Source organism: Daldinia decipiens (assembly GCF_022478715.1).
Source record: "Daldinia decipiens strain CBS 113046 unplaced genomic scaffold F4813scaffold_24, whole genome shotgun sequence".
NCBI lineage: Eukaryota > Fungi > Ascomycota > Sordariomycetes > Xylariales > Hypoxylaceae > Daldinia > Daldinia decipiens.
The window spans coordinates 246,626-356,560 of record NW_026054567.1 but is presented as its reverse complement, the minus strand read 5'-3'; the positions used below and the strand labels follow the sequence as shown (position 1 = coordinate 356,560).

At 47.2% G+C, this 109,935-nt stretch overlaps 35 protein-coding genes across 35 annotated transcripts in view; 17 read left to right on the top strand and 18 right to left on the bottom strand.

Moving 5' to 3' along the window:
* Nucleotides 1-3,765: 3,765 nt before the first annotated feature.
* F4813DRAFT_140095 (uncharacterized protein) lies at nt 3,766-5,754 on the bottom strand. Its single transcript, XM_049238827.1, has 2 exons — nt 4,276-5,754; nt 3,766-4,216 (listed from the first exon to the last, which is right to left on the bottom strand). Exons 1-2 carry the CDS (start codon nt 5,127-5,129, stop codon nt 3,979-3,981), a joined length of 1,092 nt encoding a protein of 363 aa, XP_049098224.1. The 5' UTR covers nt 5,130-5,754; the 3' UTR covers nt 3,766-3,978.
* A 5,356-nt stretch (nt 5,755-11,110) lies between these two features.
* Nucleotides 11,111-13,594, bottom strand: F4813DRAFT_397680 (nucleotide-diphospho-sugar transferase; the record flags this gene model as incomplete). The annotated part of the gene is made up of 3 exons (XM_049247963.1): nt 11,111-11,870; nt 11,937-13,292; nt 13,414-13,594. The coding sequence occupies 3 exons, from the start codon at nt 13,592-13,594 to the stop codon at nt 11,755-11,757; spliced, it is 1,653 nt and encodes a 550-aa protein (XP_049098223.1). The 3' UTR covers nt 11,111-11,754.
* Nucleotides 13,595-14,134: 540 nt separating this feature from the next.
* Nucleotides 14,135-16,491, top strand: F4813DRAFT_364802 (uncharacterized protein). Its single transcript, XM_049243854.1, has 3 exons — nt 14,135-15,327; nt 15,383-15,579; nt 15,639-16,491. Exons 1-3 carry the CDS (start codon nt 14,728-14,730, stop codon nt 16,060-16,062), a joined length of 1,221 nt encoding a protein of 406 aa, XP_049098222.1. The 5' UTR covers nt 14,135-14,727; the 3' UTR covers nt 16,063-16,491.
* Nucleotides 16,492-16,744: 253 nt separating this feature from the next.
* On the top strand, nt 16,745-20,276 carry F4813DRAFT_139895 (Spt20 family-domain-containing protein). The gene is made up of 2 exons (XM_049238826.1): nt 16,745-17,207; nt 17,278-20,276. The coding sequence occupies exons 1-2, from the start codon at nt 16,850-16,852 to the stop codon at nt 19,929-19,931; spliced, it is 3,012 nt and encodes a 1,003-aa protein (XP_049098221.1). The 5' UTR covers nt 16,745-16,849; the 3' UTR covers nt 19,932-20,276.
* Nucleotides 20,277-20,425: 149 nt separating this feature from the next.
* F4813DRAFT_364798 (autophagy-related protein 27) lies at nt 20,426-22,549 on the top strand. The gene is made up of 2 exons (XM_049243853.1): nt 20,426-21,842; nt 21,917-22,549. Exons 1-2 carry the CDS (start codon nt 20,968-20,970, stop codon nt 22,110-22,112), a joined length of 1,071 nt encoding a protein of 356 aa, XP_049098220.1. The 5' UTR covers nt 20,426-20,967; the 3' UTR covers nt 22,113-22,549.
* Nucleotides 22,550-23,514: 965 nt separating this feature from the next.
* F4813DRAFT_139836 (uncharacterized protein) lies at nt 23,515-24,991 on the top strand. Its single transcript, XM_049238825.1, has 3 exons — nt 23,515-23,827; nt 23,907-24,449; nt 24,571-24,991. Exons 1-3 carry the CDS (start codon nt 23,708-23,710, stop codon nt 24,721-24,723), a joined length of 816 nt encoding a protein of 271 aa, XP_049098219.1. The 5' UTR covers nt 23,515-23,707; the 3' UTR covers nt 24,724-24,991.
* On the bottom strand, nt 24,873-26,598 carry F4813DRAFT_139831 (uncharacterized protein). Its single transcript, XM_049238824.1, has one exon. It carries the CDS (start codon nt 26,436-26,438, stop codon nt 25,260-25,262), a length of 1,179 nt encoding a protein of 392 aa, XP_049098218.1. The 5' UTR covers nt 26,439-26,598; the 3' UTR covers nt 24,873-25,259.
* Nucleotides 26,599-26,776: 178 nt separating this feature from the next.
* Nucleotides 26,777-27,798, top strand: F4813DRAFT_139808 (uncharacterized protein). The gene is made up of 2 exons (XM_049238823.1): nt 26,777-27,086; nt 27,142-27,798. The coding sequence occupies exons 1-2, from the start codon at nt 26,963-26,965 to the stop codon at nt 27,624-27,626; spliced, it is 609 nt and encodes a 202-aa protein (XP_049098217.1). The 5' UTR covers nt 26,777-26,962; the 3' UTR covers nt 27,627-27,798.
* Nucleotides 27,705-29,186, bottom strand: F4813DRAFT_139771 (S-adenosyl-L-methionine-dependent methyltransferase). Its single transcript, XM_049238821.1, has one exon. It carries the CDS (start codon nt 28,995-28,997, stop codon nt 27,783-27,785), a length of 1,215 nt encoding a protein of 404 aa, XP_049098216.1. The 5' UTR covers nt 28,998-29,186; the 3' UTR covers nt 27,705-27,782.
* Nucleotides 29,187-29,836, top strand: F4813DRAFT_139772 (uncharacterized protein). Its single transcript, XM_049238822.1, has 2 exons — nt 29,187-29,383; nt 29,457-29,836. The coding sequence occupies exons 1-2, from the start codon at nt 29,375-29,377 to the stop codon at nt 29,739-29,741; spliced, it is 294 nt and encodes a 97-aa protein (XP_049098215.1). The 5' UTR covers nt 29,187-29,374; the 3' UTR covers nt 29,742-29,836.
* Nucleotides 29,341-34,377, top strand: F4813DRAFT_364789 (RdRP-domain-containing protein). Its single transcript, XM_049243852.1, has 5 exons — nt 29,341-29,383; nt 29,457-32,774; nt 32,859-33,041; nt 33,144-33,461; nt 33,526-34,377. Exons 2-5 carry the CDS (start codon nt 29,932-29,934, stop codon nt 34,037-34,039), a joined length of 3,858 nt encoding a protein of 1,285 aa, XP_049098214.1. The 5' UTR covers nt 29,341-29,383; nt 29,457-29,931; the 3' UTR covers nt 34,040-34,377.
* Nucleotides 34,378-34,783: 406 nt separating this feature from the next.
* F4813DRAFT_381611 (uncharacterized protein) lies at nt 34,784-36,889 on the bottom strand (the record flags this gene model as incomplete). Its single annotated transcript, XM_049245701.1, has 1 exon — nt 34,784-36,889. One exon carries the CDS (start codon nt 36,887-36,889, stop codon nt 34,784-34,786), a length of 2,106 nt encoding a protein of 701 aa, XP_049098213.1.
* Nucleotides 36,890-40,650: 3,761 nt separating this feature from the next.
* On the bottom strand, nt 40,651-42,835 carry F4813DRAFT_364786 (alpha/beta-hydrolase). The gene has a single exon (XM_049243851.1). It carries the CDS (start codon nt 42,436-42,438, stop codon nt 40,822-40,824), a length of 1,617 nt encoding a protein of 538 aa, XP_049098212.1. The 5' UTR covers nt 42,439-42,835; the 3' UTR covers nt 40,651-40,821.
* A 941-nt stretch (nt 42,836-43,776) lies between these two features.
* On the top strand, nt 43,777-45,550 carry F4813DRAFT_390929 (MFS general substrate transporter; the record flags this gene model as incomplete). The annotated part of the gene is made up of 3 exons (XM_049247083.1): nt 43,777-44,042; nt 44,105-44,271; nt 44,328-45,550. The coding sequence occupies 3 exons, from the start codon at nt 43,777-43,779 to the stop codon at nt 45,548-45,550; spliced, it is 1,656 nt and encodes a 551-aa protein (XP_049098211.1).
* A 340-nt stretch (nt 45,551-45,890) lies between these two features.
* On the top strand, nt 45,891-47,298 carry F4813DRAFT_390928 (uncharacterized protein; the record flags this gene model as incomplete). Its single annotated transcript, XM_049247082.1, has 2 exons — nt 45,891-45,943; nt 46,014-47,298. 2 exons carry the CDS (start codon nt 45,891-45,893, stop codon nt 47,296-47,298), a joined length of 1,338 nt encoding a protein of 445 aa, XP_049098210.1.
* A 552-nt stretch (nt 47,299-47,850) lies between these two features.
* On the bottom strand, nt 47,851-49,111 carry F4813DRAFT_390927 (uncharacterized protein; the record flags this gene model as incomplete). Its single annotated transcript, XM_049247081.1, has 2 exons — nt 47,851-48,299; nt 48,355-49,111. The coding sequence occupies 2 exons, from the start codon at nt 49,109-49,111 to the stop codon at nt 47,851-47,853; spliced, it is 1,206 nt and encodes a 401-aa protein (XP_049098209.1).
* Nucleotides 49,112-50,128: 1,017 nt separating this feature from the next.
* F4813DRAFT_364776 (uncharacterized protein) lies at nt 50,129-51,196 on the bottom strand. Its single transcript, XM_049243850.1, has one exon. It carries the CDS (start codon nt 51,016-51,018, stop codon nt 50,404-50,406), a length of 615 nt encoding a protein of 204 aa, XP_049098208.1. The 5' UTR covers nt 51,019-51,196; the 3' UTR covers nt 50,129-50,403.
* A 316-nt stretch (nt 51,197-51,512) lies between these two features.
* Nucleotides 51,513-56,176, bottom strand: F4813DRAFT_364768 (cytochrome P450). The gene is made up of 8 exons (XM_049243849.1): nt 55,260-56,176; nt 55,042-55,196; nt 54,942-54,981; nt 54,247-54,887; nt 53,908-54,162; nt 52,739-53,857; nt 52,485-52,675; nt 51,513-52,426 (listed from the first exon to the last, which is right to left on the bottom strand). Exons 1-8 carry the CDS (start codon nt 55,447-55,449, stop codon nt 51,748-51,750), a joined length of 3,270 nt encoding a protein of 1,089 aa, XP_049098207.1. The 5' UTR covers nt 55,450-56,176; the 3' UTR covers nt 51,513-51,747.
* Nucleotides 56,177-57,200: 1,024 nt separating this feature from the next.
* F4813DRAFT_364767 (uncharacterized protein) lies at nt 57,201-59,033 on the bottom strand. The gene has a single exon (XM_049243848.1). The coding sequence runs from the start codon at nt 58,348-58,350 to the stop codon at nt 57,595-57,597; it is 756 nt and encodes a 251-aa protein (XP_049098206.1). The 5' UTR covers nt 58,351-59,033; the 3' UTR covers nt 57,201-57,594.
* Nucleotides 59,034-59,427: 394 nt separating this feature from the next.
* Nucleotides 59,428-63,170, top strand: F4813DRAFT_364766 (DNA replication factor C, large subunit). The gene is made up of 5 exons (XM_049243847.1): nt 59,428-59,655; nt 59,711-59,768; nt 59,829-59,870; nt 59,925-62,564; nt 62,615-63,170. Exons 1-5 carry the CDS (start codon nt 59,553-59,555, stop codon nt 62,934-62,936), a joined length of 3,165 nt encoding a protein of 1,054 aa, XP_049098205.1. The 5' UTR covers nt 59,428-59,552; the 3' UTR covers nt 62,937-63,170.
* Nucleotides 63,171-63,797: 627 nt separating this feature from the next.
* On the top strand, nt 63,798-66,347 carry F4813DRAFT_390922 (uncharacterized protein; the record flags this gene model as incomplete). Its single annotated transcript, XM_049247080.1, has 5 exons — nt 63,798-63,858; nt 63,924-64,374; nt 64,467-64,767; nt 64,842-65,159; nt 65,256-66,347. 5 exons carry the CDS (start codon nt 63,798-63,800, stop codon nt 66,345-66,347), a joined length of 2,223 nt encoding a protein of 740 aa, XP_049098204.1.
* An 859-nt stretch (nt 66,348-67,206) lies between these two features.
* On the bottom strand, nt 67,207-69,197 carry F4813DRAFT_364762 (uncharacterized protein). The gene has a single exon (XM_049243846.1). The coding sequence runs from the start codon at nt 68,953-68,955 to the stop codon at nt 67,525-67,527; it is 1,431 nt and encodes a 476-aa protein (XP_049098203.1). The 5' UTR covers nt 68,956-69,197; the 3' UTR covers nt 67,207-67,524.
* Nucleotides 69,198-69,248: 51 nt separating this feature from the next.
* F4813DRAFT_364761 (GrpE-domain-containing protein) lies at nt 69,249-70,956 on the bottom strand. The gene is made up of 2 exons (XM_049243845.1): nt 70,422-70,956; nt 69,249-70,361 (listed from the first exon to the last, which is right to left on the bottom strand). Exons 1-2 carry the CDS (start codon nt 70,704-70,706, stop codon nt 69,921-69,923), a joined length of 726 nt encoding a protein of 241 aa, XP_049098202.1. The 5' UTR covers nt 70,707-70,956; the 3' UTR covers nt 69,249-69,920.
* An 897-nt stretch (nt 70,957-71,853) lies between these two features.
* F4813DRAFT_139191 (insert subdomain of RNA polymerase alpha subunit) lies at nt 71,854-73,474 on the top strand. Its single transcript, XM_049238818.1, has 3 exons — nt 71,854-72,138; nt 72,201-72,766; nt 72,822-73,474. Exons 1-3 carry the CDS (start codon nt 72,067-72,069, stop codon nt 73,198-73,200), a joined length of 1,017 nt encoding a protein of 338 aa, XP_049098201.1. The 5' UTR covers nt 71,854-72,066; the 3' UTR covers nt 73,201-73,474.
* F4813DRAFT_139202 (putative dicarboxylate carrier protein) lies at nt 73,469-74,870 on the bottom strand. Its single transcript, XM_049238819.1, has 3 exons — nt 74,572-74,870; nt 73,753-74,458; nt 73,469-73,691 (listed from the first exon to the last, which is right to left on the bottom strand). Exons 1-3 carry the CDS (start codon nt 74,789-74,791, stop codon nt 73,619-73,621), a joined length of 999 nt encoding a protein of 332 aa, XP_049098200.1. The 5' UTR covers nt 74,792-74,870; the 3' UTR covers nt 73,469-73,618.
* A 781-nt stretch (nt 74,871-75,651) lies between these two features.
* F4813DRAFT_364753 (phenylalanyl-tRNA synthetase) lies at nt 75,652-77,987 on the top strand. The gene is made up of 2 exons (XM_049243844.1): nt 75,652-75,874; nt 75,940-77,987. Exons 1-2 carry the CDS (start codon nt 75,745-75,747, stop codon nt 77,292-77,294), a joined length of 1,485 nt encoding a protein of 494 aa, XP_049098199.1. The 5' UTR covers nt 75,652-75,744; the 3' UTR covers nt 77,295-77,987.
* On the bottom strand, nt 77,670-80,147 carry F4813DRAFT_139209 (cytochrome P450). Its single transcript, XM_049238820.1, has 10 exons — nt 79,934-80,147; nt 79,830-79,880; nt 79,643-79,765; nt 79,396-79,588; nt 79,255-79,338; nt 79,100-79,196; nt 78,917-79,034; nt 78,576-78,858; nt 78,279-78,516; nt 77,670-78,222 (listed from the first exon to the last, which is right to left on the bottom strand). Exons 1-10 carry the CDS (start codon nt 80,051-80,053, stop codon nt 78,045-78,047), a joined length of 1,485 nt encoding a protein of 494 aa, XP_049098198.1. The 5' UTR covers nt 80,054-80,147; the 3' UTR covers nt 77,670-78,044.
* A 7,281-nt stretch (nt 80,148-87,428) lies between these two features.
* F4813DRAFT_138851 (major facilitator superfamily domain-containing protein) lies at nt 87,429-89,720 on the bottom strand. The gene has a single exon (XM_049238815.1). It carries the CDS (start codon nt 89,235-89,237, stop codon nt 87,528-87,530), a length of 1,710 nt encoding a protein of 569 aa, XP_049098197.1. The 5' UTR covers nt 89,238-89,720; the 3' UTR covers nt 87,429-87,527.
* Nucleotides 89,382-91,374, top strand: F4813DRAFT_138816 (FAD-binding domain-containing protein). Its single transcript, XM_049238814.1, has 3 exons — nt 89,382-89,978; nt 90,031-90,529; nt 90,586-91,374. The coding sequence occupies exons 1-3, from the start codon at nt 89,525-89,527 to the stop codon at nt 91,067-91,069; spliced, it is 1,437 nt and encodes a 478-aa protein (XP_049098196.1). The 5' UTR covers nt 89,382-89,524; the 3' UTR covers nt 91,070-91,374.
* A 705-nt stretch (nt 91,375-92,079) lies between these two features.
* On the bottom strand, nt 92,080-93,866 carry F4813DRAFT_390912 (uncharacterized protein; the record flags this gene model as incomplete). The annotated part of the gene is made up of 3 exons (XM_049247079.1): nt 92,080-93,337; nt 93,431-93,538; nt 93,595-93,866. 3 exons carry the CDS (start codon nt 93,864-93,866, stop codon nt 92,080-92,082), a joined length of 1,638 nt encoding a protein of 545 aa, XP_049098195.1.
* Nucleotides 93,867-95,982: 2,116 nt separating this feature from the next.
* F4813DRAFT_139130 (Calcipressin-domain-containing protein) lies at nt 95,983-97,674 on the top strand. Its single transcript, XM_049238817.1, has one exon. It carries the CDS (start codon nt 96,301-96,303, stop codon nt 97,093-97,095), a length of 795 nt encoding a protein of 264 aa, XP_049098194.1. The 5' UTR covers nt 95,983-96,300; the 3' UTR covers nt 97,096-97,674.
* Nucleotides 97,482-99,841, bottom strand: F4813DRAFT_364723 (uncharacterized protein). Its single transcript, XM_049243843.1, has 4 exons — nt 99,713-99,841; nt 99,131-99,546; nt 98,322-99,077; nt 97,482-98,025 (listed from the first exon to the last, which is right to left on the bottom strand). Exons 2-4 carry the CDS (start codon nt 99,524-99,526, stop codon nt 97,756-97,758), a joined length of 1,422 nt encoding a protein of 473 aa, XP_049098193.1. The 5' UTR covers nt 99,527-99,546; nt 99,713-99,841; the 3' UTR covers nt 97,482-97,755.
* Nucleotides 99,842-100,075: 234 nt separating this feature from the next.
* F4813DRAFT_138718 (uncharacterized protein) lies at nt 100,076-101,254 on the top strand. The gene has a single exon (XM_049238813.1). It carries the CDS (start codon nt 100,133-100,135, stop codon nt 101,135-101,137), a length of 1,005 nt encoding a protein of 334 aa, XP_049098192.1. The 5' UTR covers nt 100,076-100,132; the 3' UTR covers nt 101,138-101,254.
* Nucleotides 101,255-102,647: 1,393 nt separating this feature from the next.
* Nucleotides 102,648-106,948, top strand: F4813DRAFT_364720 (WD repeat-containing protein). Its single transcript, XM_049243842.1, has 2 exons — nt 102,648-102,974; nt 103,030-106,948. The coding sequence occupies exon 2, from the start codon at nt 103,351-103,353 to the stop codon at nt 106,384-106,386; it is 3,036 nt and encodes a 1,011-aa protein (XP_049098191.1). The 5' UTR covers nt 102,648-102,974; nt 103,030-103,350; the 3' UTR covers nt 106,387-106,948.
* Nucleotides 106,949-106,952: 4 nt separating this feature from the next.
* F4813DRAFT_364718 (Rgp1-domain-containing protein) overlaps nt 106,953-109,935 on the bottom strand; it is a 3,355-nt gene continuing 372 nt past the window's right edge. Inside the window, exon 1 of the mRNA XM_049243841.1 lies at nt 106,953-109,935. This exon is cut by the window's right edge and continues 372 nt beyond it. Coding sequence (XP_049098190.1) covers nt 107,437-109,926 — 2,490 coding nt within the window. The 5' untranslated portion in view covers nt 109,927-109,935 and the 3' untranslated portion in view covers nt 106,953-107,436.

Genomic DNA, 109,935 nt, shown 5'->3' with positions numbered 1-109,935 from the left:
CGTAAAGTATAGACAACCATAAATCATTGCAGTTTCATACTACTGGTATTAAGACTTTGCCCAAGATTACAAGTTTATTGTTTATTAAAATATTGGCAGGCAACTCCCTTCATTCACATCGTTACTCGGTATAGACTTGATCAAAATAGGGACTTATGTACCCCTTGAAACTGTTGCTCTTCCTATATAACTAGCTTAGGGGCGGCGTTATGCATTTAATCCAAGTCGTAATGTCAGATTATCATAGGAAATTCCTTAACGGTTTAGTAAATCTTATCAACAATTCCGGGAGGCATTAGGGATGAATAAGTCTAGCATGTCTTTCATTCTAGTTGACTATATCTAATGCAGTCTGTGACCTTGAATTATCTACTTACCTGCGCACTTGTAGGCACGCAAGTTATCAGTCCAAGTTCTGCCTAGTTACAACCCATCTATGTATTGACTATAAAGTCCTAGATATATTTCTGCCAAATATACATGGTTCCCCAGTCAGCGTGATATTGCTCTTTGGATTGATAGACTAGAATTCGGAATTAATTTATTATGTGACACATATTCTTGAGACCCTCCAACGTCCATAGTGCTAGAATCCGAGACCTCCTGGGGGACGCGTTTTAGTACGACGTGCCACAATAATATACACGATGTGGATTATGTCATTGTTTTTGATGATGCGCATGTCCTCACCGTTAAAGCTAAGTTGTTTTTTAATTCATATCCCGAGTCTCGGCCCGTCGAGGCGTGACCTCTGATGGTAATGGAATGGAATAGGTAGCGTATAGCCTGCGTATTCTTAACAAAGGTATGTGGTGACTTCATGATTCTAGATGAGTATAATTCCTACGCGTCCTATGTTTTGTATTACTATGGTACGCGATGTAGCCTTGTATTAGGTGAGATTTAATGCTGCCACTCTTGTGGCCATGACACAGCTGGGTAGACGCAAGTCATTATCAATGTTATTGCTAAATTTATGGTACTTGTCGTGATACCCCAGCGGCAAGCTAATCAAAGTCGTTTCTTGCACCTCCTTTTCTACTAGGAATATCATTTCTAAGATTCCCATGTGCAACACCTATCATGTGGAGACGTTAACCTGCATCTATATGTAACTTCAAGCGCTACGGTGTTATAACTATCAATTTATCATTTGTTCGGATGATAAAACTGTGCTAATAGGATAATCATATCTCATCCTACCACTCCACCCGGGCCCAGTTAACAACTTACGTAGTTTTTCGTAGCAAATCCCGGCGATGTACCAACGCCAATATCCAGCATAATGTGCGCAACGACATTTATCTCCTTAGCGCCATAACCCGTGGGGTACCTTATGTCTAAGGCATATCCTCGATGTTTCAGAGAAAGCAATATGGGTCCGGGGATATTCGGTAGTGGATGGTGGCACATACTTACTCCCGTCTTTATCCTCGCTATCCATCTATATGTACATTGGTAATAGCACTTGGGCTGGGCTGATTTGTGTAGCGTAGTTGTCAGGTCCCGATTTTGGTTGTAGTGACGGTCATAATACATGAATTGCATGTGTCAACTATAAAGATTAGTTGGATAATTGAACACTAAGAGTTACGTAGCTTGTGAGTCAGTTGTACTACAGTAGTTAGCCACCATACAGTCCTTTGGTAATAGCTAAATAAGAGAGGAACCAAGACCAAGATTGCCTAGGAATACGAGAAACGGAATGCTTCCAATCCGAATAATAGTACTGACAAATGGGCCGAGTGATAGATATGAATAGAAGTGACCGCAATTCCAAACAATCTGATGGTAACGTATCCTCGGTTCCGAACTAATCTGCGTATGGAAAAGTTTGCTAACGGAGAGGGGTGTTGTTGGGCAGCGGAGCATTGACGTTGTACACTACATGTAGTCATCGTACTTCCATCTTAGTACCTTCATAGCCAAGGCCGTACGTACTCGGTGTTTGGATCTTCGATTAACCTGTTGCTCGGAGGCTAGACGTTTTACGAAGAGACGTACAGTGGCTGTATTGTCCAGATATGAAAGACTAAGCAAGAATAACAAGCCTATAATTTTAGCAAAGTCCGCAATTAGCTAGAAGCTGCGTCTACACGTAATCCATAGCGGTGATGAAACTGATCTTTATTTTTATCTGTTGGGGTCTTTGAACAGAAGCCGTTGGTGGCCGTTTCGTGTTTTTTCGACGTACCTATGGTATCTAGGAATCTGATAATCTTAGAATATTAGAGCCTTATGGAGTTACTAATGCTGTGGTCGAACCAGAGGTCCGGGTCAAGCTCCAACTCACCCACTGCCTCGTTCCAACTTATCTGAGAATCACCTCTCGAGGATAAAGCACAGCCAAGTATGGGCATATGGTTGGCTGCATCGTAGATGCCCAAACATTTACCTTCATTATTACCCATCTAGCTGGGTAAGCTACTGCAGAGCAACGTGGTCCTGATTAGTACCTCAATATCACTTCCATCCAAGGGTGGGCCCATGTACGCTCCAAAAACCAAAATGGCCAGCTATGTACGCACAGTACTTGGTCCCCTTTCTTTTGTCCCGTGGTCCTCCTAGCGCATCGTTCTGCTGCGAGGCTGTAATCTCAAAAGGGTAAATAAGTCCCTGCTTTCACTCGGAGTGATCCTCATAAGATCGGCCCGTGGCTGACATGTTCCGCTCACCCTCCTCGCGGAGAAGCTCATCTCCGGTGTTTTACCTGGGAAGACACCAGTGCTAGCCATATTTCCATCTATACATAACTGTTGAAGAGCAGGCAGTTCTTCATCAGCTTTTTATTGATTCAATACAGCCTGAGTCGTTTATGTCAGTATGCCCGACTGACGTGACGTGCATGGACACTTTTTGACGCCTCATCTGGAGAATGTAACAAGTCGGCGATCGCTGAAGTGGACTGATGCAGACGCATGTTGGTCGGTGTCTGGCAGCAGGGTCTGGTCTGGTACTACCCTCGACTTTAAATATATCCCATACCATGCAGTTGGTAGTGGCAAAGTGTTCCCTCATGCCCCCCCGTGGCCAATCGTATAGTTGGTCAATCACTACGTGACTAGTTTCTCATGCGCATCATAGGCATGTAGTTACTTCGCATAATCGATTCAGATTGAGCCTGTGTTTACCCTCCCTAGATGTCTGGTATGGAAGTCCTATCAAGTATGCTAGCATGTTATTTACATAGCAATGAGAATAGAAGATTATATGTATTAGGAGGTAGATATTAGTGATATTAGGGAATTCGAAATTGGATGATATTACACCCGAGGCATTGTTCATCTTGAAAAGTACCTAATCATATCGATTTAATTGAACAGTTATTGGCAATTCGGAGCTTATTCCGAGCATCGCCGTTATATGTCTCGGCCATATTCAGACACGCGCATCTACGCTCTTCAAGGTGAAACATACCTATTTACTGGTGTACTTGTCATATTAATCTTTTGCAGGGGTAAGAAGTTCAATTTTGTACAAGCATGTCTGCTAGAAATATTTTCTTCGAGAAACTCGATTTCTAGTACCTATGACCTGCAAGTCGGAAGATGAGAGAGCAGAGAGACAATAACCCAAGCTCCAAATGAAATGGATATACTATGCTAGCTTTTTTCCCGGAAATTTGTCCTAGGGAGTGACAAAAACCAATAGTGTACAAAGTTATAACGAGTAAAGAAAATACTGCAAATCCGTGGTGTCGTATTCTAATGAATACAAACAAACAAAAAGACAATGTCAAGCCCCAAGGACGGTTTCCTAAAAGCTCTGTCTTCTCTTAACGCCCCAGATGATGCAGAACAATATGAGAAATATTAAACACCACACGTTGACGCCGTACTCCTTTTCCGGGCTAAACAATCAGCCTTGCGTTTGACCTGAAAGCCTGCTCACCAATTTGCTGCCGTGTTGCCAAAGAATTCCATATTGTATATGTATATTAGTAACTAAATGCATATTCGTGGGTATCACTTTCCAAGTTTAATAATCCTCATTTTTTAATACGCCGGTCTTTTTCTTTAGCTGGCTTCGTTGCTTGGTCTTGCTTATCTCCTCATCTAGCAGAGCCTGAGCCTCAGGGAAGTATTCGGTGCGGCGGGTTGGGCTTTTTCTGCGGGTGTGAAGTCTGAGGTGTTGCCTATAGTTGTCCCTGCGATTGAACGGCTTGTCACAGAACGGACAGTATATTGTAATAGCCTGGATGTCATCGGCATGTTTACTAGTTGGCTTGTTAGCTATATATTCCTGGTTTGCGAATGGGTAGAACTAGTTTCTTACGTGTTCTTGTGTCTCTTCAGATGTTCTTGTCTCTTGAAGGGTCCTTTCGGGCAGTTCGGATAGTTACACTTAAAAGTGGCGGCTGCGATTCTTTCTATTCTGACGCCATGTCGGTCTTGCGCTTTTTGTAGTGCTGAAGTCTTTTGCTGCACCTTGTCCACGCTAACTCTCCTTTTCCCATGGCTGGCAAGGTACGACGGCGTCAAGGCGTTTCGTTCTCGTGCGGAAAGAGGCTGGGAAGGCGAAGGAGACGCCGAGGGATGTTCTCTTGCAAAAAAAGATACGGGACTGTGCCCGGTCCATGCCCACATTGACGAGGCATCGCATGCGGAATTGTCCAAGTGGTAGGCGTTCGTGGATACGGGAAATTGCGGTGGTGTCGCATATTCTCCAAAAGAGTAGTGCCCCATAGACTGAGAACTGTGGTGTTCAAGGCCATGCTCTTGAACCGATAGCGAGGGGTACGAGGCAGAGAGACTCGAGGCGTAGTCAAAATCTATAGACTGCGACTGCATACTGGACTTTCGACTAGGACTTGGCGAGGCATTGCTATACTCCATATATCGATGGATGTCTGCTTTGGCGCCTGGTGGGAAATAACCGCCAAAAGCAGATGACGGCGGAGTTAAATCATATCCAGTAGGAGTTGGATAAGCAACAGCATCATGGTCCATCGAGAGAGAGCGAATTCCAGGAGTTGATCGACCTGAAGTTGGCGTGAACGGTTCGGGCAGAGAACTCGAAGTTGATGCTGAAGAGAAACTACCGGTCGACGAACCGCAAGAGATTGTCTGGCCTTCAAGGTGGAACTCGTCACCGAAGCCCACCTTCATGCCCATGTGGTGCATATCCATCGTTATAGCTATCTGAAAAATACTCGTGAGTAAGGGTCGTGATCCAAAAGTGATTACGTTTAAGCAGAGAGAAACGATATCGACACTTAAACTCGTTGACGGACGTAATGGATAAAAAGCTATGAAAAGCTCTAGGGACTGGTCGAGGAATGAGGGGATAGATAACTAGTTATAGGAGTGACAAAGGTTGGTGTTACAATTAGAGAGATGTATCCCTTTAGATGAACACTAGGTTGTAAAGCAAATACTAAGTTAGGATAGCTCGGCCAATATACTTAGACATCTCCCCGCCAGGGTATGGCAAGAAACTATGGAAGACAGGAATGGAAACGCGTAGTGGCAGAGAGGCGTCTGTCTAAAACGCCAGTACATGGGGAAAGGATAGACAACATAGTACGTCGTTGTCTTCAAGCCACTGCCTTAACCTGAAGATGGACCCATCTTAATAATTGCTTGTAATTGCTCGCATTTATTGTAACGCCCCTCTCGGTTGGGTTGACAAGTCGACCCTTTTACATTAGGGCCCAAGTCCTTGGGTCAAGCTTGTAACATCGAATCCTGGGAAAATGGCAACCAACACGCATGACCTGTTAGCCAATTTGTTTGGATCTTAGTCCTCGGTTAGCTCCCCTTATGAAGTAATTTTAGAAAAAAAAATAAATGCAGCACAATGAGCGGCAAACATAAAAACCAGCAGCGTAGCAATCACCCAAAGCGGTCAAGTGACGCTATCCAGATTGCGCATTGAAGTCATAAAAGTCCCAGAACTTATCAATTTCGCATGGGCATGGCTCGAAGTGGCACATAGACTACGATTGGATGGCAGATAGGCCGAATAGATACCATAGTAGTTCCTTTGAGGCTCTTCCTTTTTCCCCTAGCCCGCCCACCACCAGCACTTGACTGTAGAGTTGTCTTTACAACATGGAATGGAAATTCAGGAATGGGCCATACAGCCCCGCATTGTGCTTTTCACCAAGGTTCTCCATGCTAAGACAACCGGTTGATTCAGAGACATGGCGTCTTTGGTCGACTAACGACCATTAAGCAATAGACACCAGACATTGCCTGGGTCGAGGATGTGTTCAAGCGTTAACCGGCAACGATAACGACAGCGGAGCTATCTAAGATGATGATGTCAACGACAACACCCGGAGATAATGAGGCTCTACTTTGCTAGCTGTCTACTAGTGATTACTCAACGCTCTCAGGTAGTTAGCCAAGAAAGAATAACTTGGCAATTCGCGACATTAGACCGTTAGATTTCGCTAGTATTGGCGAAGGGAAGGTGTTCAGATGTACGATAAAATCCACCATTTCGACATTCAAGTACATATCTGTATTCCTATTCGGACCATTAAAGGGATCTTGGCGCTCCCTGTTCCTGATTCAGCTAACTACTCAACTCTGCGTTCCTGGCGATGATCGGGGTTCTCTCTGTTCTAGGCGTGCTTTCGAAATGTCAAGCAGTAGGTGGTGTCATTGAATCAAAAGTCTTGCTGATGGCTAGCTGCGCCGTGGCTATCTAACGACGCTGCCCTGCGAGCCTTGAACAGGGGGGCCCATACGCAGGGGGCACCACGCAGGGGCAGGAAACTTGCTCGGCTTAAAGCAGGAACAGGCTCGTTCCTGAAGATGGATGTCTCAAAGAATGCGATTGTCATCAAAGCGCATGATAGAAATGATGGATATCGTTGACTGTATGTAGATATCAATCCGCGACAGACAACCCGCCTATCTCCCCATTAAGCGGCTAGGTTAGTCGCGATTAATTATACCAATAAGCGCGCTATCGCCAGTCCACTCTCAATCTAGCAGGTCATGTTTAAAGGTAACACCTAAGACTCGGGTTTAGACGGTTAGTTCGTACAGTCTGGAAACACGCGATTGTTCATCCTATTGGGTCAATGTTCAATGTTGATAATCTCTTATTAGACTCTCTCGTCCAAATCCCCTAGATGCCCAATAGGTAGATCAAGCAATCAATCTTTTGGAGGATCCTGGGATCCCGTGCTGCCCATGCTGGTAGATAGCCCGTCAGCATCTTAAGTCTGGCCTGTCGGACCCTGTCAGCCTGCCCTACTACGGCCCTACGTGCATACGAGGCTTACCCCGGAGATCACTTTACCGTAGTGTATGTACATACAAGCTCCACCATTGATCTGCGTATGGTATTGTACATAGCTTTGCTGTTAGAAGTAAAGCGGGATCCCGGATAAGACCCTGGTCGGAAAACCCCTCCGGATTTACATAAAGCAGAGTAAAGTTACGTTTATATTCCGTACATACATTAGGTTAGGTAGGTACCTAGTCATAAGACTCATAGCTGAGCATAATTTATCCTAATATCGACCTTGAAGTAGTGGATCTGAATTTTCTGGCTGCGTTGTCCTTCAACACCGCAAAGGACGCTGTCGGGTTTAAGCCACATACCTGTCTCAGTAGATGTCTCAAAGAGGATGAGGGTTAATACTGACGATACGGTAACAATGCCGATACCACCTATCGAGCCGACCTGTCCTCGGCTCTCGGCTGAGTATCTTATTTGGTGAACGAGAAAACGAATTGACAGTGCCAGCAAGCCTCATCAGGGGTTTGATTAGCAGATCGGTTTTCTATGCAGCATACCTCACAGTACAATACGGCACACGGCCCACCCAGTCTTGAAAAAAAAAAAAAAAAAAAGTGCTCATAATGTTTTGTAACTGGGACGTGTCTTTGGCAGGTTGGTTTACATCTTCCTGGCACCGTGCCGGGGCGTGCCGGGGGGTAGGCCTACATACATGCTTGAATCTTAACTGCATGGTGTTGTCGGATTTACGACAGATCGAATTTCTGATTTCCATCTTTACATCCTCGTGCTTGTGGCTTGCCACACCACACCCATTCGCTTACTCACGATTGCAAATGGCTCAAGCTCAGACAGTCTCGACAGTTGTTCTAGGTATTTCTATCTCCAGAAAAGGCCCTTTCAGCGGTGTCAGGTCGGCGACGGTAGATCTCGTCCATTTACAGTACACACCTTTATTCTTACCTGAAAATTATAGAATCACTTGCCAATTACTTCTCCCTAGATCGCGATCGTTGCCAGTTCAAGTTTACCCCTGTCACCATTACCACGTATACTTACAACATATACTTAGTCTACCTATATAGACCTAATGGTTTAGGTAGACTTGTTAAGACAGTGGGTTTGCAAGCGTGACCGCGCGGTTCTGTCCAGGTAATTAATTCTTAATGCCGATATACATCGGGACCGAGTATATTCTTCATTCGACAGCAACCTTCAACTACGCCTTATTACCAGCCGGGTTCCCACGTGTTTCACATACAAGCTACATACAAGCTCAACACCAAGTCAAGCAAACATTTCCAGCATAAAGGCCGCTAATTGCGGGTATCCCAGGGTATCCAGCTGTGTCCTCGAGCGTAGATAGAGCGGCAGCGGTCTGGTTGGTTCGTCTTCACTTAGCATCGCACCCAGTTTTGAACCCTGACGACCCCGAAACCCGTGTTGTTGGTACATGACATGAATCAAAGATTTAGCAACCTGAATATACCAGTTATCAGTTAAAGCAACAGAGAATATAGTTAAATTTCAGTAACTCGTGTTACCCTATCCTTTGATGGGCCACGGTCACCTTATCCGCGCCACCAAGTATGCAATATCTCCCATTTGGATCGACGAATAAAACGGTCGGCGATTGAACCATAAGTCAAGTACATAGTATTATCTCTATGCACCTAGCCTGTCCTATCTGACTAAATTGAATCGCTAATCTCTCCTACTTTATATAATAATAGAACAACGTCGTTGTAGTCGCACATCAACACTACTCCAGGGAACGATGACAAGCAGCAACCACGAGTACAACAAGACTTAATCTGACGAATCATATCGTAGACACTACTTTCAGAGCCCTATCAGTGTGGCCAGAAATGATAGCAAATAATTATGAGCAACATTGTGGCTTTCTAGCCGTGTAAGATTCGGAGTTGGTGGGATACAGATAATACAAATATATTGTCCTCACGCAATGAGAAATACAAGATGGAGTTCGGGTGGGTATATAAGTCGATAACCAACTCATAGTAGTCGACCAAGAGGGCAAATTTCGAATATTACACCTTGACGTCTATCTACAATAGCTTACTCGGCGTGACCTCTCTGCCCACCTGGATATCAAACCATAATTCGAATCTATATCCCCTTAGAAGTCAAAGCGACTAGAAATACGACACCACTTACACTTTCTTACAACCACTGACCGCCCCTTACCTACGAAGACCCAACACAAGCCGATAGCTTTGTTAAGGCACCATGTGTACATTAATTATTAAGTATTACAACTGCGATAATAATTGTGTATTGAAGGAAGAAGAGGTGAAGTGTGATCGGTACCCGAACTGTGAAAACTAGAAGAGGAACGTGGATTCCAAAGATGGAGACTTTGTAATTCAAGAAAGCCGGGCGTCTGGGAGCGAAGGGCAATGCCCACTCCACCCGAAAGAATGGGGACGCTGAAGAGCTTCTGGTTAGTCTTACCTAACAAACTTAATAAACAGTTATATCTCAGTTTTGTCCTAATATATATATGGTGCAGTTAGGTGCCTACGTACGTTATTGCGGTGTTTGGGTGATAGTCATTTACATCTACGCTATTGACGAGAAACGAAGGAGACTCAAACCACATCAAGATATAATTTGTATCTTATGTAAAACAACACTACGATTGTACCATATCCGCGTTTAGAGGCTACTCATCTGTCTGTATGCCCCTATTTGTTGACAATCTGTTCAAGTTGAATTTGAAGTATGTGAAAATGATTATCCCTGGGGCTTTCGTTAGATAGCTTGCCCAGGCGGATTTAAAAGAGACTTCTGTGCTTCTATTATGCATCTCGACTCTTCAACCGACGATTCAACCCACAGTAATCGACAAGGCCTCGAAACCTCTGCTGAAGATTACATAAGAAGAAACTTCACTAGTTAGAATTGGATTAGTTTAGCTGATAGGTCATGTACATATGTAAACCTAGGATATACAATATTTGAACGATCGATAGTAGCAGTGCCACTGGCTTATATCCGCAAGGTGGCGGTAATGCATTCCGTAGCTTACTGAAGAACAGGGGCTGCTATATGCAAGTTGCCAAATTTGCGAATATAAGTAAGTCTATCTGGAAGCAAAATTAATAAAGCTACAATCTCTCGTGCATATGCAATATTTTGGTAGTTAACCGCCTCAAGTAACTGTTAATATTGGAAGACAGCCCATCATATGCAGCTAATTACCCCCGGAGTTTCGTGATGCAGAGTCAATACGGGATTCCCAGACTGTGTACATATGCCTGCTAACATATGACCTAGGTACCGGATCTTATATTGCGGTGCCTATGCTTCTTCCGTACTTGTTACTCCAGGATGATTTATGACAGGTCTTGAGCACTTGAATGCCAAGCTTCGAGAGAAATAGTACACTAGGTAGTGTATTCAGCCATGTTGGGGATCCACTGTGATCGGCGAGTGAACCTTTCTTTTTCCTCCCGTCGAAAGCTTAGAGATGGCACGCCAGCTGGATGGATATAAGCCGGATACCGCAATGAGGAATTTATGCTTAAAACTTCCCCGAAGAGGAATTGGCATGTTTGCTACTCAAGCGTCAGCAGCAAAGGTTTGCAGCGTTATCTGTCTGCCTCTATACTTGTAAGGTTAGGCGCCCTTAGCTCTATTTACCATTTACCACAATCGTTAAGAGACGTCGTCGGAAGACCGTCTTATGGTTACGTAGGGGTTATATGCAGTGCTTCGTTGCACATACGTGGTAAAGCAAGATCCTGTTGGATTCCAAGATAACCTACTAGGTACTTCATTTTATACGACGTCGTGCGACATATTTGCCGACGGTGCTAATGAAATATCGCTAGAGCGCAGCAATATGATACCTTCTTGGAATAACCTGCGCCTCGATCGGTATCATGCTGACAACGGTGCGGCATCGTAGGCGGAATGACCCCCTCGTGTAAGCCTCAAGTTAATTAGTCCCAACAAATAAGGGTACCTAGTTTTGACGGCAGCCTCGGATATACTCTGGTAGCTCTTATGCTAATTTCTCTAAGTGAGATCTGAGAATCACTTATTTTTATTGAAGCTGAGAAAGGTTTGGATGTTCTCGCTAGGGTACCATCGCATAATCGCTCGGTTTGGGGTCGAGAAAGGACGATGTAGGCAAACCCGAATATGACAACTCAAATTTCGACCCAGCATGTGAATGCCGGGTTGAAGCCTTGCCACCATCCATGGGGATCCAGACAAAAACAACTCCAACAAGGCCCGAAGTTATGACAAACCTGCAATGTCTTTTTTTTTTTTAAGGAAAGCTTCATTCATTTTCTTACCACACTAACATATTAAGGCTAGCGGGCACATCTAATGCCTTGTCACAACCTTTATTAGGGAAATAGTTGTGATGGATTTCCTTATGGCACATACCAACTGACTGTAATTGGCTAGATGGGGTGATGGTAAGCTGGAGCTTATGTATCCGGGATATTCCTGCACACTTCATTGCCCATCGCATTGGCTACCGGTAGCCTGGATCGCGGTTATTCCTTAATTTGCCTATCATAACACGGCACTATCCCTGTCACTTTCATCAATATCGTCTAATGCCTCCTGCATCTCCTGCTCGCTCGCCTCCATCCCCGAGGAGCTCATGAGTTTGCTGTCCTTATCCTCAGCTGTGATGATGTTAGTTAATACTACACCGCCTTGTGGAAACCGGGATTGGAAGGATTGAAACATACTTCTAGGTTCTACCAACAAGTTCTCTTGCACCTCACAATCCGTGAGTGTTGAACCCTCCCCAACTTCGCTCCTCTTGCCTAGGATGCAGCGAGTCAGTTTGCAGCCTTTACCCACCACCACACCATCCATAAGCAGACATTGGAACAGCTTGGCACCTTCCTTAATCTGACAGTTCGCTCCAATGACGCTCTCTTTAATTGACGTCTTCTCTTCCACCATTACATTTTCGGCAATCAAGCAATCCTGCCTGGTTATGGTCGTCTGCGGCTTGACACCCTCAGGGTATGCTACCTTTCTAGAATGGGCAAATGCCGACGCCGCCTCGGGGCCGGTTTCCTCGACGGGAGGAAGTTTTGCCAGCTGCAGCGATACGGCAAGGAGAAGCTGTGCTGTATCTACCCGACGGAGTAGTGGGGCATCGGCATGAGCAGGGTGTATATACGCTAGAATTGGGGGAACGACAGGTTTCTTCGGCTTGGCTAGTAGTCCGTCATGCTGTTTGTTCCGGAAGTCTGTATGAGGAGACGTCTCATGGAATTCGCGTGCTCTCCACGGGGAATCGACCAGGCTGGCGTCTGCCGCGGATTCATTACCACGTGGCGACCTATCTATGTCCGGCTCCTCGGTGTGGCCCTCGATGACTTTTTTCATCCCTAGCTTCCCGAATAGCCCTGTCTCCCAATTTGCTTTTGCCCACCAGCCGATGACGTCTTCGCCAAGTGTCTCTAGCCGCTCGTTTTCTTCAATGAAGTCTAAAATCCACTTGGGTAGAATATAAATATGCGCGTCCCGATGCGTGGTTAGCATTCTGATTTTGGGATGACTGCGTAGTAATCCATGGCGTATCGGAAAGCTCTTCTTCTGATCCACAAGATCGTTCAGAGAATCCTTGGGCATAGCATAGGTCAAGTACGAGAGATGCGGCAGTAACGAATCATTGGATGTAGGTACCATGGGTGCGGTTATCGGTGCTGTTACGATGAAATCTGTTTCTTCGCCTTTGATAGGGTTGGCCGTCTTCGTTTCGTACCATACGCCTAAGCCGCCATTGCAGTACGGTGGCTCGCCGTCACTAAGGAGATCCGGAAGACTTGCTGCTTTGACCATCCATGCTTGCAAAAGCTTATCGCCGCCTAGCTCACATACCAAATCACATGGCAAGACGACGAAGTCAGAGGTAATAAGCTCTCGAATCTCAGGGAGTCGCAGTATCTCTGCAGTGCCTGTGTTCTGGTCAAGCCCACTGGGTGCTACAAGGTCCGGGCGCGGGTGAGGTAAACCTGTGAGGAAGGGATTTGTGTTTAGCGCCGTGGTAATAGCGTCGGCGGCAGAAGGGGGGCAAACAAGAGTAATGTCTGAGCCGTGTTAGTTAATGGTTATGACAGAACAACCATTATTGCGGTAGTGAGAGAGTATAATATAAAACCTCTACATTGCGCTATGTAGTTATAAACGACATGAAGATGCTTTGCTTACTTGTGATTCCCGTGCGGTAGCAGAAATCAATGGGGTACCAGACCATAGGCCTATTAGCAATGGGTAATAAGGCTTTGGGGTTCTCATCCGGATTTGATGTAAAGGTCGGAAATGAGGACCCCGGGCCGCAAAGGATGAGGGCCTGAAGGCCCGTGGCAGGCATAGAGACGGCGTGGGGCATTTCGAGCAGCCCAGCCGAGACCGAGGCCTGTTGGAGGGGTTGATGATAACTACCTAGGTAAGGACCTCGGATGAGATGTGGTAGTCTAATAAAGTGTTAGTCCTGTAGATAATTTCGAAATAATTTCATATTTGATCGGTATTGATTTACATTGGTTGAGCTCGAAGGAAGAGAGCTTGATTAGACTTCGATGAAGAGTGATAGAGGATATGTGCTTCTCATCAATAATTGGAACTTTTAGTCACTCACGATAAATATTCAATATTGAAAATGCATAGTGATAGCTCTTATCTGCATGTGGCATGTGGCATGTGGCATGTATCGAAGTACCTAATCGATAGGTACCTACCTTACCTAAACATCCACTATCCGCAGTTATCGGTCTGTGTCCAATTATAGGTACCGCAGACCGTTCAGAACCGTTTATGGAAGCTCTAGGTGAAGCGTTCCCCCTCCAACCAATAAAAACAGCAAACCTAGCCGTGCTCCGAGGTACCAATGAATTTCTTGCAGGGGGTCAGCAGCTCAGAAGAAGCTATGTACAACCAGCCACCTCCGTCCACTTGGTAATCGGGCAGTTTTGCTTTAAAGAACTGTAACATCGAAGAGTTGCAAGAGTTGACCCTATTTTCTTTTGCTACGGAATATTTACAAGCTACCTATCTACCTACCAGGTATCTACCTAGGTTAGATACTACTTGCTACTACCTAAGAAATTGGGTATACTGCTAAACACACATACCTTAGGTACTACCTACATACTATCGTTGCCACCGCTGCGTTTAGCTGTTATTGTTACAGAAGGCGCTCTTTACACGTAGCCCCAACCCCTGTTCGTTCCTCTGTTCGTTCCTATTAGGCTTAGGTGTTACTGCTTCCCAGCCCGCTATTTTTCGAGAGCTGCATCCCGCAACACTTCCAACTTTAACCTTTTGTCACTTCCATTCAAATCATCCGTTATCGAACTTACTTTAGCATTTTACCTATAACTAGGTGATCTACGCCACTGCGACTAAGGTTTCTCGGATCGCGTTCAGATTTCTTGCGTCGTGGTTCGCATTATACCTTTGCTTACTCCACCGCTTCGCGCGTGGTATGCTGGCCACGATCTTGCGATGATCTTATTTGAATAAATGTCGTCGTCGTACGATTCTTCGAGATCCCGCCGCAGGGGTGCCTGGGGCCACTGGGTTCCTATTGTTATTACCCTTACCGTCGCGACCGTTGGTGTCGCTGCTTGGGCATGGAGCCAACGGAGTAACGAACGCGAAGGCGAGGAGAGTGATCTTGAGCCGACCGATCTCGACTACGAAAATGCCGATTATGGCGAGAACCCCCCGTATGGCGCGACGTCGCGTCCTTCTATCCGGCCTGATGATGTAGGCTATGGCGTGGGAGAAATACATCCAGAAGCAAGCGGCGTTTCTGCCGGATGGGGCTCGCGCCGTACACCAAGCCCACATCAGTTCTTCTCCAGCGCAAGCAAGACCGTTGCAGCAGGAGTGGCGGGAGTTGGCGCGGCCGTTGGTAGCGCCTTGGCTGCTATGCGAGATGATGATAAGGACGCATATGCCGACCACGAGACGTGGTCGGAGGAAGCCGAAGCTCGAAAGGAAAAGCCGGCCCCGCCTCAGCCTAGAGACTCAACTAGGCGCCGGAAAACGGTCGCGATCGTGGTCTCGGCAAATACGAATACAGACGATCTTGATGCGGAAGGCTTCCACGAGCATGCTGTATGATGTCGCCTTGTTTTGGTATCTGCGTACTTAGTTGCTAACTTGCTCTTAGTCTATCCTCTCCCACATACCTCGCAACACTGATTTTTCTAAAATTAAGCTATTTGTCTTGATCTATTCACCTGGCCTCAAGGATTCCGTCCTTGAAGCGTCGGCCAGTAACCTTCCTCCGGCATCTTTGAGTTCATCATTCTCGAATATTGCGAATGAGCAGAGTCAAACCCCAGGGGAGGAGGAAAAGAGCCCAATGTGCGTAGATATACCTCTAAGATTAGCGCTCAATATGGACTTGCTGACTTAATATCTAGTTTAAGCTCTAATACGGCTAACACGCCCTTTCAATTGGTGTATTCACAGGCCTTGGCCTTGGTAGAAAAGGAAGCAATGATCTTGCCGTTTACATCCCCTAACGGTCATGTTCATATCCTTCGTCACCTACAACCCGAGGTAATATATCTTCAGGAATCTCTAGCCGGAGACAACGGAGGTGTAATTACCCAATTACAGACCTGGCTCAAGTACGACGTTATTCTTGTCGTCGGAGCCGAAGATGGCCATGGCGGGCTCGCAGATAGCGAGTCGGAGGCCGAAAAACCGGAGAAGGAGACAGAAAAGAAGAATGACCTATGGTGGCAGCGGGAGGAACGAGTAGGACGAGGAAGAGGAGTGGTAGTGGTGGATAGTCTAAGGGTTGGTGACGATTGGGCGCGGCGGGTGCAAGGTAAAGAGTGATGATATCTTGTAAGATATCACTCTACAAATGGTGACACGAGCAGCATGCATGAACTGGTGGTTTTATACGATTTCTTGATGGAATATTGACGCTAGGTTACGCCATGGTAGATACATGATTTACCGCTTCTATATCCATGGGTTGGTTGCGCTTCAGTTGGGATATAAGTAATAAATATGTTTTGGGGCTGCCGGACTTTACTGGACTTAGTGCCTAGTATTGCATCGCGTAGTTAAATGTATTTCTTGTCTGTGTTTTATGCTGGTATCGGGTAGATTTAGGTGGTATCACTACATGTAATCACGTGAGGCTGAAAAACACCTGCCACATGAAGGCTAAGGTGGAACCACTTGTACTTTTTAACTAAACCTTGAAAGTCACCAATGCGGCTGATGAGGCTCAATTCAAATTAGCGATTTATGCCAGAGTCGAAGTTCCAACTTCTTTCCGTTACTAACATACGTTCAACCCCACACAAAGCATTCAACAACAATCTCGTCCTTGTATTATCGGGATTCTTCCCGGATGCATCGTATATCCATCGTCGCGTATTGCTGGAGTATTATTCGATGTAATTCATAATTCGATTAGATGAGCGGCATTTTGTCAATTATCTTCCTACTCGTCGCGCGCGCATCTCAAATTGTTAAGGAAAACCTACACGTCGAAACTACGTCGCGATCAATGTCCATAGTAAAAGAGAACTTAGTCATACTCTTAGTCCCTGGCCGCTACTGATTGAGCGTCATTTGGTCGCTTCGTAGTGCGCGGAGCTCTACATCAACTATGGCTCCAGTCGTCGCCGCCGTTGTCCCTCCACCGCCGACCCCCAAGATCAAACGTCCACCGCCGCCGGGTATCCAGACAAATGGCGTATCTTCATTACAATCTTCCCCGTCTCCAAATATGACTGCTAAGCGCCCTCCATCCGCCGTCGCTAAACAGCAGCAACAACAACATACATCGAATTCATCCTCGACGAACGGTACTAACGGGACTACCCATCGACCCGGCGTAGCCCGTTCGAGACGCGATACATCTAGTCAGGTTCAGGGACGAAATCAGAGGAATAATGTATCCCTGAGGTCAGCTACATTGGCTCCCGACACGTCGTTACATAGATCGTTCGAGCCGCGTCCAGATGGTGCGTACTCTATAGCAGTTATCCATAGTTTTATTCAATATTCGCACTTGATACTGACTGTTACTTATAGTTGTTACCGATGCCTATATTCTAAAGAAATATTCCGGGCACCCCCCATCGCTGATCGTACATCTACATCCTAATCATTTTCGATTCGATATGCAAGATAGCGTTTTCCCATACAAATCTCCAATGAGGGCCTTTCTAGATCACGTCAGAAACCGAACAGTACCACACGACATGTTACAGGATCTCAACGAAGCCGGTGTTGCTTTTTACGAAGGTTGCCTAATCGTACAAGTACATGATCACAAGACTGCCGCGCAAGTTAAGGATGTTGCGCGTCCAGCCTCCAAATCTACCTCAGAGAAACCCTCCTCGATTCATAACTATAACCCTTATATAACTCCCTCTCCCTATGTCCCATTTCCCAAGGACAGCGCTGAAAATGGGTTCCAAGAAGGCGACGTAAAGCCCGCGCATGATGACTTAAACGATAAGGAGAACATGCCGGCTCCACCTGCTCCTACTGATGGGCAGAAAGCTAAGGCCCAGGCAGAAGTTAAGATCTTTACGGTCGTCCTTCATCCAACCCCGCAAAGTTTACACATGGACTTGATGATCAAGGCCTGTACGCCACGTGGATCTGGTGATGCGAAGGCCGGTGGGGATTCTAATGTCATACCGCCCACCCCGATATCTGCTGTGCCTCCAACTCCAACTGCAGCGAACATGCCACCGCCGGCGAAGAAAGCGAAGAGAGAAAAGATGGAATTGGACGGGAGCAATATATACGCCGCTGAAGCACAGATCCTACTTGCGACCTCGGCTCCGCTAAACTTAGAAGTGCCCAAAAATAGAGAAGATGCCGTCATACTTCTGCTTAAGCACATGGCTGATCCGAAACACTCCGAGCCTCCGCCTGAGCCAAAGGCTCGGAAACGGACTGTAGCTGAAAGGGCCGCCGACGAGGCCTTGGCTGCAGAGCAAGAGAAATATATGCTTACATACGATGAGCGCCGCTCCGCTAATACTGGCGGTGCTCAGACTGGTGCTGATGGTGCTGATGGTGACGGCCAATCCGGTGCAGCTACTTTTGAGCCTCGATTTGAGAGATTCAAGGTACTTGCTGATATTAAGAGTGCGCATAAGGCGAAGAAAGAGCAGGAGAAGATTCAGCAGGCAGAAAATGAGCGCAAGCTTCAAATCCAGAAGCAGGAACAGGCCGCATTACTACAACGGCAGCAAGCCGAACAAGAAAAATCACGCCGCGAAGAAGCTCAGCGGCAAGCGCAGATACGACAGCAGCAGCAGCAGCAGCAACAGGAAGCACAGCGGCGTGCTATAGCCCAGCAGCAGGCCCAAGCCCAGCAGGCCCAGGCTCAAGTTCAAGCACAGGCTCAAGCACAGGCACAGGCACAGGCTGCACAATCGCCCCCGAACGCGCAAATAAACCAAATACCGCAGTCGTCTCACGGGCACCCAGTACAAAACGGGCTTGCTAACGGTGTCATGTCGGCTCAGGCTCCTCACAGGTTCCCGCAGCAGGTCTCACAAGCGCCTGTCTCATCTCCGGTCGTTCGCCAGAACACGCCGCAAAATATGTCGAGTCCTATGGTTGGAAACGTGCCGATGCAACAGACTAATTCCGGTATGGGTGCCAGTCCTCAAAGGCCGTCCTCTGTTGTGCAGAGCCACGGGCCGATGTCCGCGCCCATGGCTGTTAGCATGTCTGCAAGGGGTAGTCAGCAAAGTCATCCCTCGAACACGCCTCGTATGCCGAGCGCGACACCACAGATGTCGCACGGTACCCCGATTAATCGACCGATGCCCACGCCCCGGATGAGCCAAGCCAGCCCACCCCCGGGCATGATGGCCCAAAACTCGCATATGGGCCAAATGCTCATGGGCAATCAGAATATGGGCCAGCCTATACCTAACCAGATGATGGTGGCTCAGATAGCGCAGCAGCAGCGTCAACGGATTGCTCAACAGCAACAGCTTCAAGCTATGCAGAATGGGATGATGAACGGGCAGAATCCACAAATGCATAACCAAATGTTACAGAATCAATTTATGCGCCAGCAGATGATGAACATGAACATGCAAAATCCCAATATGCTAACTGCTACTCAGCAGGCACAGCTTCAACGATACCAGCAACAGATGAGCAATATGCAGCAGCAGCAACAGCACCCGCAAATGCAAGGACAAATGCCCAACCAGCAAATGGGTAATCAGAATTTTATGAACGCTGGCAACGGTATGAATCCCGCTCAGATAGCTGCCATGCAACAGATGCAGCAGCACATGCAACAACAGCAGCAGCAGCAGCAGCAGCAGCAGCAGCAGCAACAGCAGCAGCAACAGCAACAACAACAAGGTCAGCACCCAGGAAATGGACCCAACCCTTTTGCGGTGCAAATACGGCAGAGGCAGCAGCAGCTCTACCGCGCGAACATCACACAATTTGCGGAACGGTTTGGTGGCCCCCAGAACGTGCCTCCCGACATTCACGATCAGTTCAAACAGAACTGCTTGAGGAAGGCCCAGGAGTCGTTACAGCGTGATATTGCTCAGCGGCGGCAACAGATGGCTCAAAACATGCAGAATGGCATGCATAACGGGATGCCAAACGGGATGCCAAACGGGATGTCGAATGGGGTGCAAGGTGGTATGCAAAATGGGATGAATGGGATGAATGGGATGAACGGAATGATGTAGTAAGGGACGGTGGCTGAAATACATAACAGAAACGTTGTGGCCACAGCTACGTTCGTATTGGAATTGTACAAACAGACGGGCCCGGGGTAGCATCAGATGGGGTATCGTTTATACGTGCGACTTATATGGCGTTTATAGGAGCAATGGGGGTGTACAGGGCTACAAAGCCGTAGCATTATCGAGGTATCCCCTCGGGACCAGGCGGGTCAGGTTTATTTCTATTATACCCATTTCGCTAGTTTGCTACGGGATCACGAACAACAAAACATGTTGGATGGAAGGGATCCTTTAGATAAGAAGCGCAGAATCAGAATTCGTATTCATCTTTAATATCCATTCGAGTCCTCAGGTCTGTTTCGGCATTGTGCAACTACTTTCCGAGTATTACTAGAACAAACCTTAAGGGTCACAGGAAGGGATGTCACGTGAATACTATGATGCAAGTGCAGGTACCTTGTTTACGTAAGCGTTAGTACTTTTAAGTTGTAACCCCTGCAGGCCTATGACGATGAGCCATGAGCCGTAAAGAAGAGCAGCCGAAAACCCAACAAGCTTCAAGTACCGCTCAGCCAAGTGCACGCTACTTTACTTTAGCTCACCAGCATCGAGGCATCTGGGCATCTGGGCATCTGTGCATCTGTGCATGCGAGATCTATCGCAAAAAAAAAAAAGGACTTGACCATCTTAGGTTCCTTCTTCCTTTTCATTAAAGCTCATCTGATACTTGGGTAGATTTCTTATTTTTAACTACCGTTATTCTGAACCTTTCCTTCGTCACTTTTTATTGTTTTTGTCATATCGTCACATCGTGACATCTAACACAACACGCGCATCTTGAATCAATCCCCCGAAAACTTAAACTTCGAGGCTTCAACCACATCCTATTCATCTAACTTATTCATAAACCTCCAACTATTCTATTAAGTACAGTCTCGAATATCCCTTTGCATCCTGCATCCTGCATCCTCAACCTACGCAGTTCGACTTCCTGACGACACCGACAGGCCCGATCGCGTTAGCGAAGTGTTCCTACGCCATGAAAGTCCCCACGATACATGCGGCAGATGCCGTGCTACTTCTATCCTTATTAGCAGCTCCTCTACCAACAGTCGCAATGCTCAACTGCGAATCTGTCGTTGCTGATAAGCAAATCTTCAACCTTAAGGCTCTCGGAGGCCCGCACTCCATCATGACGAGTCGCATCCTAGACGGCAAAGTTCATAATATGACATATACCGTAGATATTTGTCGATCCCTTGGCAAGAAGAAAGGTGCGAAGAAGGGCGAAGAATGTCCTAATGGAACTCGAGTATGCGCCATCAAACGCGTAGACGACCATATCGACAAAGCTATACCGATCGCCGGCGAATTAAGAGACCATGGCGGGGGTAGTTTGGATCATGAGGTGACACGGCTCAAGACCTCGGATTCAAATTCAGACTCGAAGAAGGAGGGTGTGCTCCTAGTGATGAAGGGCGGCATGGACAGGACAGACAGCGGAGGAAAACGATGGCAGAGAGCCATCATAGAATTTCTCTGCGATAAAGATCGCAACGGGACCGAAGGCGAATACGATCCTACCGACGACAAATATGAACCTAGCCCCGACCCGGCTATGGCTCGGGTAAACCCGCTCCTATTTCGAGCTGAGAACGGCGACGGAGATGGCGGAGACAACAATGGCAATGGCGACGGTGGTGGTGATGACGAGCCACCTAAAGAGGTTCAACTCGGCCTTGAGAACGACCCGAGTCTGAAATTCAACAGCTACGAACCGCTAAGCGAGGACGGGAATATCGATGTCCTACGGCTGACCTGGTTATCTAAATATGCTTGCGAGAATAGGGACAACGATGACTCGGGTGAAAGCCCAAGTTCGCACTGGGGTTTCTTTACGTGGCTGGTTATCATGTAAGTGTTTGCTCCTATTGTATCCGGAGCACCGGATATGTTAAGTTATATAACATGCTAATCACACTATTTAGCGTCTTCCTTGGAACCGCGGCTTATCTCGTCTTTGGTTCGTGGCTCAACTACAATCGCTACGGGGCTCGAGGCTGGGACCTCATCCCGCATGGCGACACTATCCGCGATATTCCGTACCTACTTAAGGACTGGACTAGGAGGGTGCTTAACACCGTGCAGGGAAGCGGGAGTCGCGGAGGCTACAGCGCAGTTTAAATGTGGCGGGAGGTGGGATATGAATGGTTTCGTACTTGCGAATATGAGATTGTCGTTCTATACGGAACGTCTGGTGATTCCGCTTGTCCGATTCTTTTTGGCGTTTGACGGCGGCATATGGGTTGGCCTAGAGCCATGTGTGATGCGGTTCCTTGTATCATAGGTTAGGAAATTAGAGATGGATCCGTAATAGTATTTCTGTGCATTACTCTCCTTTCATCTTGTGTGGACACTCTAGAGATAGCTAGGTTAGAACGATTGAAAGGTATGAGGTAGCATAGTATGTCATGGGTAGGCTAAGTAAGTAGGCAGGTTACCCCTGAATACGAGTCCTCTACGGTTCCCTTTTCTATATACCTCTGTCGAGACTTGGCAGTAAAGGGGGAAGCTATGTATTACTAGTATACCAATATATGTTCTATACAGCACAACGTAGCCATTATAAAACCACTCTACGGAATATTCCAAGAGTCTATACAAGCTTCTACGAGTATCTAATATTGTATAGGATATATCATGTGTCCCTATAGCCAAACTATGCTAACCTAGTAACTTATGTATTACTAGCCGGAAGTGGAGTCACCCCCTTTTGCCCCTATTTCTTACACCCTTTTTTCGATCTATTAATAACTCTTTATTCTTTTTCGATTTATCTTTGAATACAGAAACATGTATTAAGCTCTCGATATACCTATAGTACTAACCTAGGGTATATGATGCTTCTCTAGATACGGCTTCATAGAACTAAGAGTAGCATATGTATCAGGACGTTGGTATTTAGACTATTTCTAGGCAAAAGGAGTGTTGTTAACTATGGTTGTCTAATTCATCCGCTTCATAACTTTAAGGTAAACCAGTGTTCGTCGATCGCAGTCATTCCCCAGTGTAATCTCAAACTTCGAATGCGTTCTGGAAGCCTTTTAAGTGCTAGACCAGGTGGTCAAGACGGTGAAAGCCGTTAGCCCCCTGATGGCGTTTGCAGTATTCGCAAGGGTACCGAGGTACATTATTGGACTGAGAATCAACGTGTCGTGTGAGGGCGTCCAGTCGGCTAAATCTGACTCCATAAGCGCAGCTGTATGGTTTGTGAGAAGACACTCTTGCGTGCTTGTTCAGCTCTGTGGGGTTCGGAAATATTTCGTGGCACTCCCGACAGCTGCTGGTATCCAAGTCGTTAGCAGGAAAAAAAAACCTCTTACCCTTCTTCATTCGGTCGCGTGAGTGAAGAGTGGGTGATTGGTGGTGGTATATCCTGCATGGCGTCCTGCTGGTCACCCGAAACCCAGCCAATGGTAAGATTATCGTCCGGAAGGCCTAGAAGGGCGTTGTTGCCCAAGTAGAGGTTAGGTACCTGTCCGTTCCTATCTATGATTCTGAAGCGTTTAGAGGTCTCCTCCAGGTATTGAGCGTATCACTATGACGTGGAAACGATGGAGACGTCTATATTGAAAGTTCACAAAGGTGGCGATATAAATAGTAGCGTTCGGTCGGGAATGGCATTCTGATTCCAACTATCGAATTTCTTCACTCGCGATTTAAGGAGTAATATCTGAAAATAAGAAAATCCGATTTACCAAACCTATCAATTCATAATCATGTCGACCGGCGGCACAGGCGGAAACCCGATTCGGGGACCAAACTACGGAGCGACAGCGGCACAGCAGAGCCTTGATCTATTAGACGACCCGGACCCTAAGGGTACAGCAGCCGGATACGTACGTCTTCCCATTTGGCTACCGGTCCCGATGTCACCAACACAGCAGTCTCAACTAACATAAAGGTCCGAGGTGATAGGTCCACGATCAAAACCAGGGCAAATCCCTTCTCGGTGCCCTCAAGGACACCCTTAGACCAGGCGACACCAAGAAGCAGCAGCACCAGGGCTCGGGGTTCAATGGCGATTTCACACACGACGGGCGGCATGGCGGCATCGAGGAGACCATGATTCCGGGACACCGAGACTACGACGAATCGCGGGAGGCCCCACAGGCCCACCACGACGGCATCCGGACCGATGGTAGTAACGTGCTCGAGTCCGCAATGCCGGGGTATAAGGACCACAGTAACAAGGAGCGGGGTGGTATCTTCAGTGCCATGAAGTCTGCTGCCGACAACACGCCCGATGTTCCGGGCGCATTGAAGAAGGCTGTGGGAGGCAGGGACCCCGGAAGCGTCGGGCAGAAGAATAGCGGAGGGATGACGGGGAGGACGGATAAAAGCTCCAAGTTCGACAAGTTCCCTGCTACCGGGAATTACTTGGGACCAGAGCCAGGCTCGGACTCGGCGACTGGGACCTCGGCATTCGATACTCAAGGTTCTATTGGACATCAGTTCTCGGTACGTGAATATTGACTTGTCTATTTCTATTTTCATACCGCAAGTCTTTTATCTAGTCGTTATGTGCCTATGTACGGATAGTATAGATAGGTATATTAGCTAACACGTCTTGAACGTCCAGTCCGAGGGCGCGATCGGTGGTACAGCACATAAGATTGGTGGTCCATTCTCGAAAGAAGGCATAGTTGGGCGGCAGTTCACCGATAAGGGGTCCGTTGGCGGAACTGTCCAGGATACGATCGGCCGTGGAAACGAGACGAGAAAAGGGGAGTGATATATAGCTAATATATAGCAAGACTGCCGATACATACGAATACATGCGCATTCAGTTGATAGTAATGGCCAAGAAATATAAATACAAACTCAGATATAATCCACTTCGGCCTAAGAGGTTTCATTCCCAAATACAATTATTCCTATCTTTGGGGTGGACTCTGGAATAGGCCAATCGGGAAGCTTCAGACTGCGAAGTGCTATCGAGCGGATAAATTCAAAGAAATATGCCTTTCTTAAAGTCTGCAAATATAAAGCTTAGAGACCCAAGCACGACCATTGTGTTGGTATTGATAATAAATAATTCAAGAAGATCCAGGTGTTGGCTCAGAGATGTAATCTATAGAAAATAAGTTGTCCATTGGAATCCCTAAGGCTACCGGTAGGGGCATAGTAATGAACAGGAGATGGCTGTCTGAATTATCCGGAGGATCGGTCTAGATGAGGACGTGAGTTTGGATAGTCTATCACCCTATCACCTACCTACCTGGCTCTCGACTTTGCTCAGGACTTCTAGTATTCCTCATCATGTCACCATTATGAGGAAGCATGAATATCTGTCTCGGATGTTCGAGAGTCTTCGAACTCTTCGATTCGGCGCATCATTTCCTCTTTCCACGAGCGGTATTCCTCTCGCTTCTTATCGGTCATATCCCACTTGCTCTGAAGCATAGTATCACCCCTCTGGATATGAAGCCTTTCGCTAAATTGTTCTTCGTCGCCATCCTCCATTTCCGCGTCTTCGTCATCAATACTGGTGTTCTTTGTTTTTACCATGTGCTTAATACCAGCGAACCACTCTTCTTCCTGCCAGTTATTCTCGACCACCTTGGCAACGGCACCGTCTACATCTCTCGACTTGATGTCTACCCAGCCGATCCATAGCTCATCCTCATCCATCCCCGTCACATGTACATTCTCCTGTGCTCGTCCCATAACATTAAGGATCGATTTTCGCATCCGCGCGTATTGTGGATCGTCCAAGTCCTTTCCTTGCTCTAAGACATATATTTGCGACGAAACGAGGAAATATACAGCCGCCAGCAATGGTGCCAAGTGCTCATTAACCCACTCGTCTTTAGTTCGCTTCCCGTGTGGAGTGGCAATCGTCTGGATACCGGCGAGGACAACTCGTCCGATACGTTCCTCGTCTAGCTCTTTACACATAAACTGAATTGTAGGTCGAACCCAGGCCGGCAGTGCGCTCGTACTGCCTCCTGCTTTTCTCTTGGCGGGTAGAGGTGGCGGCTTACTTGCAGACTTCGACGGGGTGCTATTAACCTTGACTGCAGCGGGAGACCGAAACTTAGCTAACGATTCCTCCTTAGTAGGGGTACCTCGGGAGGGAATTCGTTGAGTGCTGCCTAATGTTCCCGACTCGCGTAGCTTTGAGCTCGGGGTCCGCACTCGTCCCGACCTCCCCCCAGCATTTGTAGGTAAGACATTGTCAAGATGGGCATATAGTCTCTTGTATATTCGAGGTGGGACGGGAGGTCTGGGTTGGATCGGTGGAAGGTCGAGTGTTATCTTCAGACGTTCGCAAGCAATATGAGCACATGCGTAGGTCCGAGCTACTTCTTCTTCGGCCTTGAGCGTACCAGCACTGTGACGGGACTGCGTAAGCAAGGAAGACGCGAGCTCGAGGAGAGGTTGAGGTAAGTCTTTGGAGTAAGTAGGTAGTAGAGAAAGGAGGGTTGGTTCTAAAGTGCGGCTCATGTCGGAATCAGGCTTAGGATACTAGGAAAAGGACAAGTGGAAGAACAAGATATAACAGCTTAGATGGCTAGGCTCAAATGCAGTCAGATCAAAAAGTAGGACGAGTTCAAGAGTTGTCAAAGTTAGAGAATCCAAAATGACGAAGGAAGCTTAGATGACTAGGTTAGTGTAGACGACCACTAAAACAAACCCCTGCTAATAACCCCGTATTGTACCTAACGCGACCCGGATAGGCTAATCTTAGCGGGTTCGACCCCTGCAGGAAAACTGCAGATAGCCTGCAGGATCATAACTGGGGATCGATGATCTCACTTCCCTTATCTATCCACCTAGCTTATCTTGGAGCCAGATCCACGGATGCAACTTCCCCGGTTGCCCGGCTCTATTCTCCCGCCGTGCAGTCCTGTTGTCCTTGTTGATCCTTTTCGCTTCTCTTTATCTTTTGACTCTTCGTACTCCCTTGTCCTCGAATCACCGTCCCTTTAGTCTTTAGTGTAAGATAAATCTCAACAGATAGTTTCAGAATGCGCGCTACAATATTGGCTGTAGCTGGCCTTGCCAGTAAAGTCCTCGGTCATGGTGATCACAGCGGATCGCAAAAGCCAATGATCGACGAGAATGCCAATTGGATAACCAAACATATGGCTGGTATGATGTGCTCCTTATTCGTGTAGCTATCCCCTTAATTTAACAATGACTATAGAGGAGCACCATATCAGCGACTTCGACGCCTCATCCTTCTTCGTCCTACACGACTACGATGCCGACGGCCAGTGGGAAGCCGATGAGATCTTGCGCACGTACGGGTTGATGGACGAATCGAATAAGGCCGTGCCACAGTCACGCCGTGACGAGATTCAGCGCGAACTACTACATCTACTAGATGCCAATCGAGATGGGCTCGTGACGCGCGAGGAGTTTGTCGCTTTCATCAATTCGGGAAAGACTCTTCCAGACGTGGGAACGGGACCCGGACACCACGGCGACGATGAGTACGAGTACGAGATACACCACTGGGAAAAGTATCACGACGAGAACACCAAACTCGAAGACCTAACGCACCCTGAAGACATCGAGCATTTTAAGAAGCACGAGATGCTAGAGGACGAAGAGGAAAGGCTCGAGAAGCTAAACAAGATGGCCATCGTAGAAGATAATATCCCGAGCAAGTTTAGAAGAAGCAACTAAAAAACTTGATTGATACTTGATACCCATTAGATTCTAAACTAAATACCTAATTGGCGAGAAGGGGCGTACTAGTAATTGCATATTGGCGGGCTGCGTTAGGAAATATACACGATTTACGACCTGGCGCGTGTTGGAATGGGTTTATATATAATACGCTCATGTTATACTACTAGACTTTGTAATGTATAAATCGAACACGCAGTGCCAAACTCCCGGCGCGAATGTCTTGACAAGCTCCGTATGTTCTATGCGTGCGGTTATGTTGGCATTATCGTTGTCGTTGGGTGCTAAACTCAAGAAATACTGTTCTATACCCCCCCTTCGTTTCTCAATATCTGCCACCCCTACATTCTCATGCAGATGAAGCCACGCTTCCTGTCCTTTATTGCGCCCTGAAATATCCCAAGCGTCCTTCCATGAGGCATCACTGGTAGGCAGTAGACCACAGTTGACATGGGATATATTTAGTTCGCTTAGCTCTCTGATTCTCTGCGCAGCATGCTTGTTATCTTCGAGAAAGACTATGATCTGCTCACCTCCACTTACAAGCTCCCCCATCGGCAATGTGAGGTCATGTTCGTCTTTCACAACCCGCACCGACCAGCCATTTCCCTTGGCACCACGGCGCAAGCCTTCCACGCTCCACGGATTCAGCTCCCAGCATAGCACCCGCATGCCTAGCTTCGCATACGAGAAGGTAAAGTACCCGATACCCGCGTATAGGTCGACTGCCCAGGTATCCTCTAGCAATTTTCTATCTTCCATGTGCCTGTTGTCATGAAAGCCGAGTAGCCGCGCTTTTTCCTTGATGTTCCCTCGACTGAACATAGTCCACCGAGGCGCCCACGTCTGGAATATGCCATTCTGCCTCGTCGAGACCCAGAATGCATGCTCGAAATCCGGCGTGATATCCTCAGCAGAAGCGGGACCAAAGTCCCCACGCAAGATATGAAGGCCGGTCGGGCTACGCAATATGTTCTCTGGCGCAGAATTATCCCCCACTGCATTTTCTGCTAGGCTGTGGCGGAGGGCTGCAGGAATCCCTTCGTTTACGGCTATATGCGTGAGTTGCGTTCCTCCACTCCTCTTGGAGATCTCTGCCAAGATCTGGACCCACAAGAGATCGACTTGCTCATCAGATAGGACCAGGAGCAACTGTTTCCACGCGGTTGTATGAAAAGAGCCTGCTGGAAGTAATACCATTGGCTCGTACACCGTCCATCGTTTCGGGGCATGAGTAACGAGTTCATCAAAATCCCATCGCTGGTGCTGAGTCAAAGCGTTGGCATTAAACCAAGTCTTAATTGCCGCCTCAATTGGGTTCAGAGGTAGCGGTCTCTTGCGCTTTGGTTTGTTCTTTGGAAAATCCATAGTTCCCTAACCCTTAATCAGAGACTGTTGGATTAGAATCGAGAGGACGTGGTGTTTGTAGTCGAAAGAGTTGATGATTAATGATTGATGATTGATGATTGATGATTGGCGGGGTTGATTTTGAGGATTTCCTATTCGGGAACAATGATTGGTTCACGTTCCCTTACGTCCAGGTCAAATAGGACTCACCTAAAGCTAGGTAATAACTGCTTTCTACGTAGGAATCCTGGTCGAGAATGTATAATAACTACAATATAGCAAACGAGTGATATGAGACTTAGTCCTACACAGAAAAGAAGTTGATAAATAACCTATTCAATTAACCTAATTATCTCAGCCCAATACCTGCTCCACTCCTCTTACTAATCTACCCATAAATGTACCTAGTAAGAAAAGCATCAAAATATAAAATACCTCCATGTCTATCAACTACCTAATGTAAAGAAACGCATGTGTTAGGTAATCATGGCTTTGGCCTCAATCAGCCTTTTTGGGCCTCAGAGTTTAACTCGAAAAGACCTTCCGATCGGCCTCACATATGCATCAAGTTATCGTACCATTATAATATGTGCCTCAGGTTATTTCAAGCTGCCCGCACTTTGTGTTACCCAAGGCACCTACGCCTACCTAAATCCATCTAAATCCATGGAAGCTAACCCCCTCGTTCCTACGTCGCAGAGAGCTGCTATTGGATCCTGCAGCTGCCCGCTACCAGCCGATCAATCCCGCCATACCACCTTTTGAACTTTGTTCGTTAGGGTCATTACACTTTCCCCATCTTGTTTCCTGACAAGGCTATCTCCTCCCTAATGCTTTATTAATCCACACCTACCTGCCTACCTTAGGTTAGGTACATTAGGTAGGTACATACCTTCTTTGAATTTTAGTTTTCTCCATCCGCACATTTTTCGAGTAGACTTTACACAAACTTAGCATGGAGGTCTTCATGCAAGACCTTCCTTATGGCCTCAACGACCAGGGTCTCAAGACCCAACTAATCCCTATCATTACTGAAAGACTGCGCATTACGGATTGGACATGTTGGAAAGTCCGCGGGAAACGTACTGGCACTGTTACCTTCCTCTATGAAGAACATGGAGAGAAATTCCTGCAAGTTCACGGCGGCGCCCGTAGAATCGGTCCCCGGCGCTATCAAGGAAACTTGAATATTCTCAACAACTGGGTCAGGTGTAAAATCAGTAAAGGCATCCCAGACAAGTTTCTACTGAAGGCTATGATCAAGACAGCGGATGATATCAGACAGCAGGAGGAAGAAGAGAAGTTATCTCCGAATGATAGAAAGGTTGTCTTCGATCTTCGCGAGTTTTCATGCGGCCATTACGAATATATGAGTCGCAAACTCGCTTACAGCCCCGACATCACATGGAATACCCAAGGAATAGCCAAATTTGCCAGGGATTCACTTATAATCTCATACGAATCCATCCGAGTTGAAATCCCATATCGTACTGTCGATGAGATAGTCGTTTCTAGCGTTCGTCAAATACCTACGTTGACCTTAACTCTATGGGAAGCGCCTCGGTTATTTGAAGCGCATGCTTCACCCCAAGATATTGTATTGGACACAAGTCGATTGACGATTTCTGGACCTGCCCCAGGACTAATTAGGGGATCCAAGCTTCGGTTGAGCCACCTACCACACACTAGCGCCAATCATGCAGCAATCCTAGGGCAGAGCCTCGTGTACAGTATTCAAATATCGCCTACTGAGTTCAACCCTAAGCTCCAGCGACTTAAGCAAAAGGAAAAGCTCAAGATTTCGTACTATGACTTCCCGGACGTCTTGTACGGCCGAACCTCTATGGCCGAGGGGAATGAGGCGATAAAAGCTTTACTCGATGAATACCAGGCTACTTCTACCATTCCTTTTGATATACTTTTTCAGTTCCAAGCTCTTGTTCAAAACGGCTATCTTCTACCGCAGACGGTCGAGGTACTGCTCAAACGCCTTCGCCAGAAAACCCGTGTCCCTCCCGCCAATAGGTCTTCGAGCATCCAAGTCAACGGGAATTACCGACTAGGCATAGGTAACAACGGAATTAATGATACCAAAAATGCACCAACACAGCCCCCCTTTCCTTTCTCCGCAGGTGCGGTCAAGAAGCTTTTTTCCCAAATACCATTCCCCAGCCCAAATGTGGAAGCAAGCACATTTGATCCAGACGAGATTTGGTCATACCTGGAGACCAATGAAAAGGAGATCCGTCGTGGCACCGGAAAGGACTTGATATCGGAGAGGGCAAGTCGGAGTCTTGTGATGGTATACAAAGTGCAGGTTACTCCCACTCGAATCACCTTTCTTGGACCCGAACTAGAAGCGAAAAACCGAATACTGCGGAAGTTTCCTGACCATATTAGCTACTTTGCCCGTGTTCAATTTTGCGATGAGGATGGCCAGGATCTATTCTTTAATGCTAAGGTGTCACTTGACTCGGTCTGGGAACGATTCAGGAATATCCTCTTACAAGGGGTTCATATCGCTGGTCGCGATTACAAGTTCTTGGGGTTTTCTCACTCCTCCCTTCGAGCGCACAGTGTATGGTTCATGGCTCCCTTCACTGATCATGATGGGAACTCGCAGGACCATGTCCGTGTGATTTCGCTTCTCGGGAAATTTGATAATATCTATTCGCCTTCCAAGTGCGCCGCCCGAATCGGCCAGGCTTTTTCCGAGACTCCATTCTCTTTTGATCTTGACAGTGTTAGAACCACCATTAAGCTTATTTATGACGTAAAATCTAGCGATGGGGAGAGAGTGTTCAGTGATGGCGTTGGGACACTGTCTAGATCATTGATGGAGGCTATTCATGCCTCCCTACCACAACAGAGAAACACGGCCACGTGTTTCCAGATTAGATGGGCAGGTGCTAAAGGAATGCTTTCATTGGACGACACCCTCGAGGGAATGGTTATGTGCATTAGACCGAGTATGGTTAAATTCGAAAGCGAAGATAGCAAATACCTGGAGATATGTGATATGGGGAATAGGCCTATCCCCCTTGTTCTTAATCGTCAAATGATCAAGATCCTTGAGGATATGGGTGTCACACGCGAATGGTTCCTCCAAGTTCAAAATCTCGAGCTTGAAAGACTACGCATGATCACTGCCCAGATCCACAACACTGTCACATTCCTCAAGAGACAAAAGGTTGCAGAGCAAATCAACTTCTCAAAATTCATCCGCCGTCTCCATAAACTGGGGATAGACTATAAGAAGGACAAATTCCTCTGTTCTGTCGTTGAGACCGTTATCTTAAGGGAGGTCCGTCTTCTCAAGCATAAAGCCCGTATTCCAGTCGAGAAAGGTGTCACACTCTTCGGCGTTATGGATGAGTTTGGGGTTTTGGAGGAGGACGAAATTTACGTCACGTTTGAGCAAAAAAAGCTTTACGGAAAACGTGGTATTAATATAGATCTCCATAACCGATTGGTATTGATAACAAGGTCCCCTGCTCTTCATCCGGGCGATATTCAACTACGGACAGTGGTCGTACCTCCAGATGATCATCCCCTCCGGTCGCTCTCGAACTGTGTTGTATTCAGCCGGAAGGGAAAGAGAGATCTTCCTAGTCAACTAAGCGGTGGAGATCTCGATGGCGATATCTACAACATCATTTGGGACGAGCTTGCTGTCGACCCATCGCTGTTGGAATTTGCCCCAGCGGACTACCCCCGGGTTAATCCCCTGGACATTGGCCGGGAGGTGAGATGGGGGGATATGACGAATTTCTTTGTCGAATTCATGGCCACCGACCAGTAAGTTCAAATGAGTCCATATCTCTATCGCGACGCAATATGACCTGATCCTTCCGCAATGTATCTTTGCTAACATTATCGTAGGTTGGGCGTAATCGCCACGAAACACGTGATTCTCGCCGATAGGAAGGATGCAGGCACGGTCGATGATGAGTGTAAAGCTCTTGCTGAGATGCATTCTATAGGCGTGGATTATAGTAAATCGGGTATTCCTATCGATATCAACAAGCTTAAAGGTATAACAACAACAAAATACCGCCCAGAATTGTAAGTGTTTGAAAATATTCCCGTTTTTACTTCCTCTTCTGGAGGAGATGATACAATAACTTTATGAGAAGATATTTGGGTCATTAACTCAGCTCTGTGTAGCTTGGCACCTGCCCCTCCTGCAAACATAGTCGACAAGACAGAAATCGTGTTTGAAAAAACGAAAGCCCTAGTCCCCGAAGACGAAGATGACGATAACGGTCCCGGGCATGTATATTACAAATCCGACAAAATTCTTGGCGCACTATACAGAGCGATTGACGAGAAGCGAATCTGGAAAAACGACATCCACCAATCTGTTAGCCGCCTTGGCCCTTCAGTATGGGACCAGCTGCTTCAATACATCAACGGTAGATACGACGAGCTAGGATATACCCACTGGGAGACAGCCTTAGATGAAGCCCGTCGTATCCGTGATGCGTAAGCACCCCTTGCAGTGAATGGCATACTGCTTACGATCTTAAAAACTAATATTAATTCATAGATACGACGATGCGGTTTGGACTGCAACCATGGAATACTCTGATAACTTTACCAAAGGCCTTTCGGAGCTTGAGGTCTTTACGGGGTATATATTTAATAAGACAGGCGCTCAGACTCGCCGGCAGCGAGATAAATCGGTCCGCCTCAAAGACGATTATGATGCAATCGCACGGTGGGTCGAAAGCATGATCCGCAAGAAAAAGGTGGACCCGCGGGACAGCGACGACGACGATGATTGTAACGACAGTGATGCAGATTCGACAGACTACTACACTGATAGCCGGCACCACGACAGCACGCCGCTTGAACTGAGCATCGCCTGCCTCCACGTCGGTATCGACAAGTCGAAGACCTTTGGCAGAAACAAGGATGACTTCCAGACGTTCAAGATAATCAGTGCACAATGTGCGTTGACCGAGCTCGAACTTGCTATCCAGCGACAGGAATTTGCCACGGGAGCAGCGATTGTTGCGGCGGGAACTAGAAGAGCTCCGCGAGCAGGAGTAGCTCTCTGATGTTTAAGTGCTTGTTAGGATGCTTGTTAGGCAGGGTTGAGGTTGTGTATGTATGATTTTTGGGGGGTAGGATCAACACGGCCCGTCACGGGGCGCAAGGGGTTAGGCATAGAGTTGGTTATTGATTTCGTCCATATGTTTTGGAAAGGCTAGGTGAGAGCCAGACAAGTAGTTTGGATAGTTAGGTACGGCAATGCGTGTGTCAAGGGGATATGCATACGATGATGATAATGAAACGAACTACGAATTAAGGTAGCATCGATATGTTTTAAATGATTATTCGATTTATTTAATCTATTTGATAGATATGGTTCAAGCGGAAGATATAAGAACAGGCAGTGTCACAACAGCGAAAAGGGGTGACGGAACATTCATTATAGAATCAAGGGACGCAAAGTGTCCCAGCTCAATTAAGCCTGACCCGACTTGAACCGACTTGAACCGACTCGAAGGGCTCGTCAGTCTCTCTGTCCTACCCTATCTATCTCGGCTACCTCATGGTGCGCGTCTCTGCAGAAGAGAGAGAGGGGGGGGGAAGAGTGAGAAGTAACGTATATACAGCTTTAAATATGGTAGTAATAAGTAGCAACTCGCATGCTTACTTAGGTAACTAGCAAGCCACCCAGGCCTATGCAACCCCAACCTCCTTCCCGCCCATTTCCCATTTATTGAGCCATGCCTTGCCGCCTCCGTCCTTATTTAGTATTTCCTTTCTTTCTTGTGCACCCGCTCTTATTTATTTATTCATTCGTTTCTCCTTGTCTCCTTGTCTTTCCCCTTGTCTCTATCCTTATCCCGGTCCGAGTTTTCCCGCTCCCTATTACCCCTATCGCGCTCGCGCTCGCGCTCTCTCTCCTTCTCGCCCCGGTCCCGGTCCCGGTCCCGGCTTGCTGGAGAGGGACTGCTGGCCCTCGTCGGCATGTAGAAGTCGTAGCGGTCGGGGAACAGGATGATGTTGGCTAGACGCACGACTTCGGCTTCGGCGTGCGTGCTGCTACTTGTGTTGCTGCTTCTGCTGTCTCGGCTGCTGCTCCTGCTCGGCGCATCGACGTCCATGTCTACGTCTGCGTTTATCTTCTCCTTCGGCGCTACATGCTTGTGGTTGATGTTATTACTACTGCTGCCTTTGGTGCTGTTGTTGCTGCTGCTGGCTAGGTTCCACGGCGCAAGGCCCATGGCTTGCAATCCCTCCTCGCCGCCTACTTCCCGGATGTCTTTCTCACTAAGACGGCCGGTGTGCGGCGCCTCGCTGCCGAGACCCGTGCCGGTAGAGTCGAAGTCTGGACCTGGGTGGCCTCGCAGGAAAGCTTTACGCTGGCGTGCGAGGAATAGGGCGTTGGTTTGAGTCAGGGGTGCTGCGGGCGTGTAAACTAGCATAGAGGTTGTATCGCCGGCTCCGGGTTCGCTAGAGGATGTCTGCGGCCGGCTGCTACTGCGGTAGTTGGTGTTGGAGAATTGGTATGCCTGGTCCGGATGCCAAATTATATAGTCGCCAGCCTGTAGCGTAGGCGGCGTTACGAGACTCTTGTCGAGCTGCAAGTGAGGGTGCCACGGCGCTGTCACACGCTGTGCGTGACCTGGAACTGCGCCGTGTATTATTGTCGACTGGTCCTTGTCGAGGACCCAGTTCGATGCATCCAGGTACACATTCCATTCTTCTTCGCTGGCGCCCTGCTGAGGCGGTCCCTTCTTTGGTGAAAAGAAGGGCCGGAGAAGAAAATAAGCTGTTGATAGCTTTGGCGAAGGCAGCAGTCGAATCATCCCTGGCTCGACTACGGTCAACGCAAGAATGCCCTGGAATAGACGCAGCATAGAACACGCGCCTGCACCGTTGTATAAGTCAGACGTCGCGTTGATGCGTCCCGCCGGGTCCCACGCATCGTAGGATTCCCAGTCGCCCTTGAAGACTGCATCGTAAAGACCGCCACGTCCGTAGCCGTCCTGCTCCCAACGCTCCAGACTGCCGTTGTCGATCTGCGCGATCTGCGCAGACGATGCCGCAGCCGCAGCGGCGATCAAGGTATCCTCGTGCGTGGCAGCAAGGGCCCCATTTACGGTAAGGTGGCCGTTTGAGACCGACTCTATTCGGATTCGGTCCGCATACGTGATGGGGAACCTCGTCGCGAGTCGGTCGTCGTTGTTCGCGTTCCATAGCGACATGGCGAACCGCTGTGCCTGCAAAACATTAGGATGCGCGCGCGAGCGCACCTGTGCAGGAGTCCAGAAGAAGTCGAAACAAGTAGGATCCTGTGCTGGCGGCGGTTTATACTCGTGTTTCGTCTCGAGATACTTTTTGGTCTCCTCGACCCAAGAGCTCGCATCTGCAGAGGGAACAACGCCTTTTATGACGCCGATGCCGTGTCGCTTCAGCTGCTCTCCGAATGGGGCAACTTTGGCTGCATCTTCCATATCGGTGAAGTCGATTGACGGGATCAAACCGGAGCCGTGCTTTTCGATATACTTGATCTCTTCGCGCAGCGCGTCCAGAAGCCGTCCCCATGACGCTTCTAGCGCAGACTCGTGGCCTGCGACGAGACGCTTTTTAAGACTGCCAAATCGTGAGGGTAGAGGCACTGGCTGCGTGCCGTAAAACGATAATACTGGAGGCTCCATGCTCTTGGTAAAAGGCCTCTGCCTAGTTTTCGAATTCCTGCCTTCTTTATGGTCACCGTTTCTTGTCCTTTTGATCCCAATTACCCCTATTGATGGCGGAAATGATATTGTATTTATTCCTAGAGTTTTTGGTGGTATTGTTGTCGTCGTTGCTGCTGCTGTTGAAGTTGTCGTCGAGATCGTTGTCGCTATCGACGTAGAAGAGGAAGATGTTGTGGTGGATTTAGTTGCCGCCATTGTGACAGCAGGGCTACTTGGAGTTGTGGTGGCTGTCCCAGTCCCAACTCCAACTCCAACTCCAACTCCAGCGGCCGTGGCGGTAGCGGTAGCAGTAGCGGCAGCCATTGCGGCCTCGAATTTTGAGGGGAGTGCAGCGGCTGTGCGCTGTACCACATCTACGTTGGACATGCTCAGCCTTTTCCCTCTTTTCTCTTTTACCTGGTGCGTGCCCCCGTGTCTTGTGATCCTTCTGTCCCTTCAGTATGCTGTGACTCGGCCATTCAGATTCCGTGTTCTCTTCTTTTGCCCAACTAGACTGCTGGGTTACCGCGGGGTCGAGCAAGGACTAAATAGGTATGCCAAAGGCAAAGGCCTTTATTAACCAGGTTGAAGAAACCCTTTCTCCCTACCCCATGTCAATATCGGACTTGGCTGCCCCTCGCTCCCCCCCATTATCAGGGGTCTTCTCCCATGCGGCAGCCCGGCCCGAACAGGCATGGATACGGCGTACTCTTTTAGATTGAAGAGCCGGCACGTAGCTCCGCGGTCCAGCTTAGGCCAGCCAATACGGTTCCAACATAGGCCTAGCCCCCAGGCCCTCAGACTAGATTATTGGACCATTAGGGGGCCATTAGAGGACCATTTATTCTTTGACGGTCCGCCTTACTTGAAGCTAATGCTTGGTCGATCAGAGTTGACAACGACCGACAATGCCCAGATTAATTATCTTGAGGATCCCTAGGTGCATAGGGTCTTAGAAACAAACCTGTGGCTAACATCAAACCGGGACAAGAGAAAGAGAAGAAAAAAAAAACCTGGGGAAACCTAGGGCCACATTTTTGTCTCTTTTCTTCCAGACCACTCCGAGTCTCCGAAGCCACTACTATAACTTGTCAGGTTTATTCCGTCCACGACAGCTTGTTCCATCCCTATCGTAGACTTGCTATTGGTCGGGAATTTCAAACAAGGGAATTTCCCGTCGAATCTCATCCGGTTCATCTATTTTGCATGATCCCATGTAGTCCATCCAAGATGAGCTTTTACATACTGAGCCATGTCCCGAAGCGATCCATTAAGGAAAGAGATTCCCGACTTACCAAGACGGGACAGAATTCTTTCTCCTCTTCTTCTTCTTCTATTTACCTCTTCGCCGACCTTGTCTACCTTGACTACGTACTTTCAATTCATCCCCGAGAGATATATATCTCGAGCTCGCAACAGTGTTCTACCGGGACGCGGGCCACGTGCCGTTCGCCACCCAGCGCAAGAGATATCTTACCCCGAAACATCCCCTGCAAAAGACCGGACGTGTTTATATGTAGTCCTTGCAAGTCCTTGCAAAAGACCACGGACAAATAAAAAGAGACTATTCATTTCCCGAGAGGGAGGCTCGACATGAGCTTTTGTTGTTGTTGTTGTTGTTGTTGTTGTTGTTGTTGTTGTTGTTATTTAGTCTAGCCGTGCGTAACCCAGCGCTAAAGCTGCTTTGGATCCCTGTTTTTGTAAGTGGCCGAATCTAGTAATTATATCGTAGGAAACGCTACGGGTAGGCTAAGCGGCGGAAAGCAGGGCAGCTCTGCCAGGGCTTCCGACCTGCTGGGTCATGGGTAACGTTGCGAAGTTCGCATTTCTCCGTAGTTATATAGATCCTTTTCGTGGTTATAGCCCGAACACGCAGAGTTGCCTGCAGTTGTAGTACATAGCGCCGAGAGATCTTGTCCGTGGTAGTATACAGCTAAGCATGAGGTGAGGCAACATTCTAGAAGCTCTCGTAGGGCATCGAATTGGCAAGAAGGGTTCATGCAGTCGTCACTTTTAGCTTCCCTTAAAATCTCCAGGTCATTAGGTTACAGCTTGGTAAGAATATCGCTGGCTTACAAACAGTCTATTGAGGGTTGATTGCAGTACACCTATACCCCTAGCCCCTTTCGCCAAACGGCACGGATGTTTAGCCATGAGATAACGAAAAGCCGACACTGCATTTATTAGTTGACGTATTTATAATGCTATTAATGAGCATGACACATCTAACCGTATATACAATTCAAAGCGGAACGATGTTTAGCACGCTGTTATGCCGATCTATGACGCGAACTGCACGACTTACAAGGAGATAAGCTATACTGAGTCCACCAGTCCAACTTTTAATATATCCGTTCGAACTCGAAGCAACACTGCTATCGATTCCGTATGATCGTGATTAGTTTCAGTCATCCCACGGGAAGTCTGACGCACTGCAGCCTAAGCGAACTACATACTTCTAGATGTTGCATATGAGGTACCTAAGGCATGTATCAATGGCAGGGTGTGCTACTCCCAGGCGGCCGCAAGTCTGCAGTCTGTACTACCAGACCGGAAGCCTGGATACCTATCTTACAAGAAGCCGCAAGTGAAGCATGGATAAGAAGAACAGGTGAGAGGAGAGTTGAGTTGGCGTTATTCGGGATGGACAGCGTGGGGGTTTCGATCAGCTCGCTAGGCATCGATTTCCATACGGGCTCTTACACAAACGCAACCCTAACGGCTGCCGGGACGAGTTGCATACATGTAGGTAGATCCTTTAATATTCAATCGCCTTGCGACTGGGGACTCCGCCTCGCTTGCGTCATCGCGAAGCTATCCGTATGCGGCAACGCCCCCAACTCACCTCCTTCCGACGTGCCGGCAGCATGAGCAATCCTCGCCAAAGTGGGGGTCAGCTCCCCGGGGATCTTGATATATTTTCGGAACACCTTTCCTACCCCCCTCACGTGCTCGCTAACGTCTTTCTTAAGTCTTCCTGTTTCCACTCGTATGAATCTAGTCGCAAATGTTGATGATTCACGGCTGAGTAATGCTCTTCGTGAAGCTATCGTGGATCTGTATGCTTAGGAGTAATTCCACCAATGTAAGAGTGTAACGGGATATCCACATGGAGGCAGCCAGGTATCAAACCTATCGCTTAGAATTTCCAGCTGAGCCTATACTACCTTGCTATTCTAAGCATCGGCAGGGTAATGAGGAACAGAGCGTTAAAGACTTTCCACACGCTACCTAGTTCTAACAAAATCCTGTATGATAATTCTACTAGACTCATCTAGAGAGTCTCAAGCTGCAATAGTTCGAACGACGTCACATTTCGCTTCAGGGGGTGCAGTCGAGATCGTTCTGTGATAAGGCATATTAAATAAACTACGACGTCTAAGTAGTTTCCTATGATACTCGGCCCATATTACCGCAGCCTAGCTGTAAAGGGGAATAATAGATACATAAGAAGATGGGACGATGTGCAGATATCAAAACTTGCTATCGTCTCGAGCTAGTTATAATGTTCTAAATCCTGCAAAATATATGTACAGGCGTTTGTAGCTATGGCTACTAACTAAGCGAGTATGATAGAATATGCTATTGGTAGAATTATATGAAGACTTTAGTCAAGTATTTTCCTCTACATCTTATACGTAGTACATGTCCCGTTTCTAGCTATCTGCCCTATTAAACCTTCCATTTTTACACTTAACTACAATTAGAAGATACGAACTTCGGTATCATAACGTCGTCTAAGTATGCGTCGAACACCATCCAATAAAATGTTGTACAGATATCTAGAAACGAGCACCGGTCTAGAGATACAAGCAAGATAACCTACAGAGAAAGACGTAACTATTCCATTACAGGATAGCTCCTAGGAGCTAGTATTTTTACAACATCTTTCGTGGCACCAATTACTCACTTAGATAGGTACTGACGCCCCTTTTCCGTAGGTATCTACGATCAGCTCATCCTATGATAAGATATATCTTTCGATGTCATATGCCCATTAGATCGATTTAGATTAAGAGCTATTCATAGCTGCGGCAGCAGCTGATAGCCCACTGGACAGACGTGGAGCTATACTCTCAAGCCAGAGAACCAGCTTGGCACTGTGTTACAAACCAATTACCAAAATAACTATAGAGTAGTCTAGATCTTCACAAGAACCCCTCCACAGCCTTCCAGAAAGCTTCTGGATTCTCACACATGGGAAGGTGGCCCGCCTCTGGTACGACGGCCAGCTCGGCACCATCCTTTCCAAGAAGGCCCTTGAAGCCGTCCATGGCCTTGACCAACGCCCCCTTTCCGTCGCCCTCCCCAACGACCAGCAGTGCCGGGACCTGACATTCTTTCATCTGGGCTTTCATATCGTAGTCCCAGAGCGCCTGGCACCCGTACCTGAAGCCCTCGAGATTGTTCTTGGCAACCATATCCTCTACCCAGCGCACGGTTTCTTGCTTCTTCTCCATCGTATCGGGGTGGAACCAGCGCTCAACGGTCTGCTTTGCCAGTTTTTGGATACCAGGAACGCCGTCCTCGAGAGGAGTCTCGGCGATAGCGATACGCTGCTTCCACGCTTCCGTGTTTGCGGGGCTAGACGCTACATTGAAATCACACGCGATGAATCGCCCTAGCTTATCCGGATACTTGAGCGCGAACCGCAATGTCGTGGCTCCGCCCATAGATACGCCGATCAAGGTGTCTAGCTTGGGAATCCGTAGCGCAGATAGGACACTACTTAGATCGTCTGCTAGCGTGTTCAAGGTTGCGGGAACAGGGGGGGAAGGTATGCTGTGCCGGCCGCGAAAGTCATAGCGTAGAATGCGATACTGTGGTCTCTGCGCCTTCAGGATCTTTACTAAGGGATTCCACATGTCAAGTGAGGTAAGCAGCGAGTTGCAGAAAGCAATAACTGGCGCCTTGGGGTCCGGGTTGCCTTCGAGCTTGTAAGGGATCTCAAGCCCATCGGGATTCGTCACGTACGAGAAGATTGTTGAAGTAGCAGCTGAAGTGATAGTCTTATGGTCTGGGAATGTGAAGTTAGGCGTCGAGGGCTCGAGACGCGACAAATTGTGTAAATCGCGCGATGCCGGTCCAAAGACGTAGAACAGCTCGTACAGCCGTTGCGAGTTCACTGTTGCATACTTTTCTCGAATATCATTCCACCCGAGAGGGGATGATGTAAGCAGATGAGTTGCTGTTGCGAGCTCCGCCTTGGAAAACTCATGTAGCGCAATGAAGGAGATTGGCGAGCCAGACTCCAAGCTGGATGTTCTGAGGACCCGCGATCGTAGCCAGCCGGCTAACTTTGATATCGAAGACACGTGCTCCTTGAGCCACATACTGGTTTCTCTCTCAGCATCTGCCGTGTCGCTAAGCTTGAACTCCAACGAGAGCAGGAGTATGCTCTCGGCCTCGTCATCTGCCAACTGCTCGATTGGGATGAAGAGCGGAGACTCGGTTGCAGAGACGAGATCCCAGAAGTACCTCTTCACGTCTACCTGGCCAATAGTTTCGGCTTCTCTAGGCGATCTATTTGCGCGTAAAGACGTGTAAGTATCCGTCTCCAAGAGCGGCATAGACACGATGTCGTAGACGGCTAGAAACTCGGGCTCCTTTCCGTCTGCCGCCCGATAACGGAGGCCGTTCGAGAAGATCTGGGGCAGTCTGAGCCTCGTCGGGCCATGCTCATTGTTGTACCATTCATGAAACTGGTGTATCGGCAGCCCTAGCTTGGGCTGCATGGTAACGTAGAGCATTCCGGGATTGGCCATGGCGTCTAATAGGGGGTTGTTGTCTGTTAGCTCGGGTATGCAATAATAAGGAAATATCACTTTAGACCCCCTATAATGGAATTATTCATACTTACAAGATGGTTAGTTAATCGGTAATTGAAAACTTACCTGTAGGTACCTAGGTAACCTAGGTATGTAGGTACTAGGTAGGCTATGTATTTCGGTATTCGCACTTGTCTCTGGAATTTAAATCCCGAGTCTAAATTCTTCAACTCTTCTTCTATCACAACAATCTCAGTTCGTGGCAAAATTAATGAATTAGCAACAACCGGTCGTTAAGACAAGCGACGAAACATTCTCAAAGTTTGCCAAGGATTCGTGCATACACAGCGACAGGACATCACATCGGTAGAGCCTCAGAAGGCGAACCTAAAATATACGGCAATGCCGTCGGCAAATGTCGCCGGCTAAGTGGAGAGAAGGTCATATGTATGGAATATGGTGACCCCGAATCTAGCGTATACTATTATATGCACCTATATCCGAGCATATATATATTCGAGCACTCGAAACATCCACACTTTTACTTGGCATCTGCAATGAAACGAGCTGGAGCCTCAAATAGTTCTACTTTGCCTTCTCGTTTATTCTACCCTGAGCTCATGCGATCCTGCTTAAAATATGTCACGATACGGTAAGCGTTTATAAATCCTAAGAAAGGGGTCTCTCGTCGGTAGTTCAGTTTGTCCACCATGAGCATGGTTCAAGTTATTATTGCCGAGTACCGATTATTCATACAGAGTAACCGGTGTAGCAAACGTGTAGAGCAAGTATTGTTCTATGCTTGCGCATGAACTATCCAATTGTCATATCATGACATGATACGGTAGAGTCTTATGTGCACATAACTCTACATAACAAACAGTTCTCTATAGCAAAAACGTGAGTGATATGAGAGGGTTTGGGCATATCCAAGGTAATAAGTATGCTCGGAAGGATTGTCGTATGTCCCAGTATGACTTCGATACGGCTAACCTCTAATCGATGTAAACATTCCGACTTGGAGATGGAGAGGCGTAAAACAGCTATACTTTACGTTTTCTTATTAGTTAGTTGCCCCTAATATGGCCGACCAACATGTCTAGAGTGCGGCGATCTGACATAGAAAACCTTCCGAACGGAAGCAATTTGTCCCCATAATAACCTCATCCGCTCCGATGAGTATCTAAACCTTCCGATTCAGCAGCGCTGGATGTTTTCTTTCTCTGAATATCCCTCCGTATCTCTTCCTTTAAAAGACGTCATGGCAACTATCGTCTATAGCCGCGGAGATGGATATCATCGACAGCGAAACGATTGGAAGCCCCCTAAATCAAAATGCAACCCGACTCGAATCGCGAGACATCCTTTCCAGAAATGACAAATAGCGATGCCGGTGTGCGGAATCCCAACGAGCCCGGCGCCTTTGATGAGAAGCCGCAAAGAGGCTTGCGGTTCTGGGCTATCATCATCGCGCTATGTACGGTCTCTTTGCTCTCTGCTGCCGAGAATACTGTCGTCGTCACTGCCCTACCTACAATCGTCGAGAAGCTTAATGTCGGTCAGGACTACGTGTGGATTAGCAATGTCTTCTTTCTAACTAGGTAAGAATATGTCAGAATGAACTCATCCGACGTCAAGAAGCTAATCGAAGTGACGGAACAAGCGCGGTTATCCAGCCTTTATGTGGGCAATTATCCAACCTCTTCGGGCGACGTCGCTTGGCCCTGTCTATTGTCGCCATCTATATCATAGGCAGCGGAATATGCGGCGGTGCGAGAAACTCAGCTATGTTAATATCCGGAAGAGCAATCCAGGGAATGGGCTCAGGTGGTACGTTCAAGCTAATTCGTTTAACGATGCATGAGAATCTGACCGGTGCTAATTAGGCATTAACATGATCATCGATGTCATCGTATCAGATCTCGTCCCATTAAAGCAGCGCGGCAATTTTATCGCAATAATCATAGCCATATACGGTATCGGGACGACTCTAGGGCCATTCATAGGCGGTGTTATCGTCGAAAACACATCGTGGAGGTGGGTGTTTTATATTAACTTGCCTATTGGCGGTTTAGCATTCATACTCCTATTTTTATTCCTCCGCGTCAAATGGGATAGGTCTACGACAGCCTATGAGAAGATGCGGCAAATCGACTATATCGGCAATGGAATCCTAATTACATCTACAGTGTCTATTCTGATCGCTCTGACCTGGGCGGACGTGTTATATCCTTGGAAGTCATGGCACATCCTGGTACCCCTGATGGTTGGAGTTGGCGGCCTTGTGCTGTTCGTGGCTTTTGAAGGCTTGCCCTTCGTGGCTGATCCAGTCATGCCTCTTCGTTTGTTTAACAACCGCACTGCTGTCATCGTATTTGTTGTCTCCTTTTTGAGCTCGGCTGAGAATTACTGGCAGTTCTTTTTCATTCCGCTCTACTTCCAAGGCGTTCGGTTATCCTCGCCCTCGCAGTCTGGCGTGGAATTGCTAGTATACAGTCTCGTAGGGATACCGGGGGCGGCTGTCGCACTATTGATGCTGTCTAGATGGGGTCGATACAAGATTATTCACATTATTGGCTCCGCCATGTTCACCCTTGGAGTAGGCCTCCTCAGCATCATGGACCAAAACACTAGCACGGCGGCTTGGATATGGATTAATATAGTAACAGCCCTGGGGACCAGTATGCTCACGAATACGTTACTCCCTGCCTTTCAGGCCTCGATCAAAGAAGTAGACCAAGCGGCTGCTACGGCAAGCTGGAACTTTATCCGAAGCTTCGGCAATGTATGGGGCGTGGCAATCGCGGCGGCCATCTTCAACAGCTTTACTGCGTCGTACGGGCCAGTGGTCGAAGACCCTAGAGCCAGAGCGCTGTTGATGTCGGGGAATTCGTATGCAAGCGCGACAAAGGCATTCGTGGAATCGTTTGAGGAACCTGTGAGGCAGCAAATCAGGACCGTCTTCACGCTGTCTCTTCAGAAGGTGTTCTTGATTGGAATACCGCTCTCTGGGGTTGTTTTCCTCTCAGTTCTCTTTGAAAAGGAAATCAAGTTGAGAACGGAGTTGAAAACCGAGTTTGGTCTCGAAGAACGAGAGACCGCTGAATGATAATTTTATGTATCTTTAAATTTTCGACATTCCTCTTATTTAATGAACAAGTAAAAATATCCCTCGTTTTTATAAGTCCAGGTGTATGTCTTCATGCTATTCGTACCGGCTACCTATTAGAATAGAAAGGAGACGTCCGTGCGAGATGATGGCTCGGCGGTCTTTTAACAGGAATAGGATTCGAATTGTACGTACAGTCCGCGCGGTGGTGAGATCAGATTATGTAATAACATTCTCATTTGATTTTGATTTCCAATTAACTTATAGCCAAGCCGTAATTGTAATCCTTCTCCCTCGAGATCCTCGGACCTCTATTGCAAGATCCTGTAGATGTCATGAGATGGCGACAACTCCTCACCCTAGATCGAGCCTACGGCGTACTGCTTGTGACCGGTATATCCCTATGATTTCTGAGATATGACTACCTGTTATGTCTAACATAAACTCACATTTAATCTAATAGGTGCCGGCATTCGAAGTTGAGGTGTTTGCGCGATGAGAACCAGGAGAAATGCACACGTTGCTTACGCCTTGATCTATGCTGTTCAGTCGCGCCGGCCAAGCCACCAGGACGCCCGCGAAAAGTGGTCTCATCACAAACCACAATAAGCGACTTGGCAGCTGAAGCAAGTGTATCTCCTGTTCAAATATTAGCATGCAAAAGTCATAATACCCCAAGAACCCGGAGTGGCATACCGCCAAGCCAGAGTCCATATAATCTATTATTACCAAGACTTGATAACCTTCCACAAGTCAACAATTTATTCAACGAGACGCCATCGCTACCCCAAAGCGATGTAAACAACTTCGACTTAAATCCGATACTACCGCTTTCCGAGCATAGGACCCCTGAATGGGATGAAGCGATCCGACTTAACTCCGGATGTTCCGCGGCCAGGGATCCCCTAGAGGTACACAGCCTCTTTACGGCGAAGCTGGACCGTCACGAATGTCTCAAAGAGCTCTCCCAGCTTAACGTCGACCTTCATGCTCATTGGCGAGCCCTCCAAGAATTAGACGAAAGCGGCAGTGTAAACTTTGTCACGTTCTGCGATCATCCGCCTCCCCCGTCCGGGGATGGGGTTTCGCTTGCTGAGAAATTGCTTATTATGGCGCAAAGATTCCAGCAGACCATCACGAACCTCGTCTGGGTTGTTAAGCACGAACCCAAGCCGTTACAGCAACCTGGACATGTCGTCGCTGACGATGGGATCGCAACCGATTTTTCTTCGTCTTACCTTGCAGAACCCTTATTAGGGCCTCTGGGTCGGGAGGATAGTTGCCAAACCACTTTTGGAGATATACTGACCGAACAAGACGTGCCATTGACATCTCCGTTCGTCTGCGTCATCGTAAGCTGCTACGTGCAGATAATCAACCTTTGGGAAGTCATGTTCTTCCACGCACACCGGCGAGCTATCGGTATCGACCGATACCCCCTTACCCTCTCCGATCCCAGCAAGGGCGTCCAGTTAGGCGCCTTCTACGTGTTCAGCGGGAGACTAGCGAGCATGTTCTATTGCCAAGCGGTGCTGTATTTTCTCGACAGCATCGACCGGGGCCTAGGCATATTGCCGGAGCAGAGGCAACAGGGCGGTTCGGGTCTGATATCCCATGCCCGCCATTTCGATATGCTCCAGAAAGAGCTTGGTGGACAGGTCACCGAGGGAGTGAACGAACGGGTCCGGGGGTTGAAGGATATGGTTGAGAAAGCCAGGCTGCATACCGTACAAGAGTCGGGGATTTAGGCTCTTACGATATCTTACTCCCATCACGTATTCTCAAGTGTGCTTGGCTTCTAACGACGTATATGCATGTGTCTATTGAAGCAGGACAGCAATGTGGAGGTACCGAGCACAATAATACAGGGGTATTATCAATTAACTACTAACAACGTGTGCTTAGTCTTTGCTAGAGCATATCACAGATCCCATCATGACCCGAAACTTTGTATTATAGGGTATTTGTCTAGCTAGCGCAAAAAAAAAAAAAGGAGCAAGCTCTATAGACTCTGTCACTCTTTGCGATGCGAGAACTCGGGAGCAAAGCCACCGAAATCTGCAATGTTGTTCCCTGCCGTTTTTTATGATTCGTAAGATATTTCGTGAGAAGAATCATCGCTTCCGGAGACCCTGGTTGTGACCGATAACGCCTGCAACGATTGGGTATCAACACCTGGAAATGAAGAATAAACAAGGGAAACAAAGGTATCCTTTGGGATCCGGTACGCCATGCTGTGTATGTTTTATTACTTAGGATCCGTCCGAGAAGGGATAATGATATAAGCACCACCAAACGTGCTACGTGTGTAGCGTCGGAAAGGGTACCTCCATGGTGAACTCAAACTTCGACTTGCCACCGTCGCCGAAGACTACAGGAAGACCGCTGTATAACTTGGTATCAGGGGCGGGTGTGTCACCGATGCTCATCTTCCTGAAGCTATCCGTAAGGCTGACACCTCGTGTTTTCTGACGTTTATAGGCCGAGGTGACTCGACCCGATATTGGCTCTTGCTGCTTCGCAGGGACTAGCTCGTCAGTATCCCATTCGCAGGTCAATACCTTGAATTTGACCTTCTCAGGGTCCGCCTGACCTTTAGAATACTTCTGACAATAGGCGATGTAGTTCTCGCGAACCCACGAGAGGGTGCGGAAGACGTGAGTGTTAACCTTGCAGAGTTGAGGGTCAACTTCGTAGTATGTGCGTCCCCCCTCCCCACTAGCAAAGCTCTCGCCCTTATCCCCACATGCTTATTCTGTTGTCAGTTGCGAGCAGAGAGTAATTTTGACTTGCTATTTACGTACCTCGCTTTGCAAAGATGCACGAAGTTGGCTTAGACTTGTCGCGCTGCTTTCGAACCGCTAGGCAGTCCATGAAGTAGAAAGACTCGAGATTCTTGAACAGGGCAGCAAACTCGTACGCGTGTCGCGGACGCATATTGCCGTGATCGCGGTGATAGGTGTGGATAATACCACAAGTACGACAGACACGGCATTCGTCATCCCACTTCGTACTGTAACGAATAGCCACGCGGCGAATTTTAGCTAGCTGATCTTGATCTAAACGCTCAGCCCAGAGACCTAGAGAGCGGGACCAGGTGGCACCTGGATAGTCGAAGCACACAATATCTAAAGATCCTGCCAAGTGGACAAGACGGCCACTGTCGAGAGTTAGGTTTCCTTGACGTTCGATTAGGTTTTCAACTAGCTTCTTCGCCTCGTTGCAAGCCAGTGACAACTGGGTGAAAGTCTTGTTCATGGTAAGATAGTACGACTTGTCAGCTGCTGGGAAGGGATATACGGGTTTGAGAGTGCTGGTGAATTTAGACTTCTTGATATCCCCTCCCATCTTAGGTGCGTACTGGGGACCCAGAGAATTAAAGTCGTTAGGCGTATCTGGGGCATCGTCATTCTCCTCGAACTTTAGAAAATGGATACCGGGAGTATAGATAATCTCTTCCCAAATCTGATGGCGGATATCAAACGGGAATCTGGCAAAACAAGCAAAACGCTGTAGATCAACCGGCATAGCTAGACGGACAGGGGATGATGAAGACGACATATTTATTGTTGAACGACGGTAATTAAGATGGACTTGATAGTTTTAGACAGGTGTCAGGTGGGTGGTTATCGGCTAAGAGGAGTAAGAACGACAGTAGTAAAGGCGGCGTCCCGAACTGATATCGTTCCTAGTTTAACGAGGCTGCTCTGAATTGATGGACCCAGTTCGGGTATTGCAGGAGAGGAAATCAAGGTCGGCAGAGTAAGATCCAGATAATCTAGATGGTTCATATCCCAGCCAATGAATGAGGGGTGGATGACGAGGCGTAGACACCTCAAGGGCTCATGTCGTACTCGAAAAGATAATCCGTAGAATCACGATTGTAGACGCGTTGGAGGGGGAGGGAGCGGGGGGAGTGGCATGGACAAACAAAAGATGATCCGGGAGGGCTGGAAGTAAAGGTGGAAAAGGTGAAGTAGAAGGAGGTTAAGAGTTGATAAGCTTGGATGGAATAAAGCTTTAGGAAAAGAAGTTAAAATTGTGAAGTACCTACGTACCTTGGTTGCGCGTTGTATTCAGGTGCCATCCAACAAGGTACCTAAGGCGTACAGCAGCAGCATGCAGCATTCATAATTATAATGCTGTGTCATATGCATCTAACCTGCATACTTATACGTATTATGTCGCTACCACAGGCCAAAATAGATGAGGCTGAAATCTAAGTTAGGTTAGGTACCTGAATGCCCTAAGAAGACTTGCAGTCGCAGCTAGATTCAATGATTTGGGGACCTTCAGGGGAACCCCGCTGTTGAGGGGTAGGTACCAGGCAGTCCAGATGGTGGGATGGTGGGGCTCAGATCTGTAAGTAACCCCGCTTAAATGGGACCTCAGTCTAATGACACAGTCTTACCCCAGTACCTTAATAGTCAAGTCAAGCCTAATTTAGTATAGCTCTATACTTGCTCGATGACTGTATGTATAACTATGGAAATAACGAACTAACCTAAGTAAATTGTACCCAGCTACATGTACGTCAGGCTCTACATGTATTTAATACCCAACCTTTGCACACATTTGCATATTACAACTCTTTTAAATGATACCTCACCTTGCAGTCCAAGTGTTCATCATGGACATATCCCCTTCATCCAGCATATCTTGGAGATTAGAGGAATGAATATGCTCACGCTTAAAGCGTCTGGTCGATATCGAATAGCTTCAATTTACTCATTAAAATAACTAATTTATACCCCACCATCTTCGTGAAGACTTTAGACGATAACAATGCTCTCATACGATCAGGCCTCGACACCTATACAAATGCCTTCCCAACTAAGCTAACTTAGGGTGGCTTATATCTCCATATCGACTGTCTCACTTTGGAAAGGCCCCCGAAATGCGTCGTCACTGGCGCCAGCTTTCTCCAGGGAAGCCTTAGTAACGGCGTCGGCCTTTGACAGCCAGACACCCATCCACTCTCCTGCACAAGCGACCCTCACTTTGCCACGTAGCTCCTCCAGTGGCACGATAGGATCCTTGAGCTCTAGGACCTGCTCTTTAATATGGCCCGCCCCGATCTCGACTAGGGCGTCCGGCCCCGGCGGCATTTTACGCCTGACCTGGATTGTCGGAATCTGAATGGGGCTGTCGTTATCGGCGTGTACAAAAGACACGAGGCCTAACTGTAACGCTAACGGATCCAGAGGGGAGTTCCAGGACAGGATCGTCACGGCGCTAGAGTGCGTATTGGTGACAGTGACTGCTAGCTTCGGCGTGGAGGACGATGCGCTGCTGACTTGGCGGACTGACACTTTCAGTTTCGAGATGACGTCGCCCGTGTCTGACATGTTCACGATGGCTGGATCGGGATCGTTAAATTTACCGGCGCTCCGGAAGAAGAGGATCAGTATAGTGAACAGAACCAACGATAGAACTAATCGACTTTGGTTTAATTGTGTGATACCCATAGATGATACTAGGATAAGCACCTAATGTATGAGGACTTGACGGACACTACGATAAAAGCTTGATTTTTATTTTTGAGAGGACAGCATTAACTAACGCTGGTTTAGATGAGAAAGTCGGGCCTCAGCAACTATTTTATAGATGACCGCAAACAATGATTGCTACATACCTTATACGTTCAACAATTGTCATGCTGTATTACAAGATGATTATTATTCTTTAACATGCGATAAGTAACATCGATGCCTCGAAAGACTGCGTCATCGTAACAAATCTAAGAACCAGCTTCTCGATTAGGCGCACTCGTCCGATACTTATCGGCCTATCTTGCTACCTTCGCTCCAAATGCGACACCATGACCGTGGATAAATATCGTGCCAAGCCCCTCCGCCGGAAATTTTAAGTGTTCTAGAATCATCGTAGGATGGGTTGCAATTGGTCACTGCATGCCTTGCATACCATGGAGAGCCTCGACTACATGAAAGTCACCTTATAATTATAAAAAAAATTTTCTTTTTAAATATCGATATGTATCAATTTGTAGCCAACTCTCCACTAAAGAGAGCATAGAATACCACTCTAATCTCTAATCACTTCTTTTCTAACCCTCAGCTAACCGCCATATGTGCAAATATTCAGTCTATATGAGGTATATATGAAATCTAGTCAAAATGCAATAGTCTTTCTCCGCCAAGGTATCAAACAGTATCTACAACAACATACAAACATGCTTAGTCGAACACGTCCGTAGCATACCGGGTATTCCGCATGCCTTCCCACCACCGAGCCGCCTGCTCGTCCGTCACGTCCTTGCCGTGAGTCTCCTGCGCACCCTTCTTGATGAGCTCGACAATGGCTTCCTTAACGCCGTCGCCAACGGCACGGGATCCGCAGATATACAGCTTAGCACCCTCGCGCCAAAGCTTCAAGAGATCGTCTTCGGATGCTCGCAGCGCGTCTTGCACGTATCGGTTTCCGCCCGCCGCCTCGGGCTTGCGGCTAAATGCCCGGTGTACCTTCACGGCTCCGGCGCTCTCCCACTCTGCTAACTCGTCGGCGTAGAGATCGTCGCGGCCTGGTTCGCGGGATCCGGTGAATAGGAGAGCGGGTGCGACTTTGCGGCCGGCGGCGATCATGGACGCGCGCTCTTGGACGAAGCCCCGGAAGGGAGCTAGGCCTGTGCCTGCGCCCACGCAGATGACTGGTGTGTTCTCGACATCTTGCGGCAGGTGGAATGCTGCGTGAGAGGGGCGGACGGCGATGTGAAGCTTGTCGCCCGGTGCGAGAGATGCTAGGTACGAGGATGCTACACCGACGTATGTGCCCTGGCCGGACTTGGACGGGGCTTCGAGGACCGAGAAGGTCAGGGTTACGTGAGATGGGTTCCATAGAGGCGAGGAAGAGATGGAACTGATTGATGTTAGCATTATATTCGACTGTTAGGTTACGAAGGGACTAGGCCACGTACTATTGCCGCACACGCATAGGCGGGAGCATAGCGAGGAAAGCGCCCAGCGGTAATTCAACGGAGGTGTACTTCTCAAGTAGGTCTAGCACTGAGATACGCTTGTTGAACGCCTCTTCGGAGTCCTTTGCAAGATTCTTCAGAGCTTCTTTCTCAGCTTCGTCTTTCGCGGCTTCAGCTAGAGTACTTATATTCTACGATGTTGTTAGTTGGGTTCCTGAAGATACAAGATTAAGATATGCAGTCTTTTAGCTTACCCTCTTTGTTGCCGGTTGGGATAGTTCCACGTAAGCGCCGAAGATGTCGTGGGCGGGCAGTGATGCGTCAGTTGGGAGGGAGGTTATTCCGTCGCTGTTGATGGTAATATGCGCATCCCATGGAAGATGGAACTTACGCATGGCCCTCTCGACGATCTGCTTAGGGTTGATGGGCAGGACCGCCAGGTAGTCACCAGCTCGGTATGTTTCGTCGCTTGGAAGCACGATTTCGATGTGCTTCTTAACGGGTTCTCCTTCAGCTGTCAACGTGCGAGTGTCAACTACTAAGCCTTCCATAACGTCCTGTCGGAGGGTAGATGTGCGTGGGCTCGTCACTGATACTTTCAGGCCAGAAGCCGGCGATAGGTCAGCCTCAACCTCAGATGTACCGTATTGCTTGTTAAGCGATGACCAAAGCACCTCATCCTCCCAAGCTTCAAAGTCCGCAAAAGCGTCACCGTTTCCAACGTCGGTGAGTCCCAAATTGGCGATGCGAGTAGCGCCGCCTTCTTCGAGTTTGCTATCTATGAGCTTCGGTATCCTGTGGAAGGTCTGAGCCCAGTCGTGGTGACCGACACCGAAGACGGTGTATTGCACGCCTTCAAATGCAGTCTTGTCTTTGATACTCTCTAGCCAAGACACGAAATGAGCAGCGTTATCCGGTGGTGCCCCCTCGTATGAAGCGGTGACTATGACGACCGGTTGGTCTTTAGGTAGGTTTCCATTCGCAGTATCCAAGATATCAAGCTTGGAAACCTTGTATCCCTGGCGCGATGCGTCGCTAGCTACTCTCTGGGCGAGGGCCTCGCAAGTGCCGCTGTTGCTTCCATACAGGATTGTAATAGGCTTTCCGCTACCGTCAGCGGCAGATGTCGAAGAGTTATTGAAAGAGAGTCCTTCCGCTGGTGATTCGGGTGTTCCAGCCAGGCGATGCTCCAGTCGGCCCGGAGTCATGCCGTCGCGGAGGGTTGCCCTCATGCGGAAGCCCTTCGGTTTGATGGTCAATGTCTGCTTAATAGCCAGGGTATAAGATGGGTCGTCAAGGACGAAGTTGAAATTTTGCAAAAGCATAGCTATGGCCAAAGTGGCCTCCTGCCAGGCAAACGGACGACCGATACACTAATAGGGTGTTAGTAACGTGCTAATATTCATACGGCGTCATCACTTACGGCTCGAAGGCCGTTGCCAAAAGGCTTCCACGCGTTTTTGGGAAGCTTGTTGAACGGCTCGTCCAGCATGCGCTCCGGCTTAAACTCCTCGGCATCCTCGCCGTATATAGCCGGGTCTACGTGCATCTTCTTCACCATGAGAACAGTCATCTCGCCCTTCTTTACCGGGTACTTTCCGGCGAGAAGAGTATCCTCCCTAGGTGTGACACCGATCTGGGGAATGGGAGAACATAATCTTAGGGTTTCACGCATCACCTAAATGTGCGTTAGTACAATCTTTTCTCCGTGCTGGCTGATATGCATGTGAGGTAATATAGGGACTCTATATTCTCGACTTACAGCTACAATGTACGGGAGCTTAGACATGTGTTCGACCGTGATGGGACCTTTCCCGATAACAGTGTCGACCTCTTGTTGGGCCTTTCGGTAAGCCTCGGGGTGTTTTAAGAGTTCAAAGAACACAAACGATAGCAACCCTGAGGTCGTTTCGTGACCGGCGATGAGGAATGTAATCAAGTTGTCAGTGATACTCGTGTCAGTCATGTGCTGTCCAGTTTTCGGGTCCACGCCGTCAAGCATGGCACTGAGAAGATCCTTCCGGCTAGAAGGGTTGCGTTTACGCTCTTGGAGAACTTCATCGGACGTTCTTCGCAAGACCTCGATATCCTCCCAGTACTTGGCGTCTTCATTTCGGTAAAACCAGGTGGGCATTGTTCTGTTCGGCCTGTTGCCGGACTCGGTGAGGAAATCACCCATGGCTGCAACGAACGGGTGAAGTTCTGAGGTATAGTAGCTGTTGAACCGATAGCCCATCGAGCAGAGAGCGAGTGTGTCAAGCGCAAGACGAGTAAAATCTTCAGTAACGTCGATCGGGTTTGAAGGTCCATATCGAGCCCATTTCATAGAGAGCTGAGTTGCAATCTCGTGCATCTCGTCAAACATGCCCCGGATTGATAAGGGGCCAAATGCAGGCATCAAAACTGTCTAATGTAAGTATAACCAGTTAAAGTTTCTTGGGGCTCTGTTAGACGAACCTCGATGAGCGATACCCCAATTAGGCTCTTCTGGCCGGGCCTATGGTCTTGATTAACGTCTCGTGCCACCAATGTTCGGTATGAGCTGGAGCTAACTCACTGTGAATAAACCATCATGAACACCATTTCGAATTTCATTAAGAGCAGACTTGGGAATTTTAACAAAACGCTGCTCATCGCAAAGCTCATCCACGAGACGATGACTTGAAGAAACTACCAGCGACCTTCCAGGAAGGCGAAGTCGGTATATCTCACCTGTATGAAGACATTAGTTTGAAGATCCGAACAAAAATGGGGACTCGTTCTGGTGATACTCACCATACTTATCGGCGAGCGAAATAAATGAGCGTAAGGGGAGTTCTCGATCGATCTCGGTAACGTGGCCTAGGAAAGGTAGACTTGGTGGCTCTGGGATAGGGGTTATTTCTGACATTGTGTCACTTTCACTGTTGCTAGGATCACTGCTGCTTTGTCGAAGAGTTAGGATTGAAGGCCACTCGATGTTCATACTGTCCAAAGCAAATCGTCTCTAGGATAGGAACCCTAGAGACTTTATATGTATAAGAACGTTATAGGAATGTTATATGTATTCGTGTACTATAGAGCTCAGCCTCCGGTAGGCTTTGGTAAACTCCGAATTGCCGTCGGTATTGGAACTTGTGGCTACCTGGGTTGGTGACCTAGGATAGGAGGTAGTCAGCCGTGAGTCGTCAGGATTACGAATTGGACAGGCCGATTTAGTTGACGCAAACAAGTAAGCGAAGGAAATATGAGCAACCGGGTTAACAAAGATATTTTCTCATTCGATTTATTGCGTACCTAGCTATGATAGCTATGATAGCTATGATATGTCCTACTTAGTCATGAGTGTTTTTTATTTTCTTCTCATTTTTATTCTCTCAAGTCATGCTGAATGAACCGAGGCATGTTCCTATTTTGTCGATCCACTTGGGCCGTGACGAAACAGAAAGGTCGCAATACGCATCTTCAAGTCTTGACTTCATAGGTTATCCACTTGACTACCAATGACTACCAATAATTAGCTTCTATTATGCCAGGCTTCCCTGTCATGTTTATAAGTAACTCTGCCATGTGCCGACCATTGAAAGAGCTGGGATCCGTATTGTGCGCTAAGAAAGGCGGTCCGTATCGATTATAGTGCATTAGTGTACTATGTATAAGAAACATTGCTATCTATGTGGCAATCCCGCTTGCATGAGGTAAGGTAGTTGGACGGAAATGAGAAGATGAGTAAGTGAACCTCGGTTGTTTTGGCCAAGTCCAGCAGGTTTTTTTTATGGGTAGGCTGATAACCAGGCACTAAAACAACGGGATAGCCGTGGCGTACCTATCCTATTACCTATCCGATAACTATAGTGTACATTTATTGATATCAGATTAGGTAGGTTAGGTACATGTACCTAAGGGTTTAAAGCCGGTGGCATCATCTTGCAGATTGATTAAGCACCTGCAGTTTAGATACGACCCTATTAAACCGCTTCTATTACGCGCGTACCTACACGTTAGGTAGGTAGGTAAGCTCCTTAAAGCAACTCGGATATGTCTATTGTATGTCAGTTAAGGTATATGTCAGTTAAGGCAGTTGATATTAAGGGTCTTCCCGTAGGATCACTACTGTCTTAGGTACCTAAATTAGCTAAATTAGGCTTAAGATACAGAGGGGACCTCCCCAATATGGAGTCGTAATCCTTCTGTAAAGGATCCGTCTTAGCTTAGCTAACTGTAAGTGCACACATACATATCGTCGTATATAATTCCAACGAGACAGGCCAACATAACTTTTTTTTAGGTGCCTACCTACATCAATGTTGAGCGAACATCGCCCGTCATATTCCGCATATCGTACACCATATCTATTGCATAAACACGTCTGCTTTGTCGAACGATCCAGACTCGTTTTTGTCGGACGAGCTAGCCTACATGTATTCTATTTCCGTGGTGAACGCCCCTATTAAATCTTGAACCGCGGCTTGACCCCGGCATGGATACTTCCAACGAGGGCGAGTCGGAACTCCCGTCTCATCAATTTACACCGCCCGGGTTAACACCCCGGACCAATTTATTATCCCGTTGCACGATGCATGAAATTCTTATCTAATCAACACGATACCTTCCCGCAACTACATAGACGTCTAACCCGATACGCGGCGCTGCAAAGCGATTATTACCGATACGATGACGCAGCATTTGGGGACTATATATGTATGCCTTACAAGCTAAGCTGTAAGATGCAGAATCCATTCGGCAATCGATGCCGATTGTCAGACGTGAAATCTTCCATAGTTTCTCTACCGACATGACATGCAGGAATTATATCCTTACTCTGCATTGCTGGTCGCCTCTGCATCTGTGTACGGCTAGCGCGATCCCGGTGCATAAGAGACAGCAACGAAATGCTATAGCGGCTTGGCTAATCCAGCAGTTTATAAGAAAATGGTACGTTCAACCCCTGAAATACATAGACCAAAGGAAACAACAAGGTAGGATCAATACAAAATAAATTTAGACAACAGCACGAGAGAATATCAATCCATACTCATACCGGTATCTTATTTCTTATTGACAACTTGCTTATCACTGGTTTATCATACGATGCCCAACTTACAATCCAACCAGCCTGCCAGCCTTAGGGTTACTTCGTCTGTACTGGGTTCGCAGCTTTCTTTTTCTTCTTTGACGTCCCAGCTTCAGCGCCGTCGAGAACGTCAGCTTCAACTTCCGCTCCGTGACCCTTCTTCTCGGGGGTCTTGATAGCATCCTCATCCCAGATTTCCAGCTGAATCGAGTCTTTGCGAAGTTCCGCGGCGTCTCGAAATGTACTTAGAGGTGTCGTTCTTTGCGTCTTGGATAACCGCGCCATGACAGCAAGCCCGGATCCTGGCGGTGTTAGCGCAGCCTCGAAGTCTGCCGGCTTCGCGCACTGCGGTGATATGGCCAGGTAGCACCCTGGCCCGGATGTGCGATTCTGAGCCTGATAGGCTGAGCTGTAGTTGACCACTGGGAACGTGATATGATGTGATTTGCCAGGATAGACGTAAATCTCCGGGTAAGTCATCCCCGGGTGGAGATGCGGCGGTATGGCTAGCGGTGGCAATTGGTGCGTCGCTCGGGATTCCGAGTCCGATCTTCTCGTGCTACTTCTTCTGGAGGTTCTGATCTCATGGCGCTCTTGGCGAATATTTGCGGCTACATTGCCCCCGGCGACTTCTGAGTGAGAATATCTTAGATCCATACGTCGAGATAGCCTGAGCGTGACACACGGGTCGCACGAACAGAGCTGTGGCTCATGCGGAAAAGGTGAGAAGGGAATAGGGGTGGCGTGAGGAGAAAATAATGGCTGTCTCATAGAAGGGGTGGTGTTATTGCCCAGGTGTGAGTTGTTAGACATGATAAATTCCTAGTTATCTTACCTATTTTACTAGACTGGTGAGATTTAGAGCGATCTCCGATGACGAAACACATATTTGTAGACAGGAGATTGCTGTGATGACCTCAGGTACTTGGTCCGGGACCGTCCAGATATGCAGTGCCGTCTCTTTGTATGTAAGTACCGTACCTAGGCATAGAAGTGATAGAACAAGATAACTAGTTGGTCTTTTTACTGCAGAAAGATATCAACAAGACCAAGATATGTTAATTGTTCATACCAGGTAAGCTCTAGACTATTCATGCATGAAAAGTAAGTACATCAATGAAAAGTCCTAGTGTTGATAAAGCGAAGAATATGCCGGAACTGCAATACTGGCTTTAAGGGAAGTTTAGGCATGCTTAAGAAAAACATGAGCTTATGCTATAGCTATTGAATGTACGGTTGCCTTAGGCACCTGAAGTAGTTAGGTTTAGTAAGAGGACTGTGTTTTCTGTGCGAAGAGGCACTTGATAGAATTTAATGATTCACTTGACTTCTTCAAATACTTATGGCTCTTTTCAATTTGTTTATTTCCCGAATAAAGTCACCTACCTAACCTAGGTACTTAGATACCTATCTTATATCTATAACTTAGGCATTGAGTCTTCATAAATTTATTTAGAAATATTTTCCTCAAGTTAACAATCCAGGTAGCTTGTTTGGTTATATAGAGGTTTGACTAAGGAGAACTTGAGTAAGCTTAATTCGTTGTACGTACTTCTTTATACCTAATGGCAATGCCAATGATAATTCATTCCGGGAACAAAGATGGGGCTTTCTAAGATATCATTATTTCATATTGTAATGTATCATGAGTCTGATATTTTGCCTTTTGATGTTAGATGGAACCGCTGAAATATTTCCGCCACCACCACTGGTCTCGGAAATATTTTAGTGGGCTACTTTGAATTATGTAATGATACGAAGTACATGTGTACCTGCCAGCCTGCCTATTTGCAGCATGGTAGGCACCAGTGGCACGTGCACGAATCGCGCAAATCAATTCCATTAAAGATTGTAGGGACTAGTTCCAAATGTCGGCGCGTCACAATTCGCGTCGGAGCATTTTAGTAGATCGTTCACTTCTACAAAAATACTACCTCTTTTTTAACAACACCACTAACCCTCTTCTTGATCACCAAACTGGGGTAGGGTAATAATACACTCTGAAATTGAGTAGAATGCCGGATATCCGTTCTTTCTTCGGGGCCAAGGGCGGTGCCCCGGCCTCTTCGAAGCCAGCTTCAAAGAAGACAGCCGAAGAACCGCCAAAGAAACGCACCAGTGCGTATCCCTCGGAATTAAGCAGTTGAATTAGCAGCTAATAACACATAATTAGAGGGACGGAAGGTCGTGGATGATAGTGATGAGGATGAGGATGAGGATGTAGTTGCAGAGTAAGCAGAACAATTCTAATCTGTCAAAATGAAATTGATTCAAGTTAACAGGCTTGGAAGGACAAAGAAACCAGCTACTAGATCAACTCCTAAGAAAGCAGCGTGAGTGCTATTATTTTATACACAAATTAGTATCAAACTAAAATTCAGCGTTAGCGACAAGGTGCAAGGGACAGCTACTACGGCGAGTGAATACTTTGCATCGAGCAAGTCGAAGAATCAGCCGGCTGCGAAGCCTGATACAAAGCCGCAGTCGCAGCCGAAGCCCAAAGTTGAAGTTCGGTCGAGTCCGAGAAATAAGAAGACTATAGCAAAGGACGCTGCAACCCCGAGCAAGGATGATGAGACCACGCCAAAGAAGCGTCCTGCGAGCAGACTCAAGCGATACGACTTAGACGAGGAGGATGATGCCTTTATGGATGACGATGCAGATGCTGGTGACGACATATTCGCCGCGGACGCCAAAGGTCGTAATAAGCGAAAGAACGATGATTACGCCGAGGAGGATAGCGAAGAGGAGTTCCATCCTAAACCCAAGAGAATTGCTTCTCGTGCCAAACCGGCAGTTGATGATAGCAAGCCTACTACGTCAAAATCTTCGAAGAGTAACGTGGCCTTAAATTCAGCGAAGAAGAGGAAGACACCCGAGTCCGAACCTAGTGAGGAAGAAGAAGATGATGAACCTCCATCTCGTAAGAAGCCGGCAGCGAAGAAACCCAGGGCGCCGAAAACCAAGAAAGCGGAAGAACCGGAGAACGCCGAGATCCAGGCGATATTAGACGATATCCCTACTGTTAGGCCACCGACGCCGCCAGCCAAGGACCCCGATGCCAAGTTCGACTGGAGAAAGGCGGCAGCAGGAGGGGGAAATAGTGGTCCCCCACCGAATCCCATTGCGGAATTACCCGAAGGTGAGGAAGATTGTCTTGCCGGCCTAAGCTTTGTTTTCACTGGGCAATTGACTACTATTGCTCGCGAGGATGCTCAATCGTTGGTAAAGCGACATGGTGGAAAGATCACCGGCGCGCCAAGTAGTAAAACTAGCTATGTGGTACTGGGTGAGGATGCTGGGCCCAGCAAGCTTGCGAAAATCCGCCAGCATGGTATCAAGACGATCAATGAGGAGGGCTTGTTCGAGCTCATTCGTCGTCTACCCGCTGGGGGTGGAAATGGGAAAAATGCTGAAAAGGCCCGGGAAAAGAAAAGACTCGAGGAAGAAAAAATCAAAGAAGAAGCCGCTCAGATGGAACGAGAAGAAAAGGCCCGAAAAGTCGAGGCCGAGAAAGCACGGGAGGCAGCCGTCGCGCGAGGCGCTGGCCCTCCCCCAGCAGCGCCAGCCCCTATCTCTCAGCTATGGACCGTGAAATATGCACCAACCCAGCCAAACCACATCTGTGGTAATAAGGCAGCGGTCGAGAGGATCCAATCCTTTTTGAGGAACTGGCATAAATCGCGTAAATATCAATTTAAGAAGTTGGGTGCAGATGGCATCGGCGGCTATCGGGCCCTCATCGTTTCCGGCCCCCCAGGTATTGGCAAAACAACAGCTGCCCATCTAGCTGCCCGGCTTGAAGGTTTCGACGTTATCGAGAGCAACGCTAGTGATACACGTAGTAAAAAGCTGGTGGAATCTGGAGTTAGTGAGGTTATGAATAACACATCCCTGCGTGGCTACTTCGCAGGAGATGGGAAGAAGGTAGATGAGGAGAAAAAGAATATTGTCCTTATTATGGACGAAGTTGACGGAATGTCTGCTGGCGACCGTGGAGGTGTGGGTGCTCTCGCGAAGTTCTGTAAAAAGTCCGAGGTGCCTCTAATTCTTATCTGCAACGAGCGAGGATTGCCCAAGATGAAGCCCTTCGAGCACGCGGCGTACGACATCAAGTTTCAACGCCCGACAATCGACCAGATCCGCTCACGTATGATGACTATTTGTCATAGAGAAGGGCTGAAACTGTCGCCGCAGGTCCTTGAAGCGCTCATTGAAGGCAGTAACCGAGATATCAGGCAGATTATCAATATGCTATCCACGATCAAGCTAGATCAGACCTCTATAGATTATAGCCAGGGCAAGGATATGTCGAAGGCTTGGGAGAAGTCGATAGTGCTGAAGCCGTGGGATATCTGTCAGAAAATGCTCGGTGGCGGTCTATTCTCCCCCGCAAGCAAGGCGACTCTTAACGACAAGATTGAGCTTTACTTCAACGATCACGAGTTCGGCTACTTGATGATACAAGAAAACTATTTGAAAACCAAGCCAGCTGCTCTAAACCAGTCTCAGTATAAGAACAAGCGCGAGCATAATCTCAAAGCCCTGGAGATGTTCGATATGGCAGCAGAAAGCATTAGCGACGGCGACTTGGTAGATCGGATGATTCATGGTCCCCAACAGCACTGGAGCCTGATGCCTACTCATGCGGTCTTTAGTATGGTTCGACCAGCTAGCTTCGTGGCTGGCCAGCTTCTAAGTCCCAATCTCTTCACAGCCTGGCTTGGAAACAACAGCAAATACAACAAATTGGGTAGATATATTCGTGAAATTCATTCCCATATGCGACTTAGGTCCTCTGGTGACCATCACGAGATTCGTCAAGAGTACTTGCCAGTGCTCTGGATACGGCTTATCAGAAGACTTGCTGAGGAAGGCAAGACATCTGTCGACGAAGTTATCGACTTGATGGACAGCTATTTTCTCACTAGAGAGGATTTCGACTATATTAAGGAACTTGGCGTTGGCCCCCAAAATGAAGGGAGTGTTAACATTGAAACACAGACTAAGTCTACTTTTACTAGACTGTAAGTCAGACTTACGCAACAGCATTATATCCATAGGCTAATATTTATAGGTACAACACGAGATCACACCCAATTCCTTTCATGAAGGCCAGTAGCGTGGTAGCTCCGAAGGCAGCTTCAAAAGATAAACCAGATCTCGAGGAGGCGATGGAGGACGACGATGCGGATATAGCAGAGGCCGTCGAGGCTGTTGATGACGATGATGACGATGGCGACATTGAGAAAGACAAGTATATCAAAAAGCCGAAGGCTAAGCCTGCGAAGAGAGGCGGCAAGAAAGCCGCAGCAGCCGAGGGCGGAGATGAAGACGAGAAGCCAGCAAAGAGCCGCAAGAGCAAGGCTGGCGGAGCTAAAGGCAAAGCAAAAAAGTGAGATATATCACATATTATCACGACTTACGTAGACCGAGCCTGTTTTGCTTTACTGTTAATATCTCATAAGCTTTAGGGCAATATCATTCTCAGAAGAGAATGGGGTTGACGATGCATGCATTTTAAATCACGAATCCAGGGGCAAAGGGGTTTGTTCTTGGAGTCTTCGCATGTATTAAGCACCTAAACATAGGCCTACCGAGAAGTTCTTCTAATCAATAATTATATATTACGGAATACGCTTTTAGATGGTGATAAGTGCAGCTAGGCATGCTGACCTAGACTTGACTTAACATAACAGCCTGGTGTAGGCTGACAACAACACTACCTAGGTACCTAATGTATTTCCCCCCGAGGGTTACGGGGTTACGTGGTGATGGGGTGCACGTCCGGTGTCCATCTGCAGGCCTAGTGAGTTATAGGGGACTTTTGCATTGTAATTAAGGCGTTGTGGTGAGCAAGCTTGGTAGCGGAGCAACGTAGTGTTCCAAGTTGTGAATCTCGTTGCTGTAGTAAATGATAATTTCTAACTTCTCTCTTTCCTTTTTCCTTCTCCCTTCTTTTCTTTTTTCCCCTTACACCTTTGCAATCTTCCGTTTCGCACCTTACGCCTACATCCTCAACACCTCAACACACATTCGGTTACCATCACGTCTATTTATTTTCCTATTTCCTCCTATTGCCGCAACAATAGCATACAACTTTCTGCAACTAGGTCTAATCGTGCCTAGTCGTTCCTGTTGTTGTCAAACACCTTCATCACCTATTCATATCCCTTATTCATTACCCCATCTCTATTCTCTATTTGTCGGCGTTCTTTGCTGTTTCTCTTATCACCCAATACGCTGGGCTCTTCTTCACCATGTGTAGACTCAAGCATAAACCATCGTCCCTTGATCCGAACCTTTCTACCGAAAGCGAAGGTTAGTTCCCCTTACAAGTCATATCTAGTAACTACTTTAACTAATAACAATACTCAACACTATAGTATCGGACCCGCCTGTCCTGTGTTCAGAATTCGATTTAGCCTCATTCAGCGATGAGGGATCGAATCTTCACTTCTTTCGCGACGTATCAGGGGACGAGGATGACCTAGGCGGAGTATCTACGCCCTGGATCCCTCCGTTTGAGAACTATCCTCTCACAGAAACACCTGAGATGACCTTTGAAAATTCAAAAGGAGGTGCTGGCTCAAGCGGTAAATCTCAGCAGTTCGTCCCTGGCTGTTCTGCCAGCAAGCCGATTGGAGATGAAGATAAGCAGACGCTTTCCAATGCGATGATGCAGGCATACATAGCTATGCGCGGTCCAGACATGGGAGAAATCACCGACCCTCTGTTTGATTGGATCCAATTTCACACCGATGAGATGGCTCGCAAAGCAGCATCTCAACCTCATGGCATCCCCAAACCTCCCGACAACCCTAGAGACGTCACCAAGTATGTTATCTATCCATCTTTAGCTTACTTTCCTATAATCCAAAAAGGCTCTCCCAATATAGACACGTCGCACTGACACTTGTATCTTCTAGGATGCTGAATTATATGGATAAGGCTATCGAATCCGATAACATGGGTGGTGATTCTCCCCGTGATGCTCTATTTGAGCTTCGGAGGCCGTCGATTAGCCACATAGCTCCTCCAGCTGCGATGAACCTTTTGCCTCACCGCAGGGTTTATTCAGCAACGGATAATCGTACCCCTGTATGGGGTGATGATGAGGACGATGATGAGGGTGCTGTTCCTACTGGCCGTCTTTCACCTTGCACTTTCCTCCAGTGGTCGCAGGATTGTAAGCCTTGGGTTCGTAGAGAGATTATGGACCCTAGAAACGTAAGTTTAATGGTTCATTTCTTCTTTTTTTGCACTCTCTACTTGGAACAGTTGTTGATCAAGTATTTATTTAGATCCTTGCTACTGCCGAACGAATGCGCCCAATGGGCCCCGTACCGGCTAGGGACCATTATCCCCACTACCTTGACGATGCAAAGGCTCAGAGGGACTACTATACAGGAGAGGAATTCTCCCCCCTTTACCAAGTCCCCCATAGCCCGTCTCTCATCTACACGCCTCCTGGTGTGCCTAGCATCTCATATGCTCCAACTGCATTCCTAGCTCAATATGATCGCATGGCTCCTCTGGATGCCAAGAAGCTCCGAGACCATGTGTATGGCAAGACAGAGAAAAGCATGCCACCTACTAGTACAAATGACAAGTTCACAGACGTATGTTGAGTCCTAGCCCCCTTTGTTTATGTATCATATCGGGTAGACAAAGAGCACATTGATTGAGCCGTGACTAACATAATAATTTCATCACAGACTGAGGTTAATAATGTCGCCAGCAGAATCACCAGATCTGACGGCAGTGGTATTCCCGGTGCAGATATTTACGCTTTTCTCAGGGCCCAATATAAAGCTATCTCAAAGGAACAGGCTGAGGATGAAACTCTCCGTAAGAGGATCTCGGCACAGGCCAAGAGGATCCAAGAGCTTGAGATTGAGCGAGACACTCTCCGAGAACACTTTATCCCTCTTCTGAAGAAAAAACGCTCTGAGTACCGTGTAGAGCAAGAACGCCGCACATTGCAAGCGCTTCAGGAGCAACGCGGCATTCGTGATGATCGCATCCGCGAGCATCTAGGAAACCACATCCGTGAAGTGCAACTAATACTTGACCGTTCATACATGCAAAGAAACGAGTCAAAGCAGAAGTTCAAGGCAAACCAGCAGCGCCTGGCGCAGCTGGAGCAGGAGATCGGTGAGGACTGTCTCTTGGCTGGAACAAGTCCTCAGGGCATTTACGACGAACTTAACGGCCTCGTACCGCCCCCTTCAGGCCCTGCGTGGTCTGTGACAAGAGGGATGAGCCACAGCGCTAAGAGCTTCTGCCGTGCCCTTGATGGTAATAACACCTATCCAACTAATATCGCGACTACACAGCCCGAAATGCGGATCAAGGAAAAGCATAGAATGGGAGATGTTGATTCCATTTCTGGACATACTCTTGTTGACCCTATGGGTGATTGTTCATTGGCATCCCTCTCGCTAGATGTCGGCCACACTTTCCTTGATCATATCAACAGCCTTCGCCATTCTCTGTCTTCCCAAGATAAGAAGACATCCCCTGGCGGGCCTGGGTCCTTGGGTGAACATACCGGTGGTCCACATCGGGCATCGTATGGCAGAGGTGATGAATCTATTCCATTCGGTAGGCTGTCAATGCCCAAACCTCCCGTGGATACTGCTGTTCAAGATACCGTTCCTAGCAAGACCGAGGAGAGTGCCTCTGTACAGGAAAGCCGTAAAGAAAAGGGCAAGAGTTTGTCCCATATTCAAGGTCCTCACGAGCGTATCTGCTTTGCTCCTCCCCCGGGCGAACCTGAACCGATTGATCGCTCTTACTATGATTAGGTGGCCTCTATGGTATACACAAAATCATCATGCTGGCATCATATTTCCGGTGGCCTGCCGCAGTTTGCATTAAACATCTTTGATTTCAAGTTAGTTGTCTTCAATTTGGGTCACAATTACTTGTGACCTAGTTTCCATCTCCTGTTTCTAACGGGACCGTCGATAGCTGCAACTTTTCTATCTCCTTTTCTTTTTTTCCTTTTTTTAATCCCATCGGATCGCCGATACGTCAGCAACTTGCCCTGATTAATACGACGGCCTTGATTTTCTGGGATGGCATATCACCTTCGAGAATCGATTCTTTGTACTCTCCCGTATCAGGGACTGACAACGATAAAGTTGTCTACTGAGATATGAAATGACAGATGTCAGTCTTCAGTCTTCAGTCTTTAGTTTTCTTAACACCGACCTTCATACCTCCCTATTGGGAGTTATATGATAATTTTGTTGTCTACCAAGACACCAAGCGACAGATGTGTCTGTTTTTTTTTTCTTTTTTGAAACCAACATCCACCTGATCACACTGTGATCTTAACGATTTGCACCACCTTCATCATCTTCAGTAGCCAGCTAGGCCTTTGAGGGGTTGGTCTTTCAAATTTCTTTTAGTGACAAACTGCGTTGTCTTTTTTACTGTTGTTGAGAAACAAAACTCTCAATACGAAATCGACGGTTGACAAGTTTCGGAATTCAAAAGGGCTGGATTTGCATATGATGAGATGATTCATGGATGGATGGATGGATGGATGGATGGGCGGATGACGTTGAGAGTACAAATGATGAACTGCTTTGCTTGATACATGTAGGCTAATACCTAGGTACTATTCTCTGTGCTTGAATGAGCTTAATTGACAACGGAATTCCTTTGTTGCAATTTTAGTTGCAAATGCCCTGCAAAATGCCCAGTGTAGTAATTCGTGACGAGTATAACAAGAACACACTTTAATGATTATATCCCCCCTTTCTTTGTAGCCCAACATGAGCCACTGTAGTGGTCACTATAAAAACTTGAACTAACTCCTATAATACAAATGCAACGTATAATGCGTAACTTGACGCCCTAATCAAATTGTACATGAGAGTATTTGAAATGGCCCTTTGGCTCGGAAAACCGCGTACTGCGTGTAGCCTTGATACTACAACTACAACTGCCCATGAGCCGACAACAGAAACTGTACTACCACCGACTGCGATTCTCCCTTTCATACTCATCCTCGTTATACCCCTCCCATTCGGTCCTCATCCTACTAATATCGACCTCGCTCCTAGTGCCTTGTCCCACTACCCGATTCCCCTCAAACGTAATCCCCATCCAATCCAGCTCGCCCTCCACTTTTCCGCCTCCGAGGAATCGCATCGACCCGTGATTGGAGTCTCCATACATCATCGGCCCTTCCAGCTCCTGCCCACGCCAGGTGAACCTCAATGACTCGGTGGAGGACTGCCACGGCCGTTGGGGCAGGCGCATGACGCCGCTGACGATGCCCAAGTCGAAACGCCCCCAGAGCTCAGTTCCGCTCAAGGTGAAGACTAGCGAGAAGTTCCTGTGGCCCCATTCCGAGGTCACGAAGTCGCTGGTCAGCACGTACCGCCCGTTGAGCAGGCCCAGGGGCTTGAGGTCCTCGTCGTCGTTGTCGTATAAATCGGCACTGTTCCGGTACGAACTGCTGGGGTGGCCGTATCCGTCATCGCTGTCTTCGTATTTGACGTCGTCGTCGTCGTCGTCGTCGGAGTGCTCCCTCTTCACAGGGGACGGGCTGTTGCTGGTACCGCCTCGGCCTCTGGTCGCCTGGCCCCGGCCGCGAAAGGCAAATTGGGGAGGTCGCGCGGGTTGAGGGGTTGATGCTATTGATGTTGCCGCGCTGCTCTCGCGGCTGAGGCTTTGGTAGACTCCCCCGCGACGGGCCATCCGTCCGGCCAGAGGAGGTTTTGCAGCGGTGGTTTTGGTGGTGGTAGTTTTTGATACGGTGGTCTTTGAAACCGTAGTTTTGGATGCTGTAGTCTTGGATGTAGTAGTTGCTGAAGCTGCCTTCGGGGTGGCAGCCGCCTTTGGAGCCTTTGGAGCCTTGGGCTTGGTCTCCGTCTTCTTTGCGGCTTTGGACGGCGCAGCAGTAGCAGCTGATTTAGTGGGTGTCTTGGCCTTCTTATTCGAATTGCTAGCAGAGACGGTGACATTGATGCCGCCGACGCTAACAGTCACATCGACATTCGAAGACTCAGCCTTGCGCTTGGCACCGGTAGCCTTGGGCGCAGGTGAAGAGGCAGCGTCCTTGAAGGCTTTTTTAGCCTCGCGCTCCTTTTTGATCCATTCCTTCTTCAGCTCGGACTCCAACTTCTGGATATGAGCCGGGATGGAAAGATTTCCCGCGTTGACGGCGTCGAAGAGGCGCATACGAGCCACGGCCTTTGTTTTGGAGACCTGCAGACCGTAGTGGATGAGCTGGGCCTCGAACCAATGGGCCGGGTGATCCTTCTCGGAACCGGACTTGAAGTGGTCTTTGAGCTCCGCTACGGTGGCACGCCGATGCCGGTTGTGGCCGCTCGCCTCGGCGAATAGATCTCCGGCGTAGGAGAATCCATCCTTTGAGGTAGGCGATGCTAGCGACATGGATGCAATCGATTGCAATCAATTGTTGTTAACTGACAATTCGATTCTAGATGGACTCGAACAGGTGAATAAGTTTGTAACTTATTGAAGCAATTATTCTTGCGGTAACAAACTTAAACGCTTGTCTTCCTTTGACTGGCTGTCTGAGTTGTGCGCATACAGATGTACAGTACTTTGTTATGGATGACCCCTTTTAGAAGTTTTGTCCAGAGACCAAAGAGAACTCCTTGTTACGCACTGACCATTAATGGAAACAATGTTATTAACAGCCTTGGAAGTCTCGACAGGGATCTCCACGGATAAAACTTTGAGGGGAGGCTAGGTAGGTAATTGGTTTTGGTACTGTGTCGGTCTGTGCTCATTTTTATCTGGCGTAGGTACATGTACTGTGTATTTCCATGTGAACGCCGAAGTTTATTGGATATGTACATTATGTACATACATATAGTAGTACCGGCATTACTGCAGAGATTTGATATCTACCTATCTTTTAATGCTATCCAGACACTCAAACTACTTCGAGTTGTGTTGCGTTAGCTAATTGTTAGCTAATAAGTAGTAATTGGGCACATATGGTAAAAGTAAATGAGGTACCTATGGCTTCGGCACAATAATATAATTCCATTGCTTGCGCACCTTCAATACTGGATACGAAGAGGATATATTCATTAGATGGTAATCGTCTCGACCCAATGATTTCATAACCGCTCTACACAACGTAAAACCCCAGGATCCATATACACTAGTTAGATCGAGAAGCTGTGATATTAACAGCTAAGTCAAGCCAAAGCCATATCATGCTATGCCATGCCATGCATGTATACCTTGTAAGCAGGGAATCTCCGCCAACCGCCTTTTTTCGTGAGAGGAGCATTTTTATATACATTACCCAACGCCAACCCCGTCGTGCTGGTATACAAGGTCTTTCATATTATACAGTGAAAAATTGGCTTCGTTCATATCGTTTATTGGCTCTTGACTACGCCGACCTTGGCGGCTCGGAGCACTCTTCCGTTTAGTTTGAATCCCTTTTGCTGAACGTGGAAGACCGTGTTATCCTCCTTGCCGGGCATTGGGGTCATGAACGTTGCTTCGTGCTCGTTAGGGTTGAACTTTTCTCCCTCGGGATCGAATCGTTCCAGGCCGTGCTTAGAGAGGGTCTGGAGCATGTTGGTCTCGGTCATCTTGACGCCTTCGTAAAAATTGATCAGATCCTCGTTCTTCTGCTCCTCTTCCATGGACTTGATCTTCTCTTGACCCATTGTTAGAGCCCTGTCCAAATTGTCGACGCTATCGACTAAATCTTTGGCGAATTTTTGGATTGCAAAGTCGCGTGCTGCCTTCATCTCTCTCTGTGTTCGCTCCTGAAGATTTCTGAAGTCGGCTACCGACCGTAGATATTTGTCCTGCATGAATTGTTAGGTCACAGCTTCTGGTATATGTTCTAGTGCACTTGGCGCATTCACCTTCCAGTCAATGGCTTCTTTTTCTTTGGCTTCTAACTTCTTCTTAAGCTCGGCTTCAGCATCTGATGGTTTGGCTGCCTCGCCATCCTGTGCTTCCACCTGCGCAGTTGGTCCTTCGTCCTCCTTTTTTGCAGCCGATTCCGGTTGGTCGCTATAATATCTTATGCTTCGTAGAGGACTTAAAGGTGCCGGTGAGAATTGTATCCGTAGTAAAGGCCGTTGGGCAATTGTTCTCGAGTTGGAGCAAACAGCTCTCGCCGACTTAGAAATTACTTGTTTTAACATGATGACGTGTATGAGGGGGGGGATGAGTATATGCCGCTCGAGGGCAGAAGGGTAGAAACCTAGGTTAGGTAGGTAGGGATGTAGGAAGGCAAGGTCTGAAAGGTCGCGTGCGCAGGTATGTATAGGTAGGTATGTATGTATATATGTATGTATTATGTATGTAGGCGGACGGTTACCGAATCCCCTCGAGCTGGGGCAATCAACCTTTGCAATAATTTTTTTTTTGGCAAGAGCTTTTGCCCATTTGCCCACGCCTGCAATAGGTGGTATCACTTGCCTGTCAAGTGATAGAATGGACTGCCTAGCACCTGCCAGCTGTGACGCACCTTTCTGCCCGTCATCACCGCCCCACACAATTCCATAAATACCTGGCTTCCCCTCCCAGTTTTACAATCTTTTCTTCTTCCTTTCTTCTTTAGCTCTCTTTGCCTTTTGGCTTAGATCAAGTGTAGTATCTGTTCTTTTCAGTTTAATATCTGAAAGAGTTACATAGTAACTCAATCGTTATTATTCTAATTTTTGTCCTTGGGGAGCGCATCCTCTGGGCTTGCCCATGATCATTCCCACCGTGTCCCTGGTATTACACTGCCTCCAGGTGATGCTAACTTTCATTGCTATTTCTAGCTTGCCTAGGATCGCGAAGATGGTTCCACCATACTTTAGAATAGTGAAGCAGGTTGCAATTCCTAGATTATTGTACTATGAATCTGCATGTAGGTAGTACTTATGTTCAAATACGATGAATCTCCCAATATATCGGCATTTCCCACCTCACCTCTATTGTTTAAGGTAGAATCATACCTCCTGAAGGTGGAAAGTTTCTAATTATTACCTCCCTTCAACGGTAGTAGTAAATTGATGTATCCTATGATTTTTGTCTGTCAATGGTCTTGTTACTCTAGAGGGAGGACTCGAGGTAATATTCGTGACTTTAGAGTCTGTAGCCCCAATACGTCATACGCAATCAACCATACTTTTTTTTACGATGAAACCTCTGAGAGATGTTCTTGGAGAATTACATAATACACAATCAGCCTTGCGTTTGTAATTAAGCCACACTTATCTCCACTAACGCGTTCCCGCCACTGAAAGATGCAGGTGGGCACTAAACCGCTCTAGTCGTAGCGCCCGCCAATTAGGTAGGTATTGTACCTGATGCGGGTGCCCAGGTGGGTTATTTCGAAATCTTTCAGCCTTGACAACTCTCTAAGCTTTCTCATCCTTTTCTAATCACACCGCAAAAGACGACCCAACATACTTTCGCCCTTTGGGAGCAGTTATTACATTACCTCCTTTAGTCTAAGCCCCCCAAAAGACCTTTAATTCAGCGTTACGCGCAGCTCGTGCTGCATCAGTCGCCATGATGGAATACGATACTATGATGGATAGTGACTTTAAAGAGGATTTTGGACCCAAGATTCAGGTCTCGGCAGTATGAGATGCCATTATTGCCATGCTTAGAAGACTTTAGTTCTAATTATATTTTCTTCCTAGGCTGACCGATATCATGTTGATTTCGAGCTGAGTAACGTCGACATATCTCTCGCGAACTCCCTCCGACGCGTCATGCACGCCGAAGTCCCAACCATTGCTATTGACCTCGTCGAAATTGAAGCAAACACATCCGTCCTTGCCGACGAATTCATCAGCCATCGCCTCGGCTTAATTCCTCTTAACTCTAGCGAAATTGATAATCTGTCCTACTCACGGGATTGCGACTGCGAGCAGAACTGCGAAAGATGTAGTGTAACCCTCTCCCTACACGCGAAGTGCACGAGCGACGAAGTTATGAAGGTGTATGCTAGCGATCTAGTTGTTGGATTTAACAGACCTAACAGCGAGATTGGCAACCCGGTCATCACAGATCCTGATGGGCTTGGTTCTTTAATATGCAAGCTGCGAAAGGGCCAGGAGCTGAAGCTCAACTGTATCGCGAAAAAGGGTATCGCAAAAGAGCATGCTAAGTGGTCTCCTACTTCTGCCATCGGTTTCGAATACGATCCACACAACAAGCTCCATCATCTGGACTTGTGGTACGAGACAGATCCTGAGGCTGAGTGGTTGGTATCCTGGCACCTGTTGTATTGATTTGGAGGTAATTAACTGTACTGTTAGGCCGAAGTCGAAGTATGCCGATATTGAGGAGCCGCCTGCTGAAGGCCAACCCTTCGACTATGATGCCGTTCCGTCGCGATTCTATTTTGAGGTTGAAGGCATTGGAAACATCCAATCCGATGCGATCATCTTGGAGGGTGTTAAGGAGTTGCAGCGCAAGCTTGCCGGTCTGATCCACGGGCTTGGAGAAAGCGAAGGCATGAATGGCGAATACGATGGCCCTCGTAGCCCTGATGGCATGGATACCGGCGCAGGCTATCTGGAGCAGGGCTATAGCACCCCTTACGGTAATCCCGGGGCTGCTAGTGCTTGGGGAGGTGGAGCTACGGCGTACGGAACGACACCTTACGGCAACTCTGGTTCTAATGGATGGAGTTAAGCACCTTATACCCCTAATGAGCTTGCTTTTCTCAGAAGGCAGTCTTTTCACAACATACACTGTACAATATGAGGTTTTGAGTCACCTCGAGGCCAAGTCTGAATGTTGGTTTTCTTGAGACGCCATCTAGGTGCGTTGCATTGTATCATCACGCGGAGTTTAGGGGATACTCAGGTTAGAGAAAGCGGGCATGCGCATTTTCACATAAAAGCAGCTCTCCATATGGTAGATATACGCGCGTGTCTGGAAAACCAGATCGCTTATAATACACGCAATAGAAAGCATTGTACCCTAAACTGACCGACAGCTAAAATTACCAATGTCTCCCAAACGCCGTCATTCTAGGTATAACCTCTAGATCCATGTCCATTCTATCTGTGTTATATCGAGGCTCATCCGTATCTGCATCCAGGAATACTTATTCAATCCCCTTGAACTTTCTATAAACCTTGCGGTGTGCTTCTAAGAACAAAAATGTACATATCGTTTGCCTGTCGATATCGTTAGTGATCAAGATGGGAGAAAGCTTAGTTAGACGAGGGCGACACTTACGGTCCTAACCTTAAAAAGGCCGGTACCCAGCCCTTGAACATCCATGAGGCGCCCTCCTTGGCATAGATCTCACGTAGCAGGTGGGCAATCCCCTGCTTGTGACTCGTGCTCATTACTCGGCTCTTGATGACGTCGACTGGTGAGCATATCGTAGTAGCCACGAACCCGGCAAACAATGAGCTGGCAAAGTGCGTCGTAGTGGTATCACCCAGCGGCGTGTACGCTATCAGCATCCCCTTGAACGTATCATAGCTAGCCAGTTGGCCGGCATTCATGAGCGCGGCGCGGGTGCTGTTCGGCAGGACCCCACGGAACCAACTCCGGACCCCTTCGTCACGGAGCATACGGAACATACCGTCGAGTCCGTGCTTATAGCCCCGGCGCTGGGCTGCTGGTAGCGCTGCGTCCTGCTGCATGCGCACGTTGGTTACGTCCGCGGCGTTTCCGGATATTCCACCTAGGAAACCAGAAAACGTCGACAGTCCGATGAGTAACGGTAACGAAGGCTTGTGGCCATCTGCTGTGAAGTGAGCCTTGAGCTCTTCGTACACGCCGAAACGAACGGTTGAGTACGTCATCTGCCGGAGCAGCGACGCCGATAGGCCGTTATACAGCCCCCGGACCCCCCGCGTCCGCACGACGTGTACGAAGGTGCCGCTCATGTTCTTGGGAGCATCGCCGGTTCGCAATTGGAGCCGGACTTTGACTATATATATGTACGTCATCCGTTAGCGGAAGCTGGTCCGATTTAGTACCTCCGTAAGGCTGAGAAGCTTGGACATATGGAAAGGGTTTTTTTTTCTTGATCGCAAAACATACCGAGATCGAGCGGATGTGTCACACAGGCGGCAAGACTACTCGCGCTCCCGCCGAACCAGAAGGGATACGAGATGCGCTGGTGGGCTAGGGCGGCCTTCTTCTTTTCTAGATTTTTAGGCTTGGCATTGGCGGCGGCTACGGCGGCGGCTGCGGAGGCGGGTGTAGCGGCGACGGACGGCTCATGGGAGGTCGTCGGAGGAAGAGGAGGTACGGACTGCATCTTTAAGATTGGAAATGGAATGTTACACTAGACGGGGGAGTAACTCGAAGAATGAATGGACGAAAAGCAGCATCCCTATGGCTTGCTTACTATTTTAGCACTCCTGTTTTCTGTCTATGCCGTAAGAGTAAGAATGGGTTGGGAGGAGTAATAGTAAGTCAGGCATGTACATATAACGTATGTATGTATGTTGTATGTACGTTGTAAAGTAAGAATTGGAATTGGTAGTATAAGAAAAACCCTAGACTTAATTCACTTACCAAATGCAGCGAGCCCAAGCCATATGTACGTAAATAAAGAACAGTGTAGCTGACCGTAGCTCGGAGGAAAAGTTGGCGGCTAAGCCCTGACGGCATGGAATGACTTCAAGGTCTTCATCGAAGAAAAAAAGGCTAAGAGAAAAAACATGGGCCGGTGCTCGGGTTTACCGGTGTTTATTTTTTGTCCGGGTCTTTTTCGCCCGAGAAGGTGGAATCATTATTGGTAATTCAGGTGTTACAAGCAGAAAGGGTTCGCCGGTACCTACATTAGGTTAGGTACTCTGGTACTTCAATGTTGACATGCAGCCATGCACTAATGTCGCGTATCAGTGACCTATCCCTCACATGGATCTACCTAACTAAAATGTACTGTACCTCATAGTGCAGCTTCACATCAAGGTAGGTAACTTCATGTTTGGATGATTTGATACGGCTTCATAGCGCCTTCCCTTAGAGCGTTGTAAGTTTATTGGCTGCATGTGGTTTATAAGGTCAATGCTACCTGGTAGGTACCTAGGTAACCTAACATGTTAACCTAGGTACATTGTACAAGTTGCCCCGCGGATCTGCAAGACATTGAACGTTGAACCAATTTTGAACCAATTTTGTCGAAGCTTTTGCGAAAATCTCTTAGCTCTAGCCTCTAAGCCTCTACATAGGCCACAACCTCCAACAGCCCCTCCACGCGCGACCATGTGGGCAAACCGGCTCACTACATCATGTCTTCGAGCAAGAAGAACAGCTAGCGCAATTCCTGACGGCGCAAATAGCCTCAGCTCTAATATTTTACGACGAATAAATCGTCAAAGAGGCCTGTCGGGAGGTGTGTGGTGAGCTTTAATCACTTATGCAGCTCAACTCCCCTAACACTTATATGTCTATACCCAGTTACCTCGATACTTCAATGCCGAACCAATACAACCTCTACCGTAATCAATGGCACCACCTATCAGACAGATTCTTGGTTCAATGTACCTCACAATATCATTGAAAAAGTCCCCCGCCGATTACACCTACAAAAAGACCATCCCGTATACATAACCCGGCAGATCGTCGAGTCCGTATTCCCGGGCCCGACCTTCAAATACCACAATGACTTCGACCCTGTCGTTACAACTTACCAGAACTTCGATTCGCTAGGGTTCCCAAAAGACCACCCCGGGCGGGCTAAGTCAGACACATACTATGTCAATTGCGACACGCTACTCCGAACGCACACGAGCGCCCATCAAGCAGAGGTGTTCCGGGCGAATCTGAGCGAAGGATACCTAATCAGTGCCGATGTCTACCGCCGTGATGAAATTGATAGGAGTCATTACCCCATATTCCACCAGATGGAGGGTGCGCGGTCGTGGGATCGCGCTAAAGTACCCAATGGGGATGTTGCGGCGGCTATATGGGCGGACCTAGAAAAACTACCGAAACACAATATCCAAGTCGAGGACTCAGACCCACCGTTCCACGACGAGAGGAATCCTCGGCAAACGGCACATCACTCCCCGGCCGAGGCCGAGGCTATCGCTGCCCATCTGAAGAGGTCGCTAGAGCTCATGGTCGTCGAGATCTTCACCCGCGCCAAAGCAGCTGCTGTAAGGGCCGACCCTAGGTTCATAGATGAACCGCTCCAGGTACGATGGGTCGAGGCGTACTTCCCTTTTACAAGTCCCTCTTGGGAGCTTGAAGTTTACTACGGCGGTGATTGGCTAGAAGTACTAGGTTGCGGTGTAGTCAGACAGGACCTGTATATCAATGCAGGTGTGCCAAATCAACTAGGCTGGGCTTTCGGTATTGGCCTTGAAAGAATCGCCATGCTACTGTTTCAAATACCAGACATTCGTCTCTTCTGGTCACAGGACGAGCGTTTCCTAGCCCAATTCAGGGGTGTTTCGGACGACTTGAGTTCGCTAAAACGCTTCGTGCCTTTTTCTAGGTACCCTATTTGCGCTAAAGATGTATCATTCTGGCTGAGGCCGTTGTCCGCGGCTGGGGGCAATACCAAAGCCAACGCGCACGACTTTCACGAGAACGACGTAATGGAAGTCGTACGCAGCGTGGCTGGAGATGACGTCGAGGATGTCAAGCTAGTAGACCAGTTTACTCACCCTAAGACTGGGAGGAAGAGCATGTGCTACCGGATCAACTACCGTAGCCTCGAACGGACTCTGACTAATGCAGAGACTAATGATCTTCATGACAAGGTCAATAAAGCTTTGGTGGAAAAACTCGGAGTGGAAATTCGGTGATATACTGCCAGGGGGGTAACTACTATCTCAACTTTAAGCTAACCAATCTACCTAACTCTGGTGTCTTCTAGTCATTCTGGCTGTAGCCTGCTCTCATGATGACAACAGCATACTTTAATCGCTCTCTCACTTCTTCGTGCGGCGAAGCCTAACCTAGGCGGAAGTCCATCTGTTTATTAGAAACTTGCATTTGCACAGAAATCCAGCGTCTCCGCGCGAGACTGCCAATGGCTCTTCTGTAATAAGCAACATTTACTTTCGTGGCTTGTTAGTCAAGCGTGACTACTTCTGTAGGCACTGCATATTGCATAGCCCGAGTAAATTTTCTATATCAGAGAAACCTCCCGACTAGGTAGGTGGGAACCACAAGAAAGTGAGAGTTTAGGATTTGAGAATGCTTGCTTGTTGCTGTGGTAGTGGTGTCTATTTGTCGGTATGGCTATTTAGCTCAGATAGGGTATATTGGATTGGGGTTGATAAACATTGACTAGAAGAGCTACGAGCACTGAGCTTTGTCTACAGTTCGGAAGGAATAAGGAGATCGAACTCATTTCCTAGCAGACAGAGCCAGTTAGTTGATAGAAATACTTGATGTCAAACTAGTCGCCTCATGTCAACACGTTATTGTAATAGCCTCTTCCTGGGAGTATGCTATCTGTATAATATAAACTATGCCTACTATCAAAATAAAAAGGTACCTATATCTTTGCACGCCCCTATTTTGCACCCAGTCTCATCCACTTGTACGAACTACATAGTCTGCAAACCGTGCTCCTTCAAGATGACTCTGGTATTTTGGTATGGCATGGCAAATGTTTCCCAAGACCACCTAGTGCTAGAATTCTCGTTTTCAAGACTTAGATCATACTTTAGAAGTAGCTGCGATATGACCATCTTCATGGCTAACGATGCGTGGAACCGGCCAGGGCTAAATCATAGAAGATGAGTAGGCGAAAGTGCAAAACAGACTGAAATAACACTTACCAGGCAAGAGACCCATAACCCCAGATAGGATATGTCTCGGAGACTTCAGTAAACTTCCGCTGTTGACTATTGGGTTCTTTGAGTAGATATCGACTAGGATTAAAGGCAGTTGGATCAGGATATGTCTGTGGGTTATGCATAAGATCATATGCCGATACACAAACTGTTGCGCCCGAGGGAACAGACAAAGATCCGTCCGAAAAGGTATAAGGCTCCAATGCCTTTCTGCGTATTGCAACTATCAACATGATTAGCATATTTCAATATTGAGACGGAATTCCATAGGGCAACTCATACGCGTATCTAGAGGATTACATCTAACGGTTTCCTTTATGAAGCCATCCAAAAGGGGCAATTGCTCCAGGCGTTTATAGTCTAGCGGGACGTGCTGCTCTAGTTCTTGGCGTAGTTTTCTTTGCCATTCCTTGCGTTCGCACAATTCTAATATGACGAAGTGCAGATTCATCCACGGCTGATGAGAGGCAGCAAACCAAATCCCTAGAAGAGACTGCGAGAGAAGGTCTGCATTCCAATATTCGCTGCTGCTTGTTAATGCAATGATATTATAAAGAATGGTGTGCTAAAAGAGAATATCAATTAACCAATGTTTACCCCTTTATGTTTCAGGGAGAACTTACGAGTTGGATTTTATCTGCTTCGTTTTGGTTTGAAAGTCCCGAGCCTATGCACTGGAAAAGCCTCTTCTGGATCAGGTGCATAGCCTCTCCACGGTTGGTAAGGACTGCATGTATAACCCTAATGGGATTAGTATTTTAAGACTTGTTACATATATGGGTAAAACAACTGAGTGTTTGACATACGGTGACATAAATGACGGTGCTACCTGAAAGGCAGCCATACACTTCACCATATCCTGGGGATAACGCAAGAGCGCGGAGGAAAACTCCTCATCCAGAGCTATATGAAATGTTAGCTTAGTCCTTTCAAGATAGGATATCGCATATATTCCACCTACATAGGGCCTCTCCAAAAAACATAAGACTCATAAGCTTAGAGACGAGCCGACGAGCTGTCTGTGCAATAGGTAAGGAAATACCTCCTGGGGTCCACGTTAGAGTGATATTAACTTCGCAAATGTCCAAGATTTGGGATTCACCATTAACAACACGCCCACCGCGAAGTTCTCTTTCTAGGTTAATATCGAACTGATTGAGCAAATGAGGATAGAGAGCATCTAGGTGGACGGGCCCATTGACTTGGAGAAGACGACTATATAGACGTGTCCTAATAACTTTGTTGTTGCTGGTATTGTGTTCAAGTTTATTCATGGTGTGCTTAAACCCAAACATCTGTACATGATTAGACTTGCATAAAAACTCATGCCAGAGATGAAGTTAACTTACATCGGCATACACAGCTCGCTGGGAGAGACATGGTGCTTCGCTAAGCTCGGCGATCTGCTTCTTTGTGGATACAATAACGATCGGCGTAGTTGGTCCCCATGGCTTGTAGTACTTCCCGGATCGCTATGAACTGTTAGTGACATGTACTTATGCGGGAGGGATGAGTATCAAAATAGGAATAACCAACATAGTCACTAAGCATTGATATGATTTTCACATATAACGGGCGTAGAAGAATCTGTTTCGATGGGTTAGACTTGTAGTATCTAGAATACGGCCTTTTACACCTACATGCCACCACGACTTGACCTCAGTATAGACATAAGTCCCAATCAGAAATAGAAACAACACACGATGAATCCTCTCGTCATTAACGAGGTCCCGGAAGTCTGCGTGAAACATGGGAATCATATCGATCGAATCGAATGAATGTAATTGTATAGTAGGCCTATGCTAGCTAATATCCTCTCTTCAACAAGTCTTCTAGGGGGATAGACTAGAAAATATAGACCCGGTATCCTCGTTGATGGGGCATTAATTACTACCTCGCAAGACACCTCTTATCTATTGAAATTACACTACCGACCCTACTATGTTACTTCCCCCTGAATATCATAAGCGCCTGGGCGTCTGTTAGTAATGCACTTGCATATATCATGTATGCATTAATATAACTATATATTGGTTATCTGCTAGTAGCCGACGACATATATCGAAACATACGTGCTAGCCATAGCCAATCAGATCTAAGCTGATGCAACCTAGATGTAAGCTCTTCGTAGCATTGTCAGCTTTGCTACGGAAATTTCACAATTGGCCTTCTAAGATCACGGCACACATGCACGCGGCTTACTCAAGTCGATCGAAGCAAAGTTATTCCCTATTTCCTTTTATCAATAGCCAGTTCCGTACCACGCCATCTACAACACCTATCTAGGTGGGGGCTGGGGGCAAAGGGCAAAGGCTTGAATAAGGGAAATTGGAGCCATGAGGCTTATCTCAAAGAGGTTCCTAGCTGTGTCTAGGCCCTCATCCAGGATGGGCATGGAATGTTACGTTCAGAGTTACTAATAAAGTAGTTCAAAGAACTGCCCGTCTCATTTGAGACTGCTTCAAAGGAAGTCTTGATATAACTAAAAGTATTACCTAGAGGCCCAATATGTAGATAGCTAACCTAGTACTAATATTTGACCCTTTCTCACTTAGAACCAAAAGTATGTCTAAATATCCCTTAATAGGCTCCGCGGCGCGACCAGCCAACCAGCCAATCAACCAGACTTCGACGCAAGTTTGCAACTATCAGCTTCCAAGGTTCTATCTCCCTTTCTTAATCATCCTACCCTTATTTTCAATTCTAGTCTCCGTCTCATAACTACCCATATCAGAACTACAATCCTATTATCGCATACACTCAATAAGCTCCAGAAAAATCATCCTCATTATAGGCTGCAGCGATAGCGGGATTGACTCCGAATTGACTACTATCTTCTAGTAGTGCGGGTTTCACATTTTTGCCACGGCTTTCAATCCCTCCAAGACGTCTAAGCTTAGGGGCCTGCCAAACGTGGCGCTGTTGACACTTGATGTTGTCAAATCAACTAATATCAATGATTTAATCTAACCTGGGTTTAATATAGTTATTCTCTCTTCAACAGTATGATGTTTTCATTTGCTGACACTAACGTAAAACTCTGACTCTCATACATCCTGAAATACCTAAGCTAAGGTCTTTTATATAGTATCATGTTATTAACTTAGAATATTGGTGGTAACATTGGTGGTAGTAGGAGCTGCAAAAACAGTAACAACGGCACCACTAGTAGCACCAACACTACTAACGATAGGCTTGCAGACGAGGATACTATTAACGACGGCTACGCTGAAGTAGACCGCCGTTCTCTTCATTGGCACCGCTTGCTCTGACGCATGACGGGATGGCACATATAACGGCTACATCAAGAATGTAATTTGCTAATACATAGGGAGCAAGGATTTGAACATACGACGTAAATCCTTGAATGCGTCTGTGTCATCATATCATCTCCTAATCATAATATATGCATTATGCACACAAGGTAGTTTGTGTTGATCTTCATGTTAGCTAATCTAGGGCGGGTTGGGTCTGGAGATATAAAGGGGTTGCCGATATGGTCAACAAACGACCGCATAGATATATACCGTAATAAACGCCCAACCAAGCACATACGACCATAAGATCTGGAAAACTCGGGATCCCGTCCGCTCTCCCATCGATAAACCAGTTACTGCCGGATTAGTAGTTGGGTCGGTGACGACCAGCGAATCCCTGGTGTTGTATGTTTTTTTAACCCCTTTTTGCCAATTTTCCCTTTCTTTTTTACATTTCAACCCTCCCATCTAAAATTCGTTGCTCATTCAATCTTTCAAAGGATTTTTTTTTTTTTGGGGGGGGGAGGAGGCACAATGGTTTACTCCACGTCCGCCTGTTGGAATAGTGTTGAAGATGGTAAGGATTCTAATGTCAGGGTATAAGTGGGCTAGGGGCAGATTCAGGGGTATATTAGAACTGTATAATATACCGAGAAATCACTATATAGACTCTCAAGCGATCGTAGCGTCTGGTTAGGGGCCCTCATGCTGTGGGAGGACATTCTTGTCACGCCTCCGCCACCTCCGCTTCAACCTCTCACCAGAAAATCTCGATGCATTCTTCTGTGCTGGAACATCACCTGCATCTGTAGTCGCCGATATTTCCGTGGAATCTTTTTTAACCCGTAGCTGGAATCGCTCTGAGATGGCATTCACATTCCATGCTAAGAAAATAGCGGGAATGGACACGGCAGCCGTCACACCAACTATCAAGTATCAGTACTGAGCTTCATGGGCGCTGGGAATGCTCACATAGAATCGGAAATAGCCACCATGCTTCGTACTTCAAGTCTCCTGATTCGTGGGGGAAACTAGTTACGTCAAGCGCAAACAGGGATGAAAGAAACGAAAGGGGGAGCTGAATAAATGGACGATATCGTCAGCGAAATACTCTTTCCAAATATTATCATCCTACTTTATAATTACTTACGAATACGATAGTGACGACGGTGAATATAAAGATACTTTTCGATTGGTTAGCAGAATCGTTAGCTTGCACTCGATTGTACTCCGCTTGTCGCAAGTCGAGAAGGTCGTTGATCTATCTTTCAAGTTAGACCAAGATGAAGGCCATCTAGGAAACAACAACAACAAAACTAACATAGTTGGTCGTTTTCTCCGCTTCTAAGAGCATGTCATCAAGACTCTTCTTGACATCAGCAGGCGTGCAAGAGTGATAGTACTGAAATTGACCGGGAGTAAAGGCCTGTTTCCATACAACATCTTGGTCCTCCGCTAAAGACCTGAGGATGTGGAGCTCATCGCGAATATCCCGTATCAACTCAAGAAGCTCGGTTTCGGGTGAGATGATATGATAGCGATTCTGAGATGTTTGCTGGGCTCGCGAATTGGATCGAGGGTCTTTTCCGATGGGCCCTTCTTGTCCCTTGGCTTCATTGCGCAGACCTTGGAGAAAATCTCGGAAGAGCCGAGTTTCATCATCAGCCTACCAAAGTCGATTAGCTCCGACTATTAGGTAGTCGTGAGTATATATGACCACGATAACGAACCACTTTTCTGATCGATTCCCTGAATATCTCGATCGGCCCCTTATTTGTTCGTTGCCCCATGTCTTGACCTGGTCAGGATATGAACTTTTCCATGAAGAATCCGCTTGCTGCTCCTACAAACAGCTCCATAATAGACTGAACCGACGTAGCACGTTCAAACCGACTTTTGGTCTCGCCATAAAGAATATTGTTCTGAATATTCTGGAACAAATTCTTCGTGTGTCCTGAATCCTCCGTCGTAGCGCTGATGATGGTTTCTGGGATGCGTTAGCTTGGAAACCTGTCTGTATGTATTAATACCGATAGCCACACTTTCATCGATGATCCATATCCATATTTGATTTACTAATAAAATTTTCTTCTGGCCTAGTTCATCTTTTTCGTTTAGAAATTTTGACAGGACTTGATCATTATCTCTTTCATCAGAATTAGCAATAGTTGGGTAGTAGTACTGATCAAGCGTCATGGACTTGTGTTTGATTTGTCTCGAGTTATAATTACTTATTGACTCCTCGAACATATCAGACCTATCGGTATTAAGGTCAGAGTCTACGCGAGGATAAGTCCCTAATGTGAGGTATGGCATCTATTTTGGTGAGAGTCAGTATATTATGTTCCAACCCTGAGCAAGGCTGTTGTTAATACATACATAGAGAGCCGTGCAGGTAGAATTCTCTCTCGACGGCCAGTTTCTGTCTTGATTATCGTTCGGGTGATCAGAGTGATCTATTTCTTTTCGCTATAGAGACGAATATGGTAAGCTCTTAACATTATCGTAGAAATACACTTGCACACGTACAACACATTGCGGTTTCATGTAGTTCCGTTTCCCACCCGCCGCTAATTCGGTCCAGCTGTTATTAAAGTGCTTCATCAAGGCTGTATGGTCCATCGCCAAACGTCTTGCATCATGCGACAGCCGACAGACTAGATCCTTGAGAGAGAGACAGGTTAGTATGAGGTTTCTGTGTAGATTGAACCGTTTTGTGAGTCTTACTCTCATGATTTGTAACTGTTCATAATGTATCTGTCAATGTTGTGTAAAGACTAGTATTCACACGGAGCAAGGGTTCTCACATCATTAACAGGAAGATGAATCCAACGAAGCTTAAGATATTCAGTAACTCCACCGAACCCCCCTTCATCAATATCGATATCATGTTGATTTGGTTCGGCTATCGTTGTGTGAAGAGTCCCGTGGTTATTCAAAGGGTTGCTAACCCCCCATTTGTCTTCACGAATAGTACCTCGTTCTAATTTCCTCTTCAGCCCATCTAAGTTTAAGTTCTTTCGAGCGTTCGCCATGAGGCATTCCGGACCTTCTTCGTAGACGATATTGTTGATACTAGACTTTGTATATGGGATACTTACCCTTCCACCTTTAGAGTAAATATCGACAATATTCCCTTGCATCTTCAGCGCGCGATTTTCTTCATTTGCAAGTATTGGTGGTGAAGTTATGCGATCATTATTTGGGTTGGCAACTCGGGCAAGGATTGGAGGTGGATGCAGAAGTAAACCTTTGATGTAACTTTCGACGCTGTCGTCTTCATCTCGTCCTTGCAAAAGCTCAAGGGCGCTCTCAATACAGTCAGAGTATCCGCCCTTGGACAACAGCCACCATACCACGACGGCTTGGGAACAATAGACTGCTAAGTGAAGAGTTGTGAAATCTTGCCGATCTTCAACTTGTTTATCCTGGTACCATTGGCGAAGTAGTTGATGCAGGACGACTTCATTCCCTGGTGTTTCATATATAGAAACCAGCTCGAGGATCTTACTGGCCTTTTCCGGGTTCTTCTGCATAAAACTCTTGTCGACAGTCCCAAGTTGACTGATGACATCCCAGAATATATCTTCTAGGTTTTTGTGTCTTCTGGCTATCGAAATTGTTAGGGGAGACTCACTTTGGCTATTTTGTTTTATAATAGCTTCGACCCTATCAGATTGCTTGGGAATCATCTGTAAGAGAGACTTCACAGTCTTGACGTTGCCGTCAATAGTTGCTAGATGTAGAGCCGTGATACTGTCTTCGGCCGTCGCAAAGACATCAATTTTATGGGACGGTGTTTTCCCTACGAGTTCAATAAATCCATGCTGCCCATGCAGAGCTGCCACATGAAGCCAGGTAGCACCGTTCCGCTTCCACTGCAGTACCTCTAGGTTTTGAGAGATGCAACGATGAGCCAGTTTGAAGGCACCATTCACAATTGCCCAATGCAGGATCCTCTCAATAGGTTCCTGTTCCTGGTATTCGGTGGTTTCAAAGCTCTTCAACAACTTGTCCTCAATTTTGCGAACGTTCTCCATACCTCTTATCTTACGCTCCGTAAAAGCCTTCTTTTGCACAACATTTTGTGGAAAATAATCTGGTGTCGCTAATATTTCAAGCGCAACATCAATATGACCGCACATGACCGCAGTATATAAGGGTGTATGTCCATCTTTATCACAGATTGTGACTGTAGCACCGTTGTTTATTAGAGCCTTAACATTCCCAAGTTGGCCGAAGCGACAGGCCAGTGCTAAAGCAGTCTGTCCGTCGTTGTTTGTGATGGTCATGTCAGGTTCCAACTTCAGGAGCGTCTTAACGGTCTCTGTATCTGGCTTACAGCACGCCTCCATAAGAGCGGTGGATCCATTAGAGGCCACTTTATAGTTAATATCAGCACCTAGATGGAGAAGGCATTGGATATGCGCATCCTTTTGTTTCTCGCAGGCCATCCAAAGAGGTGAATAGCCCGCACGGTTAGGCTGGTTGATGTTTAGTCCTGCGCCAACTAATGTCTCCAGTATGTGTTTGTGTGAGTCCGAGAACTCATTATTTGCTAGTATAACATTATGAAAACAATTGTTGCGTTGACCATTAACATCAGAAATCGATGCACCATGAACTATCAACGTCTCGAGACTCCGTAGTTGTGCGTAGAAACAGGAGCTTAGGATAGGGCTGTTACCATTTTTACTTCGCTTGTGAATATCTGCTCCGTGGCTAATAAGCGCCTTGATAATGTCTGTAAAGCCAAACTCACAGGCAAAGTGCAATGGAGTCTTTCCTACATGTCCTGACTTGTTTATTGGTACTCCCAACTTCAACAGCCATACTACCACGTCATAACTATCGTTAAGGCATGCCACATGTAACGGTCCATTCGAGAACTTGTTCATATCATTGATCTGCTCCTTTGGCCCTCGTTCCAATAGAAACTGCATTATTTCTTGTTTATTAGACATGGATGCGGTGAGAAAGGGTGTGGTACCATCCTTATCACGCTTGGTCGGGTCTGCTTGTGCATCTAAAAGGCAAGCAACAATTTCGCGCTGGCCATATTTACATGCTAAATGTAATGGGGTTGCGTCGTTTAGGCCTTTCTGGTGTATATCCGCTTTTTGAGAGAGAAGCAACTCCACGCTGTCTTTCGGACCGCGTCTGGCAGCCATGTGCAGTGCCGTTTCGCCAGACTTGGGATCGGCAGCTTTCACATTCGCATTATTCTCTAGAAGAAACTTAACGATTGTAGTTTTACGCAATGCTGCTGCTAGATACAGTGGAGTGATCATGACTGTGTTGGTTCCGCGTTCTTTGAATTCATACTGCAGTTGTATCTCAAGTAAGTCTTCTCTAGACCTCAAAAGCTTTTCCAATTCGATGCAATCATCGTTTCGAATCACTTCTTCGAACTGCTGTTCCAAGTCTTTGGGCAAAGGGTTGATGGAGACCGGGTTAGGATTATTATTCGAGGTAATACCATCATTAGTAGGGGGCGTTTCGGCTATAGGTGCATTCAAATTTATGGGCTCATTGGAAGCTTCCATGGCGGCGGGAAGTCTTTCGTAAGTATGCTTTGCTTGCTACTAAAGTGAAAGTAAAGTTGTAAAGAGAGAGAGAAAGAGAGAGAGGAATTTTATTTTCGTATAATTATAGAATGACAGACCTATTAACGGTTAGTAGAAAACTATCCAGTTGCCTGAGGCATCTATACATTCCCGTACTGCTAGTCTGCATGAGAATGAATAAATGCTTGGATTTAATAAGCTTGGCTACCTAATATTATACGCTTACTAAAATTACATGAATACCATTTATTTTTATTATGAGGATTACAAAGTGAAAGGTAGGGGACTATATTGGCTCATGCCCTTCCAAGAATAGGAGGTGGCATACCCTCTTCATAGATCTGGTATCTAGAACTCTGCTTGTATGTAAAAAGGAAGCTCCGTAGTAATTATATGAATCTGAAGTAGGTTCACTCCTCCTGTGTCTTAAGCTCGTCTTTCAATTTCTCCCTATCATTAGTTGATCTATCCGGTTGATCATTGATACCATATTCAGTCTCTAATTCTTTTCGGAGTTCCAGCCCCTCCTCTCCTGCAACCGCAAAAAAGCTTGCCAAACTAATGCCCAAGCCCACCCACCAGATTATTCGTAAGCTTTTTGTATAAACGTCTCTAGTCTCGACCCAAACGCCTAGATCAAGAGTTGATCGTATAGTATGTACCTGGCTCGCAAAGGAGTATGCTGCCCCGCTCTGCAGTTGGCTCCGTAGCGTTTGGTCCGAAATGTTGTATAAGTTGGAGTCAAAAACAGCATTGAAAACAATGCTTGAGATTGTCACTCCCCATATATAGCCGAAATTCTTAATAAAACTAAACGTTGCGGACACTGTGACAACATCGGACTCTGGTAACTTAGCCATGATAGCAGGCAAAAGAGTAGAGATAATCATCCCACAACCTCCACTAGCAATCAGTTCAAAGAAAGCCCAAGCAACTTTAGTTGTATAGCCGTCAAGTAAAGTAAAAAGACCGAAGGAGACGGCTAATAAAGCAAAGGCGGTGGCATGCAGCGGACGATATGCGCCAAATTTAGTCAATAGTGCCCCAGCAACGACAGCAAAAACTAATGACCCCAGTGCGAAGGGGAGAAAAAACGTGCCAGATTCTAGGGTCGTCGTGGCAAGTACCGCTTGGAAATAGATAGGCAAAAAGTATGAAATCATCTGTAAGATGACAGAAGACGTGAATGTCAATATAAACGCCGTCACAGATGTCCTGTTACCGAAGAGCCTCGAAGGTACACTGGGGTGCCGAGCAAAGTAATGCTGTTGAATATGGAAGAATATCCAACCAGCAATCCCTAGCACAAGCGGTAAAATAACACGCCAGGAGGACCATGGAAACTGTACACCACCCATAATTAAGCCAAAAAGCAATGCGATCATGCTCGGTATGAAGATAAGTGATCCGAAGTAGTCTATCCGCTTTGCTTTTGAGATCAAGGATAGCGTGGAAGAATCAGCTCCCTTATTCACCCTCATGAATAAAACAAGAGCGAATAAAGCCAGGCCACAAATAGGTATGTTGATCCAAAACACCCACCGCCAGTTTTCTTGCGCCAGAGCACCACCAACTGGCGGGCCTAAGGCGGCTGCAACTCCTGACCAAGAGAACATGAGACCCAGATACTTGCCTCGCTCACGGAGCGGAACTAAGTCACAGCACACGATGTCAATGAGGACGTAGATGCCTCCGGCACCGATACCCTGGACTGTGCGGCCCGCGATCAGCATGCCAACGTTGTACGCACCGCCGGCGAGTCCACTGCCAAGGGTGAAAAGGGTAGTTGCTGTAATGATGGGAATCTGTCGGCCAAAAGCGTCTGCGACTTGACCAAACAAAGGCTGCAGAACACTAGAGGCAACTATGAATGAGTTCGCAATCCACACATATTGTTCAGCTCCCCCAATTTCCGCCGTGATCGTTGGGAGGGCAGTAGTAATAATAGAAACATCCAAGGCGGAAATAAACGACAAGAGGCAGACAGAGGCAAAGATGCCCCAGAATCGAAGACCTTTGGCAGGCGGCTTCGATGCCGTTTCTCCGTCAGTTGACCCGGGGAGGGTTGGTTCAGCTTTAGTAGCCATTTGGGAAGGGAGTCTCTGTTCTGGACTGAACATCCACTTAGAGACAATTAAATATAGACAGAGTAATAGGTTTTAAATAATAAAGAGGCTAGGGACATACTTATCCTTGAGAATTTCTGGGCTTGCCTATGGTAGGATCGACTTCGGAGTTAAGAAGTAAGGGATGATGTTGGTAGAATGAAAAAGATATTTCATTTCGTCACACAACAAAGAACAGCAAACTTCCTGTTCCAAGTCTACACTACTAACATCATTAGCAATACAGATTAATCTCCAGAAATAATTTTTCTTGCACCCTAACTTATCGTTATAGTTTCAAAATGACTACGCTCTCTGCCATCGAAGCTCTCAAGCAGGTCCTCCCAGCTGAGCAGCTTCATTTTCATGGTACAGGTGAGTTCGACAAGATCAATGGATCGTATCTTTCAGCGCTCGAAAATGATCTCGCCCCAGTCGCCATTGTCCTACCTAAGACAACGAAGGATGTTTCTGCCTTCTTGCTTACTATCAATCCTTTTGTTGCCCGCGGCGAAATGACCTTTGCCATCCGAGGGGCTGGCCAGCAACCCTTACCAGGTTGCGCAAACATCCAAGGGGGGATAACATTGGACTTGCGCCTGCTAACTGGTATAGATCTCGACCTAGATACCGGGATCGTGTCTATTGCCGCTGGCGAACGCTGGGGTACAGTTTATGAGAAGCTGCATGGCCACGGTCTCGGTGTGACTGGCTCTCGGTCTGCGAAAGGCGGCATTGGAGGGTTAGCATTGTCAGGTGCGAGCAATTATGGTAGCATCACAGCAATAAAATCTAACCATAATATTAGGAGGCCTCTCATTTTTCTCCTCTCGCGAAGGCCTTATTTGCGACAATGTTATCAACTACGAGGTCGTCCTAGCTTCCGGTGAGGTTGTCAGTTGCAATGCCAATGACCACCAAGATCTCTGGAAGGCATTGAGAGGCGGTGGAAATAACTTTGGTATAGTAACAAGATACGATATGAGGACTTTCAAGCAAGGCCCCTTCTGGGGCGGTAGCGTCTTCTATTTCCCAGCAAGCTTTCCCAGCCAGATCGATGCCTTGGTTCAGCAGTTACAGAATCCAGAAGCAGAGACCCATATCATGATCAGTCTCTTCTTCGCAGCCCAATTTGGCCAACCTATGGGACTAAACCAGCTTTATTACACCCGCGAGGTGGAAAGCCCCCCTGTCCTAGATCCGTTCGTCAAGGTACAGCCACAGCTTGATCAGCTCAACTCGATGCGAATGATCAATCTGAAAGATGCCGCAGCCGAACAAGCCGCAATGGCTATGCAAGGGATAAGGTATGCATATTTTTGCCTATCAGATTGCTGAACATTGAGATGCTCATACGAAATAGATGCGCCTACATGAACACTACGGTCAAGGCAGATGCTGAAACCCTTAAAGCCGCAGCCGAGGCCTTCTCCTCCAGTCTTGACCATGTTAAAGGTTTTGAGGACGTCGTTTTCTCCTTAACACTCCAGCCCTACCCCGTCTCCCTCCTCGAGAAGTGCATATCCGCAGGTGGTACTACCACGGGCCTAACCCCTACTACGGGTCCGCTAGTTTCTATTTTGGTATTGCTAAACTGGAAGAACAAGAGCGACGATACTCAAATTCTTGCTATAGGGAAGAGCTTGCTTGATAAAATCGAGCGAGACTCTGTAGCAAGAGGCCAGGCCATTCCATACAAGTACCTAAATTATTCATTCAATTTCCAGGACCCAATCGGCTCCTACGGGCCGGAGAACAAACGCTTTCTCCAACAGGTCAGTAAGATATATGACCCTGATGGTATCTTTCAGAAGGGATTCCCTGGAGGATTCAAGTTATTTGTCTAAGTTTCTCCGTGGAGTGTCAAAGACTGTTAGATAGTTAGCTACCTACCTAAGATAGAGGATAATAATAGTGCCTTGGGTACCCTAGCTACCTCGTAAAATTAAGTTAATATATTTTATTGTCCAATCAGACATAGTAGGCTATGCTACAGCTACATTGTCATATGCCTTTATTATCCCTTTGTTGGTGTGACCGTCGTGCTTAGAATCTCCTTACTTGCCAACCCGCCACCCTTCCCTGTTTCTATGATACTAAAATAATAACTATGTAAATGGCGTATTTTTAGCTATTTAATCGAATCAGTTCAGATATGCGAATTTGTATGGGAAACAGGTGGCCCCAGTAACAGTGTTCCGACTTATTGTAATTATTCTTGCTGTAAGGTGCGGCTATTTACCACTAGTCCCTTGTTCAATAAGAGACACCATTGATAGTCCGATGATAAGTTTTCAAAGTGCTGGGCTAGGTAATGAGAGATTGTAGTCGTACTAAATTTTCTTACCCCCCTTTCAAGCAGTCAAGACAAGCGAAGTCTTCATAGGCCAATCTCATAATGAACCAATGCCGTTCTCCTCCGCACAACTACTTATATCGCTACATACCTCAGGCCAATGCTCTGCCCATTCATCCCCCATAAAATGGTTGTCCTCAGGTCCTTCGTAACGAAAACCGCAATCTTCTTCAGCCAGGAGGCACCTGTCAGATTCATGTACTGCCTCATAATTCGGCGATCCGTTGTAGAAAGCCCGAATAACTTCAGCACATTCCTCATGTGCCTCGGAGAGTATGCCTGCACCACACAATAGTTATAACAACAAAGACAATAAACGCTTTATAACCTTGACATCTATCGGCCGAAACCTAAAGTGGCCTTTTTTGTAACCATTTGAAACATATATAAGCACCGATTGGGCTGGTTGACATTTTAATGTTTGCCCGTCCCTCAAACATGTCTCCAAAGAGACACCCCTCCCCATACAAAGAGCATTGAGGAGAAATCCAACACTAATATTCAAGAGTATTGACGCTTCATAATCTGCGTTATCAGATGCGCCGAAGCTGGACATATCGTCTTGTACGATATTATACAAGGCCCTCGAGACGTTGCATCTGCCCCTAGAGCAAGGAGCGGTTCTAGGAAACAATCAAGCCTCTCGATTGGCGACAATATTTCCCCGACCATAGAGTTTATGTTTCTCAAAACGTGCGTGGCTAACGGCGATGGATTTGGTGACTCCTTAATGGCAGATAAAATGAAGTTTCGAAATGGAAAGTCAGTTAAAAGAGCTAAGAAATGAGGTCCAGTGCAGCATTCTTCCAGATAAATCAGGTAATAACGTTCGTGATACCACGTCCATACGCGTCGTAGCATTTCATGGACAAGAGGTTGTAGACTCAAGTCTTTTATTTCAGACAAATACTCCAAGACAACTCCAAAGCGTCCATCCGAGAGACCCCGAAACAATTTTGCCATGATGAGATGACCTTTGACAAGCTGGATATATAGTGTATCCGATGAGTAAGAGCCATACGCGCGAATACGATGGCCCTCTTCGGTGTCTTTCATAAAATCATAGGCCGTTCGATGGATGAATTCTACCCACATGCTCCTTTGTTGTCCTCGAATCAATTCAGAACGAGTCGGGTCGCGTACGGGAAAGTCATCCGCAGCCTTCCGGTAAAGTTTGGAATTCCCATTCATTCGTTCCCACATGTCGGAGTACAGTTTCTTCAGTTCATTAGGCATTTCCTCGAGCCGCTGCCTGAGAATGGCTCCTGTATCGCCTTTCTCTATTCCTCCAATCAAGCTCCGTGAAGCCAAGTGAAGCCAGAGAAATGCACCTTCTGCTTTCTCCATAAGAGACTTTATGATGTCTGATCCTAAGGATCTGGCTATCATACCACGGTCAACGTACGGCTGTATTTGTGCAACTGCAAATCTCTTCATGTCATCATATGCCAGGTCATGTAATCTTAGCTGTTGGTGTCCGCATAGATTGGACTGAAGCACTGGTTCAGGCCGACTGGAAACACATATTTTGATTTTCGGGTGTATCCTCAGATCATCGATCAATTTCAGTAGTGAAAATGGGCCGTCTTCTTCGCATATTTCATCTAACCCGTCGAGGAATATGCATACCGGAAACATATCGTTACCCAATACTTTGAAATAAAGATCTTTCAGTTCTTCAACGTCCCAATCGGCAGCCTCTTGTTTGAGTGGCAAGGTCTTGGGGGTATTTATGATCGAGCCCAGGGTTATAGAGATCCTATCAGAGAGAAGAGCCTGGTAAAGGATGGAGCAAAGAAATCCCTAAACACTTTTTTGCATTTTTAAACCTGGTTTCCAGAGAAAATGGAACAGAATTATAGGGTCTGTGTTCCATATCTTCAATGCTGCTTCTGTAAAAGGGCTTTTTAAGAGGTACTTCATCAGTGTGCTTTTTCCAGAGCCAGGTTTACCAGAAACCCTAATCCATGTTAGAACAGGCTTTCAATTAATCCCATTAGAAGGGAAGATCATTACCAGTATATATTGCTATCAGACTTGAGCCAGTCTTCAAAGTCGTCCCATGATTGTATAGGGGTTTTATCGTGATCTTCATCATAGTCGAAAATCCATTGGAAGGTATCTTCGAATGAGCTATTTATATCATTCTTCCTCTGATTCATGCCTTCATATCGCAGGCTGTTAAGAAATCGATCCTGCTGCTCCTTAGTCGAAGATTTCATATCTGATTCGATCGTGCATTGGTCCATTCTCCGGATAAGGTCGTTTGTTCTCAATGTGACATGCATTTTTATTGACTCCTCAGTCCTTGTCAATCGTCTCGTGGGCAAAGCTAATCACCTGCATTATGTTGCAGGCAATGCTTAAGGCTTCGAGGCCAGACATTATCGTAACGCAGTTTTCTTTTTCGCTCTATATGTTCGTGTTCGCGCCCCGATGGATCAGGTGAGGACAATATAATAGTATGGAGTAGGGACGAAGAGAAGCGTCTCTAGAGTACGAATTAGTTAATAATTGCTCATTCTACCCAAAGTTAACAGGGCTGTGATAGACTGGCAACCCCTCGCGATCGGCTCATTAATATTTCCGAGATATCGAGTTGAGCGCTATATGATTGGCGATTCAAACACACACTCACTCACTCACCCCTTTCTATCTCAGCCGCAATAATTGGTTACATTTGCTACTCTGTTAAGCGACACAAGTTCGGTTCAATGTCAACCAACATGTTCCAGTTAATATCTCGAGGCATAAATTATCCCTATTCTGAAATTATTTTAATACTTTACCTATCAAGCAAGTGAGATCGAAAGCAGGACCACATGCTAGATCTGACTTAATGAAGTGTCCGGTACTCCCACGTCTACACTTGACCGACTCGATTGCGGCTGAGCTACCGGCTGACTCGGATGGCATAAATGATGCAGTCAGTTAAGATGGTAGTCTTGGTGCGTGAACAAAACTCTTAACTGAAACGAGGCGAGATTGTTGATGGGCATTGATGTCGGAGAACCCGAACCGTGAGATTGTCGCGTGGTGACTTACAAAGGAGCAAAGGAGGGAACTAGTGACACAGGGATTCAGCCATCGTTCTGGAATCTGGAACGGAAAGCCGGGGTTGCGCCACACTTGTAGTGCCGATCTAAGCTAGGCGGTCCTCGGCTTTTAAGGTTCTGTTCTACCCCGATATGTTTTTTCGGAATGGAAAGTTGTCCGTGGGGGAGAGGCCACCTGCACCTACAACGAGGCAGTGCAAAAGCCGTGTTTCGCTTCATTTTCGCTTTTGCAATTCAAACTTGCATTCACTTTAGTGTAAGTAACCGAGGTATCTATAGCTGTTTGCTTGCGTTTACTTGTGTTTACCTACTCGCGATCCTTTGTTAGGTTTCAATACATGACGTTACCGCCTACTTATCATGTGGTGGTGGGTGGTGGTTTTGCTCTCCACTATTGACGGCATTGCATGGCCACTGTCCAACAACATGATTCCAGATAGTTAAGCAGGTAAGCAAGCGATGTCATTTGGCAATGCTGAACCAATGTCTAAGACGTTGATATAAAATTTATTTGTTTCGCCCAACGTTAGTTGACGATCACGAAAGGCAGACAAGTGACTATGGCTGTACGGTCACGATGGAGGACTAGGTATACAAGGGTAAGCCGAAGGCGTCTGCTGTGTAAGAGGAGTTCCCGAGCAGTACCTGCATTATATTCCTTCAAATCTACTTATCCCATATTAATACTACTTGCCTACCTAGAAGGTTGTCAGATTATTAATTACCTACCCAGGGATATGAGTCCCGAGGCGAGCAACATGCTTTGCCGCTGCTAGCAAGTTGTATTGAAGTTACGTTTACGCCTCAAGACGTTGGAAAGTTACTTACATCGCCCGAATAGTTCCTTCATCACATGGAATTCATATTAATAAGGTTGACTCTCTTGGCCGTGATTTACGAAACTTACTTGGGTATTCAACGCCATGGCGATGGCTTAGCAGCATTGAAGAATGTTAACAGGTACCTAACCTAGGCTGTTAGGTCGACGATATCTAAACACTTGACCTTACCCAGTGATATACCTACGTAGGTAACCTAGGTATGTTGTATTGCACACACGTGTTGAGATGATCCATGCGATGCTGCGGTCGGTGGTGGATACATGCCTAAGTCTGCTAAGTGGTGCATAGCCGCCCCCTGTCACTAGTGTGCAAGCACCGAAAAGCCGCTAGGTCAAGATAACTAAATCGATTTGATAGGCTGGCCAGGGCTGGTGTGGGCTAACGCTAGGCTTGGAGTGGGGTGAGGGAGGGATGTCAAGGTTTGACTGTGTGGCACTGTAACCTAGTAATCCACTGAGGCGGCTCAGTGTCTCTTTAGCCCAAATTCCCAAACGATCCAAGAATCTACCACTTACCTATGTAACTAGGTTAGGTAGCTTAACTAGCTTAACTAGCATTAATTCAATTAATTCAATCCCACCGCTTCCACTTGCGCAGCCACTACCGAGATCCCATACATATTCCACTACATCTCCTTCTCTTCTCCTCTTGTTTCCCTTCCTACAACAATTTCTCACAAGAAAACTCAATAACTACACTACACTGAGAACCCTTCACTTAGAAGAGATATACATTTTATCAGCGACTATCTCCCTAACCTTCGACATTCGCGAATCGAACTCTTTACTCTACATTCAAACCAAGTAGCGTTTGGAGATTATCACATGAACATGTCTGGGTCTCAATCACCGACTTCCAACCCCTCCTCGCCGGCGCGGCCCCTCATGGAGCGGCGTGGGTCATCTAGATCTCTATCTCTAGATCTCTCCAGTCTACCGCCATTAACACAGCCAACGCCACCCACAAACACTCTACTTATCACCAACTTAAACGACACCGAAATATTCCGCCCTGACAACCTACAAACGCTTCGTGAGCTCATTCAAGGGACCGCACCGGTATATACGTGGTCACCATTAAAATCATTCCGCCGTATAATAGTCTCTTTCTTCGACGAGCAGGCTGCTATCAGGGTACGGTCAGTATGGGACGGTGAAGCAATCATGGGCGAGCGGTGCCGAGTGTACTTCGGACAACCTACACCTCTTGATCTCCACAAGGACGACCGGTTGCAGCTTCCCGATGCCGGCAAGTTGTTTTTTATCAGCCCGCCTCCCTCACCGCCTCATGGCTGGGAGATGAAGCTGGAGGATGCACCGAACAAGCAAGTTCACGCCGATGACTTAGCAGAGGCCTTGGCGAAATTACGTCACCAAGCAGCTCCCGCAGACGTTTCTCCGATCTCTCCGGTTGAGTCTGGGCCTACTACATTTAAGAGCAGGAGCAGGAGTAGCACTTTAATCTACCACCCTGATGAGCATGGTGGCAGTCCGAATCTACCAGCTATCTCGGTGGACGATATGACAGATGAACCTATAGAGTTGGGACTTGGTCTGGGTGGAAATACGCCTCCGATAAAGGCGCATACGGCCCGGCCGCCTGTTGAGCTTATGGGATAGGAAATCTGTTGTATACGACTTATAGTTGGGTAGGGGTTGAAAACGAGTATTTTTCCCTTGCAGTTCTGGTAGTATGGCGTTACGGAAGGGCAGGTAGTCATTGGGTCTTGAGTCTAAAGTCTGGGTCGATATCCACATTCACCACAGCACAACATCGCCTACGAAAGGGCATAGCATTGGTATGTCGAGAAATGGGTACGTTGATGGGACAGATTATATTAGCTGTCTATAGAGGGTAAATCTTAAGGCAAAAAATACAGAGAAAGCCTATCCATACTATTACAATATTCGTTAGAGCTTATAAACTACATAGCCTAGTACCAATATTAAGTGTACAAATGTGTTTATCAATGTCAGAAGCATTGCATTGTAAAGTTCATTAGCCATTACTTTCGTAAACAGACTATGCAACCTCACGAGCTCTTACGCTTCTACCCGTAGGATTCGAATATAATTTGCAACAAGTATTTCTCATTTCGCACTGAATCCTTCAAGTCGGTGAAATCCCGAACCAAAGCCGATGACCGCAAGGTTGACCCGACAACACACAAAATGCCTAAAGGGCGACGCCACGCCAGAAGGATATTTAGAGGAATAGGGGTGCTTGTTATCCCGTATCTATACGCAGCTTACCTTACCAGTTAGCGAAGTGCCTCTCATCTAATAAGTATCCACCCATCTCACAACTTTAGCATAACACCACGAAGAAACAATATAGACGACGGCAGCGGAAATAAGTAGCGAGATCAGCGCCGCTCGTTCGACTCTTCCCGGAACCCTCAGCCTTCCCTCTTGCGCCGGCGCCGGACCACGCACCGTTGTCGTCCGGTTGAATGAGGGCATGTACTTGAAGTTAAACTTAGTCGTGTAGCCCAGCGCACCTTTGGTCTTGTTCTGTAGTAGTACTTGGTACAGAGCCATACGGACTAGCTATAATATTAAAAATGATTATTAGTTAGTAAGCAGTGTATCGCGGCCGTTAACGCAGATACACGGGTTAAGGGGGATGTGTGGAGAGATAAGCGGTGCGGAGGCGCAGATCACTTGGTCGCATACACCCCTGCCGTGGAAGGATGACATCGAAGAAAGGATTATCCACTTGAGCAGCGTGGGTTTGCTATAGCTATAGTGACTTGGATGGTGGGAAGCGAAGTGAGACTATGAGGACACAGCCCCCATCACGAGGCTAGAGTGAACCTTGAGAGTACATATGTAGGCCAACTCACCTTAATGTTCCGTTCGTCTAGATAGCTAATACTTCGGTTGACATAACTAAGCGTTGCAAAGAGAATGCACTGCCCAACCACGAGGGCGGTGTAGTACAGACTCGGTTCCTCAACCCCTAACTCCTTTGACAGCTCCCGTCCGTTGAGCCAGTACGTCTGGGCACACAGGAATTCCCTCGGGGCATACGTCGGCGGTTGGTCCTGAAGCCCGGAGATGATGTTGTTGGCGAGGTTTGCAGACGCCTTGCTGGGCTTGATCTCTGCCACCAACAGCGACTCCATCATGCGCCGCGCCGACTCTGGCGTAGACATCCAGTCGTGAGGCGTGCCCATGAGATAAGCCACGTATCGCCAGAGCGCGAGGTAATCGGCAATTTCCTGTTTCCGCAGCCATATGCCTTGTCGTGGAAGGCCCATCCATATCAGGGTTGCGGAAAAGGTATTGATAGTGCCGATGCAGTCGAGATCGTTAATCGGTACGCCATATGTCTTCATGTCGTAGTACCTAGGCTCCTTCTGAGCCATCTGCATAATACGCCGGCGTACCGCCGCGTGGAGCAGTCGGACTCTAACCGAATCTGCAAAACCATCACCGCCCGGTTTTATAGATTCTATGTTGTGGGTTACATGTAGAGTATGCTGTGTGGTTTCTAGCAGGCGCCGTCTGACAACGTCTACACCGAACCCTCCAGTGCGGTCGAGAGTCTCGACGGTTCGCCCGCTCGCCATTCCGCCTAGCAGAGATAGGAATGTTAACTAAACCTGCATATTAACAAATATTTGATCAAGTAAAGAACTTTGCGGCTCACGGTCGTTATGGCTGGCCCTCCGTAGCGGTAAAACACCTTCTGTCCCCTTTCTATCTGCTTCCAGTCGACCCAATCTGGAACGGTATTGATCTCATCCCATAGTCTGCCAATTTTTTCATCGGTAAAAGCGTGCTCTTGAAGGAGTTCATAGAGATCCCGTCTGGCTTTCTTTTTTCTTGGTGTACTATCTTCGTTCTCAGAAGGCTTTGTTTTGCAAGACAAGGACCAGATCTCGTTTAACCTCTCGATGGCCTCTGTAGAAACAGTGTCGTATGTATGTATCAAGGGGTTTAAATCGTCTGCTGTGAGATGCTTTGGTGTCCAGTTGATTTTGACACCCCAACATTTTCGCCAGCCATAATTATTGCTTTTCGTATTGTTGTTTGTAGTCACCATGATAAGTCTTGTCTACCTGGCTAAGATATAACAATAATTAATTTTTTGAGTCAAGAAATTGGAATATCTGGCCTTGTGGGATGATAAATATATCGAGATGGATCATAAATGTTAGGAATAATTATGGATAGCTTGTGTCCATACTGATATAAGCTTCATAATATGAATCCTATTAAAGCATCTTACCTAGGCAGTATATTGATATCACTTAACTAAGAGAAGCTCTGGTATTGATGTTGGGAACGATGTTGATTTGTTAAAGTTTTCTAATGCTGGCCGAAAGCCAGTCATCTCTTTGTATATATACCATTGTCTATGTAGCTACCACCACAAAGTCAAAATCCCATCATTAACATCATGGCCATCCAGCCTGACGTTGTTGAGTAAAGGGGGACGAGTCAAGCATGTATCTATGTATCATGTATCTCTCTTTTCCCCACAGTATCCACATAACCTTAAAATAAATGGAGCCAATATGTGGATGGTCCGTGCTTCATGAGCCCTGCAGAACAATTTTTAACTTGGAAGGCAAAAAAAAAAAATATTCATCTTTCATCTCAGCCTTCTATCCCCTCGCCGCGACTAACCATTCTACACCGGAGGAATATGATGAGTTGCTCGTGTCGCACGACATCTTTGAAGATTTTCGTACAGAGTCTCACTGAACTTCGACTATCTAATTCTACTAGGAAAATCCAACCGCGATATTCGAGAGCTAGTAACTTTCAGTCGCAGTTCGCCTTTGCTAGACCTTATAGTGTCACTGCAGCCTTAAGCTTTCCACGAAAAATATTGCACGGACGAACCTCGCATTCACTAGACACCGATCAACCCTCGGAAATCATACCACAAAAACATTCGGTCAATGCTACAGTTAATGCTCCGGTCACTGCTACGGTCAATGCTACGGTAGAGGAGCCCGATGTACCAGTGCTTAATGTCTCTGCAGACATTTTAGATCGGGCGAAAAGCGAAGGTGCAATTCTTGACTTCACCCCCGAATCTATCGACGTCCTCGTTTCCAACTTAGACAACCCACAAACCGGTTCCCGTGGCCGGCGAGACAAACATGCCGAGTTCGACGCCCGTCGCGAGTCGAAATCGGACTCTGCGCCGTCCGTTGAGACCAAGAGGTTGAAGAGACTAAAGATTATGAAAGACAAGCCTAAGACAGCGTCTGATACGCCACGACCCATTAAGAAGGAACCATGGCAAATACAAAAAGAAATCCTCAAGGAGAAATTCCCAGAAGGCTGGCAGCCGCGCAAGCGGCTGTCGCCAGACGCCCTCGAAGGCATCCGGGCGCTGCACGCGCAATTCCCGGAGGATTACACGACGGCGGTGCTGGCGAATAAGTTCATGGTGTCACCGGAAGCCATCCGGCGTATTCTCAGGACTAATTGGACGCCCACTCCCGATGAGGAGATGGACCGCCAGCAGCGCTGGTTTAACCGCGGCAAGAACATCTGGAGCCAGATGGCCGCGCTTGGAAAGAAGCCGCCTCGCAAGTGGCGTCGCGAGGGCATTGTTAGAGATCCTTCCTGGAATAGGCCGAGGGGACCCCGGACGCAGCCTCCAAGGCAGTCGAGGAAGTATAGAGGGCTTGAATAATTATCTTGCTTGAGAGATAGGAATGCCCGTATGTTACGCCACTCAAATAATGGAAACCCAGCTCGCATTCGAATTGTACCATAGTGAGGACTCTATGACCTACGGTCGCACCGTAAATGCTTGGATTTTGGTGGGGGGTGGGAAGTGCCATATAAAAATAAGCCATAAAACATTCACACTAGAATATGGATACCTCGATACATGTATGTTTTCGTATTGTTTGCTGTACAAACATTAAGATCTTCGCACTGAGATTTGGCGGTCTATTAACTGCCCACTACTCCCCAAAAGATTATTCGGATGCTCCATTTTGACAATGGGGCTGGCGGATTCCAAATCTCTATGCATTATGCAAAGAATAGACAATGCCTTATGTATGTAAGTGATCGTTATCATGCACAAAGAGCAGATCATCAATGCGTCCCCCATTTCTTGTAGTTACCAGTCAGCTGTAAATACCTTTCTAAAATATCTGAGGGTGGTCGAAAGCCTGCATGATGATAACATGGGGTAGAAATCAGTTTGACTATTGTATTCTGTTACTTTTGCAAGTGTAGATTACGATACCGGTACAGAAAACTTACCTATACAATACTGTTATCAATACGCTACTAAGTTATTAGGTACCTAAATCATTAAGATCTCGTTACGTAAAGGCATAAAGGCACAAACATATAGAAAACATAGGTAGGTAACTAAAACTAAAAACTATCTATGTCGCAATCAGTAATTGAATCGTAAGATGCCACCAACTTTGAAAATTCCAATTTTCTGTCTTTGCTATTAATGGTATTCATGTTGTTGAAGATGTGTGCACCTGCATTGCTTAAGCGGATGGGGGTATCGAAAAGCTTACTTAAAACGGGTGACGCTGCTACCAAACCTCGGGGACCTTCAGGGGCCCTTGTCATTTCCTACTTCATCGGTTGGGTCGGTTTTGCGGCCGTGCGTTGCTGCATGCATTGCCGAACGTGGTCTACTGTACCTGGTAGGTTTGGTATCCTAGTACCACGAGACATGTACGGATCCGTAAGTTACACGATAACGGTCTTTTATTCTGGAAACCGGACACTTTTACCTTTTTTACTCAAGTAAGTTCCGACTTCGATATAATTCTATTCTTAGGAGATAGGTATCGAAGCATTGTGTAATTATAACATATGAAGACCTATTTATAAAGCGTATACAAAAGGGGGCATTGATAAGACAAGTAAGGTAGGTAGCTTTGGTCAAAAGAAAAAATGAAGAAAAAACATGTAACATTAATGAAGTTGATGTGATATCCCTGTCGACTTGCAGCCTCACGGAGCTGTATGCGGACTAGGCGAGCAATGGTACGTACATAGTGACCTCTTAGGGAGCTCGTCACACCAAAAGCAGTTAGATAATCCGCAGAATTTCAGGAACAAGCCAATCATATCAGCTTCTCGGTTTATCCCCGTTAACATCAACCCCCAGCCGACTCGCTCTTGCTAAACTATGAAAAAAAAAAAAAGACAACCTAGGTAATAAACCCACATTAAAGAAAGGTCGGGGGGTTGGGTTTCCACTTTGTATGTTCACTTTGTATGTTCAAGACCCAAAATTCTCACCTTCACAACTCATATTTCCAATCACTAGAGGTCCGACTTATTTTTTGAAAGGACCGACCTGCATCAATGGCCATTCTCTATAAACGCTCTTGACACTAGGTGCCAAGTTGTCGGACTTAATAGGGCACTTGATACGCTAATACAGGAAACGGTGCTTCATTGGCTTTGCTCCATCTCCATCTTTCCATCTCAGCTTACATGCAGCCCTAAGAAGACTTCCTCAGCTATTTTGTTTTCACGTCACTGTAAGTCATGGGTGACAATGACTCGCCGTGTAGCTTCCAATTGACATTCTTATAGCATTTGACCCTTTCTACTTTCTCTCGTCTTTCCTAATATATCCCTTATCTATCCCCCTTCGCCAAGGAACAATAGAATCGCTTTTTTCCTTTTCCTCCTTGCAGTCTCTGTTTTAGACTATCTGTGCTGTGCTGTTAGCTATCTGCGCCATCTCATATTTTCCTTATCCACAAGACCCTCCCCCATGACACCTCACCGCATAGAAATTTCCAGCACTATCAATATTACTTGAAAGAAGAAGAAGAAGAAGAAGACGGTCTCTGAACCGAATTTCTTGTTAGCCCTATATAGCATCCTTCAAGGAAAATCAATGGCAAGAAGATGGCATCCACTCCTTCAAACCGGTTGAAATTGACTCCGTCAAATTCACCTTTTGTTCCACACTCTATTCGATCACCTCATCGCAGCAAACCCTCCATAGATCCTCGCCTTTCTCTGAAGCGCGTTGTCGGTACCACCTGTGCCGCACCCACGGGTTTTGATACCGTACGCTCTTCGTTTGCATACATCGCCGGCGGAGCTGTAGTTGTAGTCGACGTCAACGGGGCTGAGTATACCCAACGTTTCTACCGAGCCCGCCCTTCTGCAGTTCCAGTTTACAGTACGCCTCCGCTTCCTTACTCCCCATCGGCACCGAACCAAACTCCAAAGGCGAACGACAGCCGGAATAGGTCTTCGTTGCGAGAATCAACACACAGCTCTCTTGATTGGACCGAATCCCCCACATCATCGAAGACGTGGACCAGTCGAGAGCGGATCAAGGCCGCAACGTGTTTAGCTCTGAGCAAAGAGGGGAGGTTCCTAGCTGTTGGCGAAACTGGCTATGCTCCTCGGGTGCTCATTTTCAGCCTGGAAGATAACTCGTCGGATATCCCACTCGTCTCCATTAGCGAGCATGCGCATGGGGTTAAGGCCGTTGCTTGGTCTCCCGATTCCAAGTATCTGGCCTCTCTCGGAACAGCACACGATGGATTTATATACATTTGGAAAATAGACACGAAAACTGGTGCTGCACAGCTGTTTCAGCAAAACAGATGCACATCTTTTATCCGTGGCATGGTGTGGATGGGCAACAATTTAATCACTTTGGGTGTACGTCATGTGAAAGTGTGGAAGGTTGAAGAGGGCCAATCAGCGTCTCCTATGAAACAGAAGTTCGCCGGAGATTCGAGCTCGACCAATCAGCAGCATCAAAAGACGTTACTTGGTCGGAATGTTATACTTAATAACATGATAGAAGCGACTTTTTCGTGTGGTGCTGCTATCGACGATACGAAAGCTATCATCTGCTCAGAGACGGGCGATGTATGTCTATTCGACGACACGGATAAGCAGATGAAGTTGACCAATGTCCTCGAAAGTGGATTTGTGACGACTTGCGTGGCTATCCGTGGAGATATTGCTTACCTCGGTGGTAAATCAGGAAACCTAGCAACCATCGACTTGGCATCCTTTGTGAAAGGTGATCAAAATGCCCTTCGCACAAACATTGGCTCGTTTTCGGGCCTCTTTGCTATAGGATTTCTCGAGGAAAATATGGTAACAGTTGATGCCAAGCGCTCCATCCATATCTGGGGACTTGATAAGGTCACAGACACGCTAGACTTAGAAACCCCCCCTATACCAATGCCAGGTCACCAAGAGTCGATTCTAGGTGTCGAAGCTCTTCGCCGCCCGACTGGAATGGACGCCGATTTTTTCAGTTGGTCGGCATCTGGCCAAGTTATACTATGGGATGTCGAGGGTAAAATCAAATGCTCTTTTCAGGTACCACTTGAGGAGGCCAATTTTGAAGAAGAGCCTGATCTAGTTAATCAGTTGAATCTGGTACGGGCCACCGAGGGTGGTAAGTACTTTGTCACAGGCGACAAGCTGGGAATTGTTAAGATCATCGACTTCGCAACCCTGAAATGCGTGTCAACTATGAAGGCCCACGCTTCGGATTGCCAGTTTATCACTACATTTGAAGACGAATCCAAGTTTATCATTGCAACCTGTGGTCGTGACCGTACAACACAGCTATTCCACAGGAAGGTCACTGGAGAGTTCAAACATTTCCAGACCCTTGAATTCGCTACTAGGGTTGTTCAAGTACTCGTTCCATCAGCGGATAAAGTGATAACTTGCTCCCTGGACAGGACGTTGCAAGTCCACGACCTTGTAGAGAAAGATGGCGACCCGGATGTTATGGCGGCCATCCTCTCTAAAACTCTACCTTTGAAAGCTTCTCCGTCATCTATGACGATGGGCGCGGATGAGAAATCAGTTCTTGTCTCTCTACTGGACCGAACTATGAGTATATTTGACTTGGAGAGCGGAAAGCTTGCAAATTCATTTAAATGCATCGATGAAAGCGGAATCGAGCCTGTAGTTTTGGATTCTCTCACTGCTCGGCCGGCTGTTGACAGAGAACCTACGTTCGTTATAGGCGTCTCGAACACAGATAAATCGATTAGAATCTATGACGCCCAAACGGGGTCTTTCTTAGACCGTGAATGGGGACATACAGAAGCCATAAATGGCGTGACTTTAGTCGAAGAGGAGGATGGTAAGCTTAAGGTGGTAAGTGTTGGATCCGACGGTACTCTCATGGTCTGGGAAATGGACCTGCAAGATCCGGCGTGGGGCGCCGCCACTCGCGAGCTATCTCTTGCCAAGGATAACTCCGTTGTTTCTCGGCCTACGCTTCGGCGCGTTCTCTCGAAAGCCGAGCTTGCGGAATTCCAACGATCCTCTCCCTCGGCGGGTCGACGATCGCCTCCAAGAAGTCTCACCAAGAAAAGATCTGCATACAATCTAACTTCCACGCCGTCATCGAAAACGCCTACCGCTACACCCCAAGCAAATCCCGCGTTAGCAATTTCTGGAGACACTCCAACCAGGCGGCCGTCAACAGATTGCCGGTGCTGTAGCCCACCTTCCAGCCCAAAGGCCAGAGTAAAGAGACAACCATCCCTACCATCTCTCAACTCTACAAAAACCAAGAGCAATAGCAATTTAAGAGGATTTGGAACCCTTACTATGGCTACAGAGCAGGCATGTCGGACGCTCCGAGCCTACCGAAGGAAACTAGCTTCCACAGATCCCATCAGCCAGGATGTCTTGGCTGAAATAGATCAGGAACTTCGCCTTACCTCTATCGCTTTGGGCGATAGAGCCACGCGAAGTAAGGTCCTAAGCGAAACTATGCTAAGCGGCCTCCTAGACCAATATTCGGAGCGCTTAGTTGCTCTGCTGGACGAAAAGCTTCGAGTTGGCTACAGAGGATCATCAGACCAAGAGCCGGATTCGCCGGTGATTTTACCGGGAAAACGACCCGGTTCATCCGGGGGGGAGTCCAGTGCCGGTTCGACATAGTTACGATATTCATTCTATAGTGTGTATTAGTCGTACTTTAGTTTGGAAAGTACGCAGCATTAGGACTAGGGATGGAGAAAGAAGGTGGTCTTCAGAGACCTAAGGCGTTAGGTCTTGCTCGCTCATTTTTTTTTTGAGGAAACGTCCAGGGGAGAGACGTTCCGGGATGGGTACTATAAGGATATCAGGAGGGCTCTTCTATCTGCCTATCCAGCCCATAAAATGACTTCCTAACATGATACCACTTGGAGAAAACCCACGGGAGTTATAAGGCACAGCGCCGCGGCTGCGCGCTCGGAAGGGGATGGAAGGGAAGACTAATTGTTTATTATTGTTACTTGAGACGAAGTTGCTTTGTTTAAATGCATCAATTGAATTTGCCTACGTAGTAGGTTCGTTTTGTTTACGACATGACCTTCTGACTCTACCTACTATTGCATAAACTCTAATAAAAGTCAACTTTGGCGATTGCTACATACCTGTTATCATGACAAGAAATTAAGATGGTATTTCGGCCTGTATAATAGAGAATAGGATAAACAATCACGAATGAAAAGACGGCATCCTATTTCGTACAGAGGTAATTGGTATGGCATGGTATAAGTATAATACATAGTTCAACAGGGAGCTCCATTCGATTACTTCTACCAGCGGATCGACGAAGACTACGCTCCTACTTACCCCTTACCCCTTGCCTCCCCTACCTCTCTTTAATGTTGCGTACCTCATCTCATCTCATCTCGTCTCATCTCGTCTCGTCTCGTCTATCTATCCAACTCGGGCCTAACCGTTCGTTCTTCGAAAAGCCAAAGTTCGTAAGAAAATGCTCTTCATTGTTTTCGTTCCGTCTTCGCTTATCCTATATTCTCTCGACTCGTTCGTTACAGTACGTATCTCCTAGCCCCCCTTCTCGTCTTGCTTTGCTCATCTACTTTTTCTAATCCATACACTAGACCGGCATACGCGCAATGTATACATAGGTACAATACGGCTCGATGCCACCATTTCTTTCCCTTCGCCTCATGTAATACTCATGCATTAAATAGAAAATTACACCGTGAGCCCTTCCTCCTGCGCTTGGTCCCTTTCCAGCCGCTCGAGGCCATTGCACACGGCACCGTAGACCCTCAGCGGGACCGCAACCTCGAAGCTCTCGCAGTCGAGCGTCTCGGCGGCAACGAGCACGAGGCCACCGCGGTCATCGCGCGAGATCTCCTCTAGTAAGGGGTGCGAGCCATCGCCCTCCCTGAAATCTAAGTCCCGGTCTTTGTTTGAAGAAGGGACGACGAACTCGATTCTGATCTTCCATTCGAGGCTCAGACCGCTGGTGACGAACTCGGGGGTCGCGCCGATGGGTATTGTAGGGTTGAACACAACACGCCGCGCGAACAGCGTCGCTTCGCTTGAGTTGCCGTATACTTTGCGGGTAACCCTGTGCACGCTAGCCTCGCTACGCAGTGCGAGCGTTGGCTCGACGCGCTCGGCGGTCTCGAGGGCCGCGTGGATGGCGTAGCAGGGGATTTCAGCTCCGGTGAAGTCGATTGCCATACTTACTGACTCTCCGAGCTTGTAAGCGGGGCGCGCAAGCATCACAACACCAACACGTCGGCCATTCCGAGCTATCTCGAAGCGATTACTGCTTTGTCCCGACTCAGAGGAGAGATTTGATCTAAGAATAGCAAAGTCTATCGCATCTTTCGCCGAAGCCGACTCTTCGTAAGCAGAGGCACGGCGGGATTGAGGGGCTGTGGCAGTTGGAGATAGAAGCCCGAGGCCTCGACGAGGTCGTTCAAGCAGTTCATCAACGTAATGGAGAAATCCATTGTATGTCGACTCCGACTGCTCGAGCTTGTTCCTCTTCGTATGAATAGGGGGTTTGTCAAGCGGCTGCACTTTTGCCATGTCGCGAAGAATGATGTACGGGTTAAGTAGATCGTGGCCAAGAATCTCGCCGTGGCTATTAACACTTCCAAGAACGCGGAACGGAACTTCGACTGATCGTACTTGCTGTTCTTTAGTACCGCCAGGTCTCTGGGTACCAATTACTAGGCTATACGATATCTTCATGGCCTTCCCTCGATGTGTTGGGGGTAGTCCTTTCGGTAGTTTGAACGTGTACTCATAAGTCTTGCTCTCACCAGGGGCGAGTTGTAAATCTACGAATAAGATCGATTGCGGCGTTGATAGCAGCGGGATGGACTTAGAGCTCGTAACACCTCGCATCTGCTTAATGCTGCTGAGTTCTCCACCACCCAGAAGCTCCCCAATAGAGCTTCCGAGACTACTCCACCCAAAACCAGTCAGTAGTCCACCGCTACTCCTTCTTGAATTTTCGATGCCAATAACACCGCCTCCCTGCCCCCCTAGGACAGCCTTTCGTTTAACTGCTTCGAAGGGTCCCAGGTTAATAAGCGATCCGTCGAGAGTGAAGGAACCCTGAACTTGAGCAAAGCCCATCATTAGCGATTCCGGGAGCCGCACGTGGCTAATACTCGATAGAGCAGAGGGCCGCCGTAGATGAGGGGGTCTCCGTCCAGGATGTAATGGTTGCGTTACATACTCGGATGCCAACGTCTCAGATGAGTTATTGCTAAGTGAATAGAACTCGCCACTACTCCTAGGAGTCCCACCAGCAACGCTCGTCGTAGATAGTATTCGCGCCACAGGAGCGGCTTGTTCGGTGATAGTAGGTATTGAGTCCCTTGAACGCACCGGGAGGGTTACACCTCCGCCTGCTGCTGACAACGGCGCGGTCAAGTAATCCACTGGTTGCGTTGTGGGCGAGACAGAACCAGCTTCTGTCAGTTTTGGTGAGGGTATCATAGGAAATTTGAAATCTGTAATTATGCCCGGGCTCCTCTTAGGTAAATGCGAACTCATAACACCGGGCGTATTTGGAACAGTCGTGACTCCTGGTGTACGACTAAAGCCATGCTTAGATGGGGGGAAAGAGTGATTAAATACTGGCGAAGATTCCGAGCCAAAAGGTCGTTTCGGTAATGCAGCTGACTGTGGACCGTTCATCAACCCGCCCCTCGGTGATATCTGTAAACTAGCAGACCTTCCATGACCACGAGAAGACCGTTGGTGCCGCGCGGGAGATATATTTCCATGAGACTGCTCTTCTATCGTAGCGGCCGATCCTATCGATACTATAGAAAGGGACCGCTGATGGGCGTGGCCAGGTCGTTGCGGCGGGGGTTGTTGCTGTTGTGGAGGGGTCCACTGTTGAGGTGGTCCTCTTAGGCGCGAACTGTTTGAAGGAACGGTGAGAGATAAAGTAGAACGGTGCCCTCGTGTAGGCGTGGGAGGTGTCAATCCATTATTGGCTTTCGATCTTGGACTTAGTAGAGGCGAGGGTTGTCTCGATCGTTCGGCAAGGGGATACTGTGTCTGCTGCTGAGCTGATACTGGTTGATTTGGACCAGGAGCGATATTCTTGAAAGTTATATGACACTTGATATCCTCGCCAGCGAAAACGGTCTGGTCATCCCAGGTTATGAATACTCGAATGTTGCTTAATCCTCCTTCAGGCGGCATGATGGCACT

Excerpts from the sequence above, each read along its gene's own strand:
- F4813DRAFT_364762 (XM_049243846.1), bottom strand. The coding sequence starts at position 68,955 with ATGTCGCTAGCATCGCCTACCTCAAAGGATGGATTCTCCTACGCCGGA.
- F4813DRAFT_364753 (XM_049243844.1), top strand. The coding sequence starts at position 75,745 with ATGTGGGCAAACCGGCTCACTACATCATGTCTTCGAGCAAGAAGAACA. Across the intron at positions 75,875-75,939 it reads TCAAAGAGGCCTGTCGGGAG|TTACCTCGATACTTCAATGC; the intron begins GTGTGTGGTGAG and ends GTCTATACCCAG.
- F4813DRAFT_139808 (XM_049238823.1), top strand. The coding sequence starts at position 26,963 with ATGCGCGCTACAATATTGGCTGTAGCTGGCCTTGCCAGTAAAGTCCTC. Across the intron at positions 27,087-27,141 it reads GATAACCAAACATATGGCTG|AGGAGCACCATATCAGCGAC; the intron begins GTATGATGTGCT and ends CAATGACTATAG.
- F4813DRAFT_139771 (XM_049238821.1), bottom strand. The coding sequence starts at position 28,997 with ATGGATTTTCCAAAGAACAAACCAAAGCGCAAGAGACCGCTACCTCTG.
- F4813DRAFT_364720 (XM_049243842.1), top strand. The coding sequence starts at position 103,351 with ATGGCATCCACTCCTTCAAACCGGTTGAAATTGACTCCGTCAAATTCA.
- F4813DRAFT_364776 (XM_049243850.1), bottom strand. The coding sequence starts at position 51,018 with ATGGGTATCACACAATTAAACCAAAGTCGATTAGTTCTATCGTTGGTT.
- F4813DRAFT_139130 (XM_049238817.1), top strand. The coding sequence starts at position 96,301 with ATGAACATGTCTGGGTCTCAATCACCGACTTCCAACCCCTCCTCGCCG.
- F4813DRAFT_139209 (XM_049238820.1), bottom strand. The coding sequence starts at position 80,053 with ATGATTCCCATGTTTCACGCAGACTTCCGGGACCTCGTTAATGACGAG. Across the intron at positions 79,035-79,099 it reads GCACCGTCATTTATGTCACC|GGTTATACATGCAGTCCTTA; the intron begins GTATGTCAAACA and ends TAATCCCATTAG. Across the intron at positions 78,223-78,278 it reads GGTTATGGGTCTCTTGCCTG|CCCTGGCCGGTTCCACGCAT; the intron begins GTAAGTGTTATT and ends TCTATGATTTAG.
- F4813DRAFT_139895 (XM_049238826.1), top strand. The coding sequence starts at position 16,850 with ATGGCTCCAGTCGTCGCCGCCGTTGTCCCTCCACCGCCGACCCCCAAG. Across the intron at positions 17,208-17,277 it reads GTTCGAGCCGCGTCCAGATG|TTGTTACCGATGCCTATATT; the intron begins GTGCGTACTCTA and ends TGTTACTTATAG.
- F4813DRAFT_139831 (XM_049238824.1), bottom strand. The coding sequence starts at position 26,438 with ATGAGCCGCACTTTAGAACCAACCCTCCTTTCTCTACTACCTACTTAC.
- F4813DRAFT_138718 (XM_049238813.1), top strand. The coding sequence starts at position 100,133 with ATGATGAGTTGCTCGTGTCGCACGACATCTTTGAAGATTTTCGTACAG.
- F4813DRAFT_364786 (XM_049243851.1), bottom strand. The coding sequence starts at position 42,438 with ATGGCCAATCCCGGAATGCTCTACGTTACCATGCAGCCCAAGCTAGGG.
- F4813DRAFT_364789 (XM_049243852.1), top strand. The coding sequence starts at position 29,932 with ATGGAGGTCTTCATGCAAGACCTTCCTTATGGCCTCAACGACCAGGGT. Across the intron at positions 32,775-32,858 it reads GAATTCATGGCCACCGACCA|GTTGGGCGTAATCGCCACGA; the intron begins GTAAGTTCAAAT and ends ACATTATCGTAG. Across the intron at positions 33,462-33,525 it reads GCCCGTCGTATCCGTGATGC|ATACGACGATGCGGTTTGGA; the intron begins GTAAGCACCCCT and ends ATTAATTCATAG.
- F4813DRAFT_364767 (XM_049243848.1), bottom strand. The coding sequence starts at position 58,350 with ATGTCTAACAACTCACACCTGGGCAATAACACCACCCCTTCTATGAGA.
- F4813DRAFT_364802 (XM_049243854.1), top strand. The coding sequence starts at position 14,728 with ATGTCGTCGTCGTACGATTCTTCGAGATCCCGCCGCAGGGGTGCCTGG. Across the intron at positions 15,328-15,382 it reads AAGGCTTCCACGAGCATGCT|TCTATCCTCTCCCACATACC; the intron begins GTATGATGTCGC and ends ACTTGCTCTTAG. Across the intron at positions 15,580-15,638 it reads GAGGAGGAAAAGAGCCCAAT|TTTAAGCTCTAATACGGCTA; the intron begins GTGCGTAGATAT and ends CTTAATATCTAG.
- F4813DRAFT_364761 (XM_049243845.1), bottom strand. The coding sequence starts at position 70,706 with ATGTTAAAACAAGTAATTTCTAAGTCGGCGAGAGCTGTTTGCTCCAAC. Across the intron at positions 70,362-70,421 it reads AAGAAGCCATTGACTGGAAG|GACAAATATCTACGGTCGGT; the intron begins GTGAATGCGCCA and ends CAATTCATGCAG.
- F4813DRAFT_139836 (XM_049238825.1), top strand. The coding sequence starts at position 23,708 with ATGTCGACCGGCGGCACAGGCGGAAACCCGATTCGGGGACCAAACTAC. Across the intron at positions 23,828-23,906 it reads AGGGTACAGCAGCCGGATAC|GTCCACGATCAAAACCAGGG; the intron begins GTACGTCTTCCC and ends CCGAGGTGATAG. Across the intron at positions 24,450-24,570 it reads CTATTGGACATCAGTTCTCG|TCCGAGGGCGCGATCGGTGG; the intron begins GTACGTGAATAT and ends TTGAACGTCCAG.
- F4813DRAFT_139191 (XM_049238818.1), top strand. The coding sequence starts at position 72,067 with ATGATGGAATACGATACTATGATGGATAGTGACTTTAAAGAGGATTTT. Across the intron at positions 72,139-72,200 it reads CCAAGATTCAGGTCTCGGCA|GCTGACCGATATCATGTTGA; the intron begins GTATGAGATGCC and ends TTTTCTTCCTAG. Across the intron at positions 72,767-72,821 it reads ACAGATCCTGAGGCTGAGTG|GCCGAAGTCGAAGTATGCCG; the intron begins GTTGGTATCCTG and ends CTGTACTGTTAG.
- F4813DRAFT_140095 (XM_049238827.1), bottom strand. The coding sequence starts at position 5,129 with ATGGATATGCACCACATGGGCATGAAGGTGGGCTTCGGTGACGAGTTC. Across the intron at positions 4,217-4,275 it reads CTGAAGAGACACAAGAACAC|TAAACATGCCGATGACATCC; the intron begins GTAAGAAACTAG and ends CAAGCCAACTAG.
- F4813DRAFT_364798 (XM_049243853.1), top strand. The coding sequence starts at position 20,968 with ATGAAAGTCCCCACGATACATGCGGCAGATGCCGTGCTACTTCTATCC. Across the intron at positions 21,843-21,916 it reads TTTACGTGGCTGGTTATCAT|CGTCTTCCTTGGAACCGCGG; the intron begins GTAAGTGTTTGC and ends CACACTATTTAG.
- F4813DRAFT_364768 (XM_049243849.1), bottom strand. The coding sequence starts at position 55,449 with ATGAACATCGAGTGGCCTTCAATCCTAACTCTTCGACAAAGCAGCAGT. Across the intron at positions 54,982-55,041 it reads TTCATGATGGTTTATTCACA|GCCCGGCCAGAAGAGCCTAA; the intron begins GTGAGTTAGCTC and ends TCAAGACCATAG. Across the intron at positions 52,427-52,484 it reads CCTATGCGTGTGCGGCAATA|TTCCATCTCTTCCTCGCCTC; the intron begins GTACGTGGCCTA and ends AACATCAATCAG.
- F4813DRAFT_138816 (XM_049238814.1), top strand. The coding sequence starts at position 89,525 with ATGACTACGCTCTCTGCCATCGAAGCTCTCAAGCAGGTCCTCCCAGCT. Across the intron at positions 89,979-90,030 it reads TGGAGGGTTAGCATTGTCAG|GAGGCCTCTCATTTTTCTCC; the intron begins GTGCGAGCAATT and ends CCATAATATTAG. Across the intron at positions 90,530-90,585 it reads ATGGCTATGCAAGGGATAAG|ATGCGCCTACATGAACACTA; the intron begins GTATGCATATTT and ends CATACGAAATAG.
- F4813DRAFT_364723 (XM_049243843.1), bottom strand. The coding sequence starts at position 99,526 with ATGGTGACTACAAACAACAATACGAAAAGCAATAATTATGGCTGGCGA. Across the intron at positions 99,078-99,130 it reads GAGGGCCAGCCATAACGACC|TTAACATTCCTATCTCTGCT; the intron begins GTGAGCCGCAAA and ends ATGCAGGTTTAG. Across the intron at positions 98,026-98,321 it reads TAGACGAACGGAACATTAAG|CTAGTCCGTATGGCTCTGTA; the intron begins GTGAGTTGGCCT and ends TTAATATTATAG.
- F4813DRAFT_364766 (XM_049243847.1), top strand. The coding sequence starts at position 59,553 with ATGCCGGATATCCGTTCTTTCTTCGGGGCCAAGGGCGGTGCCCCGGCC. Across the intron at positions 59,656-59,710 it reads ACCGCCAAAGAAACGCACCA|AGGGACGGAAGGTCGTGGAT; the intron begins GTGCGTATCCCT and ends ACACATAATTAG. Across the intron at positions 59,871-59,924 it reads TCAACTCCTAAGAAAGCAGC|CGACAAGGTGCAAGGGACAG; the intron begins GTGAGTGCTATT and ends ATTCAGCGTTAG.
- F4813DRAFT_138851 (XM_049238815.1), bottom strand. The coding sequence starts at position 89,237 with ATGTTCAGTCCAGAACAGAGACTCCCTTCCCAAATGGCTACTAAAGCT.
- F4813DRAFT_139202 (XM_049238819.1), bottom strand. The coding sequence starts at position 74,791 with ATGCAGTCCGTACCTCCTCTTCCTCCGACGACCTCCCATGAGCCGTCC. Across the intron at positions 74,459-74,571 it reads GACACATCCGCTCGATCTCG|TCAAAGTCCGGCTCCAATTG; the intron begins GTATGTTTTGCG and ends ACATATATATAG. Across the intron at positions 73,692-73,752 it reads GCCTTTTTAAGGTTAGGACC|GCAAACGATATGTACATTTT; the intron begins GTAAGTGTCGCC and ends CGATATCGACAG.